Source organism: Lampetra fluviatilis, chromosome 20 (assembly GCF_964198595.1).
Source record: "Lampetra fluviatilis chromosome 20, kcLamFluv1.1, whole genome shotgun sequence".
NCBI lineage: Eukaryota > Metazoa > Chordata > Hyperoartia > Petromyzontiformes > Petromyzontidae > Lampetra > Lampetra fluviatilis.
This window is the reverse complement of record NC_136294.1, coordinates 4,682,699-4,816,196: the sequence shown is the minus strand read 5'-3', so window position 1 is coordinate 4,816,196 and position 133,498 is coordinate 4,682,699. Positions and strand designations below refer to the sequence as shown.

At 45.7% G+C, this 133,498-nt stretch overlaps 2 protein-coding genes across 6 annotated transcripts; both read right to left on the bottom strand.

Annotated features, from left to right (window-relative positions):
* Positions 1–7,409: 7,409 nt before the first annotated feature.
* On the bottom strand, positions 7,410–11,664 carry NRARP (NOTCH regulated ankyrin repeat protein). Its single transcript, XM_078865438.1, has one exon. It carries the CDS (start codon positions 11,162–11,164, stop codon positions 10,817–10,819), a length of 348 nt encoding a protein of 115 aa, XP_078721564.1. The 5' UTR covers positions 11,165–11,664; the 3' UTR covers positions 7,410–10,816.
* An 8,006-nt stretch (positions 11,665–19,670) lies between these two features.
* Positions 19,671–113,895, bottom strand: EXD3 (exonuclease 3'-5' domain containing 3). Of its 5 annotated transcripts, none has more exons than XM_078865426.1 (21): positions 113,673–113,895; positions 110,937–111,082; positions 109,528–109,695; positions 108,761–108,928; positions 103,393–103,446; positions 102,723–102,862; positions 100,041–100,141; positions 99,386–99,459; positions 98,986–99,024; positions 90,051–90,217; positions 88,388–88,520; positions 87,646–87,853; positions 87,086–87,211; positions 86,461–86,570; positions 81,610–81,811; positions 80,231–80,406; positions 79,344–79,529; positions 68,488–68,541; positions 67,919–68,050; positions 22,161–22,371; positions 19,671–20,422 (listed from the first exon to the last, which is right to left on the bottom strand). In XM_078865426.1, exons 2-21 carry the CDS (start codon positions 110,997–110,999, stop codon positions 20,079–20,081), a joined length of 2,856 nt encoding a protein of 951 aa, XP_078721552.1. In that variant the 5' UTR covers positions 111,000–111,082; positions 113,673–113,895; the 3' UTR covers positions 19,671–20,078. The 5 variants fall into 5 exon arrangements, with proteins under 5 accessions (XP_078721552.1, XP_078721554.1, XP_078721553.1 ...); XM_078865428.1 differs by having other exon boundaries at positions 88,388–88,517; XM_078865427.1 differs by having other exon boundaries at positions 110,937–111,028.
* Between the last annotated feature and the right edge of the window lie 19,603 nt (positions 113,896–133,498).

Sequence of the window (133,498 nt, the reverse complement as noted above, 5' to 3'; positions counted from 1 at the left end):
CCTCAACGTTTGCGCCAAGCGAGAGCGTGCGCGATAATGAATTGCCATCGTTTAATCTGTCCCTTGACGCGCTCTCGTTTGGCTGATAAGTGGCTAAAACAACAACAAAAAATTAACCCGTAAAATCCTTTATATGCGTGGCATCGGTTTTATTTTATTATTCATTTCTGTTTTTCTTGAGTAAGAGTTTCATTTTTATCACATTGGTATTTTAAATTAAATATGAAATGTTTTTTTTTCCTAAAAAGTGTAAAATTTTGGAATTTTTTTTCACGAAAATAAATTGTCACGCACAACGAGTCTGTGTGCAAAATGTCAGCTCGATTGAATCACGGGAAGTGGGTTAAAAAACGACCGAAAGATTTGCACGGTCGTAAGCGCGCAAGCAAGCAAGCCAGTGAACTTAATATAAAGGATTTAAAAATAAGCTCAACACACTCGCCAACAACGCTGCCTTCAAGTTACTGAAGTAGAAAATCGGCGACGTTTTACGCAATAGCCCTTCTTCAAAAGAGATGCACAGCTGGGCCAGAGAGATTGAGTTCATCAGAGTAGGAGATTTCGCCTCTCGCAGCATGGATCCTGATGAGAATGACATGTTTTAAATGTTTCTGAGCAAGTTTTTAATGGTCAAAACAACTGTACAATGTGATACCGAGGGCCTGTCAAACCAATGATGATCTTGAACAACTGGAACTGTATGTATGTTGAATTTCTTTCTCACCGTACGTAGCCAACCGTGCTAATCGGAGGTATCGGTTACAATGATCCAGGCCCTGACTCGTTCGTTTGGGCATTCACGATGACATCGTTTTCTCACGAAAGATTAATGAGTTTGAAAAGCTAATAATCGCGAGCGTCCTTCTACATGGGTATGTTTGGCCAATAATTAGTGGTTTCATTCGTGTGGGATGAAATCGGAGCACCTGGAGATGTCACTAGCCACTGATGCTACCCTTGGCTAGGAATCGAACTAATTTCACCAAACCGAATGCACCACCGCTCCCATACTTTATAAAGATTAAAGTCATATTTATTCTAGAGCCATTGAGACATGCGTAATTCGCCCTATTGGATAGAGTAGGAAAAAAACATTTAAAGAGTGAAATTAAACATTTTCCCTTGCATTAAAAAAATAATAATACACATCTCACCTAAATTGTCTTCAACCATCACACTGCAGGTGACAAGGGATATGTTTCTGCTTTCTTTTCACTGCTCGACTTTGAAAACCCCTCCTATGGTCTCTTTGTCCAACTTAAAATAACATCGCTCAGTTCAAGAAACCCATCGACGATTTTCTATTACCTTCTCAAGAAGGGCAGTTTGTTGCTGACCGTTCGGCATTTTGGGCCTCTGCCCCAGGTTATCAGTAACCTTGAAGTTTAAATGGATCTTTCACGATGGCTCAGAAAGCTTTTCAAAACAAGTTGTTTCGAAACTACTTCACGTAGACGCAAACCTCACGCAATTCTTCAAAACCTAAATTCCTTCATCGACGTTGTCCGTCTCCCGCACCTCCAATTAGCACGGTTGGTGACGTATGGTGCGAAAGAAGTTCAACATACGTACGTACAAATATTGCCGTAGACCATGTCAAATCTTCTTCTTGGTTCTTTCGGTGAAGTCACGTAGAATGGAAATAATAAAATAATAAAAATAAAGCTATAAAATAAGTGAGAATTATTTTATTATGTTTAATTTTTATTATTTTATTATTTCCAAGTCACGTACAATGGAAATAATAAAATAATAAAAATACAACATTTTAAAATAAGTGAGAATTCTTTTATCATGTTTTATTTTTATTATTTTATTATTTCCATTCTACGTGACTTTACCGAAAGAACCAAGAAGATGAATCCCTGCAGTCACGAACGCTTTAAATCCATGTCAAATCTCTCTGACGGTAGAGTTAGAGGCGACTGCCGGCTCACGGGGCAGTGATTATGAGTTCGAATGTAAACGGCTTGAAATATTTTACCCCCCCCCCTACACGTGAAGAACCGTGGTTTGAGATATACAACAGGGATAATATTGAAATAAATTGGTGGCACAGTGCTTGGCGCACTCTGCTATTTACCACGTGGCCCGAGTTTGCTTCTGATCTGCTATCCCCCCCTTCTCCTCCATAAACCTAACTGAGCAGCGTGCTGCACTAAGGCCAAAACGAGCGCCACTGCGCAGGGAGCCTTTCATCCTCTCGTGACTTGACAATGGGCGGTACATTATTGTTATGACATGTTTCATTTGTGCCTTAAATTATAGGCAACATTCAAATGTTCACTGGCCCGATAAGCATTGTATGATTGTGAAATACGATTCAATGTGGCGCTGCAATGTTCCGAGTCTTGATTACAATTTTTTTAAAATCGCAGTTGCTGAGCATAGGCACACAACGCCGAGCGGTCAGCAACAAACAGCACTATTTATCATCTATTGAAGAAGGCGTAAGCGCTGTGACCTGCAGTGGGGTGGCCAAACAGTGTGAATGAGACGAAAGAGTCTGGTCAGACCGAGTCCTCAACGTGGATGGAGGAATAAATGAGCGAAGTTCATTGGGGAAAGTGTTACCATGGCAGGAGCGACCGAAGAGTGATCAGAAGGCAACTGACTGCTGGCAGGACTTGAGTGACCAGCAAGTGACTGCTGCAATACAGTGTAATATATTATAACATCTATAGCACAACGAACCAACTCAGCAAATAATTGAACATGAGCGCTGTGATGTTTAAATTAATTTATTTCTTCTTCCATTATTGGTCTTACTGAATACTGTGTCAATGTCACATAATATGCACGTCTATGTATTTGTACTTGGTTGTTTAATATAGCAACTATACGTTACTTTAAAAGTCACCACCGCAGAATATAAGGCACACAATGCACACGGCATTATAATTCACCTCTATATTGTCAGACATTATCACAGATATGCGCGTTATCAACAATGCGTAATACGAATTTGTCATCATGCTAAATATGTACATAATATTTTACACAATTTTTCAATGTTTAAGCGTGTTTTGAGATGATATGAAAACCAACAACCATATGAAACTGTACCACGTTATTGATTGTAATAACACAACTTGTTGGTATGAAATAGCCTAGCATCATTTCATATTGGCTTGCGGTAAACATCCATGCATAGAGTTGTGTGTATGTACATGTGTCATCACATTTCTAAAGGTGCTACCCTGCAATGACCTACTCGCGCCACTGCTGCTGGAAGTACCTCCACTTAGAGGGGGCACGAGAGAATCCCTCTTGAAGGTATTTTGGTCTACTCTTCCACACGGGTCAGACTTCTTGCAAAAGGTGGAAGGACCGACATTTTTCCCCACCACCAGTGACCTACCGATTGCAAAACGGTGATGTACCTATTAACAGTTCATAACGCGGTGGCGAGATGTTAACGACCTCGCCTGCTATAGAGGAGGTCGTGGGTTCGATCTCGAACCTGACGCCTGCTGCTGTATATTCGGAGTTTGCATTTCACTCTCCCCGTGGTCGCGTGGATTTTTCTCCGGGTCCTCCGGTTTTTCCCTCCACATTTATAATCAACGTGCATTTAGAGCTGTTATACATTCACACGTGACAAGCCACTTTGCTAAACTATAATTGGTGGCCAGGTCGCTTCTGAAAAAGAGCTATATAGCTCAGTGGGCCTTACGTGGTAAAATAAAAAAAAGTTTAGACGGAGGTGGCAGGGGGATTTAAGAGACGTGCAGCATTGTTGAAACTGCCGCGCCGGGAGATTGAATTGAACCGACGACTTCCGAATGGCAAGTCAGGTGCGCTCACCGTTTACATCATGGCAGTATCCCCGTTTCACGTACATGATACACATGAAGAACAAAACGCTACCTTGTTAATATAAACAATATTCCTTTTTATTGAGCAATTACGGAAACAAGAAGCTTCATACAGACTTGGCCTGAGGCATTAATATCGTTCAATAAATTCTTTATTGCTACGAAAACCAGCAGCCGTTTCCCTTCAATGCGAATACAAGCCATTGTGCAAGTGTTTGGTAGAGCGGTGGGAAGAGTGGTTAGCACACGGTGTCATGAACTAGGCACTCCCGGGTTCGATTCCCAGCCACGGTTAACATCGGTTGCGTGATATAACTGGTCTTGTCCCGAAGCCCCACTGACCAGCGTGGTGAAGTATGGTCAAATAATTGCCATCACCGAGACGGTGTGGGTTAACCTTTGTCCAACAGTATCTTGACATAGGACTGCACATTATTTGAATGTGTTAGATATACAATATTGTTGCTGGCTGAGCGTACACTTGGTAAAGCTGGTTTGTATTGCATTCATGACCACTGGAGTACACTTACTACAGATGCATTTTTTTGTCGAGTAATTTAAAAGTAAACAAAAGCAAATGACACGGGCTGCCTAAGAACGCCTTGTTCATGATGAGAAAGGAAATTACAGCTCGTCGCAATAGGGCTATGAACGCGGTACTAAGTGAAACCATTGTGCGCCTACTTCTCAAGTTCATTACACGACATCAACTGAAAGACTCACTTATGAGCACATTCATCATAATTATGTCATAATTCATGTCTTTCGCTGTGACTGCAATGTGCAGGGCGTGCTCCTCGCTTTCCGTCACTCACAAAGCACTGTCAACTCCCGTGGGATTAAAGTCACTTTTCGAATTTAAATGCACGCCAGTGGAATTGCCGACTTCCCACGCAAGGAAGATACTCCCCCCCCGGGTTTCAACTTGCGCCGTAAACAATGAGTCGAAATTGAACGGCATCAGAACATCGCACGGCAGACTTACAACGGAGGACAATCAAGAATAGCCCGCAGTGCGAATTGCTGTCACCCGCCTCGAACCATGGACCGCATTGCACCGCTTCGATCATTCTCCGGCAGCGTTTCAGATATTCACCATGTTGCTTGTTTCTGAAGCCGTTCACTGGCTCACTCGCCATCCTCGACACGAACATTTCTCGTCAACCCCCCCACCCCCCTGCCATAACGAAATGAGAAGACTCAAATGACTCACGAGTTTGTGACTGAATGATTGTGCTCGCATCTGTGTGCGTTGTTGTTATTCCCATTACCGCGGTTGGCTACGTACGGTGCGAAAGAAGCTCAACATACATACTTTGTGGAAATGTCGACTCGTTTGACGTCAACGCTCAAATCTCAGCGATATTTAAAACGTCTTAAGATGTGCACGATCATTTACCCGTCTAAGAGGCAATGCTGCATTGTGTTCACAAATACTGCATTGTCCATTATTATCATTATTCACAGCGTGGGCGAGTGAAATTTTCAAAGGGAAGTTCCTTCCATATCGTTCCCGTGCCACGCTTACTACTACTTGCATAGGGCTACACGGGAAGGAAGGGTTTCGCTCTCCCCAAGGCAATTTGACGTATTAGCCCGTGGCCTTCGCGCTGGCAATTGATCAGGATATATATACACACACTGGAGTTGGCACGCAGTGTCAAACGTGCAGTCCGTACCTCTCAACAAAAGAAATCGTTAATTGTGCAACTCTGTGGCTTGGACTGCCAATTCATGAATTACCTTGAGTTGCCTTGCTATTCGCCTCCACTCTATACTAAGTTGTACAAAATGCCACACGTGTGCTTACTGCCTTGCCTACCTGCCTACCTCTGCGGGTGTCTCATATATCAAGGTGTACACACGCGGACGTGCCAGCCACGTGCTTTAGTGTACGGTGCATTACACGTGGTGAGCGTGCATGGGCATCATCGGCACGGACTGCCCCTTCATCCAGCAGTAGATTGCGAGGCTGGCTGGCTGGCTGATAGAATAGTGCACCTGCAGGTAGCGTTAAACAAGAGTGTAGCTTAATACGCCCGTAATTATGCGTTCCCTTAATCGAATGTGAATAGAAACTAGTTCTGCTGAACAGACAATTAGTTACCGTAATTACGTTTTCCCCGAAACAGTAATGACCGGAGAAAGGGTTACGCCGGACTCACAATTAGCTTTTTAAATATATAAATGTTAGGGGTACGGTTCTTAAATGACTTTCCTGAACACGAGCGCGTAATTTCATCTTTTGCTTTCTAAAAACCTAGATCTCGCCGTGGGGCGTACGATGAACACAACGCGATTGTGAGCACGCCTTCGTTCGGGAGGGGGGGGAATTGATTGTGCGCAGCGTGCAATTGAGAAACGTGTTTTTGTTTGGTGGGAATGCAGCCGCATTTAAAGGTTACGTGATTTTTTATTGGACGTGAAGTCCGCTAAGTGTGAAACTATACACGCAACCATTACTTAAACGTATAGGCTTTCAGTGCAATGCTATAGATGTTCTTTTCAACCTCGATTTAAACTCAAGGAACCGCCTTGGCATTTGGTTTGAAGGAGACTAAGACATACATTGCCACTGCAATCAACGCCTAATCACTACCTTGACACACTGTGTAAAACACGCCAACGTTTCGGTTCACGGCCCATCCACAGATCGATTTCCCTTATTGCTTTGAAAATGGGCAACATCCCAAAAGACTATAGGTTGCATTTCTCTTTTAAGTATTGCTATTAAACTATGTAAAATGTATTCGAAGGTGGTATAGAGTTTGCCACCACTTTGTCGATGTATGTTATGCATGCTCTTTAAAGCTAAGCAAGGTTGACCCGAGATAATGCATGGAAGGGTGGCCACTATGCATAAAACATGCGTTTTAAGTCTCCTGTGGGGCTAATTTTTCCAGCCAAGGTTAGTGCAACAACATCCATTGTCCTGAACGATGCTCCGACGTCTATGACCACCCGCTTTCATCAATCCCGCACTAACAAGCATGGTGAAGTATGGTCAAACAACCCTCCCGGCCTACATGCTGGCACGGGGAAGGCCCTAATCCAGCAGTGGATGGACAAAGATGGGCAGTGCCTGTACATTCTACGCATAATCGTGGCCGATTGTTTTGTTCCTATACCTTGCTCGGACAAGTGACAGCTACGGGATGTGAGCGAGTGTGATGTGCACGTGTGCACAGACAATTCTGCCACGTGGACCCGAATTCATCCAGCCAACTCGGCATGCACGCCGTCGAAGCAGGATCGAAACACGTTTGCACGGATATACAGGGCGATCCATTTAAAGATATCCCCACGGCGTTCTAATGATCCCCCCCCCCTTTTATTTTTAAACGGGCGATTGAACGCCGTGAAAGCGACGTCTCCGTAATCTCGCAGAGCGTTCACAGATTTAATAGGTGCGGTAAAATCAGCCGGACGAAAAGTAGGGTTGATGTTTTTGTGGGGTCTCTGTAAATGGATCACCCCGTATTATACACGTGGGGGGGGGGGGAAGAGGCTGCGTTGGCGGGGGGCGGCTTTGTGCACCATGCACCGACTGAACCCCATGCGAACTCAAAGCAGCACAGTCATTGCCTGTGGCTAAACTATACTCGTGACACCGCATTCTTGGATGTGAAAACGATACACGCACTACTTTTTTTTCTTAAATAACAAAAAAAAACCCTCCCATGTTCAAGCATGTTTTTGTTGTTGTTTTTGGAAGGCACATTTTTATTTGCCCGTATAGCCGTCCGTCAAGGCCCACCTCTCTCTTCTCGACGCAAACACGAGTTAGGGTCGCTTAACTATGACGGTACAATGTATATATACACACACAAGATACACACACGCACACAAAATCTGCTCCCGTAATCAAGCACCACCGCTCAACTTGTCAGTGCAACGTTGCGTCAACTTTACTGTTGTTTCTCTCTCTCTCTCTCAAATCACCTTTTATATATATAAAATGAAACACTTTAACGAGTCTCAGGTTTCAATATCATTCCGTACGGGGGGGCGGTTCTTTCCCGTCTCTCCCTTTTCCACACACGCAAAAAAAGTAAAGCATCCCTTTCATATACAAAAAAATGACACATTTTGCACATTCAACGAACTGCGCGTGAAAACTTTTGTGAAACTTCAGGGGTTGTTGTTGTTGCATGTGCTCACAAAATCTGCACGCAGCCCGGTACAATGGAAGTATAAGTACGGTATGTAATATACTCAAGGTGTCGTACAATAAGCGATACACAGTATAGCATTATACAATACGCAAGTAAAACATACACTGTGTCGGTGTGGCAACAGCAATGTCCATAACAGTTGGGACTTGTGTCTGTGTGTTTAACCGCAATATGACAGTAATTGAATGTATTATACGGTTGTTCTTTTACAGCAATTTGCACATCATTTGTTTTTGCATTGCGTAAAAAAAAGATACCGCCACACATGCACCAACGCTTAAAGCGCATTTCTTTGTGTTTTTTTAATAATGCTCTATAATTCTATACATTTCTTTGCATTGTCAAAACAAAATAAACAAATCCTATCCAATGTGTTATAAGGTACGTGCTCGCTGCAAACATCGATCAGCATCAATGACAACGAGACATTAACCAACGGCAATGTCGTCAGGTTTGCAAATCCTGCATCTCGCATCTACAGGACGAAGATCAATGTGTGCAGTGTGTGTAAAAAATTAAACCATCACGTGCGACCTCACGCAAACGGGGGCACTAAATCAGGGGTGGCACGGGACAGCAATTATCATTTCCTATAAAGGAGCATTTCACAAAAATGCCGCCACTTATTGATTATTTTTGCTGTATTGCAAAAAACACCAGTTACGGTTACTTTATAAAAAAAAAACAAGCCACTGTCCATTGGATTGATGAACCCAGATGTGTTCTGCCAAATTCTCCGGAAAGTAATCAAGACGCACCAAAAAACAACAACCACGTGCCCGAGTGTGAATATAAAGTTCTGCAAATATGGTCACACACACACCTGCCGGGTTATAAGAAGCATCCCTCAAGTTTCGTTTTTAAAATACAGGGGGGAGGAAAAGTGCGTCTTAGAATCCAGAGAATAGGGTGCTGCATGAACCTGAACATCGGAACATTAATTTAAATTTAATTTTTACCTACGTGATTTATGATTTTATTTCTATGATTATTTCTATTCTTTTATTTATTTATTTTTATTTTTACCCACGTGACTTTACCGGAAAAACCTAAGAGTATGAATCCTTGCAGTCACGAAAGCTTCAAATCTAGAATCGGAACAACACACGGGCCGTTCACACGCACACACACACATTCTTCGGCACGCTGTAGATATGTTACGGATGTTTATTTACCGTGTGAACAACAACACAAAAAATAATGAAAGGTAGAACCTACATTTGATTATGCGCTGAATTAAAATACTGCATTAAAAGTTGCGCGTTTTAAAGGTTTTAGGCTTTCGTTTGACATTTAATTTTCTGTTATTAGCGGACAAATGTAAAAAAAAAATACCAAAACATCAGGTGCCCCCCCCGCCACCACCTCCGCGACTTGAGATTTAGTCAATGTCAATCAACATATTGTGTCTGTGCACACAAACACCCATCCGTGACCTGGTCACTTTGTATAAGCATTGTACATACACACTGCCCAGTAAATTCCTTATCACAACCATACGCGGGTCGAGGTAGAGTGATCGTATTTTTAAGGCCAGTCTTTCTGTTAAGTTTTCGCACACAAATAGCAGCTATCGTAAGGTTTTTTTTTGGAAAGGGGGGGGGGTGATCGGGAAAATTGGGGAGATGTTGGGAAATCGGCTCGGAAAGAGATGCTCGCGAAATGTCAAAACTGCCTACGCATTACAAAGTCCCGTCCGTTGACACTTTTGGGATGGAGGAAAAGGTTACTTTTTGTTTTAAATAGTTAAAAGGCTAAAAACCTATTCGTGTTATCTGCGTTGCAGGCAAGAGGACTTCTCGCTCAGAGGTGGCGCAATTGGTCCGCGCAAGTGTCCAAGTCGCGTCTAACATTCCGACCCAGGATAATTCTATCGCGTTCATCTATACAGCCACTTGTGAAGGATGTGGTCGTGCAGATTTTCCGAGATAGCGTGCAGGGGATGAGGCTGGTCCGCTTGAAAAAAACAACGATATCGGAAAAACAAAAACAAGTCTTAAACAAACAGAAAACAAATCATTATTCGCCAGCCGGAGGAAGTCCAACACCTTTCATCGGCGCATTCTGGCCGAAACTCGTTAACCACGTTTTTAAATAAATCTCAAATGCGAACACCACCACCGCCACTGTCACCGATGAGGTCTTTCTTTTGGTGGCTGGAAGCGGCGGTACACAAAGGACCCCGTCCCCAGCACCGAGACGATTGACAGCTTGGCTGTATCCGCCGTCTTGCAGGACGCTGGCCACGTGTAAGGGACGGAGAGATACCTCGCACATTCTCTCGGCTGTAGGTGCTGGCCCCCTTCCTTGCAATAGGCCTCTTACGCTGCTTCGATACCAGCTACCCAGGCGTGGGTCCGCTCCTTGTCCGGCTTCAACTTCAGTTGGCAGCCGGTGGGTTGGGGAAGACGGAGCCGAACTTCAACAACAACAAAACACAACACGCGTTGAACGAAAGCTTGGCGCTCGAGTGAAATTGTCCTGGGTGAGACGACGACGACGATGATGATGTTGATGAGATGGTGGTGGTGGCTTGTTTTGTCGTGGTGCTCAGCTTATAGTAGTGCTAAGCTTGCTTACTGCCTCCGCCACCGATGATGTTGCTGCTGCTGCTGCTGGTGGCGCTGCTCAGTCGCCAGTCGCGGGTTTGATGTCCACATGGCAGAGGCAGCAGCAGCTTGAAGGGGGTCGCTCCACAACCACCACCACCCTGTCCACACAACAACGAGCGATGGCACCGACGCGAGACCGTACGGCAACAGGACAAGGAGCTCGGGGTAAGGAAGGCGACTTTCCCCCCTCCCCTCCCTCCCTCTCCCCTCGCTACCGTCGCCTCGTGCCGCTGTTGATGAGGTACAGGACGATGTCCTGGTGTCCTCCGAAGGCTGCGATGTGCAGGGCGCTCCACCCGTCACGCGTGGCCAACCTGGGGTCAGCCCCGAACTGCACGAGGAGTTTCACGAGCTCCAAGTTGCCCGCGATGACCGAGCGATGAAGAGCCGTCTGACCCTCGGGGCCGAAAAACGAGTTCACGTTGAACTGTTCGCCGGCACCGGCCGTGGCGTCTTGCAGGAGGGCCTGGAGCTTGCTGGTGTCACCTCGACTCACCGCCTCCTGGAAGATGCGCTGGTACGAGGAGGAGGAGCAGGAGGGCATCTCAGCTTGGCTCATGGTCGCCACGGCCACCCCACCACACACGTGTGCGTGGGCCCTCTCGCTCACCTCACCCACGGTCGGAAGCGAACGAGGAGATGGCTTTTGGTGGCACTCTCTCACTTGGGTTTTTGGTAAATGATGGACGGGGCCACCCACACCACCACCACCCCCAGTATTGTCACCACCACCACCGGCACCGCCGCACACGTGCCGAGTCGCTCTGGGTTTCTTATTTTCTCGTCCAAGCCTTCCTCCTCCTCCTTCTTGTTCTCTCAGTTCACTCGCTCGTCCTTGTTGTCCGGCGGCGTCGTTTAACTCGGTTCTGTCTCGGTCTTCACTCGACTTCGGTGGACTTCTTGAGCGTTCCTCCCCAAAGCTCCCGGCGCCAATTTCCTCACCGCCTGCGCCACTTCACAAGTAGCGCGCTTTATGATTTTTTAATTCCCCAAAAAAAACGTGGGGAGATGGAGGAGGGGGGGTGCGTGAAGGGCGCCTCGCTGTGCACTGCGGTCTGTGGGAACTCCGCAGACAGACGCGGGGCTTTTTAACGCTGGGGGGGTGGTGGCGGTGGTCGGGGGTTTCAATGGAGAAGAGGTTCACCCCAGCCACCCCCTACGGCGGTCTCCTCTGTCGCGCGCCGCACAGACGTCGCTGTTTCTAAACCGTGCTGCGGAGACCCCAAGCACCACCATCAGCCCCCACCACCACCAGCCCCCACCACCACCAACCCCAACTACCAGCCCCACCACCACCAGCCCCAGCCTCAACCACCACCACCAGCCCCACCACCACCACCAGCCCCAACCACCACCAGCCCCAACCACCAGCCCCACCACCACCCCCACCACCACCACCAGCCCCAACCACCACCAGCCCCAACTACCACCCCCACCACCACCACTAGCCCCAACCACCACCAGCCCCAACCACCACCACCACGAGCCCCATCACCAGCAGCCCCCACCACCAGCCCCAACCACCACCAGCCCCACCAGCCCAAACAACCACCACCACCACAACCACCACCAGTCCCACCACCACCATCAGCCCCCCCCCCACCACCAGCTTCAACCACCACAACCACCACCACCAGTCCCAACAACCACCACCAGCGCCACCACCACCCCCAACCACCACTATCAGCCCCCACCACCACCAGCCTCAACCACCACAACAACCACCACCAGCCCCACCACCACCCCCAACCACCACCAGCCCCACCAGAACCAGCCCCACGCCGCTCTTCACTTAACAAATGATAACTGGTTGCGTATTACCGTACCGTATGTAACCTACCCGCACACACGTATTACTGGCGATGTTAATAACATAAATAATAAGTGGGAGTTATGTTTGAATGAATGACACACGTTAGTTAATTCGCACATTGTTCAGTTAGTCAATTCACCCGATATGCCGTGTAACACCCGACATGAACACGTTCGATGCTGTCACCGTGGTGGTTGTTAGTGATTGTCACACTCGCGTGCGGTGTGGTTTAATGTGGCCAACGTGGAAGAGTAGGCCAAATACCATCTAGAGGCGCTCTCCAGTGCTCCAATTAAGTGGATGCCCTTCCGCCAGCAGTGGCGTGAGCGAGCAATTGCAGGGCTGTACCTTTACCTTGTAATGTATGGAGAGAGCGGTGGTACGGCGGTTAGCGCACTGCACTTCAAACCTTCATCCAGGCGTTTCTCATCTTCTCAGTGTCTTTTAAAATCGTGCATTTTACATAGGATTTCTTAACGTATCATTAAGGTTACAGACGAGAGGGAGGAGCCTGCCATGAAGACTGTGCATTGTTAGAATGTTGTTATATTAAGATAGGTTTATACATTAAAAGGGTAGTGGTTAGTTTCCTAAAACCATAAAAAGCACGTTCAGCAATTCCTACCTTAAATTGCTGTAAATTACAAAGGGGAACTCAACGTACATTTGTGCTTAAACAATAAACTATGCAGGCATTTTGTGATGGCAATATAAATGGCAATGATTGTGTTGATAATAAATTAAAACATTGATTTTTAAATACTACGTGATGTTGGAAACCAATTTACAGAAAGTTTGGTTGTTATCAAAATTCAAACTTTAAACATGCAGTGTGCAATCTGGAGTTTAATCCCAAAATTCATAGCATCATTGAAATGAATTGCTCAATGTTAATTCCAGTAATTAACACTGGTACATGAACATTTACTAATTATGTGGTGATGTTGCTTTGACAGTGATGCACAAGCTCACTCCACATTTGTCAAAAACACTTTTGCCTTAACAGTAAATATATAATAGGCAACGTTTTGGGAAATGGCCCTTCTTAATAGCACATCAAAAACGTTATTTGTGTTATTGTGCTATGTTTATGGGAGTCTGCCAGCATCATGTTAATATATTTTGCTCGTGATGTATGTACATTACTCAGAGCGAACGATTGTACCTCAACTGGACATGCGTGAAAAAGAGCTTTATCGCTCACTGGATTCCTCCAGAATAAAGATTCTGATTCTGAGCTGTTCGGAAAGCAAGACAGCTCACTCCAAGTGATTATGGCCAGTGGGCAAAAATAACCCAGAAGCAACCAAAAGCAGGAAACAGTGCCCAGGAATAAATCCCCCGCGGAGATGGAGCAATGAGATTGGCTTTCGCGTGAAAGGTGCTCGCTGCATTGTTGGACCATGAGGCACGGCCAATAGCTTGGGAAGGCCTTCATCCAGCAGTGGATTGACATGGCTGACGATGAAGCTTACTGTGAAGGAAACCGCCGGGGGCCATCCACTTAGTAGGTACGCAAAAATCTGTCAAAACGTGACCCCTCACCCCCCTCCCTGTACGCACGCGGACTTTTTACACCCCCCCATCCTATAGAACGGCCGATATTTAATCCACCCAGAAACGATCAAGGATGAATAATATTCACGTGTTTAAGCAAACAGACAGTCCACCGCCGGACTATCTAACTCATTTGAAGGACAATGTAGACAAATTATTATCGAGGCTTCACACCCCCCCCCCCCACCGTTTCCTATGCGTACATTGTCAATAGACCCCCCCATACGCAAGGGTACGCATTTGGGTTCACCCCCCTCCATGCGTACTGAATGGATGTCCCCTTACGAGTTAAAGATATGAAATGGCTGATTCCGTAATCGGAGGCTGACAGTGTCCTGTGTAAAACTAATGTTCAGGAGGTCAACGCCAATATTGAGGTTTGCTGGCCACGAGAGGGCTGGGAGGGGAGAGTTCGTCGAGTTTTAGCGATTCCGCCAATGAAGGAGCGCAGACTGCGGTGATTTATAACAAAAAAATTAACCCGTAAAAACTAAGTTTTTCACTATAAATCCTTTATATGCGTGGCGGCTAGAGTCCTCTCGTCCTCTGGCTTGAGATGGCTGCCACCTATGGGTCAGATGATTGCCTGCCACCATTAAGCAATTGGTAATTAAATATAATTTATTTTTTCCTAAAAAGTGTAAAATTTTGGAAAAAAATTTTCACGAAAAAATTGTCACGCACAACGAGTCTGTGTGCAAAATGTCAGCTCGATTGGATCACGGGAAGTGGGTTAAAAAACGACCGAAATGTTTGCACGCGCGTAAGCGCGCAAGCAAGTGAACTTAATATAAAGGATTTAAATATAGTCGAGTTTGTGTTGTATGGCCACTTGCACCTTGGTGTTTGTCTTTAATGTATCCTCGAGTCCACGTGCCTCTATGGGATTACTGCAGTGCTGAATATGGCTCCATAGTAGTAGGTTTTTACCCTTTTAAACTGGTACAAAACTGACACCTTTATTCCAGGCATCATGTTTGCAATAACCACAACACAAGTAGTCAAAAAAGCAAACAAAAAGAATCAACTCTGATAATGATAATAATATGCACTGTCCTTGAAGGTGATTGGTCCACACCCGAGACGGCTTTCTTTAGAGCCTAGTCCAATCAACTTCATTATCAGAGTTGCTTTTTTGACTACTTGTGTTGTGGTTATTGCAAACATGATGCCTTGAATAAAGGTGTCAGTTTTGTACCAGTTTAAAAGGGTAAAAACCTACTACTTTATTTTGCCACTGGTAAAAGAGATCTCAATGTAAATGTAAATGGTTCCATAGTTTAGGCAGCACGGCCACAATCACACTCTACCCGCAGATCATGACTTCTAATTTCCACATTTACGAAGGGAGAGATGTGGCTTGCACATCGCCCCGTTGATATGCACCTGATGCGTTTGCTTGGTACACCAGCGGAGTGCATAACTGAACACATTTTTTAGTTTTTACTTTAGCCAGGTAAGGCCCTCTTGAGCTATATCGATCTTTTTCAGAAGCGACCTGGCTATCAGAATTGATTGTTTAATTAAGTGCCTTATAAAGTGGAAATGTAGAGCAGCCAAATACGCCAAAAGCGTCTTTATATATATGTGTAGAAGCAAAAACCGCAGGACCCGGAAAGAAAAAAAATCCACTCGACCACGGGAAGAGAGGACACGCAAACTATCGTGTTTTTTTATTGGTTCTTTCGGTAAATTAACGTAGAAGGGAAATAATAAAATAATAAAAATTAAACAAGAAAATTCTCACGTTTCGATTGCAACACAAGCAATCATCATCAGGTGTGAAAACCACAGCAATATATATTTTTTAAAGTGGCGTTTTTTTTGCTGTGGTTTTCACACCTGATGATTGCTTGTGTTGCAATCGAAACGTCGTGAGAATTTAATTGTAAAATTTGTATTATTTTATTATTTCCCGTCTACGTGACTTTACCAAAAGAACCAAGAAGATGAATCCCTGCAGTCACGAAAGCTTTAAATCGAAATTTTTCGTGTTTTTGTGTTGTTCGTTGTTGTAACTTTCTTACCCACCCCTACTAGACATGTGAAACATTACTTTACAGCTCTTCGGATTCCTCTGCTACAAATATTCTGACCCGACGACTTTCTGCACACCAGGCGATGGAGTTAACATCTCGACTGAAACCACAACACATTCTCATCGCTGTCAACCCCTTGTCAGTGCCTCTTACTTATTACAGACCAATTCACAGCTCATTGGTCACCCCGTGCCCTTATAAATATCAACGTTCCTCCTGCAAAGAAACACAAACAAGACAAAAACTTGTTTTTTTGCCACGTATTGAAACGGCTGCACACCGCATGGACCTCCAAATAATATTTCCCTGTACAAGATTACGGGGTTCGACCGTACGGGTTGACAATTACGCATCCTATTCTTTGGGTCTTTCGGTAAAGTCACGTAGATAGGTTCAAAGAAAATAACCAAAAAATAATAAAAATATGGGCAGTTTTTATTTTCTTTGAACCCATCTACGTGACTTTACCGAAAGACCCAAAGAATATGAATTCCCGCAGTCACGAAAGCTTTAAGTTAAGATTTAACTACGCATCCTACACAACCACACCACCCCCCAGGACACAAAAAAGGAGCGCGAAATTTCATTCATCTCGCGGGTGCTTCTCCTGCATCTCCTGCTCCTCCTACCCACACGCAACACGGGAGAGAGCGATGAAGACAGAAGCCGCGGCCCACGGCCACCACGGCCACTGTATCGAGTTGCCGCTCCCCGCGTTGAATTTCACCGCTGGGCGTGGGAACTTCGCATTCCTCTCCCCTCGCGGCAGCCAATGGGCGCGTCGCTCCGTGAGATTCTCCCTCGGCCGGTGGGGCTCTGCAACCCCATTGGTCGGCCAGCGAATGCTGAGTAGGCGTGGCCTGCGGTTGTGACCGCCCCTCCCCCCACCCACCACAACCTCCACCCCCCACCTCCTCCGCCTTACTCCCCCCACCACCATCCACGCGTTCAGCACCCCCCCACCACCACCCAACCTCCTCGCTCTCTCGGTCCGCCTCCGTTCTCTCTCTCCTCTCTCCCTTTGCACGACGCTGCTGCTGCTGCTGGTATGTCGGCGGTGACGTCAAGGCGTGGGAAAATCTCCCGCTCTGGTTCCCATCGGCGCGCCGAACGATGGTCGCGCATCTGTTGGGCTGCCCGGCGTTGTGCACGAACGACGCTGTTTGTTGCCTTGGGTGGGGTGTGCTCGGGTTGTGAGTACAAGAAGGATGCCCCTTGCCTCGCCTGCCTTGCCTGCTTGGAGGAATGAGAGGGGGGCTCTTTCAGTGCGGTATTGTGGGCAAGGTTTGTGGCCCTCTTTCCCTTCCAATACGGCGGTGGCTGCAAGGAGAGAGTGGGATGGGCAAAAGGTGTGAAGAGCTGGACTGGCCCTTCTCTTGACAATCAACACGAATCCATCATCTGTGGTGTTTTCACACAATAGAGGCCAACGCGAGTTTAGACGGACCCTGTGCCAGAGAAAACTTCCTCCCACTGAGCTTTTTTGGGTTGGTAGGACATTTTCGAAAGAAAAAAAATCCCAATTTATGTTGTGGTTTTTAGGACCGGCCACATATCTTTCTGATCTGGTTGTGAGCTGGATTGTGTTGGAACCCACCAGTGTCGAAAGAGAGCAGAATGGAGAATGGGCGGGTGGAGTGGGTGAAACGTCGTATTTTACACCCCAATGCACGCACTGTGGTATAAACCTGCCCCTAATTACCCGAGGAATTACACCCAACGTTTAGCAACGCACAGGCACGCACTGTAATGCGGGGCTGGGGCACTTGCAGGCTTTGTGGGAAGAAGGGGTGAACAAAACCTAAAAGATTGTAGTTGTGGGCTAGAGTTTGGTGTTGTCCCTTGACGCACTGCTTGCATTATCACTATTTTCTATTTTATTTTAACAAGGCCCACTGAGTTATATAGCTATTTTTCAGAAGCGATCTGGCTATCACAAATGATAGCTCAACGAAGTGGCCTTATGTGGAAATATATATCAGCCCAAATACTCTAAAAACATGTTTCTAAATGTGGAGAGAAAACCCGAAGGACCCGGAGAAAAATCCACGCCACCACGGAGAGAAAGAGACACACACAACGCAAACTCCATCGGCGAGGCGTTTCACAGAGACGAAGAACCAAGGCTTCCCAATCGCAGTGGCTCTGTGGTTGCAGAGGGCGAATCCGCTGGGTAAGATATAAAAGGGCCGCAAAAGCCATACGAGAATAATGAGACAAACAGACAAACACAATTTTAAAACCTGCAACCTTTTGAAATACAATACCCCACCCCCCTCGGTTCCCTGTTATTAAGCAAACTCTAGTCGGCTGCATCGGCTCATCACTCGTCACGCAAGTGAAAAAAAAAAGTGAGCTGCATATGCAAGTCACTGTACAATGCACTACGGAGCAGATGCCTGATTGAGATAAGGATAAATATAATGGGGTATTATATGGCTTGAAAAATTGTTCGGTAGCTCCCGAGTTATAAACCCAAAACAACATGTGCATTTACTGTAGGGTAGAGGGGGGGGGGTAAGAAATCTCCAGCTGAGTTTAAACACAAGAAGTCACTGTGGCTGAGCAAAGAACGCTGATAATTTTCAGAGGTCTTGGCAGATCAAAAATAGTTGGGTCTTTACACTCGGTTTTTGTGAAGCAGCAGTGTTTGAAGCGTTTGCAGGGGTGGAGGGGGGAGAGACGTTGCCACATGTAACATTCCACATCTGTGCTGGTCCTTAGGGCTCCCCTATCTTTACGAATGTGGAACAAATGTAAAGCTAAGTGAACGAGGTCTGCTGCGGTTGTGCCAATGCCCGATTGAGTGCGCGTGCCTCTGCAGGCTGGTGCCCTTGTAAGGGGCTGTATCTGAAAAGCTGACTGGTGTGGGTTGATTCACGTCATCTGGATTTGGTATGGACACGACAATATGGAGCTCTTTGTTAAACCATTGCTGGATGAACGCCTCCCGCACGCACCGCATTGGTCGGGCTGTTTGACCATATTTCACCATGCTGGTCGATGCTGGTCGGTGCAGGTTGGTGAAGTAGGGTGGGCTGTGGGTACCGGTTCCGATATCGCTCGTCAACGATGTTGGCCGTAGCTGGGAATCGAACTGAGCAGCCGGGGGTTTGTGGCGTGGTGTGCGAACCACTGCGCTGCTGTTTTCCAAATAAAGCTGATAAAAAAATTATATATATAGGCATGTTCTCGGCAGGCACATTTGAGTGATTTGCTATGATCCAGGGGATGTGAAAATTGCAGATACAGCAAAATGTTTGCACGTGTAAAGAAATATAATTCTTTTAACATTTAATTATTTTATAATATTCCATGTCTGTAGCAGCCAAAATCAGCACACTGGATGCAATCATTAAGCTGTATAAAGAGAACGGAGATGTACACACATCGTTGCAGTTTAGCATAAGCTTTCATTTCAGAAATACTAAACTCAGGGCATGCACCTTTTGACCCGAAACAGCACAATGGGAATTCACCAAAGTTTGAAATTTTTGCAACTCTGATACTGAAACATCAGTGTGCTGCAAAACGCAGGCAAGAAAGCATTTGTGGATTCAGCTTTATCTGCTGAGCATATGCTATGCCGAGATAAAGACATTTGACCTCATCACAACCAGTGTCAGTGGACAGAATTCTGGAACAATATGAAAGCACCAAAAGCGTTTATTTTCATCACCAGATTCTTATCACAAAACAATGTAAATCGTGTTGTGATGTTTGCCATAAACCTAGAGTAACAGCTTTAAGCAAATGCAGATGTACATTGGCTGCTTAAGTCTTCTGGATAACTTTTACACTCAAAACCAAAACATCCGACTGTTAATAAAGATTAAACCATGCTTAAAACCATCCCACAAAACTTTGGTTTCATATTAAACAATTTAAAAAAATTAGAAAGAATTCTTTAATTTTTAATAGACAAATAAGACGACCTTAAAATTTGTAAGTTTTAAGACTTTAAAACTAACGTAACACCAAGAAAGATTTCTTCAACCGTTGAACGCAACCGAACAATTTTAAGCGTAATTATTTTTGTTGCAACACCCACCTTTCGGCTAATTCTACGACTCGTAAAACGTGGAGGTGTCGCCTTCCGTGGACAGCACATCGGCAAACTGCGAGAGGATGCGAGAAAAGTGCGACCCCTCCCAGAACACCTTCCCGCAAGTTACGCAGCAGTAAAAGAGCTGCACCGTTTCCAAGACACCTTGGGGAATTGCCTCGGCCAGGAGCGCGGTTCCGTTTGCGAATGATGCCGTGTTTGCATCAAGTTCTTGATTCTCCACGAAGCAGGCCGGGTAGTATCGTGGTGTCCGCGAAGACCAACTCTCGCTCGCCCTTGACATCGTCTTCTCCGGAACGGGGAGTGCCACCACACCTTCTTGCCAGCTTTTACCCGCAAAATCTGCAGATGTAAAGTAGACAAACATGGTACAGGCGGGGCATCATAAGCATAATAAATAGCATGACACTGAACTTAGCTTTGGGTAATTTTCAAACTTTTCTAAATGTCTCAAGGTTAATACAACATTTGAATTAAAATCCTCAATGTAATTCCAAAAGTCTGATGGAAGTATTTATTTATATACAAGGTATATTTTATTCTGTAAAAAGAACACATTTTTTAAAGTTTTGCAGTAAGAGAAAGTCAAACATGTTAAGTTACACAAGTTTTATTCTTGAATTTTTTTCAGAAAATTCAAATCCAGAAAAAAAACTGATGGATATGTAACAATACAAGCACAGTCACGAAAATTGTTCACCCAAGTCCAATTCCCACCATACTCAACAAGCAAGAGGCTCTTGACAAACACGGCTAACTTTTATTGACATCCGCTAAACACACTCAACATCAGACCTGTGGATGTTCGCGCCCTCATGTCAGTAAACGACTGGGGCCAATGTGGATTTTTGTCAAGTCTACGGCGAAACAAGGCAAGCCTTGAGCTGTGCTACGATTTTGCGCCCATGAGAGAACGCTGTGGCCCAAGCTCTCAGCCCGACCGGAGGACCAAACAGGGCTCTCGTTTGAAGCCGAGTGTCTGTTGGGGCACCTCCTCCCGGCGTGTTTGCCGTGTGGCTTTTTGGCAACTCAGGTGAACAAATATTGACGCGGCAAAAGTCGAGAGACGTCTCTGTTAAGGCTGCTGTTTGTGGCAGCGTGTCCCAGGCGTTCAGGCCCAAATCCACTACGGGAGGCGATGGGAAAAATCTTGCAAAGCAAATGGTGACATTTTTCGTTTTTGAGAATTAAAGAAAAGCATTTCCAGAAAAAGTGGCAAAAGGAAGTTATCGACTTGCTTATGAATTATGGAATCACGACTCGGCGGGGGGGGGGGGGTAATAAAGGTAATGTGACATGAAACGGTATTGCAGTGGTTAGCGCCCTGCGCGACGCACCTGTGCGACGTAAGTTTGATTTCTGACTCATGGGTAACATTGGTAGAGGGTGATATATGGACCGGTCCTGGGCTACTCCCTGCAGTAAAATGTGATACATTAGACGATGAGGCACTTACTTCACATAGTTCACTAACATAGAGTACAGCCTCAAGGAGACAATTCCTTACTCATAATTGCTTAGATTGTAATGCTCCACCCATCCCCTAGACAGTAACAATAATGTATAACATTTTGTCAATCCACTGCTGTATGAAGGAATTCCTTTTCCACGTCAGTTATAGGGGTTGTTTAGCTGTACATCACCACACTGGTAATTGTGGGATGCTGAAGGGTGGGAGGTGGGGACAGGACTAGTTTAGATATCGCTCACGACTAATGGTAGCCATTGCCGGGAATCAAACTTAGGTCGCTGGGTTCACAGAGCAGTATGCTAACTGTTGTGTCAATGCTCCCCACCGTAGTTATGTTTCTATACACAATTACCTCTGCACAACTGTGAGAAGTACAGAGGAGGTGTGCGTGCACTTTAAGAGCCACCACATCTGCCTGCAGTACCATTGGCGTTGCGCAAGCAAAGAAGCTGCCAAATCTTCAACTAAAATCTGACAACACCGAGGGCAGTGTAACCTCGAAACGCTTGCCAAAGTTTTCGGCGCTCATTCTCCACCTTTCTGATCTTGAAATGTTGTGAAATTATTTTGACAGCGTCGACACACGCGAGCCAGGGTTCCACGCCTCACCTTGGGTTGGAGCCACCGCCGGTGACCAACGTACACCGCCGGGCTCGACGCAGCCCTGGGCCTCGTCCGCGAGGTCATCTCCGAGTACGCCGCCGTAGCCCGGCTCGGGATCGACCAGTCCCGTCGTTGCTCGCAGCAGCTCCCTCCTCGTCACAGCCGCCCTGGCCATGTCTGCTCCCGAAATCTTCATGTAGCGGTTGCCGTTGCAGACCTGCGTTCCAGCGCCATAAAAAAACGACAATGATATAAAAAAAAAACAAGTTGGAAAAAGTCACACCTACAGCATGGATTATGTAACGCTTTCCAACACGAGTTATCAGTACTGTAAGCTGTCAACGTTTAAATGTTTGCTTATTTGAAAAAACTCCGATATGCTCCGATATGTTTCTCCACGATTTTGGCAATAGTTTGAACAATTTGGCCAGTATGCAAGAAACGTAAGTCCCTAAAAGCAACCATCATTAAGGGAGTTCAAGTTCCCCTCCTCGTTACGAACAATCGGACGGATGGAGCCATTGCATAAACCAAAATAACAAGGAGCAATTTATGTTCGAATTCGGTAAAAAGAACCTCAATATTTCAAGAGCCGCAATGCAATGTGAATACGAGACGGTGGTGGTCATTAATAAATAACGTCCCGAAGCCAGTCCTTAAAGAGCCGCATGCGGTGCTGGAGCCGCAAGGTTGCTAACCCCTGGCGTAAACGCTTTCAACCTTAGTTGAAAAACATTAAAAGGCAAAACTCGATCCTCCTGTTGGCCTTGTAAACTGCTGTGCTGCGTGTTGTTCGTGAGGACCTACTAAGGCCAGTATTTCTTTGTTAAAACATACAAATTGCAGGTATTGTACTGCACTGCGTGAATGTGTGTGGTGTGTGTGCATGCACTCGCACAGTTCTTCATTGCAACAAAAGAGATGTGTTGCCTCCATGGGCTCTCATCTGGTTGAAAATCACATTTTACCACGAACTAATATAGTGCAGCAAAATTCATAGCTGTACTGTACTTCCATACCCCCACTTCTATGCTCTGCGCTTTAACCAATCCACACTTACCAGCGTGGCGTGGCATCAAATAATCCCCCCACAACCTGCACAGCATGAGCAGGCCCTCATCCAGCAGTGGATTGACAAAAGGGCTGGCTGTACATATGTACATGTACACTTCGACATGAAGCAGTGTGAAGCGTGAGACTGCTGCATTAATGGGAAGACCCCCTCCTCCCCCCCCTGGGATGCACACCTAATATGCGGAGAAACTCCAATAAAACAGACAGATAACTGGGCATCTGCACCATTATCCTGACAGGAGAGGGCACATAAAATACATCACAGGTAGAAAGAACCGTTTAATAGCTTGTTTACTCTGGGCAACCGGAGGCTGGGGAGAGTCCGGTTGAAAGGAACACACATGCACCCACACACACGCACACAAAGACAACGACCCCCCATATAGCCTTAACAGACTGTTAGGGCAAGTGCTGTTAGCGAGCACCTATGAAGGCCGGCACGGCACACGAGGGGGTGGGTGGCCAACGCCACGCCCGGCCACCTTTGTCTCCCGAACAACGATGTTTACACACAACACTTTTGAGGCTGAGTCAACCTAGGGGGGAGGCCCGGGACCGGTTCGGATAATCAACACTGATGTTAGCCGTGAGCGGGAATCGAACTCAGTTCGCCGGGTTCGTAGAGCAGCGCGCTCACCGCCACACTACCGCTCCCCACCCACCCACTCACACAAAGACAAAGATCCCCCGTGTAGCCTTAACAGACTGTAGGGGCAAGTGCTGTTAGCGAGCACCTATGAAGGCCAGAACGGTACACGAGGGGGTGGGTGGCCAGCACCACGCCCGACCGCCTTTGTCTCCCCAGTGGCGATGTTTACACACCGCAACCGGGTACTCATTTGAGGCCGAGTCGACCTAGAGGAGGCCCGGGACCGGTTCAGATAATCGTCACTGGTGTTGGCCGTGAGTGGGAATCGAACTCAGTTCGCCGGGTTCGTAGAGCAGTGCGCTAACCGCCACACTACCGCTCCCCACCCACCCACCCACAGCCTCCTGCAAAAAAAACTGCACAAACAACTCGCAGGGCGGACGTAGCAGCGAGGCAGGCTCGGGGCTAGCGAGCATGATCGCCAACCTTCTGAGGCTGCCGGATGTCCCGTTTACTTACGCATCTTGGCGATCCCACGACATTCTTCACATGAGCAGCCCATTGTGTTGCGCGGTATATCACAGCGAAATTGAGCATGTAAATTAAATGAACCCTCCCCACCAACACACACTTTGCTAATTTGTACGCCACCCATTACAAATCATTATTTCCAGCCCCCTTTGTTGACCTACTGTTGGAGGCAACAAACCACTGCCCTTTAATTTTCATAAAGTTGTATTCGTGATAACAATTTACGACCCTTTGACAGTTCAGGCCCTCCCCACACGACGTCAGTCACGTGGGAGGTTGTTTGACCCAACTACACTGGTCAGTGTGAGTTGGTGAAAGGTTGAGGGGGGGGGAACAGGCTGAAAAACTAGCACAGATATTACTCATGGCTGATAATAGTCATTTGCTAGGAATCGAACTCGGGTCACTAGATTCATACAGCAGTGTTGTTCTACTCCATAAGAGGTTTTTGGTTTAGATCGCGTAAATATAAATGTGTCGTTAAACCTGCCACCACCCGACAGCCAATTAGTAAGGTTTGTCATGTAAACGAAACGTGCCATATTCGTTACTAGTACAGCAGCACCAGTATGTTGGAGAGTAAACCCACAACATTCACAATTCGAGTACACTTTCACTGACCCCCACAGCCCCTCCCACCTCCACTTCGTGTGCCACCTATTTTCCAAAGCAAAATTAGCTCACAAACACTCCTAAGCAGAAGCGTAACAACGCATAGATTATAATTGTTGAGTGACAATATTGTTTTTTTTTATATTGACACATGCATCGATTCACGTCGGTAAGAATCTAGATCTCTCAGTTCGTATATGTTGTAGTGGATTTACGCGACAGCTGCAGACATTAAATTCACAACAATGTCAAAACGAGTACCCCGATTGCAGATTCAAAAACCATTGCACCGCTACTTCCACTAATCATCAAATAGCCACGGTTTATTTCCTTAACGCTGCAGTTTGGAGGAGCTATACATGAATGGCACGTAGCAATGTGACCACTGCATGCAGAAAGTGCTGGAGATGGTGTCAGGGTGTTGATGCAGCTGCGTGCCCTGCGGTGTTTTTTCTGCGATTGTCAAACCAAGGGTTCATACTCTCAGGCCAAGCCACACTTACCACTGTGGACAAGTCTCGACGTACAAGCTCTCCCGTGCTTTTAAATCAATTTGCTAAACAAATTAAACAAAATGTGAACTTCCCAATAGGCGTGGGTCATGTGGTAGGTCACGCTAAAACAGCAATCAGTCCTGGGTGGTCACTTATCATTTTATTGTTTCCGTCTGTGTTGGTCGAGGTCAGGACACCATCTAAATTTATCACGTAAAACAAGTTTTAGTTTTTGCGACTATTCCGCAAGCTACAATCGCACTGCTTTAGGACTAAATGGGTGGTATCATATTTACCTCTCGTTTAACACACTTCGTCTCTCTATATGACAATCCCCTATGAAACTGTAGGGGTATTTAAGATTAAAATAATCAAAGAGAAAAGGTTTAATACTCTGAACAAGCCACCATGAGATGTTGAATTGCGTTTGTAAAGTGTCAAATTTCTGCTGCTAAATGGCGTGATTGCACTCTTGGCTTGGAATGCATAACATTAATAGTTGATTTGCAGAAAGCAAGAAATGGGTCACCCTTTCCTGGCAGTTCAATTAATTGCCACTATTTGAGTGGAGTACTTTGCAAGTTTAATTTTTACCATCTCATTTATATTCTTCTTTCACTTTTTATTTCTTGTTTAGACAGTTTTGTTTGCTCTATAATTTTGTATATAACATGTATTTTTACAACCCTTGGTCATAAGACTCCTAGAGAATGGCTCCCTATTTCATAGCTTTGTCAAAAATATATAGATTCTTGAATCGTAAAAATTCCATGAATCGCTGGGATATGGGGTGAATTGTTCCACCCCGAACAATAATAAACTTAACAATCATAAAGTACAATGTCAATCCACTGCCGGCTGGATGCAAACCTCCCAAAGCCGTATCTGCCATCAGGGGTTGTTTGACCATACTTCACCGCGCTGGTTGGTGCAAATTGCTAAAGGAGCCCAGGACTGGTTCAGATATAAGTCACCACCAACGTTATCCGTGGACAGGAATGAAACTAATGTCGCTGGGTTCATCGCACAGAGCACTCACCCTCGCACCAGTCCTCCACATGATATGCTAATGTGATAGTAGAATATAATTCGTACAAAATATTAATTATTCATCACCAACCCGCACCGATCAGCATAGCCAAGTTTCGGCCAAACAGCCCTCATGACCTGCACGGCGTGGGGAGGCCCTCATCCAGCAGTAGATTGACAAGTATGTGCACGTAAGTAAGCATTGATTTCAATCGATTAATCCACGTATTAGGCGAAGGCCCAGTTTGGCAACGCGTGCGACCGTGCCAGCATCAAAACCGCGGGGAGCATCATTGCTCGTTGGGCGTTTGCGCAGAATGATCATCGTGCAGCAGCGGGGTCAAAAGCCCGACGACAAAAACGACGGCTGACGACACGTGACAGAAAGTCCACACGTAGCACCGCGGCTCTTCTCCACGCGTCAACCATTCATCTGAAAATGTTTCGCGCGTGCGACAGCTGCATCCAGGTTCGGACGGGACCCCCCCTCCTCCTCGATCTGCAGGAGGCACGCAGAAGAACCCTGGCACCGCCGGTGAAACCCAACACTATTGTAGTCGAGCTTATTTTGAGTTCTCCTATGCAGCGCAAAACACCTGGGGCTTGGGTGGGCTCCTATTTACTGTAAGCACTGCTACGTCTGACTACTGTTAATAAAAAAATAATGTACTTGTGTTTATTTATATATTAATAGGTATAATAATGGTCAACAAATCAAGATATGACATTGGCACTATACAAGAAGAGGAAAGTTACACATCTAAGACGTGCTATTAGTCAATATTTTTTTCTATTAGGGCTCCCTAATGACGTAAAAAATACACTACAGTGATCAGCGAGCACTGCTCTGTGAATCCGCAAACATCGGTGGAAAAGTTATATCTGAACCAGTCCTGCCTCTACGCCCCTTCACCCGCACAGAACTGTGTGGTGAAGAATAGGGAAAAAATAAAACCCCTTGACCAACATGGCATAGGGAGGCATTCATTCCTTGGTGGATTGAGAATGGCTGTAATCTCCCGTATTTTAAATGAAACATTCGTAATTTTTTAAAAATATTTTTTGATATTCCGAATAGGAAAACGCACACGTGGAAGTTCACCAGCAGCGCTGATGCAGCGTGCAACATCCATGCACGCACGGACGGACACAATCAAGCCTCATTATGCGAGGCCTGGTCTTGCGGTGTTCAGCTCTGTGGCAGGCAGGCCCCTACGGACGCACATCCTAAGTGATTCATCACGCGCGATGACAGCTGGGGTTTTGAACGGGAAGGGAAAAAGGGCACAGTGCCAGCTATCCCCAGGGAACGGGAGTACGAGGCAAGACGCTGCGTAATGTCACAGCGCGCGCCTTCCAAGGTGTGAGGATATCCACATATGTTATGGGGGGGTGGGGTGGATGGGAAACTGACACTTGCAGTAGGTGTAACAAAAAAAAAAGTTTAAGTAAATGAAAGCTTTGCTAATCGTAATTTTAACACCAGAAGAAAAGAAAAAAACGCGGAGCTATTAAGTGTAGATTGAGGAGAGGAAGAATGAAGCGTTTATTGAGGCTAAAACTAAACACCATGCCCGGGTAGCTCGGAGGTCAAAACACTGAGCTGGCACCGATGAGATCCTGGGTATGATTCTGAGCGACTGCCTGTAAACCCAGGAGTTGTTTTTTTGTATTGTGTTTTTTTGTAAACTGGCTTCTTATCACGAGTTGATGATCTCAAGCCCAGTCACCAATAACTGCGCGAAAAGGCGTGACATTAAGCTTGATTCTGCACTTCAATTGGCTAAATTCCAGGCCTGAGAATTCAAAATGTAACTTTGACCGTCACGTGATGAACATTGCTGTCAGTGGCAGAGCGAGTGGGAAAGTTATGCTCCCTACTTTGGAGACCAGAGGTCACTTGGAAGGGATTTCCGAGGTAGTTCCGTGACATCCACTGCCGCAGGTCATTCTCTAACACGAAGGGATTCACTGCCATGAAAGATATCTGAATTTGTCTCATTACCTTACACCAATAACTCAATCTGGATATGCCTGCACTGGGGGAATGGGGTAAGTTGTAAACATGTTTACTTATAATCAGCTTGCTTACTCATACTGGGAAGAAAAGCCACGTAGCAACGTGGATATTGAGACATGGTTTGGATATGTGACATAGTATACAGTATAATATAATACATCATAAGAGGCTTCTATCCAGCCTGAAGAACACAGTATACAATAAACACTTTTACATTCGCAATGCAGGATTGGGTGTTTAATTCAAAATTGTTACAATTACATTTACAATGAAGATGCTTTTCATCAGATGAAAGCACGTTCAGTTGAATTAGCAATTCTTCATATTGCTGGAGGGAAAAGTAAAATATTAATTTGGATTTCATAACGGCTAATTTATATTATAAAACATCTTTCCTTTTGAGTCTGGGCAGGAGGCATCTTTCGAAGGTATCAGACTATTTATTTAAGAATCAGAATATCTATTTATATTCTGGAGGAATCCGATGAGCTATGGAGCTCTTTTTCACAGGTGTCCAGTATTTCACACATGCCAGGGGGTCAAGACGAGCATCGGAGTGGCAGTCCAAGGGATAAATGCGCCAAGAGGACAAACATCACGGAGACAGGAGAAAGAAAATCAGCTCGTTGGCAGGCACTCCATGGATCGCTACATCGAGGCACCGTGAGAGATGGAGGCAGCTTGGGCAGGCATTCACCCAGCAGTAGATTGTTTGTACAGGGGCTGATGATGATAAGGATGACCACCACCATCACCACCAATCGCTAAAATTGTTCCGACAAAATTTTGGCGCGAAAAATTTGCCAGGAAAATAAAAAAAAATTTGAACAAAAAAACACAGTCGGTATGTTTACAACTCGCTCCGCCGCGCGTAGAATGCGGGTAAGATGGTTGGAGGTGATACTTGGCCCTGAGCCAGGTTCTCATAAGCTGCAGACCAAAGTCTGACTGGGCAGAACGAGAGAGACGGGGGGGGGGTGCAGCAACACGAGGGGCTGAGTCACCCTGCGGCCACTGCACGACCGCTTTCCCCAACAAACAACAACCGTGGCAAGGGGTGCGCACTGGCCAAAACAAGAACGGCTCTGGCCCCTTGTAAATGGGTTTTATTCTCAATGGCCTCTTAGCAAATCCGTGTATAAAACTATGCTGCAACTATGCCGATTATGCCAATTACCCACCAAGGAAAGCCTAGCCGAGTCTCAAGGCTCTGTTCACGGCAGGGTCTCTCCCTGCCATTGTGCGGTGTTTGGACAATGCCGGTAATCAGGCTGTGTGCATTGTCCACACAGTTCGTGGTTATGTCACGTGGCATGCGAGGAATAATGGGAGGACAGACGCCATGGTTACAGTCGTGCCTGCTGCTGTCTAGAAATAATCTTTTGCGTATTTATTATTATTCGTATTATTCAGTTTAACACGTAGGCTTTCGACCCAATTCTTCTTGTTATTTATTTCCGGCTTGCACAAATGTTCTGTCTGATGAGTTTCTCATTATTTACAGAAAGTGTTACAATTGGTGCATTGCTATTGTTGAGTATTTGGGAGGTAGACAGTAGTAACCATAGAAAAATCCACGAATATGAGGGGTGACACTCAGTACCGCCATCTCCTGACCGTTCCTCGGAGTACCACGCCTACAGCACCTGGCAAGCACTGTTGGCAACCAATTCGAGTACTAACAAGGCTTAACTCTGCTTAGTTTCCGAGATCTTATGAGCTTGAGCGGATTTAGGGTGATTTTGGGCATAAACAGCTGCTGGGTACTATTGGCAAAAGACAATATTTACATTTACATTCAAACATTTGTCATCAGCCACAGGCGCATCAACTGCTGGATGAAGGCCTCTCCAACACAACTCGTGGTCCTTGCAATGCCACCTCGAATCTCAGAGAATTGGCCGCAGTAAATATTTTTTCACTGGGCTCGTGAAAAATCCTTCATGTGGTCAAATTATTATTTACACAGTTGTACTTTACGATACACTGTGCGCACTATGAGATTGCCATATGACTTTAAAAACATTGCATTTTTAAAATTAATTCCCAGAGCTGGAACTTGGGCCAACTAAGTGCAAAAACAAGATATGATCTGATGTGGTTTTTTTTGTATGCAGTCATTGGAAACCCTGGAATCGCTACACTGGAGAACCCGGTTTAATTACAAGCGACTGCCCAGAATCACGCCCAGGAGTGAAGCAGTAGCAGCTCAGTGCTGACCTCCGAGCCACCAGAGCGCCTCACAAAAGGTTGATTTTTTGTCAACGCAAGTGAACTTATATGGCTGGCCATCGAACAAAGACGGTCAGTGCATCGCATGCTTTCAGATGTGCTTCTGCGGCCGTCTGGAATGCTCTCCCTTCCGATATTAGGAAGCCACTGCAGCTATGCACTTTTAATCATCTAGACTGAAACCTCATTTCTTTAGAACTGCTTTGTGTGTTTAGTTTGTTGTCCTTCCCCCATTAGCTAGGTACGGTGCGAAAGAAGTTCAAAACATATACGTGCATATTCGTCTCGTGCGCACAAAAAAAAAACTGTAAACAAAAAGGTGAGCAGCACAATTTCTCACCACAAGCCTCCGTCGTCAACCACAACGGCTACTACACAAGCGACATAATGGTCACACGAGCTGCCAGTCACGGGAGACAACATCGGCACATCGGCCAAAGACCCAAGCTAGGCGCATACCGAGCTATTAGCAGTTTGCGCAGGCGCTGCAGGTGCTGCCGTGGATTGTGCTATCCTACGTATAGTCTTAACAGACTGTTGGGGCAAGTGCTGTTAGCAAAGGAGCTATGAATGCCGGCACGACAAACGAGGGGGGTGGGTGTCAGGCACCACACCGGCCGCCTTTGTCTCCCCAGTGGCGATGTTTACACATCGCACCAGGTACTCATTTTAGACCGAGTCGACCTTGGGGAGGCCCAGCATCAGTTCAGATAATCGCCACTCTTGTTGGCTGTGAGCAGGAATCGAACTCGTGTCGCTGAATTTGTAGCGAAGCGTGCTAACCCGTTGCTCCCCACGTGTGCGTGGTCCGACACACATACACATGCGCAGTGAAATACACACAACACACGCAGCCCCATTACGGAACACCAGCGTCTGTTCCCAGGGGGGGGCTTGCGCCACCGGTCGCACGAAACTTCCACACTGTCGGCCGCAGAGCACAGGGCCAGTGGCAAAAAGCATTAAAAAAAAAACCTTGCCTGCAACCCCCAACCTCAAAACGCAAATATACACAACTGTGTGAACGGCAACCACGATTCCATCATCTTATCCCCCCAGCCACCAGCACCGCCACAACCGGAACAGGTGGCGTGGCACGGCAAGAGCGGTGATGACTTCTGCACCTTTCTCTCCTCTCGCTTCTTGTGTCGAGCGAGCGAGCGTGGGAATGGGGCGGTGAAGCTCGAGGACTCGGGTCTCTCTCATGCCCCCCCGCTCGTGTCCGTGTGGCATTGCGGGTGCCATGGGCCGAATGAATAATTTAGCGGGAGGGTCAACGGAATATCGCAAAACACTTTCTCACGCCTACTAACTTACCCCCTCGTACTTTTGTTATTCCGATTATCAACGTTGTCTTTTTAAAATATTTGAGTAAAATATAACCCTGCCGTCTCTTGGCAGATGGCCTATAAACATGCGGGGGCTAGACAAAGGCAATTTACTGTTACATGGCGAGGCATCGCCGCATATCTCACTTCACCACTCTTGCTCCGAGGCAGCTTTCCAAAGCCACAGTACATGCGAGTCCAACCAACCGCACGACTCGGGAGTGTGGAAAAAAAAAACCCCACCAAACAAGAAGGGGACGTGCAATAAAATGAATAAATCAATAAATAGGACTCGTTGTTATAACAGCGGTTCTGCATAGTTGTTTTGTGCGGTCCCGAGTGGGGGGGAGAGAGGGAGCGACTATGAACTTCGTTTGCCTGACCCATGGGAAGGGGGCCCTAACAATTGGCCAGGCCTCGCCAGAATAGCAACGTAAACAGAGCCTTCCAAAAAATCCCCCTTCTCCTCTCTTCTGTCCTCCCAGCCGCTGCCTCCAAGCCCCGCTTCCCCATCCCCGCCCCCCCCCCCAATCATTCCAGCCGGAGCGTTTGCGTCAGGACACTGCTATCGGGCACTTGCACAGCTTTCCCAAGCTGATTACGTGCTTTGTGATACAAATTGCCAACTTGTTGTGCGTCAGATTTCATTTTTTCGCTCAAGACCCCAGGCATAAATGGGATAAAAAAAACCCTTAGAATTTCAGGTATTTTTTTCTTGTTATGAACTCTCTGCATTATTCTTTTTTTTTTCTCGCAGAAAAAAGTATACGGCTTGGATTTTCGTATTGATTTTTTTCTTTGAGGCTACAAAACAACCCTTCTATATGCTGTTTGTTTCTATCAACTCATTAATTTGCCACCAAACTGACCTAGAATGCGTTACAATTAGAACCACGACATTCAACCACTGCCCATGAACAAACCACCCAGAATATGCCCGATGTTATCCGAGCTCAGCAGCTTAGCAGACATGAGCCTGGATAGCGATTGAATGCGTGGTCACCATGCATGATGCCAGCATGTCAAAGGTGGTTTTGCCAGGGCTGTTCTACGTTGTGGGAAAATGCGGCAAAAACCCATTGTACCATACTTTTATGCTCCCATGTCTAACCCTTGCACCACTCCTCCACGTGACATTCTAATGTAATTGTAGCATATCATTTGCACCCATCGTAAATTCTTCGCCAAACGCGCGCTAACCGGCATGAAGTACGGTCAAAATGACAAAGGTCCGTACGCGTACAAATTTAAAACCACCGTCCACCACCATAATTGGCGGCGATGCAAATACACAGATGTTGAAAGATGTCGTTTAAAAAAAAACATAATAGGTCGGGATTTTTTCCCATAAAAGACACCGCACCCAGTGAAGCGCGCCCGCTCATCAACGTCAACGGCACTGAACGCGCCTCGCCTCTTAAGCCCGCTAGAGATTCCACTCGACACGCTCTATTTTCCTTCACCGCCCCCCCCAGGTGTCGCCCCGAGCTCTCATGGCCACCACCCTCGCCTCTTTCACAGGTCCTCACCGAACGCTTGGGAAGGGAATGTTAACCGTGTTCGTGGCATACCGGGCGGCGGCAGCGGCGGCCGCTGGTGGCATGCACGGATTGTTTGCCTTGCGGCCGTGCCTGGGTACACACCTTGGCTCCCTGCTGCAGGGCTGCCGTCTAGGATTTTCACCAGGTTGTTAAAGGGGAGGGGTGCGAGAAACATTTTCTCTTCGGATAAGTGCTGTTCGCAGGGGGGTGGAGGAGGCGCGGGAACGTTGGCGGTGGGAGGTGGTGGTGGGGGTGGTGCGGGTAAGGGGTTGGCCAGCGGTTGGGTGTGGGCTTTAGGGTGCGGTTAAGTGCCCCGTCTAGCCGCTGTTTACGTGGGAAAAATCTGAAAGCCATTTGATACGTTGGCCTTTGGAAATCGAATAGCCGGAGCAGGACAGAATGTGGGTCACCGGACTGTTAAAAACTTCCAATTTCCAGCACTATCAATTTACTCTCCAACCTGCAACCCCCCCCCTTTGTGGACAAAGTCACACCGGTGGGTGTACCTTTACAAATAAACACAGCCCCCCCCTCGCGAGAGGAGCGGCGGGAGGTAGAAACGTGTTGTGTTCTACAGGCAAAGCAAACGGCCACTTATGATTCAGAGAGCATCGGCGGAGCATGTGCTCATCTCAAACGCGCCGATGATTCGCAGAGCACAGCGCTTGTTTACTGTCATTCGCGAGCTGCGGCGTTCTGAATAATCATCACGCTGTGGACGCGGCCGTGGCGGCGGCGGCGGGGAAAGAGGTGGGGGAGGGGGTTAAAGTGGCCGGAGAGGGCCCATAGCTCGCAGCGGAGATCAGTGCCGTTTCCCACGAGAATAAGCACCGCTTCGGAGGAAACAGTGTTCTCATGGGGGAATTGAACAAAAAAAACGAGTTCTCTTCACCCACGCAAAATGCAGCTATAATGAATTCGCACGAAAACATGGCTCAACAATTGTGCTGTGTATGTAGCTGGGAGCCTTTGCTTGGTTTTTTTTTTATCACGATTGCAGAACAAAATAAGAAGGGGCAAAGCGAGAAATGGGCCGGTGAAGGTATAACAGATAAGAGAGTTAACGTGTTTGGAATTGAGCAAGGTTTCGAATAATTTGGGGAAAAGAGACAATGGGAGCGTTTCCTAGCAAAGAAGCGTAAAGAGAGTTATTTTGACCTGCAGTATGGCTAGTTGAACACAGGACAGATGAGTCAGTTTGTTGACATAATATGCAAATACAAAAATTAACGTTGTCAAACTACATTCAATTCTGTGCCTTCGAACAAAGCACAGTTGTTAAATTCAGTTCATTAACCTAATGATAAACAAAAATAAATCTACAAAATTCATCTTTATGGAGATATGGGGAATCCACCAATTATCTATTTCATTTTTTATTTAAAGCTTTCGTGACTGCAGGGATTCATATTCTTGGTTCTTTTGGTAAAGTCACGTGACTTTACCGAAAGAACCAAGAATATTTATTTCATTGTTTTGTTGTTTTGCATTTCTTTCCCCAGACAACAACGTTGCCACAGAGAAGTCCGAATGCACAAATGCTGTTTATTCTCGAGATGAAAAAAGTGCTATGTCCATCGATATTCAATCTGAGAATGTCGCTCGTCTAAATTTAACATGGTCGTCTTGTGACATATTGAGGCCGTGGGAAAGATGCAGATAACTTCTGCGCCGAAATGCACGCGCACGCGTACACGGGCACATAAAAGCGCGCGTGCGCCCACAGACGCGAAACACGGGGGGGTGACTTGCACTGGGAGCCGCACGAAACTTGCAGACGCCGCAACCCACCGTCGCGGTCACGCGCTCGTTGCGAGAGAATCCCACCTGTACGCACAAAGCGGCGTGTACGCAGCATCTCGCGCGCGCCCCGAGGCTTTGCACAAACCGGCCTTGTTGTGCCGCATGCACCCGCGATGGCGTGCAGAGTCACAAAGCGACAATTGTGTGGCCGGCGTCGAACGCGCACATTTTTACCGCAGGTCGTCACTCCTTTACCCTTGACGATCCTGGAGGCAGTTCAATTGAATAAAAAAAAATGCCCTAAACTATCTCTGTTACGGACGCATCCCGACAGAAGGTCGAGGACAAAATCCTTGCTTTTCTGTGCTGTTTAAGTGTAATTTCACCATCAAATTACAACACTTTAACCAGTTATATCCTATAGACAATCTTATCAATATCGCCAGTGCCGTTTTAGAAAAGATAAAATGTGACATCCTTGAAGTTCAAAACAACACAGGCCCTTATCCTTATCAGGTCATCTTCTTTCATTTTACCCACAAGAGAAAAAAGAAAATCCGTGGAATGAAGCGGGCCTCTGTGTTGTGGGAGCCGTTTTGTGAATCGACAAAGTTGTTAAGAGCTCCATGAAATGGTTGGGTACGTGGGAGGTGGTGGTGGGGGGGTGGGGCATTAAGCGCTATGTGGAAGACAAGGAAGGCAGGACCTCCGTGCCCTGATCCGCTATCTCCGCTCACCCTGTGCCGTTACCGTGTGAGCGTGCGCATTTGCAGGCGAACGGCTGCACTGACACCCCTACCCCCAACCAACCGCCCTCACCATCCCCACGCCATCCCCACGCCACCCCTGCCGCTTTGCTGAACACCATCATTACCGCCCTCCCATCCTGGGCCGAGCCCTTCACCCCACGCGCAACAACAACAACAACAAAAAACCGCCTTCAAAAGGCCGCTCAGATAAAGCGTCGCTTCACCGAATTTTAAATCGCGCCGCTCTATGGGCGGCTTTGCACGCTTGGTAAAGTTTGCCTCGCCGACGACAAGAGAGCACGCATTCGACTGTCGCCAGATAACGCGCCTTTACACGGCTTATTCAACCATTTATTGCGGCCATACTTTCACGAAAAATAAATTCTCTTTGAGTCAAGGGGCCTTGTAGCTTTCTTGTGAAAATCTTTTTTTTTTAAAGCTGTCAAGAACCGTTTGGTTGGTGTTGTTAAGTAGGGTGGGGGTGGTTTTTGTGTGTTCAAAACGCCATCATAAATAGGACATGGCCGGGTGGCTAAGGGGTCAAAGCAATGAGTTTGCATTCCTGAGATCTTGGGTTCGAATCCGAGTGTTAGGCAGTCGTGGTTAAACGCAATTCTCAAATGTAGAGATCTGATGGTCTCAGTCCATTCACCGAGGACTCCCTACAAAACAACCCCCCTCCCCCATCTTATTAACATGCGATGAAAAAAAAAATCTTTGCAGGGCATTAAAATGTTCTTTTCCCCAAGTGTGAAAAAGAGGGCTAACGAAGTAGTGCTGTGACATCATCTGGTGGCAGCTCTCCGACACGTGATGTACGACTTCATGTAGAACTTCTTTCGTATTGTGCGCAGCTGACCGTGCTAATCGAAGGCGCGGGGGAAAAGACAACAAACTAAACACAAAAAGCAGTTCTAGAGAAATGAGTTTTCAATCTAATATGATGACGCACCGCTCACTAGCAAGCTAGCTGCGAAGTTCTCAATGGAAATTTTTCGTCCGATGACACTACGCCGATGGCACATTTGGAGTACAACTCTTTACAACAACAAAAAAACGGGATGCACGCGGTTTGCCGAAACACACGTGTGTTGTTTTCCAGCTGCTGATCGAGATGCCTGCGTCTTCAAAACAGCGGGAACGGCGTGTTCTTTAGGACAATATCCTGCGCGGGGGAATTTTTCGCACAGGCGCTCGGGCAAGTTGATAACAGGTTTGCGGGCGACGCGCGCGGAGGGGGAGAGTGGGCCACGCGGCGATTCCATTGTGGGGACGCTCCCAGAGTCACTGTAAAAGCCATCTGCGGCGTCGCACGCGGCCCCGCGCTTCAAGACACCCAACACAATGGCAGAAGGAAGGGACGTCAATGGCAAACGCACACGTTGAGAGCGACCTGCCAGCGCTCCAGATTCGCGGCGATTCATTATTGGTGAGCACTGCTGTTTTGTAGCCGAGCGCTGGGTCACGAAGTTTTTTTTTACATCCTTATTTAATTCATTTCTGTATTTAGTCATTGCTCCCCTCCCCGTTTCCGACATTAAAAAAAGAACACGCACAAGCCACTCGTTTCAAGTACGTGCATCTGTGCACACGTGCACGAATGTGTTTCGTTGACACAAAAACAAACACCGAAGACAAACAGTACGCGCATTATTTTTTTACATGAGCAGGAAAGAAGTCTTTAAAAAGATCCCGTTGACAGAAACACTTTCTTCTTAACTGTCCAAAAGCCGCATTGTTTACCGCTTAACGGCGTCCTTCTACAGCATGTATAACGGGCACGTATCACTGCACTGATATGCCGATGAATTATAATCGAGTCCTAATCTCAACATTCACCCACTTCGAACCTCACCTTAAGAACTGGCGAACCGAGTTCGATTCCTGACCACGGCTTACATTAAGTGGCGAACTGCATCCAAACAGAGCCGGGGGTGTTGGACGCAGTCGGCCTTCATCCAGCAGTGGATTGAGAAAGGTCTCTATACTATTCTTAATCATTATAATTGTATCAATATCATAAATGTTATGATGCATCTTCCACTCCCTGTCGATTTGATGAATTGTGATTTAGGATAGCGGTTCGAGAATTTCTCCTTTTTTTTTTACATTGTGATTAATAGTAGTCCCGATCAAGGACGATATACCCATTAATTTTACATTCGACGAATAAAAACCATCGATTCTCAAACACGGTACTCGATGTGCACATCGGGAGCTTAATAATTAATCTTAATCGACAAAACGATGAATCATCCTACTTATAATTCGCATTCAAAGCAGACACTGCATAGATGTAACAGAAATACCTTGACGGCATGCCAGTCAAGAATACTTGGCAGATAGACCGTCTGCGTTTGTCACGAATGTAGGCTGGAGGTGTAGGTGGGGGCCTGGGAAATTAAATTGTATGAGAGAGAATAGGTCATTAGCATAGAGGAAAATGGAAATACAGACATAATAACAATAATTATCTTTATTAAGTGCATTTCAGCAAAGATCTGCCACTTTAAAGCATGACAAATAATTTCATGCACATATGTATGCTGAACTTTTATCGCACCGTACGTAGCCAACCGTGCTAAATCGGCGGTGCGAGGGAAGGACAACAAACTAAACACAAAACAGCAGTTCTCAAGAAATGAGTTTTCAATCTAGATAGTCATGAAACTAGGAAACGGAAAATTAATAAAATAAATACTCCAACCCATTTGCTGCATTCGTTAAAGAGTTGAGCAAACGGAAGTGTAGAAATCAGCCGTATCGACACTGGCACACCGCAGTCTGGGCCTACAGATACCGGGGGAGCAGCAGCAGCAGATAAGGGGTGACCTCCCATTACGTGGAGATGGATGGAGACTGATGGGAGTTTGATTTGAAACAAAATGCGGTGGGGGTTGGATTAGAGTGGGGGAGCCGGGTGGAGCAGTGTCGTGAGAAAAGAAATGCAATTGGCACTAAGGCCACAACAGATAGTGTTGAAGAGGCAAGAGGGGGCCTTTAGTTGACGTGGAGGTCAAGCGGAATACAAAATGACCGAGGCTTGTGTGTAATGTTCTCGAAATTATAATTTAACGTGAAGATCAAAGCGGTTGAGTTCGGGATCATGTACAGATTTTATATAAAGCAATTCAATCACACATCTAATACATATAGATATTGCTAAGTGAGCGAGTTAGATTATAATGTTATAAAAGGGAAAAAAGCGGACCTTTAGTAAAAGTTTAGCCCAGTCTATGCTTATAGCTAGAAAATACCAACAAAAAATATATATTATCGGTCCCCTAAAATTCGGGAACAATAATATTGACATTATAATGGAATCAAGGCTTAATAAAGTCGGGAAGTTTTGTAGGCTACCGAATACGCATATGACACCATATTACCCACTACGATATATGGATCAGAAACACGGGCACTGGCAGAGGAAATGGGACAAAGATGAAAAGTGCACAAAAGAAGCATGGGCGAGGTGCGTGCGTGGAATCACACTGAGCAACGCAAAGAGGAACGAACACATGGATCGAGGGAACAAAAGCGAGGGGAGAGGGCGTGGGGAGGCCACATCACTCGGAGTTATGAAAGCTGATGGATGAGACTGTGATAGAACGATAGCCAAAGGAGAAAACAAGTGTGTGAGGATGAAAAGACAAGCCCCAACTGCCCTCCAACTCCCCCCCCCCCCCCCCGTATCGCCAACATATACTGAGGGCAAGTCCTGCTGGCGAGCATCTATGAAGGCCGGCATGTCACACAAGCGGATGGTGTGGCCACATCTCCCCAGCGCTGATGTTTTCGCACTGTCCCAGCTACTAATTTACGGCCGAGTCGAACTAGGGGAGGTCCAGGACGAGTTCAGATATTTGTCATCGATGTTGGCCATCAGCGGCATTCAAACTCGGGTCGCCGGGTTTGCAGCACAGCGCCACCGCTCCCCACTATCGTATACAAAGATTCCTAGTATAGACTTAACAGGCTTCGGGTAAGTGATGTTAGCGAGCACCTGTGAAGGCCGTCACGGCACACGATCGGGTGGGTGGCCAGCACCACGCCCGGCCACCTTTGTTTCCCCAATGGCGATGTTCACACCTCACCAGGTATGCATTTAAGGTTCAGTCGACCTAGAGGAGGCCCAGGACCCATTCAGATAATCGTCACTGGTGTTGGCCGTGAACGGGAATCGAACTTGGTTCACCAGGTTCGTAGCGCAGCACGCTAACCATTGCACTGCCACTCCCCACTATTGGACACACACACACAAAAAACAAAGATCCCTTGTATAGCTTTAACAGACTGTTGGGGCAAGTGCTGTTAGCGTGCACCTATAAAGACCGGCACGGCACACAAAGGGGTGGGTGGCCAGCACTACGCCCGGCCGCACTTTGTCTCCCCAGTGGCGATGCTTACGCAACTTCACCAGGTACTCATTTCAGGCCGAGTCGACCAATCGTACAGACACACAGAAACACACGCACACATGCTTACCGACGTGCATACATGCGTACACTGACATACATGCTTGAGTGGATTAAGTCTTGAGTGTGCATTCCAGGCAGCCAACGCCATTAAGCAGTTTGTGCGGAGGGGTGAAGGGGGCAGGGGCGCAACCTTCATGCCATTTTGTGACACCGAGGAGGCATCGCAGGGATTGGTCGCCTGGTCAGGCTGTATATTCAGTTGAGGAGGATCTTGGTGGCCTGGTGCAATGCAATAACCTGCTTGGGATGATGATGATGATAATGGTGGTGGTGGTGCTGATAATAGCATGTTATGGCAGAAACAGGTCTTGTGCGATTTGAATTTTGATTTGATGTCATTTGAAAAAAATCAAGCCATAAGCCGTTTTGTAAGAATGACCTGGCGGAGGGACCGTGGTGAAAAACAGAACGACACAGCAAACAAATCGAACATTGCAGACACAGAGTAGCAAAACACGTTCGTTGAACACAACATTCAAGTGCTGCTGGGGGACCTTGATCACGAAGGGTGCGGCCATGAATCGAGTCATCGCATTTACACCGATTCGGACGCTCACAAAACATGCATCGAATCATGAGCACGAGAAATTATTGCTTACAATGTCTGTAAAATCTGTGCATGGTGGTTACTCATCCAAGTGCGAGCCGGGCCCAGCACAGCGACGTGGCCCAGCGGTAGCGCGTTCGGTGCTCGTTGCCAAGGTTTGCGGTTCGAATCTAGTGGCCGCCCTGGTTATTACTCCATAATAAATGCTTTTTGGGGTTACATTGCGGAAATATAAATGCGTCGTGAAAATGTTTTATGTTTATTATGGATAATGTTTGTCGCAAAAGCCTGTGTGTTAAACTGGTTACTACTGTTGGTGTGTTAACCGTAAAATAAAATCCAGTAGCCACCCTAGTTATTACTGTTGGTGTATGAACTTTAAACAAGAATGAACTGTTTCACAGAGGAAGTTAAAGAGATCCCGGGACGTCATCCGCAAGAGCAGGCCATTGTGCCGGTGGAAATATTTTCCAAAATTAACCGCACATTACCACAAACTACCAAATTTGCATGACAGAATAGCAATCATCGCCCACTACCGCAAAACTAAATTGGCAGGACCCTCCTGAGGCTTACCAGGCTAAAGCACAGACAAGGCAGACTGCACGAGAAGCAGCACGAATGGAACTGCAAAGATGATAATGACGATGACGACAACAACAAAACAACAATCGATTCTTGAATCCAACCACTATCCTGAATCGCGATAAGTGTGGGAGGTGAAATTGTCACATGGCTACTAATCACCACTCCCACCCTCTCCAGTACCCAAAACTCCCGCCACACTCCCAGCCATCCCCTTGAGCCTGGCATCTCCCTGACATGCAAAACATTTGGCCGGGTTCCAATTTCAGCAACCCGGCTGAGAGCCCTCCTGAGCCAAGGTCAAGGCTTACGACCGGCAAACCCAACCCGGCCGGATTTGAGCGCAACGATAAAACAAGGCGTCGCAAGCAACGACCACTCTTTCTCTGCAAGTCACACTTCGTATATCATTGTTGAGGACTGCCCCTTACGGCCCCCGCTGGCAGGTGGGACGAGAAGATTGATTGTACTCGATGAATCGGCAATGGATGAGTCGGTTGATTTGGATATTGGTCCGTAATAGCAAACGCAAGAAGAAGATACTTTATACGCCCCTATGAATCATCAAAAAAAAAACGTATATGTCGATAAGTTTAACATCCTACCAATTCTAACCGTGAAAATACGCGTCGTGCGTAATGGCTGCAAGTTTCCGATGAGGACAATTCTGTTAAACAAAACGTACGTCGGCGTGGTTTTGGGAAACTGAGAAGCATCACTTCTGCTCTGTTTCAGTTGGAGGTTTCAGGGGGTCCCTTGCCAGCGCATATTTCTAGTGCTCTGCTGTTTGACTTGGCACCAGTGTGCACATACATGCCAGCCGACAGAGTCGTAGGATATATTACAGACATAGAACATATAAAAAAAAACTATGGGCCCTGTAGACCCAAGCCAAGAAAACTGCATGCCGTGCTGATTTTTTGTTACACAAGACTCCAAAGGCTTGCTTCAAGCATGTTTCTTATAGGGAGAATGGCAATGGCGTTTGAGTTTAACTGCAAGAAAATGGTGATGTAATGATAAGAGGCCTAGTGTTATTAATGTGTATTTTGGCAGGATATCATGGGCTTGGGAAAGTAGTGAAATGTGGTTTTAACAAAAGCAACCCATTGCAATGATAGATATGCGTGCCCTGCAAGTCCGTAATAGCCCCTCATGGAAGAGCAATTATAAACATTACAAATAAATAAAATGTTACCGCTCGAACAACAATCACAAGAATGCGAAAGAAAAATCACTTTTGTTTCCCGTAACACTGCAAGAAACTGAACGTGACATCGAACGCATTGCTCCAGCAAATGTCGTAGCAGATGCATCAGACTACCAGAACTTTTGTGCAATGTCATGTGACTGTATACATTAAAAAAATGTAAATAATGTAAGGAAAAAAAGAAAAACCTCCATATGCTAATGATTTGCAACACATGGCCACGCAACCTTTTCTCAGCTCGATGACATCACCTACACAAGCAGCGACGACTCACAGACCGTGGCCCATCTGGGGCGACCGGCACCTAGGATCCGTACCGACAACAGTCTGTCCGTCGGGTCGGTAATGTTCACCTGTGCGAGTCTCCACTCGCTGTTAGACAGGATCTTTGGGCTGCAATAACGGCGGTTGACAGCCGCTACAGTTGGGAGGCATAAAAGTGGCGGTTTGCAGAGCGAAATGCACTTTAGCACGGGCCCAAAGTTTTGGCGGTGACTTACGCGGGCCGCTGACATAAGGCCCACTTTGATATCGCCACTCGGACGACGGACGCTTCTGTAATTGTAAACACGCAGTCCTGTGACCCTTGTGGAAGGTCGTTATTTTTGAGTGTGGTAGTTACCTTGGCGACTACGAAAAACATGGCAAGTTAATCTCGAGGCACGCTCAGCGAACGCCGTGCATGGAGGGTGATGGGTCAATGGGGTCATCTCAATACAATAGGCCCATAAATAATAACGCCCGGTAATTCTCCAGGAAAGCCTGCACTGGGATGTTTGGCAAATGTCATATAAATGACTTTGTGTTGCATGGAAGAGAGCCAGCGTATCTGGAGAAAACCCATGCCTGAGGGGATAACACCTAAAGTTCTGCACAGATAGATTTTAGAAATACATTGGTATATTGCCATCTCTAAGCCACCAAACAGCCAAAGTCTACAATATCTGGTATTCCCAGGACGTCTCCTATCCAAGTACTAACCAAGCGCAACACTGCTTAGCCCAATTTGGTTGCAGTCAGTTTTAAAGTGATGCCATTTTTGTTGGGAGGGTAAGAGAGCAAATGGGATAAAGGTTGTGTTGCTATGCCAGGGAAAACAGCAAGGCAGATGGAGGCAGCTCTTATGAATTAATTCGGGAACTTTGTTAAATCCCGAAAAGAGTTTCCATATTTTCTAATTATGGTTCCTAGCAGGTTTATTTTCCCTGCCCTCTTCCTCTGAATTTTCTCCACTATCGTACAATTGTAATTTTTAGTAAAAAAACAACCTGCGCTACTTTTTAATTAGCTTCACAATAAGAAATTTGCATTGTGGCTTGAGTCAATATTTAGCGAAAAAATCACAATTTCCCGTAAATCCGTTCAAGTTATCAGTACAATAAAAAAAAATGCCATTGTAGTGCTCAAGGCTCGCGATCGGAAATTGCACTCGGGTAGAAACCCCAACCCTAATGTTGTTTTGTCAGTTTACTCCTGGGAAGGTTTCCAGGAGAAAACAGGAATATCTGTAGTATATCTAGGAGAGCAGAACGGGCAATGATGGGGGGGGGGGGGGAGTTTGGAGGCTGTCGGGAGGAGGGAGGGAGGGAGGCAACGTGAGGATCGAGGGAGGGCTGGCCAGCACATTTGCGCCCTCTCCATATAAATCCCGTTCCGTTCCACAGAGGCTGCCAACGGTTTAACAGTCATTTGCTGTTTTGGTCGGAGCAGTGCGGACTAACCCCTGACCCCATGGGAAAATGCTCGCAGCTCTAAAGTCCCCGGCCAAACCGCTTGTGGCAGGACGGCCTGCCACGCCGTCACACTGCGACGCTGTCTCAATCTCTCCCTGGCGTCAAGTTCTCTTTTTTTCTTTTCTTTCCCCAGCCGCAACCTAAAGCCATGGGAGCCGTTAACCACTCAGTCCACTGACTGGCTTCTCTTCTGGTCAGGTGATGGGAGCCGCTGTGAATGGGAGGTATTTTTTTGGCGGAATCGTCGGCACTTTCCTACGATCGGGAAGGACGCGGGGAAACGTGTTGGAATGCACGCAAAAAAGGGAGTCTTCGACAGCAGAAACGTAACAGGAATCCCAGCATGCTTTGCGTGTGAAGCTGACAGCACCATTCTTGAGCATATTCTGTGCGGGCATTGTGATGGCCACCAGATAAAAAAAAAACTGGTGAAATTGTGGAATAAAAAAAGATTGAGACAGAATTTTTCACGATTTAGACAAGGACACTTACACTCTCTACTGCAGGTATATGAACATCCTGACTAGTCTGATTTTTTTTGCCCATTGCGTTTCGGTTAAGTGGGTAAATGCATCTAACATGCTTAGAACATTGGCCACCTCATGCACTAATGACAAAAAGGTAAACATAACGCACATTAAAACACAAAATACTTTCTCAAACACACTTCGTTTAAAATCCGGTTCAAGACGGGAAAAAACAAGCGCTGCATTTTTTGTATGGAATACATAACGAAAATCAATCATTTACTCTATCCACATTAAGAAAAAAATAATTCCGTGGTTGCATAACTATAGGCCACCTGCACACATTTAAGCATAACCTATGATTATATTATAAGTGGGTTCCTAAATATAAACCACATTGTCTTTAAAACGTAATGGTTTCTAGTCGCATGTCAAAATACTGAAATAAATCAGCATTATGCTGGTTGGTAAACAGTTTGGATGTTTGGGATTACATTGACAGACAGGAAGAGGCACATAGGATGAGAGAACATACGCAAGTTGCTGGATTGCATAAAATGACGACAGTTGAATTTCCAACAAACATATAATATGGCAAATGCATTGAATGAAGAGTATTGCAATTCACAATAATTTCTGCAATTTTTTTGGATGTCAAAATGTATATTGTATTAAGGTAACGTTTAAGCTGTCTGAATGCCGGTACAATTAATCTAGCCTGGCTGGCAGTCGTTGTGTCAGCTTGTCAATAACATAACTTCTTTGTTGCAAGCAAGCCTCGACAAGATTCATTAATGGCTCCTGCTTCGGAGATGCTCCGCCAATTACATTTCCATAAACATGTTTTTGCCCGCCAAAAGATACAACACCACAAAATTGGCGTGGCCAGCAAACCCACACGGGTACAAGGGGACCACGGCACTGAAACTCGGCGCGGGGAGATGGGTGAGGGGTCGGTAAATGTGTCTGCCTGTGAGTTAGTCAATGTGTTTCTGTTAGGAAGCCTCCCACAGTGCAGAAGAACAAAACAGCAGGGTGCCGTACCCCCCCTCCCCATCCCACCCAACACCCTACCCCGGCACACTGGCGTGGTGGTGGGAGTGGAGACGCTGTCTGCTAGCCATGCGAGATGCCTGTGTGGGTGGCGTGTGGTTGGGTGCAACCATGGGCGGGCTGCCTACCGCGAGACGACGGAGGAGGCTTGACAATCCACTGCCCCACTTAAGCCAAGATGCATCACGCCCTCGAGCTGAGACGCAAACATCCACCCTGCACCCACCCCCCCCCCCCGTGGCCTCCCAGAATGCCACGTGAGAACCCCACCATTAGACGGACCAGTCGCTCAGCTCACCTACTGTAGTGACGAATGTGACGTTGTGAATGTAGGGGGGGGGGGGGGGAAACCCGCTGCTCCGTGATGCAAACAAACGGGAGAGAGTCGAACAAGATTATGATGCAGCATGGCGTCGCATATCTGCCCGTCACATATCCGCCCTGACCAACTGCTCACAGGCAGCCAGTGCAGTGCTGTCCCTGTGCGTGGCGTGACGTTCGTATTCTGTAAATGTAAAAAAACAACGACCTGTTTGCATATCCGCCTTGACCTCTGTCCCCGGCTAGTCGGATATGTGACGTTCTGCAAACCCTTGTTCAATATCCTTTCATCACTTTTTTAAAATTCTCGGTGCGCATGTATTGCTGTGCTCCCATTATGTAATGGGAAAGCAATGCTTGGGTTATGCTCTGCTAAATACTTTGAAGAGCAGCTTCTCGCCGCAAGACGTGACGCTCTCTGACTCAGAGAAGGGTGTGAGAGCGTGTGCCTGTGTGGTTTCTTTGTGTGCGAGCGTACGACATCATAAGAAGGAATACTAACCCGAGGGCCTTTCTTACATTACCATTGAGATGAGACATATTAGCAGTCAATTTGCTAGCATTAAAGCAACAGACAATGGGGTAACAAAGCAAAGCTTGCACACCACGTTGAGGAAATGTAAATAAGTATTCAAGAAAAAGCCCAAAGAATAACAAAATATATTTCATTAACAAACATCTCCCCTTTTGCCGAGTTGCTGGTAAATGTACAACATTGCTGCATGTTTTGGTTTAATCTGAATAGTTACCCCATTCATGATGCATTTGAATAAGGCACAATGGGGTAGCCTTGCTCAGGATTAGCTTGTTACCCAGTCTATTTAGATATTTAATTTATCTACTAATGAGAAACGTTTGAGCCATGTGGATCGCGTTTTTGATCCAACGTGGAGTGAGCTCCGAGGGCTGAATGGCTCTTTTCTCATTCCCCTCCAACTCTCTACGTTTCTTTGTCCCCATGTGTGTGTGTTTGTGCGCCGCGTGTGTTAGCCCTTGTGTGTGCGAACGTGGTTGGGTTGGCGGTGGTGGGGGGGGATTCGTGCAAAAAGAAGGGAGGAGGGTGCAGGGCAGCTTATTTAAGTCAAGTCTCCTTCACTCCCAGACAACCTGGCTCCACAAGCCATGGGAGGTACCAGCCCAACGCCTTTACATCTTTTAATGGGCGATGCACAAACAGCGTTTAGCCACAAAAGCATAATATTGTGCAGAATGAGAACGCCAACGCACACAATGAGGATTGTGTGTCCTTCGTTTGATTGTGGATCGCTCTTGGATGTAAGACTCAAGTCAATTGCATTTAAAAAAAAGCTATTGTAACAATTACAATGGCATTGCCCAGGTATCAAAAACAGTGCAACAATTACTCCATTAAAACACACATCTCTCTCGACTAAAACCACAATCGCCCTGCAAACGTAGACACTATAACTCTTAAAATAACCCGCACTTACACACTTCTATTATTTAATGCGAATGTTTATTTTCTTCTCCAAGCCCCTAGGCTGAGAAGTAGCGGTGTTATTAGAATGCAATTATTCATTAATCAATTAATGTTGAGTCTTAAGCTCGAATATCACACGTTCAAGTTGTCTATAAATGGGTTAACGTGACACCAAAGGCGCTTCCATTCACCACAATGCAAATGCAATAAAAGACCGAGTCGTCATTTGAATCGCGATGCTTAAATCACAGCAGTAAATTGAATCGCAAGGAGAGTGGGAGAGGGGGTATCGAATTGAATCCATTCACTCTTAGCTACTCAAACTTTAAAAAAATGTGCTTAAATAGAATTGTAATTCAGGGATAATTCACGGGGCTACAGGAAAGAGAGTGGGGGGTTTTGGGAGGGGGGGGGGGCATCGTCCAAACCGTCCCGAGTGGCAATTCCTCCGAGACACTTTGAGCCCTGGTAAGGATCGACCACCCAAACGACAAATCCCCTTCTCTCACAAAATATTTAAGAGCTGGTAATAGTGGCATGAAAATGCCTCTGGGATCGGTAGCACATCAACTGTCCGGTTTCAAGCCTTGGTTGGCTGCTCATTTTTTTGGAGTAACATTGCAAACTGTGGCTGACTGCGTGTGGGGTGAATGCCCATTCTTTAAAGCTACCCTGTTAAGTGCATCACGTGCAGTTTGAACGAGAGACAACGCAGATGTATGTTGAACTTCTTTCGCACCGTACGTAGTCAATCGTGCTAAATCGGAGGTGGCAGATACCACCTCCCCAAGCTGGCAAAATCGTCATCATCCCTCAAGGTCCTGCGATGCCCGACCCATCTTGCGCCGCACGTACCGCGTGGCGATCACATCGCTCCATCTCTTTGGGCGGAAGTCCTTTCGGGCACATTCCGTCTTTTGGCAGCCACTCTGTTATCAGTTTTGACCACTGTGTAGTGACATGTCCTGCCCATGGCCACTTTCGTTTCTGGCCCAATATATACGCATGTGTCATTAAAGCACAGTGCAATTTAATACAAGCAGGTCTTACTTAAAGAAACATATTTCAATATATCATTTTTTTATTGAGCTGGGCAAGGCGAAAAATGCCTGTAATACAACACTTTGCAGGCATGGGTTGGTAGACCATGCAGAACTTACTCAGTTTTTTTCGGTAAAGTCACATAGGTAAAACAATCAATGAAATAAAATAAATAAAAACAACCAAATTTATTTCTTTTATTACATGACTTTACCGGAAAAAACAAAGAGTACGAATCCTTGCAGTCACGAAAGCTTCAAATCTAGAATTCATGCAGAACTTCGCGACTCTCAAATCTCGCGTGTGAGGTGGCCACAAGATGGCAGTACAGCAAACGGCTTTGAGAACCTTTCTTTGTGGATCTTCGAGTGTTATCTCTTTCAATGTGTAGGGTTTTCTCTGGGTAAATACTCTTCAAAGATGTTGGCGTAACATATCAATGCAAAAAGCCTCCTAAATACACATCGGGAGGACTCAGCGAGGCTTTACCGGATAAACAAATGACATTATCGGGTCAAGCAATGATAGATTGGAGTGCATTGAAACAAAAAAACCCATGCGTTTTTAGTTCCTCCTGTTACATATGGGTAACGTTGTCTGCAAGTCGTGTTGGGTTTGGCGTCGTGGTTTGCACGCACTGCGTTACGAACCCAGCGACCCGAGCTTGAGTCTTGACCGCGGCTAACGTGAGTAGCGAGTGATATTTGAACCGGTTCCCAGGGTCTCTCCACGCTTTCACCAACCCGCACTGACCGGCGTGCTGAAGTACGCGGTCAAAACAACCGCCACTTACAAGCACGGCGTGGGGGAACCCTTCCGTCCAGCAGTGTGACCGACAAAAGACCGTAGATTATTATCATCTTCCTTTAAGAAAAAACGTATTTGTAATATCTACTGCGTGGTTAACAGTTTGCACGCTTTTAATTTACTTCCAGAGACAGGAAGAGGAACCCATGAATGAAAAAATGCATGCACGTGAAAGACGTCGTATTAAGCTTAGAAAAGTAAGCTGGCTTGAACAGAAGGTTGGCTACGTACGGTGCGGTGCGAAAGATGTTCAACAAACTCTTTGGTTCTTTCGGTAAAGTCACGTAGGCATAAAATAAAATAAATCACGACGTTTCGGGCGCAACACAAGCGTCCATCATCAGGTGGGAAAGCATGGCCTGCTGCTGAGGCAGACTGTTTTAAAAGCTTCAAATCAAGAATGTACAACACACATGCATACATAAACAAGTGGCCAGTGGTCAAGGCTCAACAAAGGAGTAGCAACCAAGGGAATAAACGTGCAAGAAGAGGACGTCCATCAAAAGGCGTCGAGCAATGACATAGGCTCGCGTGCAGGTGCTTGCTGACACTGCAGGATCGTGAGTGAGACGATGACGGTTTTGGGGAAAGCCTTCATCCAGCAGTGGATTACCCATGGGTCATGACGATGATACCAATGAATTGTAAATCATTTCTAAACTCCATGAGACCTCCTTTATCAGTGGCAAAATATAGTAATAGGTTTTTACCCTTTCAACTGGTACAAAACTGACACCTTTATACAAGGCATCATGTTTGCAATAACCACAACACAAGCAGTCAAAATGCAAACAAAAATAAACTCTGATAATGATATTATTATGCATATTATTATCATTATCAGAGTGGTTTCTTTTTGTTTGCATTTTGACTGCTTGTGTTGTGGTTATTGCAAACATGATGCCTTGTATAAAGGTGTCAGTTTTTGTACCAGTTGAAAGGGTAAAAACCTATTACTATATTTTGCCACTATTTTAGGTGAAACTGCGATTACACCGACAACTGATAGACACTGGATGAAACAAAGTAGACCCGTCGCTACAGCCCAACACTGATTGTTGTGCCTCAAAGCTGAAAGCATTCCAACCGCGCATGGGAAAAAACGCACGCACAGTGAAATATTGAATGGAAATTTTCATTTAGCTGCGAATTTAAACAAAGGAAGTTTCCCCCACTGGGATGTGACAGTAAACAGAAAATATCTTCTGCAAAGCAGGACGGATTTCGGTATGAGGCTGTGCACAGCAACATGCACTCCAATAACAAAAATATGTTTTTGTAATCCAAGAGAAAAAAATGTTTATATGATGCAATTGAGAATGTTTTGAGTTATTGTTAAATGGCGAGCTTCGGAAGATAAATGGAGCAGGTTTCAGTAAAAAAAAGGGATGAGGCAACTCTCCTTTGTAATCTACAGATGGTTTCAATACAAATTAAAGATAAAAGTGCAGCCCTGCAATTGCTTGATCACGCCACTGCTAACAGAAGGGCTTCCAACATAATGGTGCTTTAGACAGCTCCTCTAAAGGGTATTTCGCCGACTCTTCCACATGGTCCAGGCGGATTGGGACGTGGAGAACACCCACACTTTACCCCACCCCTCGCGACCTACTCATTGACAAATGGCGGAGTACCCATTGATGCTGCTGGGTGGACAGAGGCACGGAGGAGGTGGGTGGAATTTTAAAGAAACTTACCCCACCACTCTTTTAACTGTCACACCAAGAGGGAGAACTGGTGACCTCCGGATCGCAAATCCTGTGCGCTAACCATTACACCACGGAAGCATCCAAGACACATATATACCGTACTGCATTAAAAAGCCTCGTTACGTTACGAAAAGAAGAAAAACTCCCCCTGAAAACCTAATTAATCAAACATTTTTCTTGGCCTAAGAATGCATGGGTCCTACCATACTTAGGATTCTTACAAGACAAACTGACACAACTGCATGTGGTATTCACGACGGGACATGCTGAACAAACATTTTAAATCATTTTCAGGCCCCCCCCCTCTCTCCAGGGATCGAAAGAGAAAGTGCCGCGATTGTTCTCAAGTATGAAAATAACGCCCCCCCCAGCCTCACCAACCACACCATTCATTTAGCCATGGGCACGTGCTGTCAGCGAGCACCTATTAAGGCTGGTACAGCATTACACACTTAAAAAAAAACCACATTCGCTTACACGGGATAGTAAAAGAAATGGGCTGAACTGCATTTTCTAACCTTTAGCCTGAACTGTTAAAAAGGAAAAGCCAACATTTTGGTCAACAGACTGCCTTTAGTATGCCCTAAAAGTTTAGAACAAGGCATTGATTCTGTATAGGCTGTAATTCAAGGAGAGAAAAAAAACTGTCGGAAGTTTTTTTTTTCTTAAAGGGTGAAGAAAAATCAAGAAAAGTGTTGTCCAATAATGTGACTATTCACGTTCGCTATAACAAAGCAATGACAACTCACATCTACACACGTGGGTAGGAACTACATCCAAGGGATAATAGTTACAAACCTTTGTTTTAACAATGAGTTCGTGGCCACATGCTTCTCTTTCGGGCGCAGTTGACAGATAGTCATTTTAATTTAAAAGGAAACAGGAGTTTCAATCCATTGGTTGTTCAACAGTATGATTCTGAAAGAGGCAGGACAGTTGTCCTAAGCAAATAGACAGCTAATTAATAACCACTTCCGTTCACGATAAAAAAAAGTCACTGTCAAGCTGTATGAACGTTATGCCAACAGTTCACACATTTTAACTGTACACCTCTGGTAGGCCTGCTGTAGGTTCCTAACCGTCCCTGTGGTAGGTACTATTGTTTGTTTAATTCCCATTTGTTTTGGCAAGAGTGTACAAACATGTCCAGTCACACAATAGGGCTAGGGGATACCCTTGAAGGGGCGAGTTGTGTGCTGAGTGCAACATTTTGTGGTACTGAACAAATGAATGGAGAGGGATAAAAAAAAAACACGCTGTTTGTGTAATGAAGCAAAGGCACCGTATTCCTTTTTACAATAAACGTCGCTTGTCAATAATAACCCGAGACTCTGGCCTCGCATGCCTGAAACCAAGATCTGCGGCTCAAAATGATCATTCCAAACAGTGCTCATTGTACACATTTTCGGCCGCGTGAAGAAACTACAGTCCAGCGGAATGCGTATCCACAATACTGCACGTCAAGCCACAGCTTTCCAGCCAAAGCCCATCATTCTGCCAGTCTCGCGCACAAAAGGCGGCCCTGCACGCATGGTCACATCTCAATGGCCTTGGTCCAGCAAAGGAGGCCTCTCTATTTATCCCATGACATAATCCTATCAGCATTCCAGAGAAGGGTGGGAGTTTAGGGTTGGGGGTAGGGTGGCAGCCTGTCACCTCTGACCCTTTAACCCGTGACCTCCATCTAAAACCCCCCCACACCAACCCCAACTGGGTGCCCTTCCGTACCCACCCCCTACCTCCTTTCCCTACTGAACACTTTTCCTCCATCATACCCCCCCCACCCACCCCAAACTCCTGGCCCATTCTCCTCTCCCAACCAGCCTAACCCCAAAAGGCATTCTTTCAGGTCAATGACTCGGAGATGCTATAAGGCACAGCAGGTGGTGGCTACAAAGGAGCACCACCCTCAACACCCAGCAGCAACGGTGGTGGCAGCGGCGCTGCTATTAACATATTTCGCTCCACAGCTCCTACATTAAAAGGCGCGCAGCCGTTGCTTTAAAATGAAAATGTATTTTGCGTAACCTGCATTTGCGCCAAGATTTATGCGCTACGTTTATTTCCTTAAATCTACGATTCTTGCATGTACAAATTCACAATACTGCCATGCCAAAGCACATGTCAATTACCGTAAATTACATTGATGGTCATCATTTCATTTTCATATATACCAATGACTTATTATATAAATCAGGTGGTCTCCAGGTTTCCTTATGCAAATACGTCGCAGGTATATTCCAAGCCATTCTAGGCAATAGCATTAGTATGTGAGTCAGCTAAAAAGCCGGTGCCACACTTCTTAGGTTGAGGACACTTGCTTGGTTCCGAGATTTTAAATTAAGCAGCAGGACAAAAGGAGGCTGGTGAAAGGGTTGAGGCAGTGTTCGGCAGAATGGAATTTCTGCAGAGCTCAGGAAGCAAAGGGGGCCATCCTCCCACATATGACCTCAAGACCCCTGGGTTGTGGATTCTGTGTAAACTGGAGGGTATTGTTTCAATCCAAGGCATCCCTGCAAGCCTTCCTGAATGAAAGGAATTCTTTTCTTTCTCCATTCCCCTATGCACATCTACTCCCTGCACCACCCCCCATGCTCCCTTTTTTCTCAAAGCTGCTATCTTTCTCTCTATGCATCCCTTGCCCAGCTACAAAATATTCCTTTGCTGACAACACTAAGAGGCTTAACCTGTGGTTAGCCAAAATACAGAGGGAAAGGTTGACAGGATACCTTTTTTGTGACAGCCTAATCTTGTGTTTGTGACTTTGCTGTACATCAACGCTTTAGGACATAACCGTGGTCAGACGCTGCTGACCTACAGGGCTTTCAATGGGTTCGCTCCACAATATTTGCAAGAAATTATCAATTTTTATACTTCCTCAAGATCTTCGAATAGCCTTGTCGAAGTACTGCGAGGTCAAGGCTATGTTCCTGGGGTGACTGGGCTTTTGCCAGTGCAGCTCCAAAGCTTTGGGACGCTTTGTTTCGCTAATAAGACAATCAGAATCACGAGAGATATTTAAGATCTGTTTTGAAAACTCGCCTCTTTAAATTGGCCTTTACCCCCCCCGCTCCCCACCACTAATTCTGGCCATTTAGCCTGGCTGTTTATTTCCCGCTTTCCATACACGGTGCTTTGTAACTCTAAGGATGAAATGCGCTTTACAAAATGTAAATGATTATTATTGATGCCACGCCTACTATCTCGAACATCTGTGAGAAAAAAAGAGCTGCATAGCTCATCGAATTTTGCCAGGATAAATAAAGATTCTGATTCTGGGCCGCTGTCCTGTCGCAAAACTCTGACAGGCCCAAGACATCACAAACGGTTGAGTCAGTAATTGGGTAACCAACGCCAAGAGCCAGTCAGGTTATTCAGCCAGTAAGGATCACATCACGGAGTGGGGGAGCGGGGGATTGTAAATTGCAAATAGAGCAATCAGCAGGCGGAGGTTACATTCCTCTGCGTCTTATCTAAACTCTCGTCTTCCCAACAGGTGCCATATCCGAAGAAAACACACAAAAGCAACATAAATAAACGGCACAGATTTTCATCCCTGCCTAGAGCTGTTGTCGCAAGATAAGAGCAAGAGTTCCCATTGGGTTATCCAGCAGTTCCCACTACCGCGCCATTATGTGCTAGTCGGCCACATAACACAAAATCACACCAATAGAGATAACGGCTCTTTTCAACTGAGCCTTATCTCAGTTAGCCGGGGGGGAGGGGGGGCGCTGGGGAAGGCAAGGAGAGGGAGTAGATAAGAAGGGGAAAAAAATACAGAGGGTCATTGCAATATAGTTCACTTAATTTTTATGACATCCAATTTAAGGCGGAAGGCAATTTGAATTCCGGTTGTGTGGATTCTGGCTACAGTAAAAGCGGACCGACGTAAATGGGTGTTGTTTACAGCCCCCTTGGTTCCCACGGCCCCGCATCAGCATCAACTTGTTGATAATGAACCTTGGGTAATGCTCCAGTTTACAGCCCGCCCACCTTCTTATCAACAATAGGCCCCTTCCACCAACCCAGTAAATGTCAGCCACAGACGTACTTGAACAGTTGGCTCACAAGCACGTAACTGTAATCGCATCCCACATGGCTGCCAGCCACTGTTTGAATAACTGCAGTGGTGCAAGGGTTAAGCCAATTAGACGAGCGCGCTGCTTCCACAGCATTTGATACAAGGCTCCGTTTGATTCTCACATGGCGGCAAGAGAGGCCGCAGCGAGCCTCCTTGGCTACGTCCAGCCTTCGCTTGTCCACAGGGCAGCGTCCATTTCACCACTCGCTCCGCTCAAAAGCACGCTTTCTTTCGGGGGAATGAAAATAATTGTGCCGAGGTCCAGGCCATTGGACCCTTCTTGCAAACTACTTCTTCCCTCCCACCCTCACCACCCCTTTTCCCACCTCCCCAACACAAACCCACCTCAGCTCCCACCACCGTGTCTGAACCCCACCCCTGCCCCCACCACGAACCCCTACCCCTCTCGCTTGTTTTGTCCTCAGACTCCCTGGCATGTTTTCCACAAGACCTACCGACAATTAGTCTCCCGTTAGGAATCCATTTCACGTGGGGGTCCCTTTTGTTGCCGCTAATGAGCGGATTAATTTGCGGAGATGCCATTGTGGCAATCTTGAATGACGCCTTGTTTGAAAGTTATAACTGTATGTCTTGCTTCCCAACGAACTGGGTTTGTGGGAAAGACCCCAGGTCTGTGACCAAGTGTCGTGTGAACAAAATATGCCGCGTTACGTTTTTTTTTATACATATATGTCACAAGATGAATAATCCTTTACGGATTCTCACACAGCAGAGGTGTTTCGTGTGTCAGACAATGATCCAGCGCAGGAGATTTTTTACGAGATTTATCTCGAAAAATCATTTAAGTGCCCCTTTTTAATCCTTTGCACAGTAGAGGGCGCAGTTTCCCACACACCCGACTATGACACTCTCACATGAATGTCAAATTCACACTGATGTTTAATTCTGAAAGCTGGAATTTAGACAAATCAAGCGCAAAACTTAATTTATTTTGTGCAGTCATTCGTGACTGGGGTGACACAATCAACCTTCTAATTTTATTTATTTAATATAAACCTTCACATAACTGCTATGATGAAATGAAACGTATTATGCTATGTGTCACTTAGCGATTGTATAATATTTAAGCTTTGCTGAGGCTCAATTCATCTCAATCCTGTCAGGCAGCTTAAGCAATCCTCTGCTTTTACCAAGACACAATTAAACCCGTATTTCCACCCATTATGTGTTGAAATGCCAAGGTGTGGCTGGGAGTCAGGGGCGTTTCACAACGATGGAATTAAGAAAGTCAGTTTCCATAAAATCTGCTCACATGCTGTAGGTGTGTTCATACGAAACTCTGCTAAACAACCACTCTGTTTTAGGCCTGCTAAGTTGAGCGCATGTGGAGCACAGCGCAAGGCCTGGTAAGGTGAGAGCATGTGGAGCACAGCATAAGGCCTGGTAAGGTGAGAGCATGTGGAGGACAGCGTAGGCCTGGTAAGGTGAGAGCATGTGGAGCACAGCGTAGGCCTGGTAAGGTGAGAGCATGTGGAGCACAGCGTAGGCCTGGTAAGGTGAGAGCATGTGGAGCACAGCGTAGGCCTGGTAAGGTGAGAGCATGTGGGGCACAGCGTAGGCCTGGTAAGGTGAGAGCATGTGGAGCACAGGGTAGGCCTGGTAAGGTGAGAGCATGTGGAGCACAGTGTAAGGGGGGCCTGGTAAGGTGAGACCATGTGGAGCGCAGTGTAGGCCTGGTAAGGTGAGACCATGTGGAGCACAGCGTAGGCCTGGTAAGGTGAGAGCATGTGGAGCGCAGCGTAGGCCTGGTAAGGTGAGAACATGTGGAGCACAGCGTAGGCCTGGTAAGGTGAGACCATGTGGAGCACAGCGTAGGCCTGGTAAGGTGAGACCATGTGGAGCGCAGCGTAGGCCTGGTAAGGTGAGACCATGTGGAGCACAGCGTAGGCCTGGTAAGGTGAGAGCATGTGGGGCACAGCGTAGGCCTGGTAAGGTGAGAGCATGTGGAGCGCAGCGTAGGCCTGGTAAGGTGAGAACATGTGGAGCACAGCGTAGGCCTGGTAAGGTGAGACCATGTGGAGCACAGCGTAGGCCTGGTAAGGTGAGACCATGTGGAGCGCAGCGTAGGCCTGGTAAGGTGAGACCATGTGGAGCACAGCGTAGGCCTGGTAAGGTGAGACCATGTGGAGCGCAGCGTAGGCCTGGTAAGGTGAGACCATGTGGAGCACAGCGTAGGCCTGGTAAGGTGAGACCATGTGGAGCACAGCGTAGGCCTGGTAAGGTGAGACCATGTGGAGCGCAGCGTAGGCCTGGTAAGGTGAGAGCATGTGGAGCACAGTGTAGACCTGGTAAGGTGAGAGCATGTGGAACACAGCGCAAGGCCTGGTAAGGTGAGACCATGTGGAGCGCAGCGTAGGCCTGGTAAGGTGAGACCATGTGGAGCACAGCGTAGGCCTGGTAAGGTGAGACCATGTGGAGCACAGCGTAGGCCTGGTAAGGTGAGACCATGTGGAGCGCAGCGTAGGCCTGGTAAGGTGAGACCATGTGGAGCACAGCGTAGGCCTGGTAAGGTGAGACCATGTGGAGCACAGCGTAGGCCTGGTAAGGTGAGACCATGTGGAGCACAGCGTAGGCCTGGTAAGGTGAGAGCATGTGGAGCACAGTGTAGACCTGGTAAGGTGAGAGCATGTGGAGCACAGCGTAAGGCCTGGTAAGGTGAGACCATGCTGAACACAGCGTAAGGCCTGGTAAGGTGAGAGCATGTGGAGCGCAGCGTAAGGCCTGGTAAGGTGAGAGCATGCGGAGCACAGTGTAGACCTGGTAAGGTGAGAGCATGTGGAGCACAGTGTAGACCTGGTAAGGTGAGAGCATGTGGAGCACAGTGTAGACCTGGTAAGGTGAGAGCATGTGGAACACAGCGCAAGGCCTGGTAAGGTGAGACCATGCTGAACACAGCGTAAGGCCTGGTAAGGTGAGAGCATGTGGAGCGCAGCGTAAGGCCTGGTAAGGTGAGAGCATGCGGAGCACAGCGTAAGGCAATAAAGCCTGGGAATTTAAAGCACGATTCTCGCAAAGACTCCAATATTTGCACAATAAAGAGGCAGGGAGTGATGGCAAACAGATAAGGTGCGAAGAAAATAACGGTGTTAAGCAACCGTAAACGCCATGAAACTAAAACATTTACTACCAGCAGTAAACTAGAAGAAAAAAACTAGTCTCAAAGAACAGCTAAGCCAGTTGGATTACAAAATGGCATGGATGAGCTTGCAAAGCATTGTGCGTCGGCCTTGGGTGACCGGTATACAAGAGTGGGCCCTCAAAAGAGGTCCTGTGGAATTATAGTCGTCAGCCATGATCAATCTACTGATGGACGAGTGCCTCCTCATATTTTCTCAATCTCTTAAGAACTTTGCGATGCAATGATCCACCTGGCGCCGGGTACACGGTGTTGACGTCGTGACTCCACTTCCGGGGTGGACGTCCTCTTGAATGCGTTCCATTCGTTGGGAAAATGTTGTATAAATAGAACGCATTGAATTCGATTTGGAGGAGGGCAGCGTACAACAAAAACTCGCCATGCCTGCAAGTGTACGGTAAATGCAACTGCAATAATTTGCGAGTGCAACTGGCGTTACGTTACACTCCTGACAAAAAAAAAACCGCGGTGAATTACTAAATAATAAGCAGTAACTGCACAGTTCTGACAAATAGTTGGTAAAGAAAGAGTACTCGACAGAGTTTTTTGTTGTTGTATATTAAAAATTTCCTGCAATTTTATCCCAATTGTGTTAGTGGCATCATGTCACGAAACATATAATAATAATCCATTTTGACCTCTCACATCACAGTGCAACCCTTTCGTCCGCACAAGTGGACACCACAGAGCTACCACCAAGATCCCCTCAAAATGACCTCCATTCCACACGGTAGTAGGCAGCACTTTCCCACCCTCTCTGTACCGCGAGCAACGTCTGTCGCATGACAAGTCAAACCGATAAATTTTCTTTTTCAATTCTGAAAGCTGGATATTAGCCAAGTTAAGCATAGGAGCAAATCGAATGTGCTGGATTTCTGAGCAGACATTAATGACCATACTCAGACCACCAGCTCACTACACATGACAACCCAAGTTTAAAAATCACAGGCTGGCCAGCCACCTGGATCTCAGTGGTGCCAACTCAGCAACTCTAACCTCTGAGCAACACGACCACTGCACTTGCACGCAGGTTTTCACCGGCTTCATTTTTCAATTACGTAACCCCGACACTATTATCTTTACTATAAGGGAACTGCACACTGTAAAAACAGAATGGTGGGCAACAGTACATTTCCACGTGTGCGATGGCACGCAGCGGTGAGCTTGCACATGCGAGGTTACCTTTGCATCCCTACGACTGCCTGGCTTTTTGTCCTTTAAATTAGAGTGATGGGGCGACGGAGGAAGAACGGCAGACTGGGCTGAAGTAACGTGGGTTAAACCATGGCCTGGGGTCTGCAAACAATCGTTGCCAGGAAGTGGGGGAAAAGGCCACAGGGGAAAGTGAAAGTAGTGCATGGGTGCATATGCAAGCATGTACACACACATGCACACGTGACACATGCACACATGTACCACATGCAGAGAAGACTTGTTACGTGCACACACACACGTGCACTCGCTCATGCAACAACAAGTCCATGCGCGTGGGCGCGCAGACGCAAGATAACGTGCGGGAACATCCACGAGCGCGGCCACACAAGACAAAGATCCCCCCCCCTATAGCCTTAGCAGACTGTTGGGGCAAGTGCTGTTATAGCGAGTAGCACCTATGAAGGCCGGCACGGCACGCGAAGGAATGTGTGGCCAGCACCACGCCCGGCCACCGACGTCTCCCGAACAGCGATGTTTACACCCTGCACGTTTGAGGCCGAGTCGACCTCGGGGGGGCCCAGGACCAGTTCAGATAATCGTCACTGGTGTTGGCTGTGAGAGGCATTTGAACTCGTGTCGCCGGGTCCATAGCACACACGTGTGTGCGTTTGAGCACAGAAGCAAGCAAACACAAATGTTAACGGGTGTAGAATCAAGTGTTATCCGTGTACATGAAAGAATTTTCACGCATCAACACCGGCATCTGCGAACGTCTATGGTGGACAACAAAGGCAAAAATCCTCCCCGCAAGAGCCTAGGATGGCCTGTTGAAGCGAGTACTGTTATAGAGGGAACTTATCGAGGCCATGTTCTCACACAAGGGGGTGGTGTGCCAAAAGGCCACTCCCAGCCACCTTTGTCTCCCCAGTGCTGATACTTACACACAGTAGGTGGCTATTTTCAAATTGTGTCAACCTGGTGCAGGCTCAGGACCTGGTTCAGATACCACCTTGTCACCGATGTTAAGCCGTGGCCGGGAATTGAACTCGGGTCGCCGGGTTCGTACCGCAGCGCGTTAACCGGCTAGCTACCCTTTAGGTGTCTTGAATTGCACGCACACTGCACACGCACGCACATTCGCACGCACGGGGGGTACACGCGGGAATGCTCACGCAGCGTAACGTGCGCAATGCACTGTTGTTCAGCAGCCGGTGGCGGCGGTGGCGGCGTCGGCGGTGGCGGCACGGGAAGCCGGGGGGTGGGGGGGGGTGAAAGTCTGAAACGTTGTGTTTTTTTGGGGGTTTTTAGGTTTTAATCCTGCCGGCCTCACAGACCGCTGACAGCTGTAAGCACGCCGTGGGAAAAAAAACAGCCACGATCAGTTGCAAACATGGCTGGGGTTCCACACTCGTGTGGGCGGGAGGAAGAGCGGGTTGGGTGTGGGGGGGTAGGGTGGGAGAACGCAGTGGAGGGAGGGAGTGCTATTGCGGTGGGGGAAATGTGTAGGGCTTCAGGAGGGGTGGCAGGCATTTGTGAATACAATACTTCTCACATACTCGTGACAACACAGCGGGGATCACACACATGCACGCACACACACACACCAGCATCTCGATTATTTGTGAGAGACATCGTGACTACGCCACAATCGTGGCCGTCATCATCATCATCAGTCAGTCTGGAGGGACATACTGGCAGATAGGGCAAGATTTTATATCGTGCGTTGCCATACATGTTGCTATGACTCGACCAGAAAATCAAATACACACATTGTACAAGGCAGCCAAAAGTCCAGACGAGTATGAACAATGGGTGGGGAACCATTTTCTTACTGCGAGCAGAATTGGACTTTAAAATACCCTTGATGGGCCACGTAATAGCACACATCTCAGTCATTTGTGTGCCTGCAAGAGGCATCCTTTTGCAGTGATGAAAGTGCCCGAGAGCGCTAAAATTAGAAACGCAGCTTTGGCGGGTAAAAAAAATGGTCCTCTCTAGTACCCGATCAGCGATCAGTGCGGCTAAAGTGCTACTTGCAGTGACGGATAGATATCGTTTGTTGGCCATCCCAAAGTTGTAGGCCACGTTTGGGTCAGAGCGAGGAGAGTTGGTGAAGAGAGGTCAACGGGTGTAGTGTCGAGCTCTTATTAAGAATAATAATGCCTTTTATTTACCCAGAAAGACTCACCCGGGTTTCAAGCCACTTTTTTCAGGAGTGCCCTCCATTGGAATGTTTGGCCAATTCCAAATCGCCCGAGTGTTTGGCTTGTGGGAGGAAACCGGAGAACCCGGAGAAAACACGCACGCACACAAGGCGTGGGTCGCACACGCAAAGCTTCACACAGATTGATTCAATAATCCATTGAACCACCGATACATTCCGGTCACCACACGTGTGTCACATGAGCACTCCCGATTTACAAATGTGCTACCCTATCAGAGCTCCCAAATCATACACTCTGTGCACAGCATGATTATTGACAGAGTGTGTATTAAGGTTGAAATTATTTCGCACCATACGTAGCCACCCGTGCTAAATTGGAGGTGCAGAGTACTGTAATGTAAGGTGATATGCATACCCATTATTACAGTATTTTGAATGCACATACAAACTGGGTAGGTGTGGTCATAGCCAACAGCTTTGTGCTGGAGCTGGGGCAAGCTGTGTATTATAATTATTATCAGACGCTAAAATGAAAATTACCAGACGGTAAAATGTGATCAGGCAGAGCGGTGACAACCGTACTTTTCCATTGGGAATCCAACGACAAGAGTTGGATTCCCGGCCACATCGACAAGATCAGCGGCGGGTGATATTTAAACGGGCCGTCAACCCCTCCTCCCTCGCCTGAACCAACCTGCACTGATGAGCATTAGGTGAAGCACGGCGAAAAACAAACTCGTTAGACCCACACGGCATTGAGAGGCCTTCGCCAACAGTGGCTCGACAAAGGGTTACAACTGATAAATTGTGACTTATTCGTGGTCACGTGTTGCTTACCAATGTCTACTTCCACGATGCATCAGGCTGTAATTGAGAACGCTATATATAGTCCGTTGTATCTTTCTTCATTCATTGAGGAAAGCCTATGTGAGAACACTCAATGGCATGCAATTTGGCTGCACCCAACTGCCCCTCCCCCTCCACCATTACTACCCCCCCATAAAAGGCAATGATCCTGTTTGTAAAGTGAGAGAGACAATAGTATCAACTATGGCTCCAGGGACATTATTTGTTTGAATACTCTTCTCTGGGTACTTCCTCACACAGAGGAATGTAAACATGATTGTCTCTAGCTTTCCCTAAATTCCTTCTGTTTTCCTGTCTGGTAAATTCCCAGCACGTACATTACCCTAAAACTTAACGGCATTTATTTATTGGCTTCCTATGCCACAGCCTGCTACGCGTCTTGCTCACGGGGACATTTTAAAAAGGAAGACTGCCTCAATTTAAAACAAGGTGAAGGCCAAGAAACTGATCGTCTCAATTGGCCTCTAAATAGTAACATGAATGAATAATTAAAAGTAGAGGTTACTACCCATCACTGGGTGAAGATGACAACCTCCCCGTGGTCTCCACTGTTACGCGCTTGTCACAAACCAATGTCATCAACCCGGCCATCGAACTCCCGAAAAGGGCCTCCCGATCAGGATTGCAACACCGGGGGGGGGGGGGGGTCCTTTTCAGAGCCAAACTTACCGCAGCGTGAAGCCGTAACTATGTTCGTGCCATCTAAATATAGGGGGCACATCGAGGCCCAAGTGCAACTTCCTGGGATATTTCCTCGAACTCCACACGGACGACGTTCTCTTGCTCAAAGAAACCCATACAGCCGGCGACGACGACGACTGGGCGAGTTACCCTTCGCGACAGCCAATGAGTGGACAAAATGGATGACTTTGACCCGCGAGTCAAGTCAAGTTTATTTGTCTAACCAGGTGAGAAACTCAATCGAAGCATGGTGCCAGAGGTTTTGTCTGAAAAATTACACAGCAGAATTGGACCTCATCAACCGGACTGCATGTCACATGTGCAAAGTCTTGGACTCCTGAACCACGTTGAACGCCTACGTGAATGCCTGCGGTGGTGTTAAAACAAAGGGTGTTTCTTCTCCTGAGCAGCAAAAATCAGTCTGTACGCAGGAATGGGTGGAGACACCAATCTCATGCAATGCCTGAGCGGTTAGCAGAGTAAACTTGGGACTTTGAGAAACTATGCTAATTACCTGTCTGTCTGCTTTAGAGTTGTCTGTCCATTCAATAAATCATTTGCAGATGTAAAAAAAAATATCCTCTAACCACAAAGTCTATACATTCTGATTGTGTGACGGTGCGTTGAACTTTTTAAATAAACCAACTACGAAATATAAAACGAACACAATGAGTCTCTGAGCTCAGTATTCCAGTAAAGTGTCCAAATATTTCACTCGACATATACATTTGCATTGCAGAACGCAAAAGGAATGGCGAGCGTGTCCCGACAACATGTTAACTGCGGCAGTTCTGAGTCTTGCGCCTCAACGTACGGCTCCCATGCCCTTTAGTGACCCCTAATGTCAGCATTGAAGACAGCAAGTAGAATTTGCCAAAAACTCAGCATGGGTTACAAACAGCCTGCGGTTGCTGGTGCGAAGAGCACTAGAGAGACTCATTCCTGACCGTGATACTTTGGCTCGACAGGAAATCAAACAATGCAGCGGGGAAAAAAAATAACTCCCCAGGACACTTTGCAGATGTAATCCTGCATTCCGCTAGTGTTTGTGTTTTAATGAAGAAAGTAAGGAGACCGGCTCGTGTTATGTTTAAGAGAGCAAATTGAAGGTTTTGTACGAGATATACTCAGCATTTGTATAGCGAAACACTGGGGGGGCAACGGTGGCGCCGTGGTTAGCGCACTGCACTAAGAACACGGTGACCTGAGTTTGATTCCTGGCCGTGACTAGTGGCGAGCGATATCTGAACCAGTCTTAAACCTCGCCCTTCACCATCCCGCTGACCGGTTTTGGTGAATACTGATCAGACAAATCCCATGACCGCAAGGTGCGAGTCGGCCTTCATCCAGCAATTGAATGACAACGGGGAGTAAATATGAACTATTTTGTTATTGCATTTAAAGCAGCATTGCGTCTTATATGTCAATTATAAAAAAAAAATACTCCCTGTTAAATCGTGGTGTGTGCCAGTATGGGAGTATGGACCAAATGCCCTATTAGCATGAGCACAAACTCGAGGACTAAGTTTTACACGCCACATAAAAATTTTCAGTACTGCCGTTGTGCACTATGTACGCGTAGTACGAGGTTTTTTACTTCTTCTAACGGTACAGAAAGTTTTTTTTTTTACAGGGGCTCATCTAAGGCTCACTACATTTCCTTTGCCTGTCAAGACGTGTGCTCCATATTTCCGGCTTGGAATAACGCGTTCCGTTTGGCCGCGAAATCCCAAAATCCGAGACACAGTAAAGACCATGCCCCCCCCCTGCCTCGCTCAGCCAGCCGGTTCGTCAGACTTTGACAAAATGCCCCCCCCCCCATCCGGGGCATACTACTCCTGCTCCCTGGGGGTCCCCCCCCCCATGCAGAATAAACAAAATAAAAAATATACTTGCACCCCTTAGCCAAAAATACGTGGCAGCAATCCCGTGGAATGCGATTCATTCAGTTACGGTGATTGTGGTTCAGCTTTTCTTTGATTTTCCTTTAATCCTCGTGGGAAATCAGGGCTTATATATATATATTTTGGGGGTAATATGGACTTTTTCCCATCATGAATGTCAAGTCTTATGCAACGTTGACTCAGTGGTCTGCTTGTATTAATACAAGGTCCTCAGCCCTGGAAAGGGTCATTAGCTGATTTAATTGGAGTAAACGGAAGCCCACGTTAATTTTCCTGCCAGAAAAATATCTCATGCCTCATTATAGTTTCTTTTTTTAAATCATTATTTACTTCACGGCACGTTTAAAAGCAAATAAACGAGTAAGTGACTACACAAACAAACACACTGATAAACAAACTGATAACTGCACACTATGTAAAAAATTAGAAAATGCATCCAGACTGTTAAATGCTATGCAGGCAATTTCCCATAGCGTTTTCCACAATCCTCTATGCTAATCTAAAGAAAGGTCAACCTTGTGAATCAAATTAAGAGTACAATGATATAACACAGCAGAAGACAGATATAAGCACACCCCTTGGGACCATGTCCAGGTGTGCTTATATTCAAAGTGTGCTTCTATCAAAAGATGTATTTATACTGGAGGAATCCAATGAGCGATGAAGCTCTTTTTCACAGATGTCCAATAGGGGTGGTCAGAACATTACAACAAACAATGCAAAAACACGTTAGGAGTTCAAAGTATAGGAAAGATAAGCAAATCACACGAAACTAAAAGTAAACTATTTTTTATGTTATCAGGTAAAGCCCACCGAGTTACTAGTTCCCCCCCCCCCCCTCCAAGCAGTTTAATAATCTAAGCACGCGTTGCTCATGCAAGAACGTGCTTAGATAATGTGTGCTTATATCCAGTGTATACGGTATGAGGAATTCCCAGCAAGTAATTATAGATTGCCGTCCGAGGATAATGATGAAGACATGACCCGATAAGGTTAGCGAGCTTACGTACTGCCAAATCTCCCCCAATCCGTTCCCGGTGCCCCCGTCGTTCTGACAAGCAGTCCATCTCCTCTTCTGTGGCACTTCATTAATGGGCAGGAAACAGGAAATTGGTGGGGGGGGGAGGATTAAGGAGGAGGGCATTCTTCCACAGTGGACAGCCGGTTATCTCCCCACAGCAGGAAGAGGAGCCCATGTGCTCCTAATCACACTCCCGAGTCTTCAGGGACTGCCCTGTGTTTTTATCTCGCGCTAACGAGGGCAGCGGCCAAACGGGGCTCGGCACAACCGTCGCCGATATCCGCTTCCGATGTCCAGCCACCGCAAAGAAGCGTTAGCGCGTTTTTGGGGGAAATACAATGCAGAGCCCAGTTGCATCCGCACACGAGAGAAAGACAAAACAACAAAAAAAATCCGTGCACGACGGCGCGTACACGTTTCATATTTGTTTGCCGGGAGGTTAGAACCCTTGTGTGAAAATGCTGAGAAATAGGTCTTTTGAATCTTACGCTTGGTTCAATTTTTACCACCTGACCTCAGCGCCCCTTCTAAGCTCGCACTTGTCCATCGGGAGAGAGAGAGGCGCATGCCGTTTATACTTTTGCACTTTGTCCAGACGACAGCCGAGGCTCCAAGGAGACACCGATGCACCCCTTTTGGGAATGCGTTCTTTGCTATGCATCTCCTGACACGTCAACTGCTTGGGTTTTTTTTTCTGCTGCTTTTTTACTGCCTTACAAAACTGGTAATAGTATACGCCAGACTATTTTCTGACAGGCGCACGTCAACTAGGCTACTACTATTAAAAACCTGCCAGCAAAAACATGACTCCTCCACCTTTCGGGTTCATGAAACTTATTAACGGGCTGTACAGGAAGCATATTAAATGGAAGAGTGTGGTAAAAAGAACCTCTGTACTCTTGTGACGTCCAAAGAGACGTCGTATCTCCGCTGCCCGAGACGCGACGAAATCAAAAGGCACGACACGAGAAAGATACCGTCTCTGCAGTCATCGCACACCCTGTTACAAACAGCCTGTTAGGGTTACAAATAGACCATTAATGATAAGCGTGTACAACATTCGGCTGGGCGACCACCCATTCTTAAGGCTGGTGTCATAGGCTGCTGCCAGACTACTTTGTCAGCCGACGGCAGTGCAGCAAAATCCATGGTTGTACTGTACCATGCTCCAACATCTACGCTGCCTGCCTTCACCAATCTGCACTGACAAGCGCGGTGAATTACGGTCAAACAACGGACGGCGTGGGGAGGCCATCATGCAGCAGTGGAATGACAAAAAGGGTTGCGCATGTGAAATTATGTATGACAGTGATGCCACTGTAAGAGGAAACGGACGGCAGTTGTGGTACAGGCAGCGATAACAGTAGTTGGACACGCTCGTGTGGGGGCATTGCATTCACCTTGCAGCGGCTAAAGATGTCGGACGGCGTGACCTGGACGTTGAAGTGCCTCAGGACGTCCTTCGCTTGATCCTTGGCCTTTTCCTTGCAGTCGACGACATAACAGCAGTCCTCTCCCACTTGCGACCTCAGCTGAATTGGACACGGGACAATTTCAATTTGACGACCTTCAACTGCACGCGAGGGCCACGTCGGCGCTTAAAGAGTTACGCGACGCTTTGCATTTCATCGCGACTAAAGAGCGTGGACCATTCGATTTCTTAGCTCTGATTGAAGTGTGACTGGTTTTATCGCAATGAAAAGCTGCCGAAAAGCCAGCACCGAATTTAACAACGGGTTCCCTTAAGCTGGAAATCTTGTAAACGTGAGGTTATTGTAGCTTGAAGGCGGCAGCAAAGGAACGCAATCCACGGACGCGCACCTGTGTTGCACAGCGGCGATCCCGTGCAGCACACGTCAGGTCGGTGAGATTTACTGCGAGCCATGGGCTCTCGCTACTTTTAGGGCCACCAGAGCTAAAGTTAAACGAGACGCGATGCTACCACGTGCAAAACACATGGCGTACGTACGGTCTGGTAGGGCAAGCCGCAGGTGAGGATGACCCGTCTCTCCGCGCGGGCGATCTGGAGGAACAGGAGTAAAGGACGAAGACACGTTACCTTTCCTGCCATCGTGCGTTCACTCTGAGTAAGGCCATTGTACAAATATAATCGTGTGTGCAAAAGTGTACGTGTGAAACATGCATTTTAATTACTACCCCTAAAGAGGGGAAAAAATATATATTACGGAACATATATTTGGAGATAGCACGTTCTCCCCATGGTCATGTGGATTTTTCTCCGGGTACTCCGGTTTTTCCTCCACATTTAGAAACGTGCGTTTAGAGTATTTAGCCACGATAGATTTCCACGTGATAAGCCCCTTTGTTGAGGTATCATTTGTGGCCAGGTTGCTTCTAAAAAAAAAAAAGAGAACTATATCGATCAGTAGGCCTTACCTGGTAAAATTAAAATGTAGTTTGTTAGTTATATTGGGCACCAATCGTATTATTTAGGAAGCATCCCTGTTCTGTTTTTAGCCTCCGAGGGTTGGCTTCGAGACAGGTCTATTCTATACCACAGGGCTGTCTTTGACAGTTTTTGCGAGCTGTCCGATACTGAGATGCATCCCCTACTCTATATTTGTTTTCCCCTTTAGGGCAGCGCTATGTCTGAATGTGTTTAGTTTTTCTTATTTCCGCTTGTGGACCAAGAGCCAATGCAGTATCACACATTTTTTTCGCGTTTAAAATTACACTTTTGCAAAAATAATGTTCACTATATACCTTTATCAAAAAAATAAATGTACATGCGTTTTACAAATAATTTAATACATTTTCAGCGAAAGTTTAAAAGTTGCTGGAAGTCACAAAAAAGGGATATATTTACAGTAAAATAAACAACTATTTGATTCCCATAACTCTAATTGGCCAAGCTCTAATGAGAATATGCATAATTAAAAAACTGAGTGGTAATTTGGAACAAACTTTCGTGGGTGTTGGCTTTGCATTGCTTTTCCAAAGGCCGCTAGCAGGGATATAATCAGCACTATATACTCTTTGGTTCTTTCGGTAAAGTCACGTAGGTATAAAAATAAAATAAAATCACGACGTTTCGGGCGCAACACAAGCGTCCGTCATCAGGTGGGACAACCACAGCAAGAAACAATTGCTGAAGTGGGTAAAAAAAAACATTAGCAGCATTCAAACAGAACGGCGTCAAGTGGTTTCAGAAGACAAAACAGAAAAAAATGCAAAATGGAGAATTTTTGTTTAAACGAGTTGGGATGTTGTGATCAAAAGAGCATTTCCCATTTTCCCATGCACCTCAATAGACCGTGATGAAGACTCAGATAAAACGTTTACATTCATTTTACATTCCCATGTCCTGGTGCAATACCGCTGTGATCTCTTACAAGCCATCGGGTTTGCTCTCGCCAACGCCAGCAGAACACACAAACAAACAAAAAAATGTATCGGTCAGGTGGGCAATTACAGAGGCCAATTGATTTATTGCGGAATCCGTGGGACGTTGCAGATATCGACACATGGGCCCCTCCTGACTTCAAACGCACCCCCTCTCCCGCAGACATGTACACGGAGGAAACGACAGAGGGTCTTCGTCAGGGTTGAAAGGCGCCCGCGCTGCCAATATTGCCGCCGATATGGGAAGTGCACCCCAAGTCCGACCGTTACACCGTGCAGACAGACGTGATGGTAGGGATGACCCACCCAGGTTGGGTGGGTTACCTTTTATGATGTTGTTCATTCTAACTGTACGGTGTGCAAATATCTTTCCGCTCGACTGCTTGGCATGCTGACAGATAGGTGGAATAACAGTTAGCTTTCCCACAGTTAACGGTACACCTGCATAAAACAGCACGTCTGAAACTACGAGCACTCGCTAAATGCCACCTTGTGTAATCCCCTCGATATTAATTTACGGCTTGTTATTTTATTCTATTCAGTGGCACTGCCAGCAAGGCTGCGCTTGCACATGCTTGTTATTACAGACTATGTATGGCGACTTGCATTTGAAGTTAAAGTTATAAAATAAAATACTGCACTTTAAGTTGCATTAATGTATTGAGATAAAAATGCAGCCTCATATTTTCGATGAACGCGAATCAACAGTACAAATGTTCTTAATGATATCGGCGTCGGTGGCACATTTAGTGTTTATCGCCCAAACGTAGATTCTGCAATCGGCTTATCACGCAATCTTCCAAAAAAAATGCGCTTGAAAAAAAAAGTTTTCCCAGGCTGTTTGGAATTCCCCTCTTGGTCCCCATCGCTGGGAAAATAAGAAATTCACAAACTCTCTCGGTAAGGGTCACTGGAAACGTGTGACTTAGCTAAGAGTTGACGCTCGCTCCAAAAAAAAAAAGCGGAGGGAGAAGAGAGAGAGAGAAAGAGATTCATCTCCCGCCTGCAAAAGCAAACTAACAACTTTCCCATGACACGGTGAGCAAGACGCTATGGGGCCCCGAGGCCGTGTGGGCTGTTTTGCAGAATGAAACCCTTCTCTCAGGGTCACAAGTCAGCGCTGCCTGAGCCAGCAGTGGCACTAAATCGCTGCATGGCATCCCGTGACCGGTGTCTCAGAATGAGTCGGACTCATTAACACAGGGCTTCCTGACTTCACTTTATAAAGGTCGTCACGCCAAGCTGCACGGTAGCTTGTTTTGCAGCTTGGATATCACGAGCTGCTCCAGTCTGTGCAGCAGCCAAGTGCAAAACACGCGGCCCATCTCTGCACACCAACTTTGGCTCGCTGCTCCGTGGCTGTGTGCAGCTTCGAGTGTTGCATATGTCGCAATTGGAGCTGCCCCGCAGTCTATTAAAATGCAAGTCCCTGGAAGAGACAAACTGCCACTGGTTGGCAAAAATAAGGCATCTTTCGGGGAAAATGATACAAATAATTTCATGGCAGATTATTTACATATGGTTTTAATTCAGAATATTACATTGCTTCTCCTTTGCAATGCCCTTTCTGATTTGAAATTGTGGATTTAAGCCGTCAGTGAGAATGCAACCCGTCAAGTTCCCTGGGAGCTGTGTGCTCTGTTAATCGAGTGACCAGCTTAGATTTTTAGTGGAAAAAAAAGACAGCCGGGTGACCCAGGAGTCAGACCACTAAGCCAGCAACGTCGGGATTCTGGGCTAAAATCCGTGTTTCAGTCACCTGGCTACTCAAGCGTTGCCAGTAGATGGTCTCTGCTCGCTAATTAATGACAAACATACAAAAAAACTGATCAGTTTAATTCGTTTTTTTACAACTAATTTGGCTAAATCCCAGCTCTTGAGAGAACGGTTGGGTGTGTGAGAAAGTACACACCCCCATTGTGTGTGAATGTAAAGATAACTTGATGGGACCTCAGAAATTGTTCTGTAATATCTCCTTTCAAGGGCCGTTCTCTAAGAAATGAGATTTCGCTGCCCTGAGAGAGTTTCGAATGGACATGATGTCAATAACACAATTGGAATAAAACTGGAGGAGAAAAGAAATCCAGCCCAATAGATGCAATGCTACTCATGTTGCTGTTAATACTCAAAATACAGTTTCCACGCAGCCTCATATAACAAAGCCTTAACTGTTCAGAAACCTCCGAATCTATCTGCAACCCAAGGGTTCATCCCACGAGCCAGAATGGACGCATCGTGTCCCACACGCCGATCCTCAGGCCGTGCCCTGCGCATATTTCGCAAGTGAAGGCATTGTGAAGAGTAACGGAAAGCGATTTCTCAAGCAGAGAGGGCCCTGTGTCTTGACCTAGCTTCACGCCCAAGCAAAGCAGCCAAATGTCAGTCTTAGAAATTTCTGCCAAAGGGTTTTCGTACGCCCCTTCATCTTTGTCAGTGTTCCGTGAAGAGTTTTGGATGCACCTGCCCTCTGAAGAGACTTAAAAATGCCGCACCTGCCCCAGTAATCTGTGTACACGTTCGTACAGCGGCACCGTGCCAGCGCAGAAGGCAACGTTTAACGTTTGTTTTTACTGGTTCTGGTGGCACACACCTTTAATCCACCGACTTTGAGTTTGATTTTGGTGGATCACGCAGCAAAATTAACTGCTCAGTCGTTCTAGCAAGGAACGTTATGACGATGTGCGCAGCCAATTGCTCACTCATTGGTCAGTGAAATTTCTATAGTGGCAGTACGGCCAGCAGGTATGTGGCCGACCTGTGTGGAGGTTTACGTATCCTCGTGTTGTACACGTGGGTTTCCTCCAGGCATGACAGTTTATCTTTACAAGGTGCATGCCTACGTGTACAGCCCTTTGTCAATTCACTGCTGGATAAAGGGCTGCCACACACATATACACATTGTAGGGGATTGGTGGGGGGCTCTTTGACCAAACTTCACCATGTTGGCCAGTGTCGGTTAAAAACTAGGAGCATAGACGTAGTAGCATGGAAGCAGGGAGCAACAACTGACTTTGCTGCACTGCCACTTGCTGCCCACGATATAGTTCTGCAACCTATAGCGACATGATGTGCATGGTAGTCAACCATCCAAACACTATCCAGGCTCAACCCTGCTTAGTGTCCCAAATCTGCTGATATTTTTTGTTACACATTTTTGACCAAAAATAATTAAAAACTATCGGCCCAACATGGTACGCACAGCATGCCCACGAAAGGGAATTGAAAGCTCAGTGAGGCTTTCCTGGCTTTCTTGGTTTATCAGTTATTATTATTGCCGATAACCTGGACCACAAGGTGCATCATTATTCGGTTGACCTTTGGTTTGGCTCTCAAGAAGCCCACGGCAGTTTTACAATATACCTCTGTGCTTACAGACCACAGCGGAAGAGCGAGCCAAGTTGATGGCAGGCAAACAGATCGCTCAAACTATTGAATTTAGGGCTGCGCTCCCATTGTTCGCGACCTCACCTTTCTCAAGTGACTTTCTTGCCTTATCGTGGAATTGTACATTGTGTTGCACTTTATTTAGCCTCACAAAAAAATATCCCACTTGACAATTGAACGAAAGTAAATTTAACCTAAACGACAAGATGGATAATGTGTCTTGGTAATGTAAATACAATTGCCAGTTCATGCAAGGGCAAGTTGTACAAATAAATAAGCAAATGACCTCAGGTTATACAGTACCTGTAGCTTCGATCATGCGCTCTATTACATCGGAACGCTATTATTAGTATAGAAACAGCACGTTTAAAGTAATGCTAATGTCGCAAAGCATCGCACTGCGGAGAGTTAACAGCAATAAAAAAAATAATGAAAGCGTAATGACATTTTTGTGCTGCCCTACGTCTATCTCACAGAGATCATCACACCGCGAGTTCTGCTTCGGTGCCCGTGCATCGCCGAGTGGCTGTAACCGCAGTTTGTTCCCATTGTTATCGTCGCAGCTTTCCCACCGTGCGAGGATCAGACCACGATTCTTGGCGCGGCATGTCTCGGCCCACAATCCAAACAAAATCGAGCGATTGTGTGCGGCTGTCCCGTAACCTAGCCTCAGCAGAGGGGTTTTTTTTAGTCTTCCAAGGGGCCCGGAACCATGCTTAATTTGCGCTGTGTGAAACAAGCAGGCGGGCTTTGCGCTGGTGCCGCTGCTGCCGTGGAGAGGGGTTGGGGAGGGGGGGAACGAGTGCGAGTGAGGTTTGTCTGTCACGGAAAGAAATTCACACAGCAGTGCTCTTGGAAAATAAAACAAACAAAAAAAAACCAGGACATGTGAACACAGGTCCTTGCAGCTATGTGACATTGTAAACACAGTGCTCGCACAGGACGCAGAGGAAAAAGATATAAACATAATTCCAGTTTTATTTTATGCTGAAGTTAGAGGCTTTAAATGCTGTAATGGCACGTATAAACTTTTAATTCCAACTGAAAACCAGTACAAGATTTTCAATAACGGTTTTAATCAATGAATGAAATTAATTAAATCAAGACCAGGTAAGGGTCTAGTGAGATGAGAAGTATATTTTTCAACGGAGATTTGGGTAAAATAAACTGAACAAGTATTTGAAGGTAATAAAATACAGAATTAAACAACATAAACAGTAACAGGACACAGGTTCCCATGCAACAGATTACAACACAAGAGCCAAGCATCTTACAAGGGAACATTGCAGCATTGAAAACGTGCTGGAGTGCAACAAATTTTTAACTCAAGGGGCACAGGAGAAAATCCTGCGATCGTTTGGAGATGCAATTAGGGTGAAACAGGACAGAACACCATATTTGGTGCTGCGTAACACACATGTAGAGGGAACGAGGAAAGTATGAAAACAGAGAAGCGGACGAATAGACGGAGCAAAGAAAGATCTGAAAGAGAAAAAGACTGCAATTGCCTGAAGCAACGAGACCAATTAAAGACGCGAGACAGCGGAAGGCGTTTGCTCGGTGCGATCGTCATCGGTCGAGCAGACGAAACGGTCTTCTTGGTTCTTTCGGTAAAGTCACGTAGAAGGGAAGTAATAAAATAATAAAAATGAAATATAATAAAATAATTCTCACGACGTTTTGGCCACAACGCAAGCAGCCGTCCTCAGGTGTAGAACAGGTCTGTGACTTTACCGAAATAACCAAGAAGATGAATCCCTGCAGTCACGAAAGCTCAAATCGAAATTCAGACGAAACGGGTCGGAGGAAGAAGGGCACTTTTTGGGCTTCGTGCAATAGGAACGTTAAAAACTTTTTTTTCTACACTTCTTGTGTGTTTTTATTTTGGTTGATGCATTCAGTGGAAGGCAGCGCGACACTCCAGCGAGCGTAACGAAAGCGAGCCGTGCGTTGACGTGTGCATCCCAGCTGACGCGAGGATGTGGGGCGAACGTTGGGGACAAACAGTGCCGTTCAACTCCTAACAAGGATGCCCCGCTCGCAGCCGCTTCGCAAAAAATTCCGACCGCAAAATCCTACCCAAAAATCATTGCGCAAAATCCTACACCAAAGTCCTACCCCCAAATCTTACCCCAAAATCCTACCCAAAAATCATTGCGCAAAATCCTACACCAAAGTCCTACCCCCAAATCTTACCCCAAAATCCTACCCAAAAATCATTGCGAAAAATCCTACACCAAAGTCCTACCCCCAAATCTTACCCCAAAATCCTACCCAAAAATCATTGCGCAAAATCCTACACCAAAGTCCTACCCCCAAATCTTACCCCAAAATCCTACCCAAAAATCATTGCGAAAAATCCTACACCAAAGTCCTACCCCCAAATCTTACCCCAAAATCCTACCCAATAATAATTGCGCAAAATCCTACACCAAAGTCCTACCCCCAAATCTTACCCCAAAATCCTACCCAAAAATCATTGTGCAAAATCCTACACCAAAGTCCTACCCCCAAATTTACCACAAAATCCTAACCAAAAAGTCTACTGCAATTCTACCCCAATTCTAACGCAAAATCACATCCCAAAATCCTACCCCACTGTCCGTGGAAAAACGGCTACACTGACATATCCTAGGGCAGAGCAAACGTGATGGAGACAATGAGTCTGGGCCCATCAGCAAGACCATTATAAAGACAGACAGCGCCAACGAGCTTTGGTGCTTGTTTTTCTTGGACACCCTGTTATTGTGGAGTAAAAATTAGATTCAGTCATGCGATAATAAACTAATGACATCAACGCAAGACAATACTTTGTTTTCTTTCCACAAACGGAGTCCCATTTCAACCTGATATCTTTAACAATTGTTCAACCAAACTAATTTTAGAAATGAACACACCAGTTTAAGGCCAATGCCAGGAATTGGCTAAAAAGGTAGAATGCCTTGAAATTAGCTTTCAGAGGAAACTCTTTTACCAAGTTCATAAAAATGTTGGAGTTGGAGAGCAACCTTCTTAATGGTAGAGCAATTGAACTAAGGTCAACAATGCTTGCATTAGTCCCTAATGCCAAACATTCTGTGAAGACGTTTCATTGCAGAGGAAATATTTTTCACATATGAGCTGAAAAACATTTGCTGAATGTTGGAAACTATTCAAGTGTGTCGAATGCTATAACATAGCCCTGGGAAAAAATATAAGGAGAAATGATCTTCATAATTCCAAATTTTTCATTGATTTAATCAAGGGGAAAATCAGTTTCAAACCGTTTTGGCATGTTATGTGTATGAAACCAACAGGATTAGGACATGTTTAAAAAAAAATAGTTATAAAACTACAATTTTCATACCAGAGTCCAACTTTCTGAGAAAGTCATGGCAAAAATGTGATACTTTTTTGTTGTCAAAGGATTAAACCATTGGTATAGATTCAGTAACACTAATGAGTTCCTTTATTAAGTAGCACGAGGTTCACTTGACTGCCTCCCTTTGCTTTTTAGACACAACAACGCTTTGAAGTGCATCTAAAAAAACACTCGGGGCATAAAAAAAGAAACCACAATCGGCGTCAAGCTGGGAGTTAATCTGCAGGGACAAGATTTCGGAGCTTTTTATTTTTTAATTTGTTTTGGCAAGAGTGCAAAAGTGTTGATAAACACAGGAAGTGAGGGCCGGATCCAATCCCCCGTTTACGTTTTTTTCACTTCCTGCACACCACTGATCTCAACCCCATCAGCACCCAGCTCCACGCGGTGTCGAAATTGACTTCCCCACTTCCTACATGTCGTGATAATTCCCCACGCATCGGTGAGCAACGGCATCCAAACAACAACGGGCGAGCGAGTGTGAGATTAGAGGGAGGATTATTTCGCTAATCTCGCCCACGGCTAACATTAGTGGCGGGCGATATCAGAAACGGCCCTGGGGCCCCCCCCGCCCCCCGCCCCTTTTCTTTTACCAACCCGGGCTGCCCGGCGTGGTTTGAAGTATGGTAAAGTAACCACCCCCCCCAAAACCAACATGGCATGGGGAAGCCTTCATCTAGCAGTCGATTGACATTGGGCTGTGATAATTGATTTTTCTCACGTGCATTTGGCATATGATAATTATCATCATAATTATCATAATCTAATTATCATATTTATCATAATATAATTATCATCATATTTATCGTAATATAATTAGTTGCCAGTTTTAATCAAGATTAAGTCTTCACGTATTTTAATTGGCTGCAAAAGGCAAACATTTCACAAGATTGTGCACTTTCCTGGACAGATTCAAAGGTCTATTCTATCGATGAAGGCGAGTATATTTCATGGACGCCGTACCATGATACTGTCCATATTCCAACTGCAATGTTAATTTTCATAGTATATTGCCTGGAGACTCTGACATTAAACAGCAGTATACAAAGCAGAAGTTGTAATGGATTTAATGAGACATGTCACTCTCCCAAGACAGTCCTGCGTAAAAACAGTTAGACCGGACTTCATTAAAGTTTCAATGAAGTGAAAATGGCTATACATTTTTTACGAGTTACGTTTTTTCGTAAATAATTCCTATTTCATTTCTGAAATAGATCTCTGGGGTTTTCAGTCTCTTCAGTGGGGGCTTGTGCGTGGGATATTGCGTTGCTGTTCCATTTATCCAAGTTTGAATTTTTGAAAACTATTTTTATGTGTTTACATTCATGTTGGTGTTTTGCTTTGAATGTTCCCGTGGGATGATATACTTTGATTTTTTTATTATTTTTCTATCTACGTGGCTTTACCGAAAGACCCATAGAATATGTATTCCTGCAGTCACGAAAGCTTTAAGTCAAGAATTATCATTATTATGTCATGTTTGTTTGTGTAGTCAGTCACTGTGCAGCTTCAGGTACCAAGGCAGGAGAACAGGTGCTGCACAGATTTTGTGTAACGACCTTTCCAAAGTAAAAAAGACAAACTCGGAACGTCCGTCAATGACACCGTGACCTTAAAAGGAAAGATATAAAGTAGGTGATATTTCGGGCAATGGCCCTTCATCATAGCACATACACAGACAGGCCAGAGAGCCGGAGTGGTTAATCAGGGATGGAGACGACACTATACTCCATGAGGCCTGATAAGAAGTAATTAATTTTTTTTTCCCAATGAGCAGTTTTAAATTGCCATTGGAATAGTTGCTTAGAATTTAATATTGAGCGCCAGACAAATAAAAAATGTATTGCTACACAAACTCGGTTGTATTTAAAGTAACATGATATAATGTTGCTGCGAATTTGAGTCAACTAATTTTGAAATACCGGTCACGAGACAGTGCAGGCGTTAGAGCGCCGCTGGCTCACCTAGCCATGACCTGTCACCCTCAGAAGGATTCACTGTCGTGGTTGATGACATTCAGTTGCCAAAGTGGTCAAGTGTGCAGGTGGTGCAACTGGACTGGGGCGCACAGGGCGAAGCGGTCCGGGCGACAGCTTACGAAGAGGTGGGAAACCGGGAAGCATGAATACGTACACCGCAGTTAGTGGATCAACAGATCGCATGCGGTGCAGCAAAGTGTGGGTAAGCAAATTTAAGCCAACACGTTCCATTCATTGGCTGCCACATTCAGATAACCCCCTCCCCCCCTCTTCCCCCCTTAACTTGTATTTAAGAGCTTGTCTCTTGGAATTTTGCCTCACTTGATACAGTAAATCTAGCTGTGACGGTCCCCATCTGATGACGGAGACTTGTGTTGCCTCCGAAACGCCGTTATTTATAATTTTATTTCCATTATTATTTCTATTATTACATTTTTATTAATTATTTTTACCTACGTGACTTTACCGAAAAAACCTAAAAGTATAAGCAAATTTGTCCGGCGAGTGCGAAAGGGGTTGTCTAACGGGGCTCTCCAATGCCCCCCATAGTGGAGGCTACTTCCGCCAGCAGTGGCGCGAGCAAGCAATTGCAGGGGCTGCGCCTTCACCTCTGTACCGAGGCCCATGCCGACCACGATCAAACTACTCCGCGGGACGACAGGCATGGCGCGGGGTTTTTTTGGGGGGAGGAATTTCCCATCGTGGCAAAAAAGGCCACAGGGACGGGATGAAACGGACCTCCGCAGCCTTGCGATGCTCCTCAATGTTTTCCAGGATGCGTACGTCGACCCCAAGGCAGCGGAGGTAGCGTCCCAGCCCCTGCAGCATGCTGTCACACACCACCGCAAAGTTCCTCACCGACATGGGCTCCCGGGAACACGACTCCAGCGGACGGGCGGGATTAGCCGCCGGCGGTGTCGCCGGCTGAGACATACGCGCACACACACACACACGCGCGCAAAAAAAATTATCATGGGGGTCGTGTGACGCTTATAAAAAAAACGCGCGAGCTGTTTTTTTTAATCAGTGAACGCCTAATTGAATTATTGACGGATGGATTGACCGATTTACTTTATAACCTAATTACTTACTTCCTTCCTTCCTCACTCAAAACATTCAAGCAGCGTGTAGAAGTGAAATGCGTTGGCTTGTTTGTGGCTCTAGTGATGGCACATTACACGCCATTATGGACAGGATACACAATGCGACGCACTGCAAATACACACGGCTACGGCACAGTAAATAATACTCGGGAATAAATGACTTGAAACAAGCAAATGCACACGGAGGTATTTCCACAAAGACACGTGAAATAGAGAGTGGAGCAATGGTTAAACGTGTTTAACTATAAACCAAGGTGACCGAAAGTTAAATTCCAGGCTAACAGTAGTGGCGAGTAATAAGTTCACCAGTCTTGGGCACCCATTTCCTCAACCTGCACTGACCAGCATGGCGGCATATGGTCAAGAAACCTCCATGTCTGGACGATGTGGGAAGGCCTTAACCCAGCAATGTACTGATAAAGAGCTGTACATTATGCAAAATACATCGATTTTTTTCCTCTGACTGCAATTATTTTCAGGGAAGGTTTCTCCGTCTGTGTGTACAACACTGTGCGTGATTACCACATCCGTGCCGATCTTCTTCCACAGCCGTTCATCATCTGGTGCTGGGTCGCTATGTCGAGGCTTCTGCACTTTCTTTCCCACCATGCACTTCTCCAGGTTGACGGACAGCTTGGCGGCCTTGGCTTTCTGGAGGAGAACGTCGTAAACTTCCAGCAGACAATAAGCGTCCGAAGCTGTTGGTAGTATCACACGCACAAAACGCGGTTCAGTTTCCGTGAACAAAACCGACATCGATGAACGAGGCAGAAACGGGAAACCGATGCACGTTACGTTGCCTTTAGGTTACTTTCACACAACATTTGTACTGGAATCTGTTGTTGAATGTCCTATGTTTTGGAGAAAAATAAGTCTTCTGGAATTGTTTCAGCCATTGTTGTACAAGTGGGAGCCCAGTTTAACAACACCCTAATACCATGGGAATGCGGTGTTACAAATTGGAGGCAGGTACAGGTGGTGTGGCTGTGCGATCTGGAAGTCTGCCACACTTGCCAAGTCTAAATTTAGCCAGTTTGAACCAGGAGCTCAGGTCATAAATGAGGCAATTGTCCCAGCAAGCATTCAAAAAGGGCATAAAGAGGTAATCTGTTTAATCACGGATAATTCCATGAGTAGACAAAGCACCGACGTCAAAAATTCCTCCGCCATGACGCAACACAAATCAGCACTTTCTCGGTAGTGCCCAAGAAAGCCGACTATCACTCAAACAGGGGCACGGGTGCAGAAAAACGTGTAACATCGTGGCAATGTCATAAGTCCAGTTCAAGATGAGATTTCTCACGACTCCAGAGTAAATAAGTTATGTCATTGGGGCGTTAGTACGTTACGTCAAGTCTTACGATTGCTCAGGACCCGTCGCTTTTCAAATGGCAACAGCAAATAGTAAAAAACATAATTAAGTGTATTACGATTTAAAGCTTTCGTGACTGCAGGGATTCATCTTCTTGGTTCTTTCGGTAAAGTCACATAGAAGGGAAATAATAAAATAATAAAAATAAAACATAATAAAATAATTCTCACGACGTTTCGGCCACAACGCAAGCAGCCGTCCTCAGGTGAAGAACAGGTCTGTCGGAAAGACAGCGTCATTCAGACGGGCAGTCTCTCCACAGTCATTCAGACGCTATCTTTCCGACAGACCTGTTCTTCACCTGAGGATGGCTGCTTGCGTTGTGGCCGAAACGTTGTGAAAATAATTTTTTTATGTTCAATTTTTATTATTTTATTATTTCCCTTCTACGTGACTTTACCGAAAGAACCAAGAAGATAAGTGTATTACCTCAATATAAAAAAAATATATATATTACAAAAATATATAATTAAGGACACGGACGTCGACGACGTTCAGCCGAACAAGCGTAAAAACGATCGGCAAGCACCGGCGTAGAGAAGCTGCGCCATGGTGAGTGGCCGCCGCTCCCACTCGGAGAGCTGCTGCCGTTTGTCGAGCGCCTTGCCGAGCGTCTGCAGCACCAGGAGGCTGAGGCCGCGCCCCTGCGTCGTACGGGCGGCGGTCGCCCCCCGTGACACCTCTGCGCCGCTGCCACCGGTCACTGGTTGAGCGCTCAGCAGCCGTTCGACCTGCACAGTTGCCGTGATGAGACCACCATACTCTTAGTTCTTTCGGTAAAGTCACGTAGGTAAAAAATGAAATTGAAAATTAATAAAAATAACGTTGAGCACCTCGTGCCCTCTTTTAGCCCCGCTCCCCCCCCTCCCGATACGTTCCATTCATTGGCTACCACATTCTGATAAGCTCCCCCCACCTCTCCTCCCCCTTAACTTGTATTTAAGAGCTTGCATCTTGAATCCCTGCCTCATTTGATGCAGCAAATCTGGCTGTGACGGTCCCACCTGATGACGGAGACTTGTGTTGCCTCCGAAACGTTGTGATTTTTATTTTTATAAATTTTTAATTTAATTTTTTACCTACGTGACTTTACCGAAAGAACTAAGAGTATGAATCCTTGCAGTCACGAAAGCTTCAAATCTAGAATGAGACCACCACCCCGCCCACGCGCCCCCCCCACTCCCCGGTTCAAAATATAAATGTGTTTTATGAACAAACGTAACCCTATCTCCAAACATATAGCTCCCCTCTAGCCCTAACACTCACCCAAACTCTAACCCCAAGCATAGCAGTAATCCCAAACTCTAACCTGGGCTCTAAAGCCAACCATAATCATAACACTAAACCTAACTCTACCCCAAGATATAACCCTAACTCTAACCCATACATAACCACAAATGTATTCCTAATCCTAACTCTCTACCAAATCCAAATTCTAACCTTAATCCTAACTCTAAGCATAACCAGAACCGTAACTTTGAACTCTACCCAAACTCTAACTCCAAAATGCTAACCCTAATCATAACACTTTCAAAATACTGCGGTGGCGTATGCTGGAGTTCTTGTCTTCCCATAAGCATGCGTTTTTTCCGGGTATTTAGTTTTCTCCCACACACAAAAACACTCCTGAAAATGTGATTGGCTAAACATACTAAGGCAGAAGCATCCCGAATAAAATTATTTAGACCGATTGAAGATTTTCTTGGTAAATAACATTGGGGAAGCCACCTCTCCAGGGCAACAAGAATCGAGTCTGTTGGAAGCAGTACAGCAAGCAGGTTGCTGACATATCTGTGCAGAATTTTAATCCTCCCTTTGGTTTCTTCCCACAAGAACAATTCTAACAAAGTAACCAATCGTCCCGGGTTCGACCCACTTGAATAAGTCTCAAGATTCAGGGCATCCTCCTTGGGTAAAGAATATGAATGTACACGTAGATAAATCTAACATAGATATATTATAAGCACAAACGAAGAACAACAGTGGAAGCAGAGATTTATAAAATAAAAGCAAATCCATGATGGAATTGAATTAGGCATTCAGTAGTACTTTCTGTGAAAGATAAAATCATGGAAAGACAATTACATATACTCTTAGGTTTTTTCGGTAAAGTCACATAGGTAAAAAATCTAATTAAAAGTTAATAAAAGTAATAATGGAAATAAAATAAAATAAATCACTTGATGCAGTAATTTTAGCTGTGACGGTCCCACCTGATGACGGAGACTTGTGCTGCCTCCGAAACGTCGTGATTTATTATTTTATTTATATTATTACTTTTATTAACTTTTAATTTTATTTTTTACCTACGTGACTTTACCGAAAAAACCTAAGAGTATGAATCCTTGCAGTCACGAAAGCTTAAAATCTACAATTACATGTACAAGGGAAAATCTAGATATTTTATAAAGATCTTCATTAAATAAGAGGAAACTTATTAAAGAGGAAGAGCAACTGAAATCACACAATTTCAGTAAATCGGCGGAAGCATGAACATTATACAGATGAATGCATATACATTACAGACGTGCATTTTAAACATTGACAGCGACCTTGCCTCTCCCGTATCTTTGTTTAAAGAAAGAAGTAACGTGGAAGCCAAACGCACGCCGTGCCAAACCCCTGGCAGAACACACGGGGCTATCTCCTTGGGATATGCGAAATGCTCGTGAAATAATAAAACGTCGAGAAACTCTATATGGGTTTTGTCCGAGCCAAGTTCACTTCGGGCCAAAACCACAAACGCAAGTCTGCAGTAGCTAAGTTTGTGTTTATCAGCCAATCGCGCTTAAAAGTTGACATGCAAACACCAAATTGATTTTTGTTTTTGGCTATTCAACATACCATATGAACCTAAACCTACGTCTTAAATTACTTTTATAACAAAGACAATTATTTATATACACAAATATTTTTGACTTGCTAAAAGTTATCAAATATTTTCTATGTAATGTACTTTACTTATATACAGGCATTTAGAGATGTAAAGCCAGTATGGTTGTTAATTAATTACCATTGCCATCATCATCATCGTCAAAATAATCTCATAAAGCACCTCGTCAATTTCTGCGAAGAATGTAAAGATATTCAAGGCCATCAACGAAGAGAAAAATGTGCCACAGGAAAAAATAAGTAACCAAATTGAGAATAACCATCACTGTTATTAACCATGAATTCATATGGAATGACGACATCAGCTTTGTGCGCAGCAGCGAGACCAATTGTGGTATCGCGGGACCGTCTGGGATGACGATGGCGTGGGAGGGCCTTCATGCAGTCATGGATTCATCAAGGCGCACAAAGATTAACTATTCAACTCTTAATTTGAAGAAAATAAAAACAAATTGCTAGGAAGTATTAGAAAGCAAATAAATGTAATGTTGTATCATTATTATTTAATTATTTCCCTTCTACGTGACTTTACCAAAAGAACCAAGAAGATGAATCCCTGCAGTCACGAAAGCTTTAAATCGAAAAATAAATGTTGATTTATAAAATGCCCAAATGCAATCGTATCTCAAAACGCTTTACAAATAGGGGCGCATGCATTAACGAGACTTTAAATTTTAAGATAAGTTTGGAATTATTTTGAAAGGAGAGGTCAAAGAGATGGCTGTACGGTAATGGTGCAATGAAGATTAATCAGAGGAGAGAAAGTCAGTAATAAGACGGGGAAATACATGTTTAAGCGTGCTTCTAGATTTGAAGCTTTCGTGACTGCAAGGAATCATCTTCTTAGGTTTTTCGGTAAAGTCACGTAGAAAGATTTTTGTTTTTATTTTATTTTACTTTCTACGTGACTTTACCGAAAAAACCTAAGAAGATTTAAGCGTGCTCTTGAGCAGAATAAACGGTCCCAGGAGTGCAAAGGGACAAGGGAAAGACATTTCCAAAAAAAGAAAGTGGCAGCAAAAGAGAAGTGACGACTTCCAAGTGAACATAAAGTGACTGAGGGTTTTGACAGATGACCTTAGCTGCTGAAGCAGACAGCAGGTGAAGAGAATAGGGAGATGTCACGGGATATTAATTGGGGGTAAATAGATTGAGGGTTTTGAGATGGCGAAGGTGATCTTTCAGTTTACTTGGAATTATATGTTGAACTTCTTTCGCACCGTATGTAGTCAACCGTGCAAATCGGAGGTGTGAATTGTATTATCAGGCAGTGGAGGGATCCGAGGAAGTGCGGGTGATGTGGTCTCATTTATGGGGGCAGGAGAAACTTTAAAAAATATCAGTACTTTAAGACCAGACGCGTATAAACGTGTTTAGGTGGGGAAAGATGGCCGCTGTTCTGTTTTGCCTGTTTCCCTTACCTCACCCTTCTCCTCTTGGGTAAAGCAGCGGAACACTGAACGATGCTGCTGCAAAACTATAAACTATATTTATTTGTTCCTGACCCCATCCACAACTTTTATTTTATTGCTATATTTAATTAATAAAAAAAAATCCCCTGTTGCTGGCCTGGTTCCGGTGCTGCCTCCTGGCCCTTGCCTGGCTCCGATTCCACGTTCCAGAGACTCTCCCAGGGATTGCCGCGGCTCCATCAACGACATGGGAATTTTGACTTAAAACTTTCATGAGTGCAGGAATTCATATTCTTTGGTTCTTTCGGTAAAGTCACGTAGATAGAAAAATAATTTTAAAAAAAGTGAATAAAAATAAATGAAAATTTTAATTAAAAAAATTAACAAAAAACGCTAATGTAGACTGTAGCCTGCTTATTAAGTTTGGTGAGTGTACTGGCAGTCTATAATGTAGACTGTAGCAATGGTTATTAACCTCGGTGAGCGTATTGGCAGTCTATAATGTTGATTGTAGCCTGGTTCTTAACCTCGGTGAGCGTACTGGCAGTCTATAATGTAGCTTTAAGCTTAAAAAGCAGGTTACAGTCTACATTATAGACTGCCAGTACACTCACTCCGATGAAGAACCAGGCTACAGTCTACATTAGTGGTGTTGTGTTCTTTATTTTTTATTCACTTTATTTTTTATTTAACTTTTTCTATCGACATGAATTTACCGAAATAACCTAAAAGACGTGTATTGTTTGTTCTTATTTTTAAATGCAGATTTTTTTTTTTTAAGCGTATACTGTCCCTGAAGATGCAGATTTTTTTATCAAATCATACCCAATATTTTTGTCCAATCGAAGACCTTCCTGAGGTCTCATTTGATTAATTGTTAAGAGGGTGCTGCTTCTTTAATTTTAATTTGCCGTTAAGGGGTGAGAGTTTATGGGTTAGGGATAAGGTGAGGGGATACATGTCACGGTTTAGATTTGCAATAATAAATTGCAAGCCATTCCACAATCTGGGCTCTTTGGAGATAGCACAGTGCAACAGCGAATACAGAAGACTGAGACACGAATGAATGTGTTTACCTGCTTTTGCAGCACGGCAATGTCTAGAACCCTGGAGGACTGCTGAAGTGCTGGCTTCAACATAGGGTATGATGTTAAGAGATACTGGATGTCTCCACCCACATCGTAACCTGTAAATACAAAGCAGTGATATGCGCCACATTGTATGGGCTGTGATGTATACCACACATGTATACGCCGTGAGGTGTACATGCGAATGCATGTATATATATATTGACTGTGATGTGTATCCCATGTGTGTATATGCATAGGCTGTAATGGGTTCCTTGCATAATTACATTTGCAAATGTTGTGATGTATGCATTGATGTTGAACTTCTTTCACACAGTACGTACCCAACCGCGCTGATCGGCGGTGCCCATGTGCACCACGTGTGCATATGAACAGGCTATAGACAGGACCACTCAAAAACAGACAGTCTCTCGAACAACCTACTTTCTGTCCTGCCATTAACCAACCGCCTTGCAGCGGTGCCGGTGTCACTGAGCTACGTGCTTGTACCACATTATGTGCACATACAGCCAACAACAATCGAATAGGTAGGTATAGCAAAAAGTAGCAGCACATCTGTTTACATTAAAAAAATACAAACTAAATTCACATAATATTTGAATAAATGTAGTACCCAGTTTCAGGACATCGCCACTTGAGAAGAGCCTTCTCATCAGGCTGAGCAGCCTGCCCTCCTCCGCGACACTATTCTTGGCTTCACAGCGCCCCGAACAGCTCGCCTGCAGCTGTGCGGTTTCGTCTGAGAAAACATTAAAAACAACAAAATCCGCCGCTGCCCCCACCCCCCACCACCTCGTTTTATAATTTTCAGCAATGCAGACGACAGTCACGGTGTATTTGGCTGCTCGTTTGAATTAAGAAAAAGAATGTGAGCTTGGTTAGCCAGGGCACGTCAACGTTCGGGATGGTGGCCCGCGGTCGAGAATAACGATGGTGGAGGGTATGCAATCAAGCGATCGACTACCGTGGAGATGGAGCGATTAAATATGCTTGTGTGCAGGTACTAGTAGGTGGATTGCTACATCGCAGGGCCGGGAGAAATTGCAACACAGCCACGGGAAGCCTTCAGTTGATTGAATATGGCTGCTGCTGCTGCTGCTGACAGCGACAATAATGACAATCTATCTCTGGGGCTTCGGTGTCCGCGCTGCGCATTTCGTGCGGTGGCCGCACCGTGAGCGCGCGGCTCCACGTTCGTTGCCCGAGGGAGGCGCCGCTCCCCTGGCTGGCGGCCGCTCTCCTCCTCCTCCACCGAGAGCCGCGGCAGATCAAGCAGCAGCACGCGGTCCCTGCGGGCCACCTGCACGAGCGCGACGCGAGGCTGCGACAGCACCCCGAACGACGGGCGCCACTCCATGTCCACGCCCAGCGTGCAACCCGGCTGACGACGGTGGGCAGGGATTGGGGAGGGATGATGCGCGAGGTAAGGAGGACGTTTTCACAAGGCCGTCAAGGCACACGGCGAAGGTGCAGCCCCGCAATGTCTTGCTCACGCGACTGCCGGTGGAAGGGCTTCCTCTGGAGGGAGCACGACAGAGCCCCTCTAATGGGTATTTGGCGTACTGTTCTAGCCCGAATAGACGTAAAAATACTTAAATATTTGTTGAAGTAGTTCCCTTCATTGACCCAGGAAAGCCTCACTGGGACTCTTTTTTCAAGATTGTCCTGCATTTGGATGTTTGGCCAATTCAATTAACATGTGGGAGGAAACCGGAGTACCGGGAGAAACTCTACATATAAAATGGAAAAACTCAAAGCTTTGTGCAAATAGATTCAATGCATGTAAATTTAAATAAAACGTATCACCATTATATCAACATCCCTTATTTATCCCATAACTTGGCACACTTAATGTATGAGTAGTTGTAGTTTCAAAGCTGTCACCGTAAATTAAACGATGGTCAGAGCGCAGCACCTGTAGCATTGCAGGCAAATGCATCTCGAGGTCGGTGAGGTTGTCGATGAAGATCACTTGATCGAGGGGCACAGGCAGCTGGTAGCAGTCTTCCCTCGAGGAGTATGCCATTGCACTCTCTTCCTCTTCACTGCTGGCAAAGCAACGCAAGATAAAATCGGCAATTTGCCTTATATACGTTCTTCGATAACGTACTGCCGTTTTCCCCCAATTGTATTCCAATCGTTCCATAAATCAAGTCATCAGATGAAATTTACATTTGGGTCTTTGCAGATAGCAGCGCATTCCCCTGTGTTAAAGAATGTCACGTGTAAGAAGATACCATGTAACTACTTCTGACCTTTCATATCCACACAACAAGGGGTACACTTACCAACACCGCCTGCTATGAGGATGGAATCCTGACAACTGGAATTAAGCCAAATTGACATGAGATGAAGGAATTTCCTCGAGGACGCCTAGAGGCAGAAGCGCATCACCCCATGTAGGAGAGTGGCCCTGGCAAGGATGTCATGCAACGACTTCTGAAACAAATTCAACAGGCCTCTGGAGTCACACTCAGGCCACACCTTGCAACGCCCAAACAAAGACTGTCAATCGAGCTGAAATGTACACAAGTCTCCAAGTTGGAATCAGCCAGATTTAAGTGAAAAACCCTATTTGAAACGAATGATAATTTTTATTTCTTTCAACTCGCTAAACTTGAGAGCCCGGTTAAATCACAGGCGGCCGAAATACGGCTTCACACCCAGCATCTCAGTTGGTGCCGACTCAGTCCTCTCATCCTCAAGCCACCCAGCCACCTCGTTTGTGTCTTATACGCAAGTAGCTCTCTTTAAAAGAAGCCAGTGCCCGCTCATCGAAACGATTAACTGGGCATCCATTTGCAGTTTCCACATTTGCATGCCGATGGGCGGTATGCAGTGCAATTCACAGCTAGACACTGCAACTTAGAAAACATCATATATTTCGGATATAGTGCCAAATTTGCAAGAAAGCGGGGCTTTCATGTCAAACTGATAGCTTGGCAGTGCAGTGTTTTATATATATACACATACAAACACAAAAAAACACACTCCGATTTCAATGTGCACGGAGAAGGCAAATGTTGATGACTGGCAAATTCTTCAATATTCAATGGTAAGAAACCCAACCTAAAACTAACAGTCAGTCACAGGATCCATTATTTAATAATATACTATAATAGCCTTTAATAACATCCTTACAAAAAAATGTGACACTGGCACGCCGAAGGGTGTGCAGTACAATTCACAGCTGCCCGCCGAGCCTTTAGAAAGCAGCAACAAGGATTCCTGAAAAATTATCAAATTTGCGGGAAAGCAACGCTCATGGCAAAAATGACAGGATGGCAGCGTAGCTGTGGCAAAATATATATTTTGCACCGCTATTTTTATTTAGTTGGAAAAGGCAAAATGTAAAAAAATTCGGTAGCGAGCTGAGAAAATTGAGAAATTGTCAAAATTATTAAATTTTCAAGGAACCTTCCCCCAGTGTTTCGTTCATTGCCTCGTCAGTGGCACGGCTCTGGGCTTCTGCAATGGGGAAAAACAATCCGGCACACTCCCCGAGCTGCCACACGTGGTGGCTAGACGTGGGCCTCGGCGCCGCTTGGTGAAAATGGGTACGAGAGAGGCACGCGCACCCATCCTCCTGCCGCTGATTGGACAGTATCCAGAGCACGGCGCTGGGCAGCCGGTCGTGCGGCATCTTGAGGCGACGTGCCCAGCGGGCTGCTGCTGCCACGTCTCTGTAGCTGCACAGCATCATCACCAGCTGCTCCTGCAGCCACGGGTCGTCCCCGACCGTCACCTGCACCAGTCGGGCAAAGGTGGAGCGAGTGGCGAGAATGCCTTGGTGGTAAACCGGTGACCGAGCGAGCTTATACCGTACGCGAGCAGGAAAAACTAAGTTTTGTTTTGCTACGAAAAGTTTTTCGTGATTGTGCTCAATAGTTCTCTTGATGTGTTTTGGGGTCGTACCGCGAGTTGCTTGGCGCTATTGTCCGACGTTTCGCTCCACGTGCTGCCAGTTTATTTAGGAACGTGGAGTAAAATGTGGGACATCATGCCGAACAACATAATGTACAACCCAAAGGCACGGCAGAATGTTTAGTTATTTGTACAGCCCTTTGGTCAACTCACTGCTGGATGAGGACCTCCCCACACTGTACGGGTTGTGGAGGTCGTTTAACCATACTTCAGCATACTGGTTATTACGGGTTCGTGAAGGCGGGGACTACATATGTGAGAGCATAGATGTACAGTTCAACAATTTGATTTTTCAGCACTGCCCTCTGCTGCCCACAATATAACCGTGCAGCTTATAGCAACCTGCTGTGCAGTGGCCACCTATCTTTGCACTAGGTCTAGCAGTTGATAGATCATGGCTGATGATTTTGATGAAGTATTGCTTGTTATCAGTCTCTTCTTGATACAAATATGAACCCCCTCAAATGCAAACAAGGCCGTGTTTATGACAGAAAGGATAGACGGAGTCGGCAAACTATCTGACGCTGGTATTTAGTATTTTCCAAGTCAAAAATGGCTGTGTTGTTGTGTCTTTACCACGTGTGAAATGGTGAAGCAAGAAATATCAAGTTTAGTATTTCCACCAGCCCTGGGCCAGACAAGACGCTGGCTGTCTGTTACTCATTGTCTGTGCACCCATGGAAAGAGACAGTAAATGTGCACAGCATATTTCCCTTTGAAGGATGACTAAATAATTCGCCCACGGCTTTACCTGCGACAATTTGAAGCTACTTTAAGCAATGCTGGAATGAAACACTCGATGGATTATTTTTGCTCTTCGATAACGTTGCCACAATGTCCTCCTGGCTTTCCCAGTCCTCTTTTTGAGTTAAGCCTTCCTGGCAAATCTGTCTTCCAGACACATTAAAAGTCCCGGTTTTGTCAGTTCCATAATAATACATCACTCAAGACAATGATTCTTGTATTGTGAAATACTATTATTCCCATGGTATATGCCGATCTAGTTTTTCTTGTAAAGCACGTAAATTATGTCTGCTGAACTTCTTTCGCACCGCACGTAACCAACCGTGCTAAATCGGAGAGCAGTTGAGGCGACCTGCATGGGCAACGTATTTTGTTTACAAGTGGCCAATGAAATACAATTCTCAGAAAAGTTCCAGAAAACACATCCTCGTGGGCGAAACACAGGAAACCAAGCTGCTTCAGCCATCATTGTAAAATTGCCAGGGAAAGGCCCAAAAAATGCATTGACGTCAGGCAAATATGATACTCGCGCAGTCGTCAGGTCCGCTATAGAGAGAAACTCAGTGGGATGCTGGAAAATGCCCCCTGCAGCCAGGCAAGCAGCCAGACATTGTATGCAGCAAATTGCATGCTGTCAAAAAACAGCTCACAGCAAGGTCCATTTCAACGAGGTGTGGTCAAAGTACCGCTGCAAACTCAAGCAAAGTGTTTGGTTGTTGTGTTTCTAATGAGCTTGGTTTGTCATTATAGCGACGTGTGGATGTACAGCCTTTTTGTCAATGCACTGCTGGACAACGGCCGCCCCCATTCCGTGCGGGTTGCTGCCAGTGAGGTGGGGGGGGGTTATTTGAACCATATTTTGCCATGCTGGTCAATGCTGGTTGGGAGCAATGACTTGGGTGCATAGTACAGTACATTCGTAGATTTGTATGCACTGGCCACAATGTAGTCCTGCTGGGTGATTCGGTTACAGGCAGATAAGAGTTATAGGATAGAAATATGAAGTAATGGTATGATCTCACGTGCAAGGGTTTAGAAAATGTGGTCTTCTGCAGTTTTCAAAGTAAGATTGTAAAATTAAAATTAGAAATACTCCTCTTGTACAGGGCGCTTGCACTCAAATGCAACATGCACCCTAAACATACACTTCACAGACTATCGATATCTGGCACCCTGAACGTTCACCCGTCCCTGCTGTGCTGCAAACTCTGAACGTTGATAAATAAACTTAATAATGTAACAGGCTCATTGCAAAAAAAAACGATTTCTAAAAAAAAAAACCAGGGAAACTAAATACAGCCACATTTCTCCGCTGTGCATTGAATTGAGAAGGAAAAATAGAACCACATTCCTTGAGAATAATAGAAGGCACAGGTCCTTTCACCTGACTCCATATCACTTCAAAGGCTGGGCGCGCAACCAAACAGGGTTACGAGGGCAGAGCACACTGTAATTACACGGGATATGCACAAATCCAGTTTTCATTAAACACGCAGCCTAACTCCATAAGCGAACAAACAGTGTTTTGGCACGCCAGGGCCCGCAAAACACAAAACAAAATCCTCTCGGTTTATCGACGGTGATGTCGAGGACAAAATCCTCTGGCACAGCGCTTTACAACCGTGACGATTCGGGGCAACATTCCCGCCAAAATGCCCTAACAAAATGCGCATTTGTTTAGCGAGCACGGACTGTGATGTCGGGGGATTATGGATGAGATTCTGGTGTTTTTTTTCTTTCAAACCAACGGTGCAATATGTGATGTTGGCACCAATGAGATCGTAGTGGGTTTTGCGGGTTTTTTTTTGTGAAAACGGAGTGAAAGGAAGCGATGGGCTGCAGATGTATTTTTAGTGTAAAAGAGACGTGGCGAGCGTGAGGTTTTCCATCGATGTGTATAAGATAAAACCGGAATGGAACCGTGGAAAGAATGTAAAATTGACCCGTATTAATTGCGCATGAGAAAATGTAAGGTAATTCATGGTGAAATACAAATTTACCACTTGGAAAAAGGCTCCGAAACATTTACTAGGAGAGCTTCACTTTTGCATTTAGACTGTACAACACATTTCACCAATCTATTATCCGTTTCACTTATCATCTGAATGTAAATTATTGCCCTGCAGCCATCTGTACACTCTCGACTATGTAGACAATCATTACCTCAAGCGATATGCAAACCAAGGATCATTGTTACCTCATCATATTTCAATAAAACTCCCCTTATCCGTGGTGATGTTCAGCATGCTGTTGGTGTTTTCTATTAACTATGGACATCCGCATGGCTGACAAAGAACATGGAACATAAGCTCAAAAGTGCAGCAAAGAAGCATGGGTATATGCATGCTTTTATTTACATTGAGCCAAAGAAATTGGAGACATTCTGACTGTTAAGAAAAGTAAGTGGGCTTGGGCAGGATACGTCACTATGAGTAGAAGGGAAAACGGCCGTTGGTTAAGATGGAGTGGGAGCAAAGAAGTGAACGCTCATGAAAGGACATCCATTGAGGAGATGGAACGATAAAATCAGGTCATGCACGGATGCTTGGTGGATTATTCTATCTCAGTAACAGCAGAGTTGTAACAGTTCATCAGGGAGGTCTTCATCCAGCAGTAGATTCATAATTTCCGATGTCAGTGCGATGGTCAGTAGATAAACACGGAAAATTTGATAATATTGACGCCACTCATCCACAAAAAATGCACATAGGAATAATGGATGGACGATAATTAATGGATGGACAATGGGAATTTCTGAAGATCAACTGGGAGCTCAGATTATATAAATAACAAGCAGTGTGTCTATCGACTGTGCCGAAGTTCAAAGTTTGGAAATAAAAACATTGTCTGCGCTGCTTGCTTCGGAAATAACGGCCAACTTTTGAAAATAACGTCACGTGGTTTTAACATTTACGTTAAGCCGACGGCGCTCTTACATCATAACACCAGCAGGTATTGTCGGCGGAGATGAGATTAAACTGTTGTTTCCTCATCGTCTACCTGTACCAATACAGCATACGTTAACCAACAAGGCTCTATAGTCACAGTCAAACATCTATTTGTCATAATAATTTCTATTTTACACATCTATGCTCGTCTACACATGGTGCATTCAGTAAACGGTAACAAAGTACGTTACGGGAGTAGAAACAGATGGACTCGTGCATGTTTTCAAGGGCCCCTTATTTATTTTGTTAGCTGTGGAAAGCTGTGGTGTCCGCTGACGTGTAATGTTTACGAAAGAGAAAGGTGTTTGGTGCAAAGCTTTGCTCACGCGAATGGAATATTTCAAGACCACGTCAGGAGTTAAAACGGCAGATCAGGGGTCACTGGATAGCTGAGAACGATGACGATTGAAAAGATTTCAATGTGAGCCTCAAGGAACCTTAATGCTGGCACAAGTCATATCACCGCCTAAAAGTTTATCCCGTGCTAAGATAATTGCTGGCCTGTTTGTAAAATTTATTTTTTTACTTATTGGAACTGGAAGTTGAAGAAGCAAACTGTGGATTATGGATGACTGAATCTTTATTTTTTAAGCATCGCAGATTCTAAGAGTGAACGTTTTGGGGGATTTGTTAAGGTCCCATTATGACCATTGCTGCTCTCTGCAACTCTTTCATCAGCATTAATGAAGAAATCCATCAAACCATACCATATGCCTTTCATCTGGCTTTGAACAGCCCAGAACTGAATAGGCCACTGTTATGATTTTATGAGATAATTATCATTGTCGGCGTTCACGAAGAAAGCTCATTAAATTATATATTAAGACTGCTGATGTCTCGTAATGAACCGAAGGGGGTGCGCGCATTCGATACGTCGCAATAACCTGGCCGGTTGAAAAGTGGATGCGTGTTTCAGTCATTACATTCAGGTGATGAAACTTTCTTCCTCTAATCAATGAGGAGCCAAGACATTTCTCAAAATGTGAGGCACATTTTACCCAACAATATTTTACAAAACGTATCACAAGGAACTCCCCCCCCCCCCCCCCGAAGCTCAAATTGCAGTTGTTAAGACAAAACATGACAAAGTTTAAATTCTAAATCCTTAGTGTGGCCCCAGACAGGACTACGATTATAGACCAAACATTTTGGAAAAGCGGTGAAAGACGGTGCAACGCCAAATCCTTACAGCCGTGCCAAGACCCGTCAGATTCTTGGCCAGAATGTCCCCAGTACTTGTTTCTTGCACTCGGGGTAAGACCCAATGTATTATTCTACCAGATGCTGATTAATCCAGAGTTGTTTTGAGAACAAAAAAAAATCCAGCATGACACCACTCAGAATGGTGTACATCACAGCAGCTACAGCAATGCCAATTAAATCGGCAGTCGTGCTGGTGATGCACAAAGTCTGCTGTTCAAATCTAAAAGCGAATATTTTAATTATGAGCAGCCAGTTGTAATTACAGCCCTGCTATTTTACTTCAGGGCAGACATCACAAAAATAAGCTTTTTTAAAATCAGAGTACAAACCGGAGTTGGGTTATTGTAGCAGGTTTACGTCTCATTGATTAGAAAAGCATGGAGGAACCATGAAAATACTCGAGTAAGACGAGGCTTTTCAAAGTACCTTGTCAGAGACTGACTTGAGAGGTCATTAAGACTCAAGAAGATTATATTCTAAAACAAGATAAGGATGGGGCTGATGTCGTTGCTGCTGCTCCTGACGATGATGATATTTTACTTAAAAGACTTGGGCACTTTTCTTTTTAAGGCAAAGTAAATTGTGTTTGGTTCCTCAGTCAACGCCCCTTTTGATCCTGGATTGCAAGCCCCCGGGAGAGATGAGTAAAGGATAAATGCTGTCTCCTAAGATTCCAGGAGTGTCCTCACATGTGGAGTTTGGTGGCAGCGCTCTATTTATCAATTACCGTTTACAAATTCCCACTGCAACAGAGCCCGTTTTGCCTTTGATTCATTGGCATTCATCTTCAGAGGTAGCGATCGAGGCGATCACCGGGGGAGCAGATACGTATGACCATCAATCATGCAAAGGACAATTTTCCAATTCTAGAATACAGATATATCGCTGGATTGCAATAGGCAGGATTGCAGTCTTTATGGAACACAGCTGTGGTATGGGGGAAACTGAAAACTGAGTGAAGTAGATCCAAAAACGACCACAATAAACGCCTTTACCCATGAAGTAGAATGGTTTAAAGAGCAGCTTCACTAACTTGCGTTACCAGAAACAAGGAGTGTGACGATTGCCTTCCCCCCCCCGTGATTCCACGAAGTGCCAGAATTCAGAGTTGCGATGGCATTAAAGAATCGACTCTTGTCTTCATGCTGTGGTGAATGGAGTGGTCTCTGCTGACTGGAAGTGGGTCATGTGAATCATGACGTATAATGAAAAAAAAACGATGCTTACGGAGGCAATTCAATGCATTTATCGTGATCCTATGCATCGATATTTATCAATTAATCACTGCACAATTACACGCCCATGAAGAACAAATTTACATGCAGTGAATGCCCCTTAAGTACGTTTTGTGAATATTCACATTCAAGGAAGTGGCACCTGCATATTGGTTATGTCAATGGAGGTAATCCGTTCGCGCACGTATAGATTGCGTTTGGCATGAAGCCAAACTCTAATTATCACGCTGGGTAGACGGGTAGGCTATGATTAAGTCGGTGAAATGGAAAACCGAATATCCGCCGGCAAAACATCATCAGATATTTTACAACGTGCATGCCGTTTAAGGCGGCGGAGTGTCACCACACAATTTTCACAAGTTTCAATTGACACCGATGGTGCACTCCAATCGTGGTCCGAAGCGCGAGGCTGCACACTGGCACTTGCATCAATTCAACGAGAAAACTGGTAAATCGCGCGGACACACAATCTCGGCCATTTCTCCAATGGGCCTTTGAAATCCGGCACCACAAAAAAACCCTCAGGGACACAAAATGGCGCACTTCTTTTTTTTTCCCTCCTTTCTGCCGCCACAGCAGACAAAAGCGCGCCCCCCAAAAAAAAGCAATGCAAAAGAATTCCTTCTTAACAGCCTCCGCCTTTTTTTTCACGGTTTACATTCAGGTGCCGCGTAACGCACACTCATCCACGGACATACTATCAAATTTGCAGGGACTTTAAACTACGGTATTTTAGCTCCAGAAAACATTAGCGATGTAATTGCCGCGTGCGCGCGCGAGGTGCGGTCGGACAGCGCAGAAAGTGGGGCCTTAAACGCATGCACAATGTTGAATACGGTTTCTTTTAGCAATAACGCACTCCAGTTTTTCGTGCAGATTAAATAAAGTTTCAGCTTGGTACTTTCTTTTTCGCATGTTCATCCCAACCGTATATGATAAGCAATCGAACTTCTTATTTGCGTTGATGCACGAGGTGCTATTGGAAGATTATACAATCAGCACTTACCCATGAATTGCCCTCATATCTGTGTGAATAATAAAGCATAAACGTGGATAAAATTCAGATTTACCACCAATTCCCAGTTATTCCTCTCATCCATGCTCTGGTGCGCATAAGAGGATGAATTTAGTGCCTATGACAACCACTTCCAGATGACATTCATCTACAGACACAAACTACACCGGCATCATCACCGTTCACCAGAGCATTCAGGCTGGCCAACCACCACCAAAACGACCACCACGATGACCACTTCTTCACTTGAGCACTGCCTCACTGTGGTACAGGCTTGAGTGCCCTGTAGACCCTTCGGAGCTCTTCATGGATAGGGACACTCATGCCAGTCAGGTACTCGGCGAGACAAAATGTGCTCTCTTCACAAACCAGCACAGACCAACCAGCGTGGCAAAGCAAAAGCAAAACATTCGCCATGACCGACGCACCTAAACCACAGCCCGACAACAACAGCTCCGGATCCAGCAGCCATGGCATCTGCCAGGTAGGAGAAGGACCAGGGGGGGGGGTGCTATGGATCACTGGCAGGACACGTCGCAAGAAGAGGGGCGATGGGTGACGGTCACGAACAGGGATGGAGCGGCAGCGCAATGAATGCAATGCATACAAAAAGGTGTAAAGGCGAGGTGGATTATTATTTCACAGGATCATGAGAGATAGCAAATCCTTGGGGAGGCTTTCATCCAGCAGTCGATCATGCCTGATGACGATGATGACCGCGGCCACTATGACGACTCCCAGCACCACCATAACGATTATCACTACAACCACTGCAACAACAAATACCACCACCCCAACTACTACAACCGCCAACACCAAATGGCAGCTAGAACACATTATTAAAAGATGCCACAGACATCGTTCATGACGATTTTTGTGCCCCAAAAGTACCGTAAGCTGACCCACGCCTTTGTGAGGATTTAGGATGATTTTGCCACGGAGACTTTTCTCAGCCACAGTTAAGCACGGATAACCGGATAAAACTAATCCCACTTCTGCAATGACTTGTTTTATCTGTGGGGAAGCACGGATAGTGAGTAATAAAATCTCCGTGGATCGATTCAGTGGCATGGTTAACATTAATAGTGGATAACAGGAAGACAGATGTTAAAATCGTATCTCTTTGACGAAGTGTTATGACTCGTACACAAGGGGTGGCAAATATACTGGTACACGTGCCTTTGTATTTAACCACTTTCCACATTGATGCAATCTAAGTATTTGCGTTTGAGGACTGTTAAGAGGAAGTTATACAGCACTCGTAGCTCTCCGTGCGTAAATGAAAAGAATGGCCATCATTGACCACCCTGAAAGACAACACACCACTAGCGCTGCCACTTACTATTATTGGGAGGGTGCTAAATGTAATCGCCTAATGTTCATTTAGCATGCACCGCATAAAACTCAATGCACACCAGCATCTTGATAAAAAAGTGGGTCTTACCAAAATGTGATCATTCCAATTTTCATCGTCCATTGCTTTCTGCAGATAAACAAAACGTACCATGGTATAACAAAAAGAAAATTGCAATGCTGTAGTTCTAAATATGGTAGAAATGATTGCAACGTCAAGACACAAAGTAAACAAGACGGGTGGATTGAGCATCAAGTAACATCCAATCTTAAATTTGCGAGAGATGCATCGCATGTGTAAGAATCAATGCATTTACACTTGTACACGTTGCAATTGGGTTCACGTCATCCCTGTAGCCACCAGAGGTCAACCGTGAAGAACCAAAAATGTTATTCCTGAATTGAATAATAGTGCCGACTCATCAAGTGGCCAGGGAGGTGAATAGAACCACCCCAAGTAAATGGAAATTTGGTTACTGCAAAACGTTTACCTCTCCATACTTTTGGTAAAAGAGAAACTTCATTGCTCCCAGTGCTCGATATTGCTTCACATTGGGGCAAAGTTCTGCGAAAAGAAATTCCGTAACAATTTGTTATTTTACATCACTTGAAATCCCATTCATTTAACGAGTCAAACGCAAGTGATAATAATGTATAAAGCATTGTGTCAAGCATTATTTTAATGGAATTTGGCACAGGGTGTCCCTGCTGACGCTTTTCCATCACAAGGGAACAGCATGAACATTACATGCGTATGCACAACCCTTGAGTCAATCCATTGCAGGACGAGGGCCTCCCCACGGCGTGAAGATCGTGGGGAGTTTTTCACCATGCTGGTCAGTGTGCGATGGTGAAGGCAGAGAGCAGACTTTGGAACATAGCACAGTACAATGGATTTGACTGCACTGTCCCCTCTGCTAGCAACGTTGCCCCGGGGCAGCCTACACCACCTGCTGTAAGCATGGTGGTCACTCATCCAAACATGATCCAGGTTTAATTCTGTTCAGCTTCCGAGATCTGATCGGATCGGATGCAATCCAGATTATTTGGTCGTTGGCGACAACAGCCTGTGTATTCATCCATATTAAACAATGGTGCCAGTGGAAAGATAGGCCGAGGCAAGGATAGCAGAGTTTAAGGCCCCACCTGAATCGATCTTGTAGGTATCCAGTAATCGTGTCACAAATTTGCTCAGAGATTTGGGATGCATACGCTCATGTTTCACCTGCTGCAGACCTGGGTACTGTCTGCAGAGAAAAAAAAATTCATTTCCACGTATGCTTGCATTGTGAATCATAACAGGACAGGTATAATGCCAATGCACTCCAGTGGGCAATTATTTGGTCAACCATGTAAAAAAGATGGAAAAGGTTAAACAAACACTCTAAGTACAGTACTCATTTTAGATCCTATAAACAATCTCGATAAAACCACGGCTCACGAATAACTTGGCTCCCAGAATACCCAATTTGGGGCTATTTTGATGGAATTTTGTCAACACGCTCTAAACCAGGCAAAACAAAATCAAACAAATCGTCGCTCGCCCGCCGGCTAATGACCGCCCTGCGCAAAGGCCCGGCGGCGAGGAAGCCACTCTGCGGGAACACACTGCCGCTGACGGGGCCTCAGGAAGTGCAGTTCCCACAACGCAACAGGATGGCAGGTCTCCCTCCGTCCAGGGGCGGTGGGGGCCGCCGCAATACTTTCCATCCCGTAATTTCCCAGCTGTCAGCCACGCTTCCGCTGGCCCTTCCGAGGATGCCGGCTTCGCAAGGGGCGCAAACGCCGGTCGCGGTGACGAGACGCACGTGGCTTTGCTGCCCGGCCATTAAAAAAGACTTGCGCTTCCTCTCTCTTTCTCTCTCCTCTCCTGCTGCTCAATTCACCTATGCCGCCCATTGGCAGTGAACTTGTGTGTTTTTTTCCCACGTTTCGGTTTGCCGTCTATTTAACACGCGCTGTCTGCTGCCAAGAGGCCATAACCATTTCCGCTGAATTCCGTAATCTGACAGGTATCATCTTAACGGGTTATTTAATGGTGGCAAAACATTAAACTGCGTTCTTGCGTGCGAAACGGTTAGAATATTTTAAGTGACAATTCTCCCAAGTAAATGAAAATGAATCGTCCGATGTGAAAACGTGTTTTTGTTCCTTAAAAACAACGGTCCATCTGATCCGAGCCGTTAAACAAAAACCTCATGCTGTCATACAAGGGAAGCTGCTTCATTTTTTAGTCATATAAAACATGTATGGTTGGCAAGAGCAAAATATATGTTGTGCATTAGTTTTTGACTGGATTATAGTTATACTGCCACAGCAAGGGGCATTTATTACTCACAGAGTCACTCTGCACTATTGGCAACTACTCAGAAGGCCAAGACCATCTGTTGCTATATGCCAAAGTAGCCTCAAGCAATTCTTTCCATGTAACCTGTAGGGATCACGCATACCTGCAAGTCCCCTCGTCACATCATCACGTTATCATTATCACGCTATCATCATCCCATCTTGCCTCTACGCCTGAAACGCGGCTTGGGGGAGCCTCAAATATTCCTGCCCTCAACTGAACTCTGTAAGAAGACCTCGAGAAAGCTCATGGGTTGTAACATCAGCTAGCTTGTGTCTTTATCCATCGGCAAGGGCAGGATCGCCAGGCATTTCCTAGATTGCTTTCACTTGCAAAAGCACCTACTTGCCCTAGCGATTAGTAACTCATTTGTCAGAAGCGTTATAGCACATCAGCGGCATAACAGAGCATGAACCTTCCCCGTAATGAGGCCCCCTCTTTCAGTGCTATTTTTAGCCGCTTACATTTTTTGCGAACTATAAAGATCCCCGATGAGCACAGCAGAAAAGAATATCTCAATGTGTTAATTCACTGTGACCTCAGCCTGCTCTCGGCCATTTAAAAAGGATCCAACTGTCCATGTGATGAACACGTTTTGCCACTGGGATGTGTTTCGAAATAGCAATTACTGCACAACATTTAAACCGAGCTCGCAAGGATGAAGGAAACATTTTAAATGTAGTCATAATAAAGTAGTGTTGATGCCTGCCCATATTGTGAAGTCTTCCAATTGCATTGTTTTTGCTCAGGTATTTTTGATTTAGATAAATCTCAGCCACACAAGTGCCCATCTTTTCAGGGCACTCGCTTACCTCGGCCAAATATTCATCCATAAATATTCAGAAAATAATAATCTACAGCCATTTGTTAATCCACTGCTGGAGAATAGCTTCCCTAACCTGTCGGTTATGGGGGTAGTTTGCGCATACTTCACAACACTGGACAGTGCATGTTGGTAAAAGGGGGGCCAAGGGTTAGTTCAGACATCACTTGCCACTGCAGTGAGCTGTGGTTCGGAATTAAATTCATGTTACTACGTTCACAATAAAATAATCACAGCACAGTGCGTGTACCACTTCCCCACCGCTCCATGCCCAAATATTTACATTCGCGTGCATTAATAATTCACGATCATTGCAATTTATCACCAGGTAAAAGCGAACCGAAAAACAAACATCCCCCAAAAGTATGCAAGAGGGGCATCGCTCCCACACGTGTGTGTGGTGGCCAGACTCCTCATGCAGGCCCGGTGTCAGCAAGGTCTGTGCATCTTCTTGGTTCTTTCGGTAAAGTCACCTGAGGACGGCTGCTTGCGTTGTGGCCAAAACGTCGTGAGAATTATTTTATTATGTTTTATTTTTATTATTTTATTATTTCCCTTCTACGTGACTTTACCGAAAGAACCAAGAAGATGAATCCCTGCAGTCACGAAAGCTTTAAATCGAAATTTAAGGTCTGTGCACTTGGCATGCGTGGCATACTGCAGCAGGTTCCCCAGGTTGAAGTCCGGATGGCACCAGGAATCGAGGAGTCGCACCAGCTCCTGCTGCAGTTCGGGCGAGTTGGACACGTAACCCTCAACCACACTCAGCTTGTCTTGGAGAAGCAGTGGCGTGCAGAGCTGAGGGGGGCAATGGTAAGGATGAGTGCCCTAAAACTTGATTGTAAAATCAATTATATGTACAGCCATTTTGTCAGTCCACTTTTGGATGAGGTCCTCGTGCGAGTCATGTGGGCTGTTTGACCATACTTCACCACGCTGGTCAGTGCGAGTTGGTGAAATGGGATGTCCAGGAGCAGATCAGATGTCACGCACCACTGAAGTTAGTCATGACCGGGAATACTACTTAAGTCACCGGGTTCATAGCACAGCACACTAACCATTATGCCTTCATTCCATCGCTCAAAATTTTATACCGTAGGAAAAATAATGTAAGTATTATAATTTCTTAAGGTCCGATTTATGAGAAGTGCTGCAACATGGAAGTCATATAATTATAATATCATGCATGCATATGCAGATGTACTTTATGTCCTTAAAAAATAATTACTTTCTGAACAGTGATTCATGTATGCATAAAAGAGTACAGAATGCTTTTCAAGTATTGTTGCAGATCAAATTGGCAAGGTGTATTAATGCAAAGAACATGCCTCTCTGAAGTTCAGGTACGGTTGCAAATGCATTTTCTTAGCCAAATGAGCGGCCTGTAAACAACAAAAAACAGTGTTTGATGATTAATATTTCTGAAAACAAAATGTATCACTTTTATATTTATTTACCTACTTAATAAATGAACGTGTACACATTGGCATTTCCGAAGGAATTTTTTTTGCTTTGCGAGTAAAGTTTGTGAACCTATGAATTTTGGCAAATAAACCGGGCGCTTAGGCGGAAATCCTCAATCAAAACGGCACCGCTTCGGACGCTAAAGCTCACTGTAATCCGGTCGCTTGGCGCTCGGTGCGAGCGGTCAACAGTGATTCCCCGTGGACTTCAGGCAGGAAGACAAACATCCCCCTTCACAGCGCCCCGAGAAACTCAGCCGAGCCCCGCACACTGCCCGGCGGAAGACGAGACTTGCCAAGGGGAAGGGTTTGAGAGGAGCTGGTGTGTTACGGTGATGCGGGAAAACAAAATCTTATCTGTGGAGACGTGGCGATGCTTTTCAGAACTACCCCCTCGATCTAAAAAAGCGATGGCATTTTTGCGCGCGAGCGTCACCGATTTTGTACGCTGGAGGAGATTTGTATTTGCTGCCACAATTAGGACTAGCTACCTCATCAGCAGGACTTTCATTGCAATATTATGGGACTGGCTTCATGTATAATTGCACAGCTGAGAGCATGCTACCCTCAAATGGTTGAAATAGAAATTACATCATGGTGCGAAAGAAGTTCAACATACATACATCATAATCATCAACCAAATCCATATGCATACCGTGTGCTACTGCAGTTGAACAGAGCAACATGGCAAAAAAGAACCACTCTCAAATACAAACCAATCCATCACATGCCCTGTGTCCCTGCATTGTGTCTGGTTACCAATAAGTGACTGATAAATGGTTGAGAGGCAGGACTTATCAGTTTAGGTCCTATCAGAGCTTTGTGCTCCGCTGTTGCTCAAGATTTATTTTGGCAAAAAAATACAGGAGTGTGTGAGTCATGGCATCAAGCTCGGGATAAAAAAAAAGCTATTTTGGCCTATGTCAAAGTCTGCTTAAATAGTAAAAGTTTGTCTCATTGTTAATCCGCCAGCTTGCTGGTGTCATTGTTATGTTTCCACACAAGTGCCCGTTTGTGAGCCCATCCATGCAGAACACAGCGACGCTGGCTGCTGCTGCTTTTACTGGAGAGCGGCAGAACAATTCATTTTTCTGCTCGGCTTGCATTTATAAGCAGTTATTTACAAAAGCGATGTGCAGTGCATATGTAATGTGTGTGAAAAACGAAGGTATGTTTAACCGTAGGTCTGACATCACTTATTGTGCATGGGAAGACCAAATATTCTCAATTGTACAAACAACCAAATGGAGTTGAAGCGCTGCAGAATTTGTATCTATTAAGGCTTGCTCGTTCGTGAATAAAATTGAGCATTTTATTTTTGTAACATCTTATTATGAAAGCAATACAAAACGTACTTTAACAAGTTGTATCACAATTAACGTGTCACACCTGTGCTACGCTCGGAAGCTGAGGGCCATTACAGGTGTGTGGGGGGGGGGGCACAATCTAGGACAGTCCGTGCCAGTGCGATTTTGGCAAGAAACACAAGGCAACTAATGCATACACCAACAGGCAAAGGGCGTTCACGCGTATAAGCATGTACTTACCCTAGCAAGTACTTGTGGACAAGCATATACAAAAAACCAGCACAACTGCCTTGCAAATACTCATCACCGTCATCATCAGCCAGCCACTGCTGGATGAATTACTGTGTACATTGTCACCACCCCTCAAGGTCCTGCGATGCCACAGACCATCTCGCTCTTGCGCGCGAGCTGATCTCATCGCTCTATCTCAATCTAGCAATATATCCTGCCCAAACCCACATATGTTTTCTTTAGAGTCAATGTCTCCGATTTATGGTCGTTGTCCGATCCAAGTGCTCTTCTTGTAGTCTGTCAGTGTAATTTAGGGCATGTAACTCTCGGTCATTATTTTTGCACTCTTTTAAGCTTTTTTTCCCTTTTTTGTTTGTTCGTCATCATTCGTATATCTGATCCACAACACAACTGGCTTCATACCACCGATCGAAGCTTTCTTCCGGAGGCACTTTTGGGGCACGCCAAGAGGAAATATTATTCACCTCTGAATTCCTCAGTTTAAAACCTTCCAGGTTCCCAATGCACTGTTTAGTGAACTTAATTGTGACATCAATACAGTTACAAAACACAGCTCTTAATCACTGGCAGTGTACAAAGAGACATGGACTTCCTCAGGACAGCTTCCTTCATTGCTTCCCCATCCTCTTCCGGCAACGGCTATAAGAGTACGTCAGTGGGCTGGGAACCAGCCCTTGTATTCGAGTCCCTGTGATACGGACGATGATCAATAGGCACTGCGATAGAAAGTGCTCCTAGGGAGGAGCCATGCCACCCTCTAGTGGAGAATTTGAATATTTCTTCACGCTCAAGCGTTGGGTTTTGACAGTTGGGATGTACAGAAATTTCCGATGTGTTTTCAAGTCGTAACAACGATGTTTTTGGGCCCGATGTCCGACGTTTCACTTCACGTGCCGGGAGCTTATATAGAAACGTCAGACGTCATTCCCTTAAACGTGTGGTACAACCTGGAAACCAACGGAGAGCCGTTTCTTCACACAGTTGGAGAAACACTCGCGTGAAAAATCAACTACAATTACAAAGAGCGGATGTGCTTATATCGATCATATTTTTTACATCAACCGCCGTCAATATCATTCATTGTATATTTACTAAATGGTTACAAGTAAATGAAATAACTCAATTAAGGAATGAGGCTGCAATCATTCTCCTGTTCAAAAATGCAAAAAAACCTGATATGAAGCATTATATATCAATTCCCCTCCCATTAATAAAATAACAATCAACAGCCCTTCGTCAATTCACTGCTTCCCCAAACCGTGTTGGTCAAAGTGGATGTTTCACCACATTGCACTTCGAGCGTCAGTAGAGGTTGGTGAAGAGGGCAATCCCAAGATATCACTCGCCCACCAATGTTAACCGTCGCCGGGAATTGAACTCAGGTGGCCGGTCCAGAGAGCAGTGAGGCCATCCAACCGTGTGAGCAAGCTGGATTTAGTAGTTTCTTTTCTTTTACCATTGACCACATACATACATAGAAGATACAAATAATATAAAAAACAATTTTGCCTGACTATTATTGACTTTGAATCAGTGTAAACTAAAACAGTCATCCAGGCTGTCACAACCGGCCTTAATAAAATATTGTTTTACAATTGAAATAAATAATTAAACAACGTTGTATGTACACTGTATATTATGACAGTCATGTTCCTATGTAGAAAGACTTACCCCCACAATAGCAGGAATGTGCCATTTCCACCAATGTTTGTGCGAATGGGAAATTATTATAATTTATCTTATCACGAAATCACCCTCATTGTGCCCGAATGCTTAGCCTCTGAGAACTTAATAACAGAGTTAAGTCTGGTTAGTACTTGGAATGAAGATGTTCAGGGCATACCATCATACATTGTAGGCTTTAGCTGCAAGGTGGCCGAGATAATTGCACTTAGCGCTCATCGTATGTGGTGAGCAAGTGAATGTCTAACAAGTGCCCTTTAAAAGGTTCAGAGGTTATCATGGAGCACAGACATGCCAAAGAGAAAATAATTATCACCATGCCCTTTATTTACACAATAAAGCCTCAACGAACCAAAAAACTTTTTTTTTATGGGGGTCCTGCTACAATGGGACATTGAATAGTCTGGAATAACCTCGCAATAGTTTTGTAGTCAAACACGATTAATTGATTTGCGGGTAATTGTTTTGCAAGTTTGAAATTTGACGCGGGCATGCGTGCCCTACTCCTTTTCTGATGTCGAAGGATCTTTAACATCCACATTGTAAATTGAAAACTCATTTCTTGACAACTGTTTTTTGTGTTTAGTATGTTGTCCTTCCCCCACACCTCCTATTAGCACAGTTGGCTATATACAGTGTGAAATAAGTTCAACATATGTACATACTTTCCCATATTTATACACTTTTCTGCATCGATACAATTAAGAGTCAACCGAGACACAGGCTGTGTAAACAAGAACACAAGGATATCTTATGGAAAACGCACTCGCCAAAGGTAATTGCAAGCGTAATCATGAACAGTCCAGCACAACCCTTGCTCATCACAACTCTCCTGCTGTAAACCTACGTTCATCAACTATTAGTTTCGGTCGTAACTATAACCCCTTTCTTACCTACACTGAAATCAAATGTCACAGTTTTTTTATATCCATTCTGTTCCCAATTCAATTCAACACGGGTTCATTCTACATCCAGCAGTGGATTTATCACAGCTGATAATGATAATGACCCCTGGTCAACACACAAGTCTCTAATATCCATATATTCACAAGTACCACCCGTTATCTCAGTTCTAAAGTATGTTCAATCTGCATCAGAAGGTAATTTGAGCATGCAATGCTTATGAATATCACTTTGTCGTGAATTCAGCAGTGGTTGTCCAATGGATAGACGTATCGGCATATAGCCATAGGAATGTAGAATTTCGACCACTGGCTCAGGGCTTGCAACAGGAGATGACCACCACCATCCAGGGTCATTTGAGCAATACATCACTTTTTTAAAGCGTCTTCTTTCGTATGGCTGATGTAGATGCAGCGCAACAGTTATACTGGTCGGAACCTCCTGGTTACACCAGCCCACAGGGGATTATTGTGTCCGTCCGTCGTGCAGGGAGGGTGGGGAGGGGTGGGGCTGGTCACCCTGTGGTGCCCTTATAAAACTCAACGTTTAACCTACTCACGCCGGCTTGTGCCCGCCCTCACAGTCGGGCATATTTGCGGAATACACCACGCCGCCGTTGACCCTGGCCAACGTTCCTACTAGCTCCCTCCGCAGGAATGTGGCATTGTAGATAGGCCTTGTGGGGAGCCGAAATATAACCATTATTCATATTTAGAGATTATCCCAGCACGGGTAATCTCTTTGGACAACAGAGGCATCCCCAATAAATGTCTCTTTGCTGACATAACCATTGAAGCCCCTGAATTAGATATTCCTCAAAAAACACCCATGGCAAGATGCGGCCACTACCTATTCAAGCGGACAATAAGAGCAAGACCTGCAGCATGCGACTTCTTACCAGACCGTGGACCACATTACGAATCACTGCGAACGTTGAAATATCAGCAGTTGCATTGAAGACATCTATTCAGCTTCCTGAGGCTGTCCTTTGGTAATCTGATTTGTTAGTTGCGATACAAAGCCATACGCAAGAAGTGCTGGTTACGACCGATCGCGAGTGTGGTCGATGACACCCCACCACGCCTCACCTCTTGATACCTGTCTTTCTTCTGAAGACCCTTCACTGCGCTGATGAGATGCTGGCGATCGGCAGTCTCCAGCTGATACATATGAATGAACGGGTCCATGGTAGAGCCCTGGCCGGATGAAAGCAGTCGGATCGCCCTTGCCTGCAGTTCCCAGTCACATGGCAGCGCCTGGAAGAGTTGTGCGGGTAGCCAGTCAACCAAGAGCACTGTGCACTAAACAAGTGCATTGTTGAGGTTGTGCCACTGCTAACAAGCGGTGTGCGTGGAGATTGGTTTCTCGACAATCAAGCGGCAGCATCTGAACTTTACAAAAATAAATTTACAATTGCACAATTTCCAAAACCTTTTCCACCAATCCATCTCGATTTTAAATATGAATACTGGCTAAGAAAATGGAACAAAAGCTGAAAAGTGAGAAATGAAGCAGAGGTACATGCATGTAAATGAGAAACAGAACATTTTAACACATGGATAATATAACATATGGAAGTTGAAGACATCATATTTAATGTTAATAAAAAATGGTTTTGGGCAGGACACATTGCTAGAAATTTGGCCCGTGGTCGAGACTATTGGTAGGAATGGCAGGCAAAGGAGGGAACCACAGAAATGGAGTAATGTAATCAGCTGAAAAGCAGGTGCTAGATGGACCATGACAGAAGGTGTCTTCATCCAGCAGTGGACAGATCATGGCTGATGTGCCCATTCATCATTCAGGTTTTTATAGCCATCGATACAAAATGAACAGTCGAGCTCAGGTGTCGTACCTTCCCTTGGGAAGGGTGGCTGGCCACCCAGTTGGAAAACTCCGTTATGATGTGGTGAGCAAGGTGAGCTCTGCCCCTCCTCCAATCACTGCGCACCTCCAGGATGTCTACCAGCATTCTGCGAGGATCGACCGCGGTTTCCAGGCGAGCCTGGCATGCCGCCAGGATCTTTTGCCAACGAAAAAGGCAATGTAAAAAAAATCACATTTTACTCAATTGTCCTTGCCTTGAGTGAATATGGAACTGTTAATTGAATTCAATAAAATTGATAATTGTTTTTTTACCCTTCTATCTGGCAACAAAACTGACACCTTTTTTACAAGGAGTCATGTTTGCATAGACCACAATACCTGCAGTCATAATGCAAACAAAAAACACAACTCTGATAATGTATTCACTGTCCTTGAAGTTAATTGGTCCACACCCGAGACAGCTTTCCTTAGAGCCGCGTCTCACATGGGTTGGACCAGATGACGCCAAAAGGCGCACAACTCAAAGACAATGCACCTTCAGATAATAATAAAATTCAATAAAATTGTCGCAATTTTTTAATTACGAATTTTTTTGTAACGTACGCATTTATTATGTGTACATGTATAGCCCTCTCGTCAATCCATTGCTGGATGAGGGCCTTTCCACGCTCTATGGGTCATGGTGGTTTGGGCCATACTTCATCATGCTGGTCACAGCAGGTTTCGTGAAGGTGTATTTTGATGCACTTCTCTCTGCTGGCAAGGTGTATTACAGTTCGAGATAAATCGAGTAAATTAACCTCTATTCCCTATAGCCACACAACGGTGACATGTTTTAGTCTACTGGCCTTCCAGACTTACGTTAATCAGAAGCTTTGACATCCATACGATTGAAACAGGTAAAAAAAAAAATTTGATTTAAAGGTTTCGTGACTGCAGGGATTCATATTCTTGGTTCTTTCGGTAAAGTCACGTAGAAGGGAAATAATAAAATAATAAAAATATACAACAATAAAAATTCCCACGACGTTTCGACTGCAACACAGGCAATCGTCATCAGGTGTGAAATCCACACAGCAAGAATTTTTTCTTGCTGTGTGACTTTACCGAAAGAACCAAGAATATAGGTAAAAAGTTTGTCTACTTTAACAAATGCTGCTGGTTAACACGAGTATAGAAGGCCAAAAGGCCCAAAGACTAACACTATTAAAATGTTTATGTAGATACAAAATGTAGGTCTGGTTATTTATTTTATTACATAGAAAGCTACAAAATAATAGCACATTGAGTTACAGTATTAAACAAGTACATCTAATATTGGTGGCTTTCATATTTATCACTTCACTCAGTAACATCTGATCACATTAATAGTAATATTTATTTGGAATTATTATTGATACATGCTTGGTTTATTAAGCCTTTAATGAATCATCTCACCTGATTCGGCTGCTTTTTATTCCAAAGTTCCTCCAAGTTGCGTACAAATCCGTCCTCCATCATGATAAATTGTCCCTTTTCTCAAACTATCACTGAAAGACGATGGTAAAAGTTTGCACAAATTACACCTCTTCTCAAATCTATTCCTGCATTTTAACAACAAAAAAGACAGTGACACGTAACATTTATTCAGCTGCAACCTTATTATCCTTAGGGCATTGGCTATTTCTGTAAGATTCTCAAAGAAGGAGTAAGCTGTGTAAGAGAGCTTACAAAACGAGTAATCATCAGTTTCAAAAGAGAACAGTATAGTATTAGCACGTGTGTAAAATAAAAGTATTCAAAGGTATGCTAAAATGTCATAAGGTGATTTTTTTAAACACACACGTAAAATAAATATTGTACATGGGAGTACATGGACACCGATGTTTCCTATATGCACACAATAGCGTAAAAAACACGTTTTGGTCGCGAAAGCCTACGTGTTAAACAACACGTTTTGGTCTGTTGGCTTTCCAAAATGAAGTTAACCGAGACAGCGCTGACGTCCAAAATGCTGACGCTGGTTAAGAAGTTTGTTTCCTTGATACAACATTTTTTTAACAACTGCCAATGCAGAAACACCAAATTATGTTAGCCAAAAACTTGACAGTCACTCAAGAAAGTCACCATTACTCTACCCCTTTCTTTCCCCTGTATGTGAATGAAATGTGCTTCACGACTTGCAAAGCAACATTTTTTTAATGTCCTTTTAAAACAATTAATGTAGCCCTTCAGGATGGAATTTCAAGGTGTGGTTGGAAACATTTTAATAACGCAACCCAAAACTCAAATTTTGTCGTGTATGGTGTGCCTCGCTCTGCCAGCCTTCTGCCGGACACATTTGTGAAACTTCTTTCATGGAGGAAAAAAAAATGCTTTAAAGCCAAGGTTAAGTGTGTCATTATTACATGCTGGTTCCATCACTCCAATATATGTCAAAGTTATTAATAAAGTAACACCACTCGAGTCCTATGATGGAGCATCTTGTCCCCTGATTTTGATTTCGAGAATTTCAAGTCTAGCCCATGTGGTTCTTCTCTCTTACATCATCTGAGAATTTCAAGTCTAGCCCATGTGGTTCTCTCTTTGCCATCATCTGAGAATTTCATATCTAGCCCATGTGGTTCTCTCTTTGCCATCATCTGAGAATTTCAAGTCTAGCCCATGTGGTTCTCTCTTTGCCATCATCTGAGAATTCCAAGTCTAGCCCATGTGATTCTATCTCTTCCATCATCTGAGAATTTCAAGTCTAGCCCATGTGGTTCTCTCTCTTCCATCGTCTGAGAATTTAACGTCCAGCCCATGTGGTTCTTCTCTCTGCCATCATCTGAGAATTTCAAGTCTAGCCCATGTGGTTCTCTCTCTTACATCATCTGAGAATTTCAAGTCTAGCCCATGTGGTTCTTTCTCTGTGTATACAGACAACCCTGGTGCAAATTCACTGCTGGGTGAGGCTCCCCCCACCTCACCACGCCTGGCAAGTCGTGGGAGGTTCATTGGCCATACTTCACCACGCTGGTCATTCCGGTGTGGGATGGCGAGGAGCATAGACCCCGGGCTCATAGTTCAGTACAACATTGGGATTTTTGTTAGGCACCGTCCCCCCTCTGATTATCATCACAAATATCGAGATGAGGTCAAATGTGACGGTGGGAAAAAAGGAATACAGCACTGCGAAGTAAAGCAGCATCTGATATTGTAAATGGCATAACGTTTCTACGGTGTATGTTGTAAATCACTGCGCCTTATATACTAAAACAGTACAGTATCATTACCAACCATTATCTATCCATACGAAGGCCTCCCCAATCACTGCAAATACTTCAAAAACATATTCTGTGCACACACACCGGTGTGTTAAACGTACAAGCGGCATATCACCACCCTGTGTACACTGTAACAGTATTTATTTAAAATTGTTTTTGTTAAATTATAGCACGGTTACCGTCGTGCACACCCGAGTAGTTACTGTATGCGACGTACAGTACAGCATACAAAGACAAAGATCCACCGTGTAGCCTTCAACAGGCTGTAGAAGCAAGTGCTGTTGGCGAGCAGCACCTGTGAAGACTACCGGCACACGAGGGAAGGAGGCCGCCTTTGTCTCTCCTCCACCCCCCCCCCCCAGTTAGCGATGTTTCACACACCACTGCACCAGGAAATCATTTGAGGCCGAGTCAACCTAGGGGGTGTCGGTGGGGGACCCACAGGATACTGGTTTCTTGGTGGTGGTGGTAATGGTGGTGATGATGGTGATGATGATGGTGGTGATGATGATGATGATGGTGGTGATGATGATGGTGGTGATGGTGATGATGGTAGTGGTGATGGTGGTGGTGATGATGGTGGTGGTGATGGTGACGATGGTGGTGGTGACGATGGTGGTGGTGACGATGATGATGGTGACGATGATGATGGTGACGATGATGATGGTGACGATGATGATGTGGCGAACCACATCACCAAAGCAGTCTCCACCAAACCCGCGCCAGCGACCGGCGTGGTGAAGTATGGCTCAACGTCAAACCACAGCCGCCGTGGTAGAGTGACGGGGGCAGGGAGAAGGCCTTCATCCAGCAGTGGATTGACAACGTGGCTCCCGACGATTAACAACCCGTCGCATTTACCACCCAACCAGACCTAAACAATCCGGGGCCGTACAAGAGCCAGAGCCGGAGCCGGCTTCGAACTCACCTCTCATCTCATCCACCAGCCGCTTCCACCACCAGCAGCACCAGCAGCACCCCCCAAACAAAACAAAAGTGTCCACCACTCGTCCTGACGGTCCACCTCCAACCACCCGAGCAGTCCCACAAAACCACCCACTCGAGTCTCGCAAAGCCGCTCAATTTAATGAATTTCTTTAATTGGTAACCACGTGCCGATGTGGATTGGCTGCTGGTGGTGGCGTCGTCGCTTGTTCCTGATACGCAATATCCGCGTGGCTTGACAATGTGGCTTGTTGGGGGTGGTGAGCGCTTAGGGGTTGAATTGTTTTTGGGGTAAATATCTAATTGCGATTTGTTTCCGGGCAGATATGGCGATTTGCGATAAAAATAAAAAAATGTTAAGCTACATTTAAATATTTACCGTGTGATAGATTTGAAACATGTGATGAGGCATTGGCACATGATGTCATCAAAATATGAACTGCTCTATAGATTATCACGCAAGGGTGAGAACTTAAAAGGTATGAATTGCTTCCAACATGTATTTATTTAAAACAAATTAATTGAAGTAGAACAATCAAACATAGAACAATTGTTAAGTTAAATAAATAATGTTATAATCACAAAAAATAAAACAATTCCAATAAGAAATTAATAGGACTTTTCAAATCGCAAAAAATCGCAGCCTTTGCGAATTACTAATCACATGGTTTTAAATTGCAATTTCGATTTGAAATCGATTATCATGGAACCTCCTTTGCCAGTACCAAAATATGAGAATAGTTTTTCCCCTTTTTTGTGGCAACAAAACAGCTGTGTTAAGATGTTAAAACACCAAACTGAAACCTTTTACAAGTGATCATGTCTGCATTAACCACAATATTTGTGGTCAGAATGCAAACAAAAACATTCTGATAATCATCTATGCATTGTCTTTGAAACTGATTGGTCCACACCAGAGACAGCTTTCTTTCGAAGCGTGTCTCAAGCGGTGTTAGACCAGAGGAGGTTTGAGACTGGGGTTACACCAACAACCACGCCCAAGTGGGGGTGTTTACTACACACTGCACCAGGTAGTCATTTTTAGGCTGAGTCGACCTAGGGGAGGGCCCAGGACCGGGTGGCCGTGAGCGGGAATCGAACTCGGGTGGTTGGGTTCGTAGCGCAGCGCGCTAACCACTACCCCACCGCTCCCCCCCCCCCCCCCAATCTCACAACCCCCAACACCACCACTTCCAACCAAACAAGAACATTGAGAATTCAAGTTTGCGGCCATGAGATTGAGGTTGGATGGTTGTTTTTGTGGATAGTTCCGTTGATGGCCCAGCAGATGGCGATGGTCGACTTAGTAAGTCTGGAAGTGCTGTTGCTTATGTCACGTGACCTTTTTGACAGTCTCAAAGTATGAGAAATAAGAATAGCGTTCACCCTTTCCAGCAATACATTGATTCCTTGCAAAATGTATCTATTTAGTGTTTGAACAAGCAAGTGCTGCTGTTGCATTTCCATGGGCAAAGAAGAGTTCAGTAACTGTGGGTGTAAGAAAAAAGGCTGCAGTAGTTGTAGTCATAGGATAGTAGAATTTTTTTATACGGACAATGTATGTGAATTATAAACCCCAAGCCTCTATAATCGTTTTTTTTATCGTCGTAAGGTTCTGACCCATCTGTGAAAAATATGTCTTATCGCTAATCGAATTCCTCCAGTCTAAATACGTATTATGATTCTGATCATTGCTATCAGCTCTCAAAGAGGAAAAATCTGGCCTCTCAGTTGTTCAACTTTCCTTTTGACCTCGCTGATGCCATCCACTCTATATTCGTCTAAATATAATTGATTTAGTTAGATTGTTCTATCGCATGATAGTGAAAGATGGTGACGGATTGGAGAGTCCCACATTCAGCAGTTTTTTTTAAAAATAAATCATGAATGATGACGATATGTGAAATAAAGTCACTGCCTTTCCAAATACAGTATACATTTATCTCCTTGTGCTGCCATTCCATCACGAGTCTTGTCCATCAGTCAAGTTTCCGTTTTAGCCATGTATTCATTCCAAGATCACTCACTTGTCTTCATACTGTACGCTTGTCACAAGTATTTTTTTGTTAAAGATGATAATTTGTTGTTATTATTTTAATCAGATAACACTGGCATGCATTGGAGTTGCAAATACTACTCTGCATACAGTACTTAAACTGAATTCTACCACTAGGTGGAACTAGAGGTTAAGAGAAATATGAAATTTTCCTCCAATGGATTTTAGGATGTGTCATAATGTGACCACTAGGGAGCGTAAGTTTTCGCTTCCAATTATATTTCAGTTGAAAGTATCGAGGCGCCCACGTCATGAGACAAATTAACTTCCATTCGGAAACTCTTTCAGAAAGCTGTAATTGAGAATGGTGTCTGGGGGGCGATATCTCAACGCTGATTCCGAGATATCTTTAGTCGTTTCCTGTACACAAAATCCGGTACACTTTCTCACGTGGCCTGCTCTAGAAATGTTTGTGGCATTCGCAATTAAATCGAACATCTGTAATCCTCAAGAGCTATAACTTTACAGAGTTATGTACAACCAAATTAAATATCTTGTTTATTGTGCAGGCATTGGTGACCATGCTTGACCATAAACTCGCTGCATTTGAGAATTCAGGGTAATCGTAGGTGGTTGTTTTGAGTTCAAACCGATTATCTCAGCAGTGTCAGCTGAGAGCTCTGACACAGCATTAACCATCTGAATCAGTGTTCTTCGCTAATTTTCAGAGCGGGGCCACTTTCGCCGAAACGGTTTTACAGAAGCACAATGATGATAATGGGGTGTTGTCACGTGTTCTAATTACTGGCGAAACGTCGTACTCAGAAGGTAAACGTTGTGGATTTGCTCTCCAACACACCGGTGTGCTGTACTAGTAACGAATTGGCATGTTCTGTTTATGTAACAAACCTTACTCATTGGCTGTGTTGGGTGGTGGTGGGTTTAATGACACATTGATAATTACGTGATCTAACCTAAAAATAAAACAATATTATGGGCAGATACTTAAATTAGGGTCATGCTTAAAAACTCCAAGTTCGAGACATCATATTGACTGTTAAAAGCAAGTAACTGGGCTTGGGCAGGACACAACACACTAGAGGGGATGATGGCTGGTGATCGAAACTAGCTATCGAATGGCAGCCAATAGAGGGAATGCCAAATTAGGACATGCAGAAGATGGACAAATGCAATCATGTAATTTCCAGGTTCTGAATATAATATTTCAACGCAGGATGATAAGGTGATTGCATTGACAGACCTTCATTTATCAGTGATTAATCATGGTGACAGATTATACAACTGCATGCCAGGTTTTTTTTCTAAACAGTCAGCGTTTTTTTTGTCAACAAAAATCTTGTTTTATATATTAAAAAAAAAATTGTACCCATTATCACTTGACTAAAAACAGCAAACGCCATGTAGATTATCAAATTGCAATGGGAGTTTGGGAAGAAATGGAAGAACAGTTTGTCATGGACATGTCTTCGTTTGTTTTACACTTCTCCGTTTACAGACCAGACAGATGCTTCCGGACCAAACTGAACGTGCAAGGGGAAAAAGACAAAGTTGCCAAACCATTTTTAGCCAGCAGAAAGCGGATGCCTAACCCATTGTCCTTTTACTTTTCCTCCACAAAAAAAAGTTCGAGCTGCGAAATTCATGTTGAAATGGGAAGCTGCAGATTCCCCACGGGGTGATCGTTGCTTGCTTGCAATGAGAACACTAAGATCCTGTCTTCTTTCGGGTCACAGGCCAGAGAGGCCCCGCTGTGGTAAAATTGGCTTTTGGAAGTGCCTTTTGGTTCACATTTGTGCTCATACTGGGAGGTTGATGAGTCTACATCCAGTGGCATTTTGACCACAATAGGGGCACGACAGCATGTATGTTGAACTTCTTTTGCACCGTGCGTAGCCAACCTGCTAATTGGAGGTGGATCAATGGAACATAAATAATCGCCCACAGTGCGACTCTGGTGACCAATATCAAACTGTGGACCACATAGTAACGCCACTACCTGGTTCGATCAATTGCCGGGAGTGTTAAAAATATCGCATTCATCTGGATACTTTTTTTCATTAATATATTTTACCTGTATAATCCGTTGAGATTGAATATTTCATGAACAATGGGGCCCAGGTTGTCAATTGACATGTACATAGCAATCGCTAATGACATAATACAGACAGTTTAAATGTATAATTTCTACTGTTTTACATAGATTTACTGCTGAATACATTCACTGGCTCACTAACCTCCATCTGTCAAAATACATATTTCTGATCAACTCTAAAACACATGAAAGTGCTCTCCTAACGCACACACTCCCTACGACACATGTTTCATGCATGGTGGTTACCCATACAGGCCTTATCCCGGGTCAATCCCGCTTAGCTAATGGGATAGAACAAATTCCAGGTGATTTGGTCATCTGAAGATGATGTAAAGGAACAATGAGTAATATTTATTTGACAGAAAGTGGTTGCCTCATCGAGAAAAAATCGAGATCTTGAGCCTGGACTTGAACTTCGGCTGTGAGTGGACAGCTCAGATGGCTGAGGGAAGGGAGATGCAAACTCATGAGGACAGCAGAAGAGAATGGGCGACCTGTACCTGAGTCAAGGTTTACTGGGGGGCTTTTGCAGAGAGCCTTGGTTGTTGAAGTGGAGTGTGATAGGGAATTGAGTCAAATGAAAGGAGAGAGATATAAAGGCGGTGAACCTATAAAAAAATAATTTAATCCCAAGTGAAATAATTAGAATGCCTAAACAGCACCATCATTATTATCATCAGCAGCAGCAGCTTTGACCAATCCACTGCTCTATACAGGCCTTTCCAAGCCACTGTCACGAAATACGATCTGGCAATGCACCAATATATCCAGCACCTGCACATGAAATGCACAATAAGACATCAACTGATACAAGCCGAGTATTTAACACATTTCAATAAAATGTTTGTGAGGTAATAATCTGCACAAATAAGGCACCCATGTGATTGGCATATGCCCCAGTGTTGTCGAACTGTTATAAAATCCTAGATTTGAAGCTTTCGTGACTGCAAGGAATCATCTTCTTAGGTTTTTTCGGTAAAGTCACGTAGAAAGTAAAATAAAATCTACGTGACTTTACCGAAAAAACCTAAGAAGACGTTATAAAATCGTTCTTTCATGTTTCATTACACTGGTCAACAAATTTTTTTTTTTTCTGGCCTGGACTTTTGCAGCTGTTTTAGACTAAATTCAGGGTGCTGATTCCAAATCTGATCTCAGATTTGCTCTATCACATCTCATTTTATGCTATCGGCATACCCCATTTTCATTTATTTTAGCCAAAATTAACTCTGTCACTTATGATTGCAAGTTGTTGCGAGTGAGTGACTGCTTTAGTGTTAAAATATGGTGCTGTATTTTTAGGATAGTGTGTTTATAATATCATTTTATGTAGATATCCACATTTATTTAATATTTTCCTTCTGCAGTTTTTTATTGAAAATGCAATATTTGATATCTCAAAAACCTGATGTGATAGCCAGATTTGGAATCAGCACCCCAAAATTACCTTAAAACCGTTGGAATACCTTATGCCAGAAAAATTGTGTTGACCAGTGTTATAGACAATAAAAAAAAGCCAACTCCCGCCGCTACGTTTACAAAGCAGTGCCTCAGCTGCAACTTTCAATTCGCAAATAACCTTGGCGTATTCCCGTAAATTGTTTGTATTTTTATTAGCAGCCTTGAGCAACGTCCGCATCAGTAGAGTAGCTCTGAGGACATTTCTCGTTTGAACTCTTTTCAGCTTGATGTATATCAAGCAGTTCACAAACAAGATTGCGATTGCAAGGACCGTGATGCCCGGGGACCTTGATGTTAACCGTGATGGCGTAGTTGTCGTCTTGGTAATTTTAATTATTAGATTTGTATTTTTTTTTCCCGATAATGACGTAACATTCTTTGGGTTGTAAGAGTTTAAAATCGTGATTTTCATCACTAGATAAAAAGCAATGACATTTCAACGTCATTGTTTTTTTATTGGGGGGAAATGTAACATAAACAAAGTATGTTTTTCACCTGAACATATTAAGAAAATATAAAATTACTATATTCCTTCGACACGCTGATCAGTTACCATCTAAATGTGAATGTAAAGTCCATTGTCAATCCGTTACCGAATGAAAGCCTCCCCATTCCGTGTAGGTCATGGGACTTATTTGACCATACTTCACCCCACACTGTTTGTGACCGGTTCAGATATCACTCGTCACTGATGTTCGCCGTGTAGCTGAAACTCAGATCGCGAGGTTCAAAGCACAGTGCGCTAACCACTTCGCCACTCTTCCAGCCCCACGTTGCTAAGGTAACACTGATCATGTCTTAATGGCAATGGGGTAAAGATCATTTTATATTACAGGAAACTGCACGGGAGGAAGCGTATATTATTGCTCTTGTAAAATGCCAACGATCATGTCGGCTTAATTTGCCACGCAAGAAATGTTAGTGCGATGCAATCACTAAATGGGCTGCCCTGAAAGAAAAAACGCAAATCAACAGGTATTTAAAAAAATACGAATTATTATTGCATAGGTTTACGCGGTTGTCCATCATAGCTCTCCTGTGTGTGTTCTGGTTGTACAGCGTGTTGTTTGGCATTTCGCTCGGACACCATGCAGAACAACAAGCCCGTAGGATCCAAAACCACATCAGGGAACAAATTTGAACACACAAATTACGTTAAAAGATGTTTGCTTTGCCTGGCACATCGTTAAAATGCTCTGAGCGAAGGGATATTTAGAAAATTTCATTACGCAAAAAAAATCCACGGAATGTCATATTATTTTGAACAATTGTAGTTTGCAATGGATGTTTCTGCCCTAAAATTGCCAATTCAAAAGAACCATCTCTTAAACCTCCAGATATATAATGAGCCCATTTATGAAAGCGACTGCGTGCAAGTCCTGCACTTTGGAATGTCTGACACTGCACACTTTGTTCAAAATGCGCATTGCACACCAGATACAGCGGGCTTTAGTATTAACTCTCTGTGTGTCTATTTCATGGACACAATCAGCCTCTATTGAAATGCCATCCTGGCTTCTGTCTGGCTTGTATGGCTGTCGAGCTGGAGCCAAACTTAGATTTTGAAGTGAATCCATTCATAAAGTGAAAGCTTCTTTCATTACACATTTTCTTTGTGCCGAATTGAGTGTTTTTTGGAGCAAGTATGAAATGACCCTGAAATGACGCTGGCCTACTGCGTATTGCAAAACCTTAGCTCCACTGTGCACAATTTAATCAGATGTGGAAACACTCTGGCTTAAATTTATAACGTAGTACATTTGACGGGTAAATCGGTGGTGCAGCGGTCAGCACCCTGCACGATGAACATCGCCGCTCAAGTTTGACTGCTGGCCACGGCTACCATCAGTGGCGAGGGATATCAGAATCGGTCGTGGGCCACCCATTCATCGACCCACACCGACCAGCGTGGTGAAGTATGGTAAACAACCCCCGTGACGTACACGACGTGGGTAGACCTTCATCCATTACTGTATTGACAAAGGGCTGTACACACACGCACATTACGGCAATCGAATATTCTTAACCTTACCGTTATCATATGGAGGAACTGTATTGGGCAGTAATGTGAACACACAGAGGTAATGCTTTGCCTTGTGCTAGGATATTTATAGCCACGGTTTGTTGAATTGCTAGGCACATACACACTTTATCTGTCCTCTTATGTGCCTATTCAATGGAATAGCGCGGTTGGCGATGCACCTTCGATTCGTCCGGTTGAATACGTACGGCGCGAAAAAAGTTTGGCATACATACATACAAGGGAAGCACATTTGGCAAATTCCCAATGCATTATGAGAATCAGCACCAATTACAGCACACATGCTGCAAGCAGAAAACAGAGCTGTAAAAAAACAGACACCCAAAGAGAATTTAGTTTGGTAGTAAACAACACGAGGTATATGTTTGAACATATTTCCCTTAGAACTTTAACATTATCGTATGTTGGCTGTTAACGCTTTTTTCTTGTTGTTTATCAGAATCTTCATAATCAAATTCAGAAGCAGTTTTATTTGTGCATTTTCCACAGCACGTGTGTCCCATCTATATTTAACTCGAGCACGTGGCTCTCCTGCATGTACGTGTCTAATTTGACATGGATGTTAAACATGTGGATGTGTTTTGAACCTTCAAAAGCAACATGAAACATACGAGGGGAAAGGTGATAAGCTTATGGGCGTAAATTAGTTGACACTCATTTTAGGCACACCACCTACGGTTGCCACCTGTCCTGGTTTTCCCAGGAATGTCCCCTTTTCGAGGTAGCTGTCCTGGAAATATGTAAGTCTTCTAAGTTTATGACAAGTCCTTATTTCTGTCACTTGCCTAATAATATACCACTTAATGCACTTTTCTTCTGGCACTGCGTGATATGATTCTTCCCGTGATATGTCCTAGCTTTGTTTGCACCTCACAGGTGGCAACCCCTTCGCCGCTGGACACGGAATAGCAGCCTAGGCACCCACGCATTCACGAGTTTGTACGTACGCATGCGTCCGTGTGTGTGTGTGTGTGCCTGCACTGCTATTCCGGGATTAGTAGGTCTTGCCTGAAACAGTCACGACATGTAAATTAGGGGTAATCAAAGTGATTTGGCAAAAGCACCCTTGTGTAGCTTTAGCTGCACAGGAGGTGAGGCAGGAATTAGACATGAGAGCTGGGAAGAGGGAGGGAGGGGGGTCAGAATATGCGTTCTGATGGAGAAATAATGAAGTGCAATAATACAGTTCACATTTTAATGGAATTTTTTTTAATCCCCATAAAACACAAATCAATTTAATTAGCCTGCACTGCCACATTGGCAATGTGCCGTTGCTTTATTTCAGCAGGAACGTTCTTACAGTAGCTTGTGTTTTCTCTGCCACTCCATTCTTCCCTCTCCCTTATCCGACCCCCCCCCCCCAGATGTCTGGTGAACACTCCACGTACAGCCTCCTCACATTAACTCGGCAACACTCAGCACCACGACGCGTACGGTGGGTAAGCGAGGCTCACCGCCTTAGTCGAATGAGCCGAATCTGCATCGGATTTGAATAGTAAGCGCTGTGACCGCTACATTAATGTAATGCGGGCGTAAGCGACCTTCCGGATGTGACGTCACGGGGGGTGGAGTCATGTGATGTAGGTGGAAGGTTCGGGTCCTTAAGCGGGTAAACCGGAAGGGGAAGTCAGTCGGGGTGTGAGCGGAAAAGAGTGAGGCCACGCGGGCGAGTGAGAAGAGGGGGGGCACCGACGGCCATCGGGAGCCAACCCCGAAGACAAGAGGAAGCTGCGGAGTGGTGTGCAGCTGCAGAGGAGACAGCCAGAAGGGCTGCGTGTTAGAGGCAGCGGTGTGGCTGCCAGGTGGAGCTGCGGAGAGAGAGAGAGAGACAGCACGAGGCTGTCAGAGCTGCGGAGAGAGAGAGGAGTTGCAGCGAGTACAGCCAAGGGGGGCTGTGTGAGAGAAACAGCAGCGGGGCTGCTGTTGTGGATCGGGCCGACATTGGAGTCAGCACCGTGGAGAAGCTACAGAGTAAAGACAGCCGTGTGGGTGTACAGCACGAACCGAATAAAGGATACTGAGCCAGACATCGTGGTCCAGTCGTTTATTACACTGGTGTCGGAAGTGCAACGGCATGTCGAAACAAGTGAGGAAGAAAGTTAATCCGGCGCCTGCATCGGCTTCTTCGTCCGACGACGACGAACTCCCTCCAACCACGGATCCTGTTGGGGTGGTGGAGGAGAGCCCGGCTGAGGCGACCGCGGGAACGGGAGTGGAGGATGTTGGCGCGGTGGCGGGTCCGTCGACATCATCAGACGCGGATCAACGATGGCAAGCGATGGCGGTACAACTGGAGGCACTTAAGGACGTCCTGGCGCATCTGTGCCATCTCGTCGCGCCAGGGATGATGGAGGACGCAGTTGGTGCTCCGCGGGCCGCCACGTTGCCTGTTCTGCCGCCGCCATTGCCCACGCGGCAAGAGGCCGCCATTTTGCGCGCTCCGCGGCGCCAAACCGCCATCTTGGCCACGCCGCGGGCCGACGCCATTTTGAATTTGCCACCACAACCACCACCATTGGAAGACGGCGGGAAGAGGAGTCGGAGTCGCCACCTTACAACGGTTAAAGAATTTTCCGTCGGTGGGGACTGGAGCGCGTTCGCCTGCCGCTTCTTGGCGGCGGTACGCACAGCAAGATGGACCGATGCGGAGGCTTTGGAGGTGTTGCCGACTCTCCTGGACGACGAATCTGTCCGATTCTTCCGTTCCATAACGACCGATAAGAAGGCAACTTTACGTGGTGTTTTTCAAGAAATGGCCGATGCTTATGAGCCACCAGATGATGCGCATCGGCGATTCGCTCAACGACAACGAGCACCAGAGGAGTCGCCCGTGGCGTTCAGGGGTGCGGTGCTGGAGCTGGCCATGGCAGCTTATCCTGAGACGCCACAGGACCTGCTCGAGCCTCTCATATTAGGGAAAATGTTGGAGCTGTCTCGGGATCTAGGGATCCCCATGCCTGTGTGTGGGCATGAGAAGCTAACTTCCCGGACGGCTGCTAAGTGTCTCGATGCGCAATTCAACCTCCGTCGCTGGAAACAAGTGACGGCATGGACGGGGGGGCCCGTCAAAGAAGGGGATGCGCTGGGGTGGAACCCTGCGCAGGCTGTCTATGTTCCGGATGACCGGGGCCCTCAACAGCTGACGGCCGCCTCCGCTCCATGGACGGGACGCGGCGGGCCGAGACCGCGCGCGGCGCTACCAGAACGGGGCCGTCAGGAGGCAAGGCCTGCGCTTCGGCGCAACGAGGCCGAATGTTTCCGCTGCGGGCGTAGGGGCCACTACGCCAGAGACTGCTGGGCCCGCTTCCCGGCTCCGCCGCAGCAGGAGGCCTCGGCACCGGACAAGTCGGCTAAAGATCCTCCGAAACAGGCATGTCGGCACGCACCAGACACTCGGCAAGGCTTTACACCTCACCCATCACCGTCGTTGCGCCATCCTAACGTTGTGGTTAAAGCATGCCCTTCGACGGGGCCTTGTCGCTCGGTCACGCAGTGGCGCAAGTTGGCACGGAGAGTCGTCGCGGCCGCTACGGGCTCGTCCACTGTACCGGGGTCTATACAAGGGGTGGACGTACGCATTTTGGTCGACTCCGGCGCGTCTGCGACTATTATTTCGGATGTCATTTTCCATCTGTTGGGCATCCCGCTGGGGGCTGTGCGTCCGGTTTATGGGTCGTGCGTTGCTGCGAACGGGGGTAGCATGGGTATCGTGGGTCAGGTGGATGCTAAGATATCTATTGGGGATGTGTCGGCCTCGGGTGTTGTGTTGATATCGAGATCTTTGGCGGTTCCTTGTTTGTTAGGCACCGATTTTTTGGCTAAGATGCCCATTTTGATCAAAATCAATGAGAATTGTATTGAACTGCCGGGGGGCCGTCAAATCTCGTTTCTGCCGTCGCCCTGGGGGCGACCTGCTTCGGCCGTACAAGTGCAGGCGCTGTCCGTCGCATCTGTGGACATCCCACCTGGTACACAGATGCTTATACCCTTGCGGTATCGGAAGCCCCTGCCTGATCGGCTAGGAGCAGTAGGGGTCTTGTTGTCACCGTCCGCCACGATAACAACCGGGTTGGCGTTAGTGGGGGCACAGACCATCGTCCGGCCGGATCAATTACCGTTTTTACAGGTGCTTAATGCGGGGGGAGAAAACGTCCGTGTCCCGGCCGGTACGGTTGTGGCACATGCCACTACGGCGTTTGCGACCCATGATTGTCCGCATAGCCGGGGAGTTGTTGCTGGGGTTTCCGAGCCAAGGAGTTCGGATGATCGTTGGGTTGCTGATTTATGTGACGGAAATTCTTCCCTGTCCATGGAGCAACGTGGTGCGCTGCGTAAATTGTTGTTGACATATTCCGATGTGTTCAGCTCCGATGATTTGGATTTGGGCCGCACTTCGTTGCTTTACCATCACATTGAGACGGGCGATGCTGCCCCTATTCGATTAAATTCGCATCGGATGAGTCCTGCGGAGCGAGAACACGTACGGGGGGCAGTGGAAGACATGTTGGCTGCGGACATTATATCGCCATCTAACAGCCCATGGGGCGCTCCGGTCGTCTTGGTTAAGAAGAAGGATGGCAAATTGCGATTTTGTGTTGATTTCCGCAAATTGAATAAGATATCGGTGGCAGATGCGTACCCCCTGCCGCGTATGGATGACTCTCTCGACGCATTGTCGGGGGCTAAGTTCTTTTCCACACTGGACCTCTCTTCGGGATTTTGGCAGCTTCCCCTTGACGAGTCCTCACGGGAGAAAACCGCATTCCGTACGCCGCAGGGGTTATTTCAATTCAACTGTCTCCCGATGGGATTGAATGCGGCCCCTGCTACATTTCAAAGGTTGATGGAGCTCGTTTTGACGGGGTTGCAGTGGGAGACGTGTCTTATATATTTGGACGATATTATTGTCTTCAGCCGCACATTTGATGAACATTTGACGCGGCTGGAGACAGTGTTCACGAGGATGCGTTCTGCCAAATTGAAATTCAAACCAAAGAAATGTCACCTACTGCAACGGTCCGTCCGCTATTTGGGGCACATTGTGAGTGCTGAGGGAGTGTCCACGGATCTGGAAAAGACGGCATGCGTCCGGGATTGGCCGACTCCGGCCACCGTGGGGGATGTTCGGCGGTTTTTGGGATTTGCCTCGTATTACCGAAGATTTGTGCCGGGTTTTGCGACGATTGCGAGGCCCTTGCATCTCCTTACGGGTAAAGGACGGAAGTTTGTTTGGGGACAGCCGGAGGAGGCGGCCTTTCGGAGTCTGCGTGATCTATTGGCCACGGCCCCAACATTGGATTATCCCGATTTCGATCACCCATTCATTCTTGATACGGACGCGAGTGACACAGGTATTGGGGCGGTATTATCACAGTCTAAAGGGGGTGTAGAGCGTGTCGTGGCGTATGGTAGCCGAGTCTTGTCTCCTGCGGAAACCCGCTACTGTGTCACTCGCAGAGAACTATTGGCGGTTGTTTTTTTCCTACGGCAATTTCGACCATACCTCTACGGTCGTTCTTTTATTGTGCGTACGGATCATGCGGCCTTGCAATATGCCCTTAAAATTGACCAGCCATCCGGACAGTTGGCACGTTGGTTGGACACGCTACAGGAATTTTCCTTCCAAATTCAACATCGGAAGGGAGTGCGCCATGCGAACGCTGACGCACTTTCCAGATTACCGCAGCGCGCCCCTTGTAAATGTGAGTCGGGGACGCATAGGTGTTCGCCGATTCCAAACCCCCCTCAGCCGCTTACGTTGGCCGTCGAGAAGTCGGACACTCCGATGGAACCGGGACCGGCTGACGGGGTTTTGAACCTGCCGCGGTCTGTCTGGATCCGGGAACAGATGATGGATGAGTCGTTGGTGTCCTTGCGGAAGCGGTCTGCTAGGGACGATGGGAGTCCGAGTACAGCTATGGGGCCGCAAACCGCTCTCCGAGATGGTCTGCTTATGTGGCGGGAGGGGTTCTAGGAACGTTGGCGCCTGGTGGTACCAACGTCCTTGCGATTCGAGTTGATTAGAACCCTCCATTGTGACACTCTCTTACATTTAGGGGTGCAGAAGACCTTGTTGACGTTGCAACGTCATTATTTTTGGCACGGCATGGCGACAGATGTCGTAGGGCACGTGCGCGCGTGCCCTGCGTGTGCACGACGTAAGCCGCCGAAACATCCTTACGTGCCGCCTCTCCAGTCGATTCAGGTGTCTCGAGTCAATGAATTGGTGGCACTGGACATATTGGGACCTTTTCCACCATCGGCGAGGGGTAATAAATATTTGCTGGTAGGGGTTGAGTACCTCTCCCGTTGGCCGATGGCCTGGCCGTTGCCCGATCAGTCGGCCGCGGCCATTACCGACGCCTTTTTGTTTGGGTATATTATGGATAAGGGGGCGCCTGAGAGACTCCTCACGGACCAGGGCAAGAATTTCTCTTCTAAATTATTGGCGGAAGTGTGCGCGGGCCTTGGGACTAAGAAAGTACGGACATCCCCATACCATCCGCAGACGGATGGTATGGTTGAACGGCTGAACAGGACATTGTCTGCCATGCTTTGCCATACCGTGAGTGAACAACAATCAGATTGGGATCTGCACATCCCCGGGGTGCTTTCGGCGTACAGGATGACGCCTCATGCGGCTACAGGATATTCGCCGTTTTACCTTATGTATGGTCGGGAAAACGTGCCGCCGGTGGATGTGCAATTGGGAACTGGGGTGAAGGGACCTCGTAAACCACTTCCTGAATACATTCAGGACACGGTTCGCTGAGTCACGGAGGCGCGGGAGAATGCCCGCGTGGCTACGGCCAAAGCCCAGGCCCGGAACGAGCGATATGCGCGACGGTCCGAGGGGGAGTGCCCTTGGAAGGTTGGGGACCTAGCCTGGCTTCATTGTCCACAGGTACGTCCGGGGACCTCGCCGAAATTGCACAAACCCTGGCATGGTCCCGTACGCCTCATTGCGGTTCCCAACCCACAGTCAGCACGCGTCCAGATTGGGTCTCGTCGCTGGGTTGTGCATACGTCGCGCTTGAAACCATATGTTGCTCCCTTACATGATGCGTCATCCCCCAATGTTGCCTTGCCGGGTCTGTTGCTGCTGACTCTCCCCTGCCTGCGTCCATTGATCTTGCTAGAGCGCCTGTCGTACCTGTTCCAGACAGGCCGGCCGTGACATTGCGGGGGACGAGGGGCCCTGCTCGGAGGACGCCTGCCAGGTCTGCGGGACCTTCGAGCCCTGCAGCCCTTCCGACCCAGCTGCGGGCACGGTCACAGGACAAGCCCAAGACTAACTCTTTAGGGACACGGGACGTCGGTGGACTTCCAGCTGCGACAGGGGGATTACCTCCTGTCATTCCTCGACTTTCATCGCGTTCCCGTTCTGCGAGTGGGCCGCCGACCGTCCGGGACGGGCCGGCGACCCGCACATGTTCCAAATCGCTTACGTTTCGTTGATTGTTGCTGTGTTGTTATTTTTTTTCTTACAGTTGTATTTATTGCATGCTTTTTGTACGTTCGTTGATGTTAATTGCGTTGTTGTTGTTGTTCTTGCTGTTACATTTTATGCTTAGTGTCCTTTAGGGGGGGAAGCTCGGTTCGCCGCATTACGATTTGCTATTGGTCAGCCGAGGTCGGCTGGGATTTTTCTACGGGGGAGGGTGGTGTAATGCGGGCGTAAGCGACCTTCCGGATGTGACGTCACGGGGGGTGGAGTCATGTGACGTAGGTGGAAGGTTCGGGTCCTTAAGCGGGTAAACCGGAAGGGGAAGTCAGTCGGGGTGTGAGCGGAAAAGAGTGAGGCCACGCGGGCGAGTGAGAAGAGGGGGGGCACCGACGGCCATCGGGAGCCAACCCCGAAGACAAGAGGAAGCTGCGGAGTGGTGTGCAGCTGCAGAGGAGACAGCCAGAAGGGCTGCGTGTTAGAGGCAGCGGTGTGGCTGCCAGGTGGAGCTGCGGAGAGAGAGAGAGAGACAGCACGAGGCTGTCAGAGCTGCGGAGAGAGAGAGGAGTTGCAGCGAGTACAGCCAAGGGGGGCTGTGTGAGAGAAACAGCAGCGGGGCTGCTGTTGTGGATCGGGCCGACATTGGAGTCAGCACCGTGGAGAAGCTACAGAGTAAAGACAGCCGTGTGGGTGTACAGCACGAACCGAATAAAGGATACTGAGCCAGACATCGTGGTCCAGTCGTTTATTACATTAATGTGCAATGGCCCTTTCGAACACCTCCGATTAGAACGGTTGACTACGTGCGGTGCGAAAGAAGTTTAACGTGTATGCACAGCTGCAGATGAGGGCCTTTTTCCATACCCAACGTGGTTTCATGCAGGTTATTTGACCATACTCTTTGGTTCTTTCGGTAAAGTCACGTAGGTAGAAATAAAATAGAATAAATCACAACGTTTCGATCGCAACACAAGCCGACTTCAGCAGTTTTTTTCTTCCTGTGGTTGTCCCACCTGATGACGATTGCTTGTGTTGCGATCAAAACGTCGTGATTTATTTTATTTTATTTCTACCTACGTGACTTTACCGAAAGAACCAAATAGTAATCCCTGCAGTCACGAAAGCTTCAAATCAAGTTATAATACGTTATTATTGCTGTTGGCCATGATCAAGGCTGGATTAATTTTGAGGGGGGCATGGGACTGTTATAGATTTGGGGTCCGTCTTTGTCTATTAAATTCCTTCCATTCACCGTATTGCCACCACCCATAACCGGTGCCAAAAAACACTGCGTGGCCATGTCCCTCGGTTATTTCAGTTCCAGTACATAAATGCAGTTTATAGTTTAACAATCTCAATCAAAACTCTCATAATTTCGGCACATAATTCGTAGTCATTTGCATAGTGGTACTACTCTACGCCTTTAATTACCGAATCGCCTCTAGGATTTATCTTAGGAGGCCACTGGAGCTTATTAGGATGCCATTGAAGCGTTGCACTTTTAAATCTAGATTGAAAACTCATTTCTTTTTAACTTATTTTTGTGTTTAGTTTGCTGTCCTTCCCCCGCACCTCCGATTAGCACGGTGGGCTACGTATGGCGCGAAATAAGTTCAACAATACCATACATACATCTTAGAGCGACAATTTAGCATTTCAACCGTTATCGAGCAGAGTTTTTGGGAGTCTCTCAAAGTCTGGGGCCCGAGCTATAGCCCCTAAAGGCCCTTGCGTTAATCTGGCCCTGCCTGTGATGCCACACAGATGTGAATGTTTTTTTTAGGGAACCCTATTTGGCCGTCTGCAACGCACACGTAGCCATTTGACGGGATTGCCAAAACGTTCCCGTAAAGGGGGGGGGAGGGGGGGGTTCGTAAGCTGGATGTCTTGCAGAACCCACGTGCTGTAAACACATGCGACCAATGACTCGCTGAATGCCAGCCTCTTAATAGATTAACTGATAAAGTGGCCTTTGATTTTATTGTTTACCGTAATTTTCCCTACCTACCATTTTTGTTTGGCAAAACAGTAATTATGGCCTTGTAACCAATGTACTCCTTGCCTAAGTAAGCACAGTCTGTTCTCCTATAACACGGTAGTAGTTGCGTTCCTGAAGAACACTGCGTTATGGAAAAATCGCGTTTTAATTAATTATATAGGGTAAAGCAAAGTCCGCGATAACTCGTGAGACGCGTACGCAGGCTGAACAAAGACCGAGTCGCGTGGGCAGCATCTTAGAAGCATCCAGCAGCATCCCGCTGCCTCGTGCGATGCCAAGCCGAGGCAGCCGTGCAACCACGTGTTCCTACTCGCGCGACGTAGCTATGTTCACTCAATCGCGTTATATCCAATTCGCGTTATGAACACACAAACCGAAAGCTAAGCTTCAGAGCTATGATAAGGAGTCACGCTTGAGTTATTCGGACACTGAAGTGGGCAATGTTTCAAATTTGTTTTGTTCGTGCCTTCCAAATGATTACTAAATACCCTTACAAATCATGGCACGTTCATTTGTTTTTTTGCGACGTGCAACGGATAGAATGTAAGACAGTTGTGTTGATTGGGACACGATTACTTGAGCTCATTTGGAAATATTGAAATATATCAAAGTCTTATGTTTCACTTGGAGGAAACAAATTGCTTTAATTAACGTCGATTTTTATTTACACGTATGTTGAACTTCTTTCACACTGTACGTAGCCAACCGTGATAATCGGAGGTGCGGGGTAAGGACAACAAGAAAAGTAAAACACAGATTAATGTAGAAAACACATGGAGATACGTGCAGGTTAAGTATGGACATATATAAACACTGATATATTGTATGGGGGGGGGGGGTGCGCATTGACACAGAGATACATACAGGTTGTGGAAGAACACAAAGATTCAGGGGAGTTGGAGGCAGAGGTTAGTATCGAATAATATATTGTTAGACTGTACAACTATGCCACCACATCTACACCCCCCGCCCACCCGCCTTCACCATCCCACACTGAACAGCACGGTGAAGTATGGTCACATCACCCCACGACCCGCACGGCATGAGGAGGGCCCTCGTCCCGGGGTTGGCTGACGATGGGCTGTGTGCATCGCGAATCATGACCGAGAAGAAACGGCACCAAAACGAATAACCGTAAGGGGATGAACACGAGCGAAAGACGTGACAGTAATTGTCAGGGAATAATCGATCCAAACATGCAAATGGGCAGGCCAAGTGGAAAGACTCATAGATGATCAACGGGCAAAATCTGCAACAGCCTGGACACCACAAGATGGGAGGATGGAACAGAAGAAGAGATGGAGGGTCTAAGTCGGTGTGTAGTCAGGAGGTGCTGGTTGGAAAAGAATAGCTTGGCAGAGAAGGGAGTGGACAGGACTTTGCACAGTCGTGTGTAGAACTCTCTCTCTCTTATCTTCCATCGGCTGTCACAGGGCAGCTGACGATGACGCTGAATGAAATAAGAGTTTGGAGAGGAATAAAACATATTTTACAAAAAATATATATATATCAGGGGTTTGGATCTGGACTGGCTGCCTGCCATGGCTATTGGGGAGATCCAGGCTGATTTAAAAGAAAACCATCATCATCATCATCCAAAAACACTCAGTTCCAATTGGCTGTGGTGTCACGCATGGTCCGCGTTCAACCCCTCTCGCCCTTGTGCTAACCTCGTCGCATTACCGTAAGCACACACAAAGTGAAGTGTCCTCCACTCGTGGTTAAAAGGTGAAGCACGGGCGAAGAATTAATCCGTGCAAGACTTGCCAGTTGCCTGCCCAATGTCAAGTGCAGGCGCGCTACGTGGAATGTTACATCGTAGGCAGGACCGTGAGAGATGGAAAAGTCGTCTAGCAGTGAATTGAGCACGGCCAATGATACACGCAGGCAGGCATGATGCCTCATTCCCACGTCCACCTCTGCACGTTCAAAAGCAAAACGTATTTATCTTCTTGGTTCTTTCGGTAAAGTCACGTAGAAGGGAAATAATAAAGTAATACAAATAAAACATAATAAAATAATATAATAATATAATATAACATGATTCGTGATATAATATTTTACTATTTCCCTTCTACGTGACTTTACCGAAAGAACCAAGAAGATGAATCCCTGCAGTCACGAAAGCTTTAGATCGAAACAAAACGTATTTGTCGACACATGCACTCGAGTGTGCACTCTCTCAGCAGCATTGGTCCCAATTCACGCAAACTCTCCGGACCAGTTTCGACTCCCGGCGTCTCATCGGTTGGGCCAGGCACACTTTACCCAATGCTGGGGTACCGCCGACCCGACATCAACAACAAAAAAACATATTTTTCTGGCCTGGACTTTTGCAGCTGTTTTAGACTAATTTCAGGGTGCTGATTCTAAATCTGATCTCAGATTTGCTCTATCACATCTCATTTTTATGCTATCGGCATACCCCATTTTCATTGATTTTACCCGAAATTAACTCTGTCACTTATGATTGCAAGTTGTTGCGAGTCGGTGACTGCTTTAGTGTTAACATATGATGCTTTATTTTTAGGATAGTGTGTTTATAATATAATTTTATGTAGATATCCACATTTATTTAATACTTTTCTTCTGCAGTTTTTATTGAAAATGCAATATTTGATATCTCAAAAACCTGATGTGATAGACAAAAACTGATGCCAGATTTGGAATCAGCACCCCAAAATTACCTTAAAACCGTTGGAATTGATATGCCAGAAAAAGTGTGTTGACCAGTGTAGTCATCACACTCTCCGTT

What these genes read in the sequence shown, in the direction of transcription:
- NRARP (XM_078865438.1), bottom strand. Translation starts at nt 11,164, where the DNA reads ATGAGCCAAGCTGAGATGCCCTCCTGCTCCTCCTCCTCGTACCAGCGC.
- EXD3 (XM_078865426.1), bottom strand. Translation starts at nt 110,999, where the DNA reads ATGATGGAGGACGGATTTGTACGCAACTTGGAGGAACTTTGGAATAAA. An exon ending in GCCACCCTTCCCAAGGGAAG is followed by an intron (nt 108,929 to 109,527) that starts GTACGACACCTG and finishes CAACTCTTCCAG; the next exon opens with GCGCTGCCATGTGACTGGGA. An exon ending in ACATCTTTAGCCGCTGCAAG is followed by an intron (nt 22,372 to 67,918) that starts GTGAATGCAATG and finishes GCTGGAACGCAG; the next exon opens with GTCTGCAACGGCAACCGCTA.